Source organism: Loxodonta africana, chromosome 14 (assembly GCF_030014295.1).
Source record: "Loxodonta africana isolate mLoxAfr1 chromosome 14, mLoxAfr1.hap2, whole genome shotgun sequence".
NCBI classification, from domain to species: Eukaryota; Metazoa; Chordata; class Mammalia; order Proboscidea; family Elephantidae; genus Loxodonta; species Loxodonta africana.
Window position 1 is genome coordinate 89,182,432 of NC_087355.1, and position 140,557 is coordinate 89,322,988.

The following is a 140,557-nucleotide window of genomic DNA, read 5'->3' on the forward strand; positions in this document are numbered from 1 at the left end:
CCCTCCTTCCTACCCAGATCAGCCGCAGGAACGACCCCACCCTCCCTGCCCGCTCAGAGTTAGGTGGGTGGTGAGGTGGACGCAGGTGCAAAGGTGGAATTACCTTATTTTGGACAGGGCTGTGGCTAGGGTGGCGCTGGGAGTCATGGTTGGTGGCAGCAGCAGTGCATGTGCCCAGAGCTGGCTCCCACCCCCACTAGTCGGATAAGCCTGGCCTGGGGAGGGTGGGCAGAGGCAGAGATTGCAGGGCAGTGGGCAGCAGAGCCACAGGCTGGGGGAAATGGAGGCACAGATCACCCTAGGGTGAGGTGTCAGGATCCAGGAAGGCTTCCCAGAGAAGGGGACAGGGACTGTGCGTTCTGAAGTTTAGGTAGGAGTTCACCTGGCGGTGGGGTTGTGCGTGTCTCCTGTCCACGGGGCTCCCCAGACCTAGGTCAAGACCCTGAGGGCCTCACTTGATGAGCTGACCTGGGCAAAGGCTGTTGTACAAAAGACGGTTCAGAGAAGGAGCTGGCGCTGCTCTTCCTGCCTGCGGTGTGGCCCTGACGACCCCCAGAAACCCACCTTCCCTCCACCCACACACACTGTCCGCTGCCGGCGCAGGAGCGGAGCCCAGGCTCAGGAACTCAGCTGACCAGCCAACCTGCCCGCTCAGGGCCGAGCCAGGGGTCCCTCAAGGATCTGTGTACCCCACCTCCCCTTGGCTGCCCCCCCATGGCCCAGAGCAGGGGTCCCTCCTGCTGTCCTCCACCCTGTCCTGTCCACGCCCACTCTGGCCCCTGTCAGCGTCTGCCCAGAGCAGGGGGTCCCTCCTGCTGTCTTCCACCCTGTCCTGTCCACGCCCACTCTGGCCCCTGCCAGCGTCTGCCCAGAGCAGGGGTCCCCGCAGCTGGGGGCTCATGTTCTCATAGGAGCTGAAGCAACAGCGTAGTTAGCCTGCTGCTCTGGGGACCGTCCCAGCTGGGGACATAAAGGGCTGTCTCCCCTCGCCCACCCTGGCCTGCCCCAGAGCCACCCTGCCCACTGGCTCAAAGGAACCAGGCCTAGCCCTGCGTGTAACCCCTGCCTCCATCACCTCGTAACCAGGTGCCACGTGAAGGGGCCCCAGCAGTGCCTGGTGATGTTCCATGAGCAGAAGGCAGGCATTCTCTGGGGTGTGGGTGTTAGTGCTGACGTCATGAACTCACAGGCAGTATTCGGTGCGTATTTATTCCTGACCCCCAGCAGCCCACCCTCTGAAGTGAGTATTCCTATTATCGTCCCACCTGAGTCAGGGAGGGGTGAAGCCACTTGCCCAGGGTCACACAGCCTGGAAGACGCACCGGGATTTGAACCCCGGCTGCCTGGGTCTGGGCCGTGCTCATCACCATTCCGATGTTCAGGGAAATGGGGATGGGGACTGCTGATGGCCCAGATGGGGTGTCCAGGCCTGGGCTGCCCAGGGGGCAAGTGAGCCGATGACAAACCATTGGCCTGGTGGTTTCAGGCAGGCTCTTCTCTTGAGTCTCAGTTTCCGCTTTTGCAGAATGGGGCCTTGGACCCAGGGCCCCCAGCTCCACCTCCCCCCACCTCCTGGGAGCTACAGGAGCCTGTTCCCACGGCCTCAGTCTCACCCGCTGCCCAGAGACCCCGAAGCCAGGGCTAGCGCAGCGGGCGGGCGGGCAGCCCTGCCCCGGCCCCTTCCCCTGGGACCCAGCTCCGGCCGCTCTCCTGGCCCCGGGGCCCCTCCTGTGACTCAGGCTTCCTGGAAGAGGACTCTCACCACCCCGCCCAGAGTTCCCGCCCAGCCTGCCTGCTGGGGCCCCTGCCACCACCACCCTTCTCCCTGGGGTGTACCTGCTCCTCTGCTCACCCCCACCCCACGGAGAGGGTGCCCCTTTCTCTCGTCTCCCCACCGTGGCACCATCCCCTCTCCTGCGCCTGGATTGGGCCCTGCCAAGGCAAACACTCTCTCATTTCCCTGTCGTCCGGGGTCAGCTGCTGAGGCCCCTTCCCGGGGGCTCTGCTTCTGTCTGGCCAGCTGCCCAGGCGGTCCATCTGCTGGGAATTGCCATTCAGAGCTCAGGGGGTACCCGGTGGCCTGTTTCCCGGGAGCTGGCTCCCGGCCACCCCTCCTGGCAGTGACCTGGCTGTTGCCACCACAGGGCCCTGGGGAACCATGAGGTCCCAGCTCTGCCAGGGCTCTCTGTGTGACCTTGGGTCTGCCCTGCCCTTCCTGGGGCTCAGTTTTCTAATCTAGAGAATGGGGATCTGGGGACAGCAGATGGGGTAGGGGTCAGGACACAGCCAGGTGGCCTTGGTGGTTAGGCCCCAGCCACCAAGCCAGATTGCCGTTCCAGTCCTGTGTCAGCCACTGTGATGGGGTCATGGTAGCACATGACTTACCTCCACGGCTGTGACCTTGGGGGAGCGCATCCGTGGGTGCCTCAGTTTCCCTCTCTGCCAGGTCATGCTCTGGGGCTGGGCTCTGTGTGGGGTCTGGGGTCTGCAGTGACAGCAATATCTGGCCCTGAGGAGATCATTTTTAGAGGGAGTGACTTTCAAACAGAGCCCCAAGTATGCAGTTCTTGTTCTCACCACAGACATGGTGATTGGTTTTGAAACCAGCTGGGACTGCCACTGACTCTGAGCTCGCAGGGATGAAGCCTGCCCTTCTGCATTTTGCTGCTCCTGACCTTGACCATGGGCCTCTCCCCTGACAGCCCCCTTGGCTGGGCCCTGGGACTGGACAGACCCCTGTGGTGGCCTCTCATGTTGTTCCCACTGTGGGCTCTTACCCACGAGGAGAGCCTTTGGGTGGGCCAGATATTGAACCATGAGTACAACAATTAGAGAAGGGGCCTGATCCCATGGAGCCAGGTGGGCTAAACAGTGCAGACTGTGGCTCCTGGGTGTGTTCCTGAGGGGTTGAAGTGGAGGTGGGGCTGGCCCTGGAAGGAACCCCACAGGTGAGCAGGACCTGCAGGAGACAACGGTTATAAAAACGGCATAGAGGGAGCGTCTGACCTCCTCCAACCCCACAAGGGGGAAGGAGAATCAAGGTCAACAGCCCAAGGCCATTCCTATGAGGCGGAGGTCAAATGTGCCTCCTCTCTCCACCATCTTTACCAATTCTGACACCAGCCGTCCCTCCCGTGGCACTGTACTTCTCTGCTGGGTTCGATAATTCATTGCAGTGGCCGCACAGAACTCACAGACCATACTCATGATTATGGGGTTTGTCAGGGAAGTGACAGTTACGACTGAGCCTCAGGAGCACTCACGATACAGTTCTTTCATTGAGACAGCCTCTTCCCAACCGGGCTCGCTGGCACACCGCTCCCTGGCCCTAGGCCTCTCCCCAAAGGCACTCAGCTTTCTCGCTCCGTGGGCTGGGAAGCCCACCATGCCATCTCCTGCTGCCAGGTCTCTCCTGCCACCGCTTTTCACCGTCTTCAGGGTTACAGCTCTCTCTGTCTCCTGCTTTCAGGAGCTTCTCAGTGCAGAGGCCCAGGTCCAAAGGACATACATGCTGGCTCGTGGCTGTTCTACCTTGGTGGTGGTGGGATTCTCTCTTTCCCGTCTCTGGGAGGGCTCACCTCAACCCCAGCAGGATGGCAAAACTGACCAATCCCTTTGGTGGGCCACAGTTACCATATCTGAACAGTCCCGCCCAATCACTTGGGTGGGAGTTACAAGACCTTGGCTAGAAAGGCCACAAAAGTGATCCATCACATTGCAGTGGTCACCCTCCTGGAGCCTACGTCCCTCAGGTGTTGAGGTCATGGTGGGGGTAGCAAAGGAGGACACCCTAGTCAGAGTGGGCTTCTTGGAGGAGGTGGCATCTGGCCTGGGCTTGAAGGATGTGCCCAGATGGAGGGAGGGGTGCCAGGGGCTCCAGGAAGGGGAAGGTGGGGCCTCAGGCCTGATTTAGCAGTACCCACACTGCCACACCCGCCCCCACACCTCACACACACCCCTCTGGGCGGTTGGCGGCAAGTGGGAAATGCCTCTACAGCCCCTCCTCCCCAACTCACTGACAGTAGGGAAGCAGTGTCACCTGAGGGTGGGAGGTTGAGCACCCTGCTCAGGGCCATCCAGTGGGGACCAGTGGGGCTGGGATGGAGCAGGTGCAGTCCTTGATGGGGCCAGCCTGCCCACCGTCCCTTGTTTCACAGATGGTGTGAGAGGCCCCTCCCAGCGCAGCCTCCAGCACCTCCCACCCCAGGCCTCGGTTTGCAGCATCTCTGAAATGCTGCTGAGGGCCCCCACCTCCCACTCGTGCCTGAGGATTAGATAATGCAAGGAGTCCTGGATTAGCAGATAGCAGGACCAGCTTCTGGCCTCTGATGCAGTATGCCTGCCGTGCCTCAGTTTCCCCCTCTGTGAGTCGGAACATGGAGCCCTATCTTCAAGGATGTTGGGAGGCTTAAATGGGGGCAGAGGGGAGGCTGGGCACACAGTAGGTGCTCTGCTGAGGGGAGATGGAATCCACTGGTCCCTTCCCCTCCAGGCCGCCTGCGGTGGCTGCTGCTGGGCAGTTCCCACGCCCCCAGGCAGCCACAGGAACCATCTGGAGGCCTGCTGACCCCTCCCCCACCTCCCTGGCAGGAAGTCACCGGAAGGGCTGTCCCAAGGGGCCCCCCCCGGCCTGTGAGGACAGCCCTTGGCTTGGTGGTCTGTGCCACGGAGTCCCCAGGACAGGGTGTGGGGGCAGGGAGGACAGGGCAGGGAGCTGGGTGCTCCAGGAGACTAGCTGAGGCACAGAGGTGGAAGTGTCTGTCCAGCTGCCAGCTCCCCCTCCCCCACATGCGGGGCCCAGATGAGGCCCAGCCAGAATCCCGGCCCAAGAAGCCACAGTCTTAGGGACAGGGATGAGATCAGGGCAGTACCAGCCCAGGGTGGCCTGTGCTGTGATGGGGGAGGCGCAGGGTCTGGGAGGCCCCTAACCTGTGGGATGGGGGCGCTGCAGGCAGAGACCTCGGGGCACAGCTGAGGGTCTCATAGCAGGCGTCTAGGGGAAGGGGTGGGGGAGAGGGGTCCAGGCAAAGGGTGCATTCTCTTGGGGGGTCAGGGGACAGAGGCCTCCCAGAGTAGCGGGCTTGTGGCCCTGGGGAGGGGGGAACGAAGGTGGGCAGGGCCCAGGGTGTGACAGTAGGACTGTCATGGCCTGCACACTCCTCCCTCTCCACTCTTCCCTGCCCTCCAGCCCCTCCGTCAGGGTCACCCCAGGGGCCCCTAGATCAGCTGCAGGTCTGGCTGCCCCGGCAGGTGCAGGCCCTGGGATGAGGTCGCACCCTGGTGTCCGTGGTGCCTCAGTGCCCACTGAATGACCCGAGCGACCGGCCGCCTGGCTGTTCCCACGGACACTGCCAGCTGGGCCTGCCCCAGATCCAGGGGGGATGTTGACCCACAGGGCTTTGTGTCTGTGTCCTTGGCTGCCTCCAGCCTGCCCTGACTTCCTGCCTTCAGTTGGCCCCGATTGGCCAGCAGCACCCCCTCTGCAGCCTCAGTTTCTTCCTCAGCTCCTGCCTCTTCCCTTCTCCTCCTCCCCGCCCCCAACCCTTCCTGTCCCCTTTGGGAGGCTCTGGTCCTTATGAGCTGATGGAGGAGGGGAGCATCTTGGGGTTTTAGGGCACCATGAGCCTTGGCCTCCCTCCTGTCCCCTCTCCAGAGGAGTGAGCCAAGGCTGGGGGCAGTGGGTCCCTGGAGGACTGGCCTGGGACTTTGGGGATAGTGCCAGCAACCTGTCCTGGGGAGGGTGGCTGTGCAGGGGCACAGGTGGGTGGGAGTGGGCAGAGGGTGTGTCAAGGAGGGTCCCACTCCCCTCACTGGGCGCCTGCAATGGGCACCACACAGATCCTTTGTGACTAAGCCTCAAGCAGCCCTGGGGTGTGGGTACCCTGTTTTGTAGAGGTGACGGGGTGTGCGTGGAGCCGGTTGGCAGGTCTGAGGGTGTCAGCCTCCTTGTGTGCCTTGTCCAAGGAGGCATGAAGGCAAGTAGCATGGTGTGGTTGGCTGGAGGACGGACAGGAGTCTCTGAAGGGCCACCAAGACCCCCTGGATGGGGTGGGTGGGAGGCAGGGGTGGAAGCCGGGCTCTGCCCTGATCAAAGATGCTACTGAAACAGGGGAGTGTTGAGGGGTGCTGGAGGGCCTTGCACCTAGAGGCCAAACTGGGTGGAGCTCCACGGTGGGGGATGGGGGTGAGCTTGTGACCCAGACCTCCCCCCCGCCAGCTCTGTGCCTCAGTTTCCTGCCCTGTAAGGGGATCCCAGAGTCGCCAAGGGGCTCAGATGGGGGTAAAGTGGTTATCTGCGTGGTCACCCTAAAGTGCACCCCTACGGCACTCTGTCCCGCACGCCACAGGGTATTTTAAATCGTATGTGCTTTTTCTCCTTATCCTCTGGGTCCCCCAAGGAGGGCCCGCCTGCCGGCCTGCCTGCTCACCCCACTCTGGACCCTCTTGCCTGAAGTGCAGAAGGTACAGCCCTGGCAGCCCGAGGCCCCTGGTCCCCGAGGTCCTGGCCAGTGGCCGCGTCCCCAAACCCTTGACCCGGCCCCACTGGTGGAGGCCTGGGAGCCGTGGCGTCAACCCATGTGAACGGACTGGCCAGCTGCTGCCAAGTGGGGCGAAGTCCCTGGGGCCCGGGAAGCATCCTGGGCTGGTGGGCGGAAGCTGTCTGCTCTGCGGCTCCTCTGCCTCCCTGCCCGGCTCGGGGGTCCCTGCTGGGTTATGCAGCGTGCTGGGGGCCGTGGATCAGGGCACAGGGAGGTATGGGGTGGAGCCCAAGTTCTCCTGGTGCCATTGGGAGTCCCAGGAGCAGGAGGACATGCAGCAGGCCCAGGGCTGGCGGGGGTCTGCATCCGAGGGCCCTGGCGGGATGTAGGCTGTGTGTGTGCACACGGGTCTCTGCCATGAACAGATCTTCCCCCGGCTCCGTGCCCTTGGATTTGATGCTTCGGGTGGCTGTCCAAGACTTGATGGGCACAGCGTGGGGGCCCCAGAGGTGCGGACAGCACAGGAGTGAAGCTCACAGACCTTTAGCCTGTGGGCTGTGAAAGGAGGGCCGCTCCCAAGGATCCACGGCACCTTGGGAGACCCTTTTGGCTGCTCGGGCCCCCAACCTTGTCCTGGGGATGGTGACCCCTTGCTGGGCCTTCGACGTCCTTGTGCACTGGCCCTTGGGGGTGCGGGGCTGTGGCTCACTGCCCAGCCGGCCCAGAAATAGCTGTGACCTCGTGCCCAGGCTGGCAGCGCCAGTGGAGTCCTCGCCCTCTGCAGGCCGGCTATTTTGGACGTGGCCTCCTGAGGCCCATCGGAGCTCTTTCCCGAGGCTCCAGAAGGCCCCTCTGACGTGCGTCCACCAGGGCCTTGGCCAACAGCCTGGCTACCTTCCTGACCTCATGCCCCTTCTTGTCTCGGGGAATTCTGCAGGCGGGGCCTCCTGGAATCCTTACATCGCAGGGCTCAGTTTCCACTGCAGGGGCTGCCTTAAGGAGAAAACACACAGAAAGTGCTCACCCCAGGCTGGCTGTGTGTCCCATCTCAGCCGTTATAGCTGTGTGACCTCAAGCAAGTCACTGTCTGCAAACACTAAGCCTCAGTTTCCTTATCTGTAAAATGGATTGATGGGGTGCCTTGCAGGACTGCTGTGAGGGTGGATGTGGGGGTGATGTGTGCCAAGGGAACAGCGCAAGGCTGTTAGGTGGAGGCATCCTTGGGCCTTCCCCCATTTCTCAGGACTGGGCCTCGGCCCAGAGGGCCCCTCCATGGGGATGTATGAGGGGGTGGGGAGCGGAGCAGTGGCTGAGTATGGACTGAGGCTGTGGGTGGCTTCAGACCTGGGTTCCAGCTGGACCTCGGTCTCCTCTTCTGTGATGTGGGCAGAGATGTGAATGCCTTTTTCCCTGCCCAGTGCCTCTGGGTGTGGCCATGAGCAAAATGGCCACCACACCATGACACCCCAAGGCCCAGCAACCCCTAGGACCCCCATGCTTCCTGGACACCCCGTTGACAGGTCGTGCGAGGGAGGGACAGGCCAGCCCCACTCCCTACCCCTCTCTCATGAATACACAGTGGTTGGGTGGGTGTGGAGGATTGGCACCCTTGTCCAGGGTAGAACCCCCTCCCCCCATGAGGGTGCTAGGGTGGATTGGACCCTGCCCTGAGCGGGGGTTGGGTACAGCCATGGGGCTGCCGGCTGATGCCCTTCCCTGATTCTCAGCGTGCTCTCTGTCCAGGGGTCCTGCTCCTCCATCAAGGGGCCCCAGGCAGGGCCGAGCTTGATCCAGGGATGCACGCTGGAGTCAGCTGAATCCTGAGTCCTTTAGTGTGGACCTCATAGCACCTGCCTTCCCCCACCAACAAGGAAATGGAGACAGACCTGGGCTGCCACCAGGAAGGGAGGGACCCTGAGGCCCCTGAACTGGTCCGGCAGGGCGCTCGGGGCTCCTGATGCTGGAGCAGGCTGCAGGGCCTGGGGCTGTTCTGTGGAGGCCCTTGGGGTGCGGCCCTGGGACCGTTCCCCAGCCTGCAGCTGGGCAGGGAAGAGAAGACAGGTGGAGACCTAGGAAGCCCCCAGGCTGCCTCCTCCTCCTCTGCCCTCCAGCTGCCAGACCCTGGGTCTTGGCCCAGCTCTGTGTCCCCCAACACTGGCACTGATCCCTTGCCAGCTCTCAGTGGATGCTATAACAAGGCCCTGGGGACTGTCCCACCCCTCAAGGCCTCAGAATCCTGCCCAGTGAAGGGAACGGGGCTCTCCTGCCCTCCTCTGGCCCAGGGTATGGCCAGAGAACCTGGGACCCCAGTCCCAGCCCCTACATCTGGCTGCTGCATATGGGAACCAGAAGCTGTGTGGCTGGACCCTCAGGGCTGCTCCTGCCTGAGCACTCCTGCCTCCCCAGCAAGTTTCATGGCGAGCGGGGTCACCTCTGATGCGCGTACCAAGGGGCAGGCTGGGGTCACTGCCAGGCCCACCTGGGTATATGTGGGTACGCAGGCAGTGAGGGTGAGTGGTCACTCCCCACCCCCCAACTCAGACTCTTGCTCAGGGAGGTGTGGGGTCCTGGGTGTGGCCGCCTCCTGGCCAACCTGAGAAAGGAGAGATCCAGGGCCTTCCCTGTGTGCAAGTGCTGGAAGCTCAGAGCCTCAGTGTTTTCTTCCCTCAAACGGGCGAGGGGGCCGCCCTGGTGCTGGAACCTTTTCCTTCCAGACCCGAAACCTGACAGATGTCGGGTCCTGCACTTCCCTTCCAGGCTCTTCTTCTTCTTTTGCTTTTTAATTTTAATTAAAAAAATTATTAAAAATTTTTAAAAGGAACCTTAGGGGGCAGTGAGTTTACATTAATGGGGGAGGAACAATTCAGGAAAGGAGGGTGAGAATGGTTGTACAACTCGAAGGATGTAATCAATGTCACGGAATCGTACACATAGAATTGCTGAATTGGTGTATGTTCTCTGTGTATATTCTCAACCACAACAAAAAATAAATTATTTAAAAAGAAACCTAAAAAAATTGTTTCTAGGCTCTTTGTGAATTGATGTGCTCTGGAGCCCCCAGTTTGGGGTATTTCCCAGCCTCAGTTTCCCCTCTGCAGGAGGGGAGGCTGCCCTCTCTGACCCCACCACACTGAGGACCCCTATGGCTGGTCACGTAGTCCTTCTCAGCCAGCCAGTGCCACAGTGGGCAGCAGGACTCAGGGCCTGCAGGTGGGGTCCATTGTGGTTCCTCTGCCACGGGCAGTGACTGAGCCCCTCAGCGGCCTGCCCGCCCTTGTTAAACTAGGCTCCTGATGGGTAGCACAGGGCTAGCACTCACTGTCACCTGGGAGAGTGGCAGGAGGCAGTGTGCATAGTCACACTGTGACATAGCGGTTGTGATGGGGCTGTCCTGGCCATCCGGTCATCTAGGTGCCCTGGGAGGGGCTGGGGCTTACATGCGTTAATACATGGGCGGGCTACAGCTGGCCTGACCCATATGGTGCTGTTTTGGGATGCCCTCTCCCTCATGGGTGTAGATTAATACGCCCTCCTTTGATCTCTGTGGGAGCCGTGGTGGCTCAGCGGCTAAGCCCTCTGCTGCTTACCAAAAGAGTGGTGGTTCGAACCCACCAGCCGCTCTGTGGGAGAAAGATGAGGCAGTGTGCTTCCATAAAGATTACAGCCTTGCAAACCCTGTGGGGCAGCTCTACTCTGTCCTGCAGGGTCCACAGGAGTCAGAACCGACTTGACGGCAGCGGGTAACAGGTTTTGATCCCTGCAGCGACCTATGAGGCCGTGTGACACCGCATTGTGCAAACTGAATCGGTGAAGGTTCAGAGAGGCAGAAACCCCCCTGCCAAGCAGCAGCCAGGCCTTGTGATCTGTCAGACTCCACTGTCCTTAGGCTCTGTTGAAAAGCAGACACTGACAAGCGTACTCGCGGTTGTTACTATTTACTGTGACTATGTGGCAGCTTGGGTGGCTGTCTAGGGTTTTCATAGCTCCCTGGGGGCTTTGAAGTTTTTATGGCTTTTTAGACTGGTCATGATTGGTGCACAGCAAAGTCCCTGGGCTCCAAGTGGAGGCCCTGAGAACTCTCCAGGAGCTTCTCCGTGTCTGCTTTGGCTGCTCTGAGGCCTTGCTGTGTTCACCCTTCCCTGGTCAGGCTCTGAATGGGTGATGTTTGCAGGGTTCGTTGGCTTGGGAGAGGAGAAGGAACTGTCCGCTTAGAACCAGACAGCCAGGGGTCAGCAGCCCAGCTCTGCCTTGGGGTGATAACTTTGGCCTCAGGTCTAGGGGGTGCTGAGACCTGGCTGTGAAAGCCAGCGTCTGCGTTCTACAGGGCCTCGGTGGGGGGTCTGCTGTGTGCCCCACCTTGGGCACCCACGCCCCATCTGGGGCTGAAGGTGGGAAGAGCCGCATGTGGAGGGCTTTGAGGGCCCAGGACTGGAGTCCCATGGCGGGCGACACTCCACATGGCAGGAGTGGGGGTGGGGGCTGGGCCAACAGCAGGGAGAAGGTGGAGGGGGAAGCCAGAACACCCTGGACACCTGTCTGCTGGCCTTGGCAGGTGTCCTGGTGGCAGTCCCATGAGGGGTGGTGCTGGGGAAATGCCACATTCGAACCCTGTATGTGATAGCTGGGGAAGCTGAGGCACGGGGTGTGCGAGGTCTCTTCAAAGAACCCAAGGGGCTCGGCTCTAGGGATGAGGTGACCCCTAACTCTGTGGTGATGCCTGCATGGGGGATGCCCCCCTAAAGCCTGCCTCGTGGGACAGCCATGAAATTGTAATTACCCAAACTTGATGGACTGTCTGGGAGGGGGGCAGCCCTGCCTGGAAGGGCAGGAGAGGGCGGGGCAGGCCTTTTGCTTGTTCTGGTGATTTCTTCTTCTCTGCCCCCCAAGCTTAGCCTGGCACCTGGTACTGGAATGGGGTGCCCAGTAACTGTCGCATTGGATGAATGAACGAACAAACAAATGAATGAATGCCTAGTTCCTCCTGACTGGAGCCTGGGGGTCTGGCTGAGAGGGACAGGAGCAGGAGAGGCTACAGGGGAGTGAGTTGCAGAAAGAGGCTCAGAGAGGGTGGTGTGAGGGGCTGGGTGTCCTGGAGGACTCCGGCGCCCTTGTCAGTGGTGGGTGAATGGGGGGCTTTGGCAGAGCCAGGGACAGCCCTGAGGTGCATCCCCAATGCGCCAGAGTGCCTGGATGGCTGTGGCCAAGTGTGCCATCACCATGCCATATCATGGGCCAGCAGTGGCCCCAGGGATGCCTTCCAAGCCGCTGTCCCCGCCGTCACCTGAGACCCCCCACCCCAGCTGTGAGCTCCCTGCAGGAAGTGGCCTATGGGGATGGTGGCCAGCTCTGGAGAGCTGCCTGGCCCTCGTGCCCAGGCTTGTGTGGATGCGGTGGGGGCCCAGGCCCTCCTCCCTGTGCAGAAAGTGACCTTGGAGGAGCCCCTGCGATGGGCTGGGTTCCCTGACTGTTGAGAACCTCGAAGGGACAGGAGGTACCAGATAGGGACCCTGGAGAGAGGCTAGGAGGTCAGGGGAATGCCATAGGGGCGGGTGGGGGAGCTGGAGAGAGGGTAGACAGCTGGGCTTGTGGGCTGGTGGGAGGCACCTGAAGAGCTGAGCAGCCCGGGCTGGCAGTCTGCTTCTGAGTCACCACCTGGGGGCTACAGGGTCCCCGCTTTCTAGCTGTCAGTGCCCACTGCCCCCTTCATCTTCCCAGTTCCCCAGTAGGGGGAACCACGGCTCAGAGGGGAGAACTGGTCACAGGCAGTGTCAGGCTTGGCCCCAGGCCTGGCCCTCACTGCTGTGGTCTGGCGCTGCCGGCAAGTAGGATAGGCACTCGTCGATATTGCTATCTTCCTTGTCCTCCCGCCCCCACCCCCTGCATCCCTGGTCCCTTCAAGGGAGGTTCAGGCCCAGAAGGACCTGCCTGGCTGAGGCTGAGGTGGAGGGCCAGGCTCAGGTGCCCAGCTGTGGGGAAGGAGGCTCAGGTCCTGGCCCAGGACTGGGGTGATGAAGCACCTACTGCGTGTCTGTGCCCACTCGTCCCTCTGGGTGGTTCTGGTGGCTGCAGGCGGGGGCCATTGGAGGGAGGCTGGGGAGGCCAGGGTGTTGTGGCAGGCGGCCTGCGGTGCTGGGCCTGGCCCACCCACTACCACCCAGCACCCTGTGCCAGCACTAATGGCAGCCTGGTGGGGCCCGCTTGCCCGCCCACGGAGGCAGCAATTACATACAGCCTCCAGGTCTGCGGTGGAGCTGTGGCCTGGCCCCAGCAGTGTTGGTGGCTGGCGGCACGCGAGGGTGGCCACAGGGGGCGGGCCGTCTGGGTTGGCAAGTCAGCACCACGCCTGTGGGGCTCCATTAAAGCCGGGGGGTGGGGTGGAGAGGGCAGCCGTGCAGTGCCCGGGGTAGCGGCCCCTCTTCTCGGTCTCTGGCCTGGGGAGGCAGTGGCTTCTCCCATCTCTTCAAGGGGCATGGCTTGCCCTCGTGCTCTGAAGCAGAGGTGGGCCCTGGGCACAGGATTCGTGTCTTACTGGTTGTGGTCAGAAGCTGAATCCGACTCATGGCGACCCCGTGTGTGTTAGAGTAGACCTGTCCTCCACAGGGTTTCCAATGACTATGATCTTTTGGAAACAGACCCCCAGGCCTTTCTTCTGAGGCACCTTGGGGTGGGTTCGTGCCTCTATCCTTTCAGTTAGCAGCGGAGCATATTATCCATTTGCACACCCAGGGACTCCATCCGTGTCTCAGGGCTGTGATAACAAAGAGCCACACACCTGGGGCTTCAAACAACATAAATTTATTCTCTCACGGTCCTGGAGGCCAGGTGTCTGAAATCAAGGTGTGGGCTCCCTCTGAAGGCTTTAGGGGAGGGTCCTTCCTGTCTCCTCCAGCCTCGGGTGGCCCCAGGCATTCTTTGACTGGCAGCATCATTCCATCTCTGTGTCTGTTGTCTTCCCTCCTTCCCTGTCTGTGTGTCTGTCTCCTCTTCCATAAAGACACCACTCATCCTGGATTAGGACCCTATCCAGTTGGACCTCACGTGAACTTAGCTAATCATATCTGCAAGGACCCTATTTCCAAACAAGGTCATGTCCACAGGTACAGGGGTTAGGTAGGACTTCAACATATCTTTTGGGGGGACACAGTTCGCCCCTTAACAGGCACCCAGGCCCTGCCATGCCCAGTGGGGTGGCCCTGTGGGCAGTAACTCAGATTGAAGAGGGGCCTCTCTCCCACTCTGTGACCCTAAAGTGGGTCAAACGGGTACCTGTCATGGACTACCACGACTACTACTGTGGTGTACCGCTTTGTTTGCCAAGCACCCCAAGGACCACCTGGCCTGCTCTACCGGGTCCCTCTCTGCAGCTCCACTGCCCACTCCTGGGCTGTGCCATGAGCCTCCACTGCCCACTGTGCTGTTGACCTTGGCTGTGGTGATGCTAGCCCCTAGGGCCTGGGCGGGGTTTGGGGTCGGGGCGCAGGGTGAGCTAGGACCTGCCCCCCCCCCCAATTCTGGCAGCTCTGTAGTGTGAGAGTCCAGCTCCTGGAACGGGAGGGCTCACTGGGGTCCCCAGAACCTAGTCCTCTCTGAGTGGTGGGCTCACAGAGGAAAGGGAGGATCTGGGGGCTCGGGCCCTGGGATCACCAGGTCCAGAAGGTTCCACCAGCAAAGGGCGATCAAGGTGGTGGAGTCCAGAGGGCGAGAGCGGGGCCAGAGAGGGCCAGAGGCCAGGCCAGCACAGGGGTCTGCTGGTGCCCTTACTGTGTCACCCTGGGCTCTGGAGTGTGCTGGGGGAGCCAGGAGGTAGAGATCACACAGGTGTGGGCCCTGATGGTGCTCTGTCCGGTCCAGCTATGACCTTGGCCACCACTCCTGCTCTGTCAGCTTCGGTTTCCTTCTCTGTGAAATGAGTCTTGCAGGCTGGCACACAGTGGGCCTGCGGGCATAGTGGGCTCCTACCCCAGCCCCTAGGGGCTGCCCGTGGGCTGGGAAGGAGGGTTGGGTCCTGCAGGGGCCTCAGGCAGGGACAGTGTGAGCAGAGGACAGGAGTGAGGAGTGAGCAAACAGGGTGACTCTCCTCCTAGGGCTGCCTGGGGGGACTCGAGATCTTTGGAGGCAGAACAGGTGCCTGCTTGGGGGGAACCCAAGCCTGCTCCAACAGTTCCACTCCCAGGCCCCAGCCAGGGCTCAGAGATGGTGCTGCCACGGAACCTGCTTCCCTTCCTGGAGGTGTCCACTTAGAGACGAGGCCATGGGGCCCCAAGGGGATAGGGGCTGACCTGAGGCTGAACAGGGATGGGGCAGAGGGTCATCCCTGCTGGCCAGCTCCTCCAGGCAGCATCCCCAACCACCCCACCCTCCTATCTTGCCCTCGGGAATGCCCACCACCCTGGGGCTTGTTTTGGATGCGTTCTTCCTGCTGGTTCCCATCCCAGCAGCAGGCACACAAGAAGCAAGGGAGGGGTTAGTAACCCCTGGAAGCTGCCTGGACTCAGATGTGCTGCCCAGGAGTAGTGAGCGCCCCGTCACCAGAGGTGTGCAAGCTGGGGATTAAGTGGTGCAGGTGACATTTGTGGGTCCTCCAGACCTCAGAGCTGAGATCCGTGATGGGTCTGGATGGCTCCCAGATCTGGACATCTGCCCAGAGCATTGGGTCATTTGTTCCTTCCATAAACAAGTGCAGCACCCTCCCCGTGCCAGGTTCTGTGTGTGTGTGGCGGGGGGGGGGGGGGCGTTGACGACCTCTGAGTCCCTCCTTTGGGACACACCCTCTAGTCAGGGACACCTTCCCCAGGGATGGGACACTGCTCAGAAGGCCACGTGGCCCTAGGAGCCGGCACAGGACTGGGGGGAGGGTGCAGTGCATTGAGGTGGGGGTGGGATCCTCAGTGCTGCTGGTGCAGTGGGGGGAGGGCCCTGCCAGGAGATGTCCTGGGGGGTCAGGGGCTCGGGTCTCCGCTCCCTGCTCCCCTAGTAGTGGGCTGTCTCCGTAAGAATTCCAGGAATGGCTCCTGCCCGATAAAAATAGACTTCTCCAAAAGGCTTGAGGCTGTGCCAGCTGTAGCAGGTGCCCCCAGGCCTGGCCACAGTGGGTGCCCCAGGCAGGGGTGTGGTGGGTGCTAGGGTGGGGGCGCAAGGATGCAGGGGCCCAGGCTTGCAGCCCGAGTAACGTGGTGGGCTCTGCCTCCTGGTGTCAGCATCACAGAGCTTGACAGGACCTTTCACCAAGACACCCCTTGTTCAGATGAGGAGACTGAGGCTGGAGTGGCAGATCCCAGAGGTCCTCCCTCCCAGATGGCCCAAGCAGGGCCTCTGGAATCAGCAAACCGTACCTCCAGTCTCTTCTTCTGCTTCCTGGCTGTGTGATCTGGGTGAGTCGCTTGAGTTCTCTGAGCTGCCTTGTCTGCTCAATCTGATGTGGACCACGTTGGTGCCTTCCTCTTGGTGCATCATCTAGCCCGGTGTCGGAAGGGCCAGACCTTTGGTGAAGTCAGGTGGGAAACCGGCGGGGCACTGAATACCCAGAAGTGACCTGTTCTGGCGCTGAGGTGGGCCTGTGGGGAGGGCTGGAAGCCTTGATCTGAGAGTGCTGGGGTGAGTGGGGACACCAGGGGGCTAAAGGCCTGGGGCAGGGTCCTTCTGAAAGTTCATGCCATTGGGCTCCCTGGGCTGTAGGGTGGGCCACCTGGCTTGATTGGGGTGTGCCTGTGGCCGGGGGATCTGGGGACCCTTCCAGCCTGGACAGACCTCCCGTGCCTGCCTGTCAGGGGTCCCAGAGGAGGCAGGGGTTTTGGGCATCGGTGCCAGGCCAGGCTGATGGGGATAGCTCTCGGGTGGTGTGTGTAGGGGAGCCCAGGAGGGGCCTTGTTCCCAGCCAGGCCCCTGGCCAGCACCCCTCCCTTTCCTCCAGCACTGACCGCTGAGTGCAGGGGCCAGGCAGGCTGTCTGGGAGCTGGGCTCAGAGCCGGGTTCCCATCGAGGCGAAGCCCCCAGGGACCCTGTGTACTGAGGCTCCACCCGCCTGCTCTGCCCGCTTCCTGAGAGCCTCGAGCTGTCCAGGGCAGACGAAGCGGCTGAGAGGCCAGGCTCCTCACTGGAGCTTATGGCCTGGGGAGCACGTGGGTTACCGGACTGGGTGCTCCCGGGAGGCAAAGCCGGACCCTGCTGAGGGGGGTGTGCCCAATCCCAGGGAGAGTTCCTCCTGGGAGCATCATGGAGGGCTTCGTGGGAGTGGGGGTACCTACAGTGGGCCTTGGAGGCTGAGCGGACAGGGGAGACAGCACCTCCCTGTGTGACCTGGGATGGGGGAGTAGCAGTGCCCACCCCGAGGGTGTTGTGAGGATTGAATGGGCACAGCAGGGGCTTAGTAAACCACGGAGTAGTCAGACAGGAGGGGCTAGATAAGATGGAGAGCTGGCCGGGGCCTGAGCAGAGGACCCCAGGGCCAGGAGGGTCTGCCCTGCCCTGTGGGTGTCAGCCTCATTCACCCACTTCCTCAGTGGGCACCTTCACTTTGGTTTTCCCAGATGGAAGTTCTCCCTAGGGCCTGTGATGTGGTCCCCACCAGGAGTACCCCCTGCACCCCTTCTTCTCTAACAGGGAATGCTTTCTGCATGATGAGGGCCACTGGGAGCCCCAGTAGGTAGGGGGAGCACAGGGTGATGGATGGAAATCCTTCCTAATCAGGGACCACAGGGAGCCACGAAAGGCTCTGGGGGAGAGCACCGGTGCGGGGCACAAGCTCTGGCAGTGCGCTCTGAGGAGGACGCAGGGGGCGCCTCAGCAGGTCGCCGCCCTCGGCTGCCCTTGTATTTCCCCTCAGGCGCTTCCTCTTCCTCTCGTCTTTCTGGTCTTGGGGGCCTCTCCTGGCCCCTTTGTTTGCCTGGCGGGTGGGACCCCAGCTATATTTAGGCGGTAGGTGTGGGAGCAGGGCCAGCCGGGGCTGCACAAGCCAGGTCGCCCGCTGGTCACCGGTCACCCCCACCCCCGCCCACGTGATGCCCGGGCGCTATAAATAGCCCTGAACTCCGCGCCGGCCCTGCATCCGCCTGGAGGCCGGCGGCGCCCCGTGGCCGCAGGATGCGCCGCGCCCTGCGCTCAGCGCTCTAAGTCTCGGCCCCTCCAGACCCCGCAGCCCGTCACCACCCGGCCGGACCCCCCGTGACCGCCCCGTCGGATCTCCCGTGGCTGCCAGGTTGGACCCCGCGGCCCGTGACCACCCAGCCAGCGAGCGCGCGGTGGCGCGGATGGAGGTGGCGGCGGTTCGCCCTCGGGCGCGGGTGAGCGCGGGCGCCGGGCGCGTGGTGGGCGGGGAAGCGCTGCCGAGCGGGCGGGCGCGTGGGAAGGACTCGGGGGCTCCCCGCGACCCTCAGCCCCGCTCCAGGAGGAAGCGGAGCCTTCCGGTGTGCTAGGTGGGAAACCTCCTACCCCCGGAGGGCCACATTGTTGGAACTGTCCGGAAGGCCGGGTCAGACTCCGCGCCCCTGAAGACCACCATGCCCGGTTCCACAGACGCACCAGTCCAGGCGGGCACTCCGGAGCCCACCGGGTCTCAGCCCTGCCCACGTGCTCCCACGGCCTCTGCCGTGCCTCTCCTGGGGCCCCTGGACCCCAGTATTTCCCCACCCCATCACGCAGGGTCCCATTTACCGAGGGAGCCTCCCTGGAGCTGGGACGCCCACCTACCTCTCCGTGGTCTCAGTTGCTTCATCTGGCAACAGGACAGGGAGGCTCCTTTCTAGGGTCTTGAAAAAATGGCTCTTGTGCAAATGGCGAGGGCCCCCAGGAAGGCGGTGGGCTGGTGGCAGGAGGGCCCAGGGAGGGGTGCTTCCAGCAGGGCTGTGGTGTTGTGGGTGGGGGCGTGGTAGGCTGGTGGCAGCAGAGGCTGGAACAAGGACTGGATTCAGAGCTGATTGGGGCGGGGGTGGCCTGCCCCCATTTCACAAATGGGAAGCCTGAGACCATGGGCACAGGAGGCAAAGCACTGTGGTGCTGGCTCTAGTTAACCACCCGTGGGGGTCCCTGCTGGAATTGCAGGATGGCCACCCAGGCCGTGGCTGCTCACAGTGGGACCACAGGGTCAGCCCTGCCTAGCGGTGGGTGCTGGGCTCCGGTTCAGTTCAGGCACCATGGGCTGGCGCCCTGCCCTTTCTTTCCTGGCTGGTTCAGTGGCCTGGCTGAGGTGGGACAGGGCACCTGGGGGCAAGTGGGCAGGAAGGGGGTTCCGGTATCACTGCACTGCTCCCACCTAGGGGAGCCCAGACTAGGCCTAGACAAGTGGGGTGTGTGGTGAGACCCCAGCCCAGCCTGGGCCAGAACTCTGACCTAAGCCCCCACTCACCCCCAGCCCCTTGGATATGTCACAACTGCAGACGTCAGGCTATAGCAGTGTGAGGGCTCAGGACCCTGCCCTGCTTGGGGCCCCTGCCTGGCGGCCCTCAGCCACGAGACCCCGGGGCGGGGGGCAGGACCAGGCTGTCCTGCCCCTGGCGGGAGATGGGGTTAACCCTTGGGAGGGCCCAGGACCTCCGTGGCTTCCTCAGCCATATTCTCCTCGCTTCCTGGTAAACACACACACACACACACACACACACAGCCGCCCCAGGGGACCCAGGTGTTTGTGTGTGGTTGGGGCGTCTCCCGTGGCAGTGCCTTTCTTTGCTGACACTCAGAGCGGATGCACAGCTGAGCTGGGATGTGGGCAGGGCCCCTGAACCAGGGTGGGATTCCTGCTGTCTGCCTTCTACCCCACCCGGACCCTCATTTTAACCTTCTGGGGACCATGGCACCTGCCTCGAGCCAGTGAGGTGTGGAGGGGGCAGCGTGGAGACCCCTCTCCTGTGGGTGCTTGTGGTGACGCCCCCAGGGAGCAAGCCCTTCCTAGGGAGGCTGAGGCTCCTGGGGTGCAGCCTGCTGGCCTGTGGCTGGAGAGGGTGCTGGGGCACAGGTAAGAGGTGGTGGGGTGGGGGGAAGACCCTGCTGTGGGGATACTGTGAGTCACTCTTCTTCCTGCAGAGAGAGAGGGGGCAGCCTGTGAGCAGGTGGGGATGATGGAAGCAAGGGGCTTGGGTTTAGCCCTGGCTGGAGGGGGTCACAGCAGGAAGGACCTAGGGGTACCTCATCCAGCCCCTTGTCGTGCTGGTGGGGAAGCTCAGGCCCAGAGAGGCCAACGACGCCCAAGGTCTCCTGGCCTGTGCATGGGTGGTGATGGGGCTGGGTGCTTCTTCTGGGGCCCTTGCCTTAGGGAGAGACAGGTGTGGAGAAGCGTGTGGCTGCCTCAGGGGCTGGCGGCATTCCTCCCCAGGCCCCTGTTACATGTGACCCCACTCCTGGCCACCTGCTGCTCTTGCCACCTTGGCATGTGCCTGGCGGTGCCCTCAGGTGTTGGGCGTCTGTCCTCACTTCTCTGAGCTCCTGGAGGGCAGAACCTGTTTTGTTTATCTGCGGAGCTGTCAGGCCATCTTGGGTAGCCCAAGGCAGGGTGACTTGGGGAACCAGAGCTGGTCCAGGGAAAATTGTTCAAGAGTACATGGCTGCCAGCGAGGCCACCGCCCCCCCTCCTTACTCCCTCACCCCAGCGGCCCAGCTCTACACCCAAGTCCCTCCCCTGAGGATGGGCTGCTCCAGAATAGTCGGGGCTCAGAACTGCCCCCTGAGCTGAGAGTTTCACAGAGGACAAGGCTGACTGTCCTGGGGGGCGAGGGGTGTCTTCTGGTCACAGACTGCGGCCAGGCTCAGGGCTCAGCCTGTGTCACCTATGACAGGGCCGTGATCCACGCGTTGGGCTTCAGAGGGCTCCGTGTGTGTGTGTGTGTGTGTGAGAAAGAGAGCAGGTGAGCGTATGTGTGTGATCATAAGTGTGTGTGTTGAGAGCCTGTGTAGGTGTTAGTGCATGCACACGTGTGTGTGTTGTGTACATGTCTGCACGTACATGTGTGAGTGCACGTGCATGTGCGAGCGTTGTGAACATGTGTGAGCACACGCACATGTGTGAGTGTTGTGGGCATGTGTGTCAGTGCATGCACGTGTGTTGTGAGCATGTGAGTGCATGCATGTGTGGGTGTTGTGCACATGTGAGTGTGTGCACACGTGTGTGTTGTGAGCATGTGTGTGAGTGCACACACATGTGTGTTAGCATGTGAGTGCATGCATGTGTGTGGGTGTTGTGCACATGTGAGTGTGAGTGCGCACACGTGTGTTGTGAGCATGCGTGAGTGCACATACATGTGTGTTGTGAGCATGTGAGAGTGCACACGTGTGTGTTGTGAGCATGAGTGCATGCACATGTGTGTTGTGAGCATGTGTGTGTCTGCACGTGTGTTGTGAGCATGTGAGTGCATGCACATGTGTGTCGTGAACATGAGTGTGAGCGCATGCACGTGTGTTGTGAACATGTGAGTTCACACGTGTGGTGCACATACGTGAGTGCACGCACGTGCATGAGTGTTGTGAGCATGTGTGTGTGAGTGCACGTAGATGTGCGCATGTGTGTGAGTGCCTGCACGCATGAGTGTTGTGGGCATGTGAGTGTATGCACATGTGTGTTGTATGTGTGTGAGTGTATGCACATGTCTTGTGAGCATGTGAGTGCATGCACGTGTGTTGTGAACCTGTGAGTGTGAGTGCATGCATGTGCGTGTTGTGAACGTGTGTTGTGTGCATGTGAGTGAGTGCATGCACATGTGGGAGTGTTGTGAGCATGTGTGTGTGAGTGCACGTAGATGTGTGTTGTGAGCATGTGTGTCAGTGCATGCACACGTGGGAGTGTTGTGAGCATGTGTGTGCACACATGTGAGTGTTGTGAGCACCCGTGTGTCAGTGCACGCATGTGTGAGTGTCACGAGCATGAGCGTGAGTGCACACAAGTGTGAGTGTTGTTTGTGTGTGTGTGATGGTGTGAGTGTGCCCCACAGCCCCGTCTTCTGGGTCACGCACTGAAGCCTCCGTCTCTCCCTGTCTGCCCCGCCCTGCGGCAGCGCAGCCACCTCAGGGCCCTAGGGCAGCCCTGGCCAGGAGCAGTTCTTCCTTAAGCTCTGGTGAGAGGAAACTGCGGTCCCAGGAGATGCCTGGACGTGACGGGGGGGTGGGCAGGCAGGGCTGCAGCCCCTCGCAGGAGACCAACCGCCCCGTGACTCTCTGTCCTCTCCCCCAGATGTGGCCTGCTGCTGACCAGCCCGGAGTCCATGGAGAGCCCCTCGGGAAGTGGAGCTGAGTACTCCCCCGCCCAGCACTGCCGAGGTGCCCACCACCGCTGAGGAGGCCGTGCCACTGGCCCTCGCCGTTGCTCTCGCCCGCCCCTGGCCGCCGCTGCCCGGCCCGGGGCCGGCTCTGCCACCTGAGCCCCCTGCCCCCCTCCTGGACTCGCCGTGCCCCGATGGGGTAACGTGACAGGGGCCCCGCACATCAGACGCCACTGCATGCCCGCCTGCCCTGCCACCTGTGACCCTCACCTTAAGGCCGCCCTTGTCTGTCGATTCAAGTTCCTTTTTCCTTTGGCCGAGGGGGTCAGGGGCCTGCCCACCAATGTGGAGAGTGCGCCTCAACCATGGACACTCTGGGCTTTTTAAATTTCCTTTGCTGAGTTTTTTTGGTGATTGTTACTTTTTTTGGCCCTTATAATTATCCGGCTCTGAGATACAGGGGTCAGGAGTTGCCCATTTGACTTCTGGAGGACTGTTCTGTTTCTTTTTGAAGAGCTGGGTTTTTTTTTGTTGTTTTTTTTTTTTTTAACTAAACAGTGCCACCCCTTTCCAGAATTTGCACAATATTTGTGCATGGTGTAGGGGTGGAGGTTTTTAAACACTTTCTCTCGGACAAGCACAGGGATCTCGTTCTGGTCGAGTTTTGAGGGGCTGGTGGGGTTTCTCTCCTCTGTACCCCAGGCCCCCCAGCTCCTTCCAGCCCCCGCGGGGCGGCGCCATGGCGCGGATGAACCGGCCCGCCCCCGTGGAGGTGAGCTATAAGAACATGCGCTTCCTCATCACGCACAACCCCACCAACGCCACCCTCAGCACCTTCATCGAGGTGAGCCGGGTGGGCGGCAGGTGGGCTGTCTGGGAGCAAGCAGGGTGGAACCAACAGCCGGCTGTGTTGATATCAAGGACTTCTCTTGGGACCAAACCTCAGCTGCCCTGGTCACAGGACCCCGGGGGGGACCAACAGGGTGACCCCAGGGTGACCCCAGGGTGGGCTGGCATAGGAGCCCATGGGACAGCGTGCTGCAGGGATAGAGATGGGGCTGGGGGGCAGCATGGGTGGGCCAGGCCCTGAGCTTTGGAGCTACGTGTTGGCTGGACGAGCCGTGAACCCACCCTTTGGGCCCCGTGCAGTGGCTGAGCAGGAAGGAGGGTCCCTGGTGTGTGAGGCAGGTAGATGGTGACTGGCATCGGTGCTCAGTGTGTGACAGGTCCAGGGCTCAGCGTAAGGTAGGGTTAGGGCTCAACATGCGATGGGCCAGGAGTCAGCATGTGACTAGGGTCAGGGGTCAGTGTGTGACCAGGGTCATGGCTCAGTGTGTGACCAGGGTTAGGATTCATTGTGTGACCACCCTCAGGGCTCAGGGTGTGATGAGGGTCAGGGTTCAACATGTGACTAGGGTCAAGGCTCAGTGTGTGACCAGGATCAGGGCTTAGAGTATGACTAGGGTCAGGGCTTAGTGTGTGGTGAGGGTCAGGGCTCAGCGTGTGACCAGGATCTGGGCTCAGCGTGTGACCAGGGTCAGGGCTCAGCATGTGACCAGGGTCAGGGCTCAGCGTGTGACCAGGGTCAGGGCTGGGTGTGACCAGGGTCAGGGCTCAGTGTGTGACCAGGGTCAGGGCTCAGTGTGTGACCAGGGTTAGGGCTCAGTGTGTGACCAGGGTCAGGGCTCAGTGTGTGACTAGGGTCAGGGCTCAGCGTGTGACTAGGTCAGGGCTGAGCCTGTGATGAGGGTCGGGGCTCAGTGTGTGACAGCTCCAGGGCTCATCTTAAGACAGGTTTAGGGCTGTGAGTGTCATTAGGTCAGCACTCAGCTAATGACTGGGTTGGAGCTCGGTATGTCACTAGGTTTGGGGTTCGGTGTGTGACTGGGGTCAGGATTCACGGAGTGATACCGGGGTCAGAGTTCGTGGTGTAATCCAGCTCGTAGCTTAGCCTGTGACTGGGATTGGGGCTCAGTGTGTGCCTAGGGTCAAGGTTCAGTGTATGACCAGGCTAAGGGCACTGTGTGGCCTTGGCCAGGTCTCAGCCTGTGACCATGATCAGGACTCAGTATGTGACCACGATCTGGACTTACTATGTAACCATGATCAGGGTCCAGCCTGTGGCTGGCTGAGGGACCCTCTGCCGAGGGCACCCAGTGATCTAAGGTGCCCAGACAGAGCTTCTTGCATTCTCAGAATAGCTCACCCTGTGTTCACTGTGTCCGGTGTCCCCGTCACATGACGAGCAAGGCCCAGCAAGACTCCTCACACTCCCAGAATAGCTGCTGGGAGGCGGGGTGGGCAGCCAGCACACGGCCCCCTGCGGGGAGGAACCCCCTCTGCCTGGGTGTAAATATCCCTGCCTGGCTGTGAAGTCCTCAGCCTTTCCCCTGGTGGTAGGTGTGGGGCTTCCCATAGGGCCTTCCTGCAGGTGTGCAGGGCCTTCCCGGCCCTGAGGCCCCTGCCCGCTGACCAGTGTAGCGTTCCCTCATGCCCCTGTCCATGCAGCCCTGGCCAGGAGGACCCCTTGGAGTGGGGACCATGCCAGGCCCAGGTGCAGTCTGGGAGTGTCCTGTCCCTGCTGGGGTAACCCAGTGGCTTTGTCTGCAGAAGGGGCCTTGCTGGTGAGACTGGGAAGGCAGATGTCTGGGGAGGCTGCGGGCCAGGCGTCTGGCTGTGGACTGGATGAAGGTGGCAGGGAATGGTGGTTCCGGAGGCACCGGGAAAGGCTCTTCCAGCCCACATCACCCCAGTCGTGATTGAGCCTGGGGTCTACCAGTGGGGGTTCATGCGTTTCCACCAGACCCTTTCTGTCTTGATGAGGGGACAAGGGTCTGCCCTGGGGCCTGAGGGGACACAGTCCTGCCCTGGGAGCCCCAGTCAGGGGACCCCGACCCCTGAGCCCTGCCTCCCTCCCAGCAGGACCTGAAGAAGTATGGGGCCACCACTGTGGTACGTGTGTGTGAGGTGACCTACGACAAGGCCCCGCTGGAGAAGGATGGCATCACTGTGGTGGTGAGGCCCATGAGGTGGCGGGGGGGATGTGGTGCAGGGCCCTGTTGCTGTCACTGGAGGGGGGTGTCATGGTGCAGGGCCCTGGTGCTGTCACTGGGGAGGGTCATGGGGCAGGGCCCTGCTGCTGTCACTGGAGGTGGGGTCATGGTGCAGGGCCCTGTTGCTGTCACTGGAGAGGGGGTCTTGGTGCAGGGCCCTGCTGCTGTCACTGGGGGCAGAAGGGGTTGTGCTGGGCAGGGCCCAGCAAAGGGGACAGTGAGTGGGGTCCCACCACCAAGAGGGAGACCACCTACCAGCGCCTGTCACCTGAGCATGTTTGCACTGGGCCACACATGTGGCTGGGCTCATTCTGGGACACCTGCCCTGCCCTGCTTCGCCCTGTGGCCCCAGGGAAGTCACCCTTCCCTGCATCCTTTCTGACTGTCTCCATATGGGCCTGCTCAGCCAGCGTTGTCCTGAGGGTCTGGAGGTGGGGGGACGCAATGTGGTCACTGGTTGCAGCTCACGTGAGCTGGGGACCTCCTCTGTGCGGCCTGACATGCCTGTTTTACAGTGGGGAAGCAGGCCGTAGGGCCTCAGCTGTCCAGCCACACTCAGAAGGTGGCGTAAGCATCCATCTGGGGAGTGGCTCTCCAGTACCAACACCCCCGCCTGCCAGGCCCCCACCAGGGGCTGAGGCTCTGGCACCTCCATGACCCTGCCTGCGGGGGAACAAACAGCCTCCTGAGGCCAGTGAGCGCCTGCTCAGGATCCCAGCGGGAGAGTGTGGCTGCCGGCTCCATACCAGGGCCCCCGTGCCCGCCTGTCTCGGGGGCCCATCTTGGTCTCCATGCCTCCTGGTGCTCGGCCCTATCGCCCAGCAGTGGGTGCTGTGGGTTGGGGGTGGGCAGACGTGCTGGAGCCAGGGAGGGTGCACCAGGTGGGTCCCTGAAGGCTCAGAAGAGGCCATGGGGAGGGGCCCGTGGGGCTGTTTCCCTGGCTCCCTGGCCCTGGGCACCATCCAGGCGAAGGATGAGGGGCTCTGCTGGCCCTCTTTTGTGGGATGGGGGCCATGGGTCCGCAGGGCCAGCTCTGCGGGATCTCGCCCAGCCTGGTGGGAATGCAGCCCCCATAGTGAAGGGCTTCCCTGACCCTGGCTTGCAGCATAGAACGGGGGCTGCCTGGTGTCGGGTGCCCCCAGCTCTGCTGGGCCTCAGTGCCCCCCTCCCTGCACCCCAGCACTGGCAGGAGTCATGGTGCTTAGTACTTTGGGGTGGTGGGACGAGTCGGAGCTTTGGGGTCAGACCGGTCTGGGCTGGATCCTGCCTCTGACCCCCACCTCCCCCAGTGTATGACCGTGCTGGGTGCTCTAGCCTCAGTTTGCGCCTATGAAGTGCAGGTGCTTAAAAGGACACAAGTGAACCTGGGAAGCGCCTGTCAGCACCAGGCGCTCCATGGCTGTCCCCTCCCTGTACTGTAGCAGGAGGGACCTGGGTTAGGCTGAAAGCAGCCATGCAGGCCAGCTGACCTCCAGGGAGGGGGAGGGGCCCCTCCGGGGTCACCCCCTCATGCCACACGGCTGGGTTCTGAAGCGGCCCCCCTCAGCCGTGTGCATTGCTCAGCCAGGACTTCGCGTCTCTGTTGTCCCTGGAAGCATGGGTGAAGGGGGCCACAAGGCCGCCCCTTCCAGGTGCTGAGGGAGGATGGGAAGCACAGTTACTTTTTCAAAACCAGATTAACCACTAGGGACCCACCGGAAAAGCCCCAAGTGTAGCTAAGACTTTGGAATCCAGCAGGGCCTCAGGGCTCCCCCACACTCCTTTCTTCATTCCTTCGGGGTAACTGGGCAGGGCCCTGCTCTCAGCTGGGCGCTGGGACAGAGAGGCAGTTGCTTGGCTGGATTTGGGGGCAGTAACCAGGGGAGAAGTCCCCGCACTTCTCAGGCAGGTGAGGGTCAGGCTGTAACTGGCACACGGGTGGGAGTATGGGACCCCAGAACCACAGCATGCTGGGGGGTAGAGGGGTGGGGGTCTTTGGGCTCCCGAGGGGTCCTATTCAGGAAGGGGCAGGGGTGTTCAGGGTAGGCTTCCTGGAGGAGGTGACAGTGTAAACAGGAGTGGAGGAGGAGGGCTCTTTCTGAGGTGCTCTCAGTGGGGAGACTCATGGCCCAGCTGCCCTGCCTTCCTCCATCTGGCCATCTCCTCTTCCCCCCGGCCTGCTGTCCCCACCCTCACTGGCTCCCAGCACACCCCGCCTGTGGCTGGTTGCCCTGATCCCAGGTGCTCCTCCTTACCACCTCTGGGCCTGGGTCCTTAGTGGACTGCTTCCCTCCCCAGGACTGGCCGTTTGACGATGGGGCGCCCCCGCCTGGGAAGGTTGTGGAGGACTGGCTGAGCCTGCTCAAGGCCAAGTTCTGCGACGACCCTGGCAGCTGTGTGGCGGTGCACTGCGTGGCCGGCCTGGGACGGTGTGTGGCGGCCGGGTGGCAGGCTAAGCCCATCTTTGGCATCTTTGCCCTGACATTCTTGGATCTTGGCTGTGGGGTTCGCTCCACCGCGCCCATTACTCTCTTCCTAGAGGATTCGAGGGTCCCAAACAGTCCTCCTACAGCCCGGCAAGGGGAAGGGGGAAGTTCTTCCCCAAGTCTTCCCTGACTTCCTCCTGCTGTGGTTGAAACCATGCGTGAGCTGGCCCAGCTTGTCCCTCCCCAGACACAAAGCCCTTCCCTCCCCAGGGCCTTGGACCCCACTTGAAGGGGAAACGGGCAGCCGAATTTGGTTGATGTGGCTCAGACCCGCTAGCAGAGAAAGGAAATGGGCCTCGGAGGGGGTGGGTAGCCACCCGTGTCAGGCTCTGCTCTGGAGGGCACCAAGCCCACACTTCGCTTGCGCTCTCTTATCTAGTCCTCCCGCCCACATGTGGCACCATCAGGAAGTCAAGCACAGAGAGGTTGCTGGACCTTCCAAGGTGGTACAGCGGGAGGTGACAGAGCTGGGATTTGAATCTGAGATTCAGACCCAGCTGTCTGTAAGCCTGTGCTCTCCACGGGGGCCAGTGGGATGTGGGTGGAGCCAGTGGCACCCCAGGGCTCAGGGATCCATTCCCTGCTCTTCAGCAGGTGACCTGTTGGGCAGGATGGGGAAGTGGAGGCCCAGACCCCCTAACCTCACCCTGCCATCCCCAGGGCCCCGGTCCTCGTGGCGCTGGCCCTGATCGAGAGCGGGATGAAGTATGAGGATGCCATCCAGTTCATCCGACAGTGAGTGGCCAGGGGGGTGTGGGAGGGTCGGGCCTGTGAGTAGCTGGGGTCCGGGTTTAGGGAACCCTGGCTCTGTGTACCCTGCTCTGTGGGCCCAGGCCCCTTGTGAGCAAGTATGCCTGACCCACTGGCCCAGGTTGTCTGCTAGGGCGTCCTTCTCCATTACCGGCAGCCTTAGATTTGACGCCAACATGCCCTTGCAGGCCATGAAGGCCCACAACCAGGCCACCCAGGCACCAAATGGAGGCTGGTCCCTGGATGGCGGTGGACACAGGGCCGTTCTCTCAGGTTCGCTGATGGCGTCAGTGCCCCTATGTACCTGGGGCCGCACCGGCGGGGCCGCGGGTGAGGGCTTGACTAAGTGTGTTATCCCATTCAGTCCTCCTGGCCACAGCTCGGGGAGGGTTTGGGTTGGGCCTACTTGTTACTGTGGCGTGCCCAGCTGTGCTGACCGACGCAGCGTCAGGCTGAGGGACACACATGAGCCAGAGCCGTGGAGGTGGACAAGGCCGAGCTAGCCAGTGCAACGGCCGGGCCTTCTGCCTTAGCCCTGAGTCTCCTAGTGTTGCCATAACAACCCACGGGGCGGCTTCAGAGAACAGACGTGTATTTCCTCATAGTTCAGGAGGCTGGACACTGGAGTTCAGGGCGTGGCTCTAGGGGGAGGCCCTTTGTGTGTTTTACCTTCTAGGAGCTGGCAATCCGTCAGCTTCTAGATGCCTGTGCCGTGTGTGTGGTATGGCTGTCTTCCCCCTGTGTGAGCCTCTGTGTCTGTTCTGCTCCCAGGGTAACTCAGAAGCCATTAGGTTTAGGCCCACTCTGTTTCAGATTAACAAGAGAAAAACCCTCTTTCCAAACAGGGTCACATCCACAGGTGCAGGGGTGTACACATTCAACACATATTTTGAGGGTACAATTCACCCCACAACACCTCTCCGCATGCCCCTCTCTCACGCTGGCCTGGGCTTGCTCGTCGGTCAGCGCAGGCTGGTTACGCCTCGGTACCGAGCAGGCCTAGCCCGTCTCTGAGCAGCAGGGCGTGGAGACAAGTGACGGTACTGAAACCGCTGCACCCCGCCTTGCCCCAGCCAAGGTCCCCGCCAGCCCCTCCTTGCTGCCCTGCCCGCCAGCCTCTGATTCCGTGCACTGGAGTTCCCTCTCCTCTCAGAGGAGACGGCCAGAAGCATCTAACCCAGGCCCTCAGGGAGAAGGGGACCCTCCAAGTTTTCCTGCCCAGCCTGCCCAGCACCCCAGGGACACTGACGTGCAGCTGTCTGTCACAGCTGCCCCTGTGACGCCTCTCCCCACCATGATCCTGGCCCTGAGGCCCCAGAGTCTGGCTGTCCCTGTGCCACCCCCACCCTGCTCTCTCTGGAGTGGGCCCCTCCCTGTCCCTCTTCTGAACCACGGAGGTTTCCAGGCCTGCCTGCCTCCTTGCCACTTGGCTGCCTCCCTGGGGAAGTCGTCCCATCTGCCCACTGCTCCCGGGAAGGGGCCCTGGCTGCTCAGGGTGTCCTGGAGGGAGTCAGACAGGACCACAGGGCAGACCGTTTGGGGGATTAATGCTGGGCTCAGGCCTGCCTCTGCAGCCCAGCCCACTGCGTGTGCCCACATGTGTGAGAGAGACACAAACCCTCTGTGCCAGGGTGCACCCCTTGTTGCTCCTCAGACGACCATCTCCCAGGGCACCAGACGTTTCTTTCTCCCCGAGGTGGGTTTGTTTACCAGCCATGCCAGCTGCTCCTGGGCTCACAGGGTACGTGAGCGTATGTGCCCGTGGGCTCCGACTTCTTAGGGCAGCCAGCACCAGGCACGCGTGTGTGTACACACATTCACACTCACACACACACAGTCTCACACGCACATCACACACATGCCCCACACACCACTCACACACGCCCCACACACTCACCACACACAAATACACTACTCACACACCGCACACAACTCACACACACCACACACAAACCACTCACAAATAGACACGTCCCCCACACACTACTCACACACACCACACACAAACTGCTCACGAATACACCACTCACACACACTACTCAGACACATACGCACACCACTCACACACACACCCCACACAACTCACACACACCACACACAAACCACTCACAAATACACCACTCACACACCACACACACACTACTCACGGATACACACACCACTCACACACACACAGCACACACACACCACAGACAAACCACTCACATACAGTCTCACGTCCACATCACACGCACCACACTCATTTTCACCCCACCTCTCCTGCTGGCCTTGTCCACCTGCACGGCTTTGGCTCCCGTGCGTCCCTCAGCTGACTCTGCGACCGTCAGCACAGGCTGGGTACGCTGCAGTAACAGGCAGGCCTGACCCCAGCCAGGCTCAGAACACACAGGCTTGCTTCCCACTCGCATTCCATCTTCCATTGTCCCGAGGTCTACTCAGGGACAGTGGCTGAGAAGCAGCCCCTCCCCAGTGGCGCTGGGTCAGAGGGAGAGGGCGGTGGTGGAGCCCCGCGTGGCGGAGATGCCCACCACTTCTGCTCACACTTTATCAGCCAAAGCAAGGCCACGGAACATGGGGACAGATAATGTCCCTTGGCCCACCACATACTGGTCACCTGGCTTCTCAGCCTCGGCCCTGGTGTCCCCTCAGCCAGGAAGCATCTGCTGCCACCCCACTGGGTACCTGTGGCCCAGGATGGTTTGATGGGGAGAGCTGTGAGCAGACAGCCGGGCCCTGCTGTCCCCAACACGTGACAAAAGCAGAGGGAACAAGCGCTGGGCAGAAAATTAACCAGCCCCTGGGGAGGGCAGGGACTTGGGGGTGGGGGGTCAGGGGAGGCCCTGTGGGGAGGGGCCTTACGACGTAACCTGAATGACAGCACAAGCCAGCCTGCATCTCAGGGCAGAGGGACCACCTGCTGCAAAAACCCTGAAGGGTGTGAGCTGGGGGTGTTGGGGGGCAGCCAGATGGCCTCCTGGCTGGGGCTTGGAGGGTGAGGAGTCCTGGTGGGCCATGAAGTGGGGCAGATCTCAGGGTAGTGGATGGGGCCTGAGCCGGGGAGGGGCGGGAGCTGGCTTCGGGGAAGGGGTCATAAAATGTGGCGGCGAGGTGGGCAGTGGACCTGGGCAGAGGGGGCAGCAGCCACTTTCCTGGATGACCCCGGGGCCCCTTGCCTGCCCTGTGCTTAGCTCCTGTCCCTCCCTTATCTGCACCCCCCCACCCCATGGTAGAAATAGCGCATCCATTGTTGTTGTCCCTTAAGGGCTCAAGGCCTGGGGTAGGGTGAGGGTGGGAGGAACCAGACCACAGATGGGGTGGGGTCCAGGAAGTCAGCCTGGAGGAGGTGACACGGGGCTGAGCAACGGGTGGGGGAGGTAGGAGGGCCTTAGCTGGCCGGCTGTGCACACTGACGGGAGGGTGCCAGCCCCTGGATGCTCTGCTTTCAGGGCCGTGCACTCCCGGGCCTCAGGGCCCCGCTCATCCCCACCTGTCCTCTTCCCAGGAAGCGGCGTGGCGCCATCAACAGCAAACAGCTTACCTACTTGGAGAAATACCGGCCCAAACAGAGACTGCGGTTTCGAGACCCACACACGCACAAAACCAAGTGCTGCGTCATGTAGCTCAGGATGGGCCGGTCCAGGAGGGCTGCAGCCACCGGCTCCGTCAGTTCCCTTTTTAGTCCGTCGCCCGTTGAGGGCCCGAGTTCTCCAGCCCTGCTGTGTGTGTCTGCCCTGGGGTCTCTGAGTCTGACTCCCCATGTCTACCTGGCCTGTGTCTGCCATGTTCTCACTTTTCCTTTGCCTGCGTCTGCCTGTCTCTGTACCATGTCCCTGCCTCTGTACCCCCGTCTGTCTCTTTCTGTCTTTGTGACCCAGTCTCTGAGCTTAGCTGTGTCCTTGGACCTCTTGCTCAGAGACCCCTCCTGTAGGCACCCTCTGCACCCCCTCCCCAGTGGGTGGCTCTCCTCTCTGGCCTGTTTATGGGATGGTGTGTTTTTTAAACCACTGGTCCAGCTCCTTCTCCACAACCCCTCACCCTGACCTGTCCTCAGCACCTTAAATTATTGGGCTTTCGGGACAGCGGATGTTCCGGACACTCACAGGCAATAAAACAGGACGCTGTGGCTGTGTGTGTGCAGGAGCAGTTGGGGGGTGGGGGATCGGGCTGGGGGGCAGCTGGGGTCCTGACTCCCAGGTTCTCCTGTTGGCTGCACTGGGCTCCTGCTTGGTCCCCTGGTACCCCCTGGTGGCCACGCCTGGCCCTGCACCTCCCTTTGGATCTTAGAGTCCATTAGCTAAGCTGCCCCAGAGGGCCACACTGCCCCTGACACATGGGGCGGGGGGCGGGAGGGGGCTGCCTTTGGACTGAGCTGTTCATGTGACCGTTCTTGGGGTTCAGAGGTCCCTCCTATGTTTCTGGGAGCTTTGGGACAGGCGAGCCTGGTTCACCACTGTCGCCCCTCTGCCCTGCCCCCATCCGGGTGTTCTCACTTCAGCTTGGAGGTCCAAAGGAAGGAGCTGGTGAGGGTGGACTTCCACGGTGGGAGGGGGAACCAGCCACCAGCCCTAGGGAGGGAGGGGGACAGGAGGGGCGGCAGGTGGCCTGAGAGAGGGCCAAGGTGTGCAAGGGGGGCACAGGTGGGAGGGCGGGCCCCAGGCCACCTGGCTGGCTGTGCTGAGAGGCTGGGGGTGTCTCTGCCCATGGCCCCCTCCACCCCCACCCAGCACTGCCGAGCCTTTGGAGAGCCCCTGGAGGCTGTGACTGACCCTTTTCTTCTGGTTCCCAGTTGCTGGGGTCTTCAGCCCTGGACCTAGGGCGTCATTCTGGCAGGGGCCTGGCTGCCTCCCCTGGTGTCTGCCTGCCAGGCCTGCAACCGTTCCCTCTGTCTTGCCCCCTCGTTTGCCCTCCCCCATGCTGGGACACTGAGTCCCCAGGGAGGGGTGGGCGCTGAAGGGGCTTACCCAGCCCTGGAGGTGTCACTTCCCCTTTCCCAGGTGAAAAAATGGGCTCTGGAAGGCAACCTCATGCCAGGTACACTGGAGTCCTTGGCAGGGACTCACGCCCCTCTCCCCCCGCCCCTAGGGCCTGGGCAGCACTTGGGGTGGGTCCTGTGTTGGCCGGGTGGGCTACACCTTCCCGGTCCCTGAGAGGGTGGTGACAGGGATGCGGTCCCCCTCCCTTGACCCACTGCCAGCTGCAGCCTCAACTGGTATTATACCACTGCGTGAATGAGCGCCTACCGTGTGTACCACTGTTCCCGTCAGTGTGTGAATGAGCGCCTACTGTGTGACCACTGTTCCTGTCAGTGTATGAGCACCTACTGTATGCACCACTATTCTCGTCAGTATGTGAATGAGTGCCTACTGTGTGCACCACTGTTCCTGTCAGTGTGCGAATGAGCACCTACTCTGTGCACCAGTGTTCCAGTGTATGAATGAACACCTACTGTGTACAACACTGTTCCTGTCAGTGTGTGAATGATTGCCTACTGTGTGCACCACTGCTGCCAGTGGTGTGTGAATAAGTACCATCTACTGTGTTTTTTTTAGTGTGTACCACTGTTCTCAGAAGTGTGTGAATGAGCACCTACTGTGTGCTGGGCTCTAGGAGCTTGCTTGGCCCTCAGCAGCCCTGGGAGGTATGAGCCAGCCCCACTCCCCTCATTTTCCAGACTTCCCAGGGTCTGAGGATCACGTCCAGTCAGTGTTGGCCCCAAAATCTGAGCTGGCTCACCAGCCCCAAGCTTTTACTAAGGTGACTTTCCTAAAGAGAAAATGAACCGGAGGGGAGGTGCCCCCCACTGCCAGGAGGTGGCCAAGAGGGTACCCTTGGAGGACTGCACCCCTGCCCTGGGACATGGCTCTGGTTCCCACGGCTACCATACCCACCAGGGTGCCCCTGAGAGATGGGCAATCAGGACAGAGCTCTTGGGTGGCCGTCCCTGGGGCATGGGCTCCCAGGTGGAGGGGGCCACCAGCCCTGCCATAGTGGTGGTGTTCTCCTCTGCCCTGAACGCGGGCTTGAACTCAAGTAAATCAGATACACTGAGGCAACATCTGCTGTATTCAATCCATCATTGCATTTGGGGGTCCCTCTATGCCCTGCCCCAAAAGGCTCACAGTCTAGGGGGCAGGAGCTCAGCCTGGAGGGGCTCCCATAGCATGGCCATGTAGGCTGGGTGCTGTGGAAAATCCCATCTGGGGTGAGGGTGGGGACGTTGCTCCAGGAGAAAGGCCCTGCCTGGGCAGAGGAGTGGCTGAGGGTCAGGGTGGGTTGAGAAGGAGATGGGGGTTGGGGGGAAGATTTGCTGGAGCCTCACTGTTGGGAGCAGTCGGCTGGTATGGCCAGGATCCTGGGAGGGACAAGGAATGGAGACCAAGTGTCTGGCTTGGGGTGAGGCACCAGGAAGAACTCCAGCAGGGTGGGACTGTTAGGCAAGGGCAGGGCCCATCTGCCCATTTCACAAGTGGGAAAAACAAGGCTGAGAAAGGGAAGGGCCCGGCTGGAGGTCACAACCTGTGGGTGGGGTCTCTGGGAGCCAGAGAACCGTGCCAGGAAGTGTCCTTCTCTGAACTTAGCCCTGTGAGGGGTCTCAGGAGGAAGACCTTACTACCCCATTTTACAGATGGAAGAGCTGAGGCTTAGAGCCAAGGTCCTCAGGCCAGGTTGGGGCAGGCTCCACTGGGGAGCATGACTTGGGGCCAGGCTGGCTCTGCTGCCTCCTCCACCCTGGCCCTGAGGAGGCCCCACAGAACAGAGGTGGGAGGAGATGTGGGGGTCCTGTCCTAAGTCAGACCTTCAGCCACTGCGGAGCTCCCTATTGGAGACAGACTGAAGAGCTCGGGGTGTCTTGGTGGATGGCCTTACTCAGCCATGCATCCCTGAGGGAGGTGCTCAGGGCTTTCCAGGGCCTGCGACACGGGGCGAGGGTTGGGCCCAGGCCACGGTGAGCAGACCTGATCCCTGGGAGCAAGAGGGCTGCTATTCGTAGGCCCCCACGTGGACTTCACGGTTTGTCTCTGGGGTCCTGGCCTGACATCTTCCAGCCCCCTACTGCCCTGCAGACCTGGGCCATGTCCCCCATCCTGTCCAGTGTCCCCAGGGGCTTGGCTTGGTGACAGCTGAGACAGCTGTGAGGGTAGTGGGCAGGGAGCCAACAGGTGGGACGCCTCTTAGTTGAATCTAGATCTTTCTTATGGAAAAATTCTGTGCAACCAAGCTCTGAGGGGCGGGACATGGCTTTGGCGCTGTGCAGGGCGCAGGGAGAGGGGAGTGAGGAGGCTGCTGTCAGTGCTCCAGGCTGGTCGCCGCCACCTTCTGGAGGAGGGAGAGCTGCCTGGTGGCGAACTCGCGGATGCCTGGTTCGGGGTCTTTTTTGAGATCTTCGAAAGCTCCGGGAAAGAGGGGCAAGTCAGCGGAGACCTGAGCTGCCTGTCTGCCGCAGCTGCAGCCTGCGGAGGGGACCTTGGGACACTCCCCCCAAGCAGCCACGCTTTACAGCTTGAGGCCCAGTGGGGTGGGAGGCATCCAGACCGTGTCCCCTCCGACTCTCAGGCCTGGGGTGCTTCCCTTCCACTGGCTGTGCACCTGGCCCCCCACCCCCCACCCGGTCAAAGTCGGTGAAGCCCCATCCACAGCCTTCCTTTATTTAGGCCTTGGGCAGCCTGTGGAGTGGGTGTGACTCCATTTCCCGGGTGTCAAAAGTGAGGCTGGGGGAGGGGAAAGGTCACCCTCACCCTCCAGACGTGGCGGGGGGAGGGGTGGTACTGGGCTCTGCTCAGGAAGCCTGGGTCCTGATGCAGGAGGAAAGGGGGCCTGAAGAAGCCCCCACCCTTCTGGGGCCGTAGTGTCATCGTCTGTGAACTGGGGTTTTGGCTGAGAGGCTCTGCATGGCTCTGAGAGTAGGGGAGACGGAGTGGGAGGGCCGGGCCTGGGCTGGGGTGGGGGCAGGGGGCGGGGGCTGCTTACTACAGAAGAGTAGGTTTGTGTCAACGCCAGTCACCATCTGGGACACGGCCTGGGGGTGATAGCAGATGGTATAACCTGCACGACACAGAGAGGCACAAAGTCCTGGGTGGGTGGGGGACTCCAGGGGAGTGAGGGGCTCCCTATCTTCTATGGGGGGCTCAGACCCACCCCCTTCCCCTCCTCAGCCCTGAGACCCTCTTCACTCATCAGTGATGTGGACGGTGTTAGGACGGGTGGGCCAGGGTAGGTGAGGATCAGGACAGCTCAGGTGGAGGGGGCAGCCCAGGGGGCCTCCGAGCCGTCCCTACCCTCTGCCCACCTATGAAGAGCGCGGCCCAGGTCTTGATGTGGTGGTGGCAGCTGTGCAGGTAGCTGAGGGCCTGTGTCAAGTGGACATGGAACTCCTCCTGGCTGTGGGTCATCTGGCCGGAGGGGGCACGCCTGTTGCTCAAGGAGAAGGGATGACCCTGCCCCAGCCCCCTGTGTGCAGGGCTGCTGCAGCAGCTGTGTGTATGGGGGAAGAGGAACAAGTGGGGACCCCAGCTTGCCCCCCGACCCGGGCCTCACCAGGCAGGTCCAGAGGAAGTGGCGGGCGCTGAGGCCCTGTTCCCAGGCCAGCGTGCAGAAGAGGGTGTGCCGAAGCCGCCAGTGCAGTAGCACCGTGCAGCGGTAGAAGGTGAACTTGGCCTGCTGTGGGGACAGCCGCGTGGGGGGGGGGCTGGGTCATGTGCCGCTCAGCTGAGCTGAGGGGGCCTGCCGCCCCTCCCCAGGGCCCTAGAGCAAAGGGCCACAGCACTGAGGGAGACTGGGGCGGCTCTGCCCTCCTGGCTGGCATTTTGGTCACCTGGACGTCTGCCCCCCATTCCCATTTCAGGGCCTGTGCTGGTGCTGCCTTCAGCCTGGAGTGCCCTCCCCTCTCCACTCCACTCAGCTTGGGCTCAGCTGTCCCCCCGGGAAACTATCAGACCTTCCTGGCTGTGCTGCCTCGTCCACCCCATCCCCCAGGTGGGCTGAGGGCAGCTCTCAGTGTCCTTTGGAACCAGCTGCTTTCTGTCGTGTCCCTGCTGGCTGGAGCCTGGGCGCGGGACATGTCCTATCCCTGTATCTCCTCAGCACCAGGCATGGGCGCTGGCTCACAGCAGGGCCCGGACCAAGTGTGAACGAGTTCCCCAAGGACTGAGCACCCGCCACGTGCCAGGTGCTGGGGACGACTAGTCATAAGCAGAGCTGAGCGAGTCCTGCCTGCACGAACGGCACAGCTCCTGTGTGTGCATGAGCATCTGTGCGTGCATGAGCACGTGTGCACGTATGTACATGAGCATGTGTGCACGTGGTGTGCACGTGTGTGCCTGAGCATGTGTGTGCACGACCATGTGTGTGTGCCTGAGCATGTGTGTGCCTGAGCATGTGTGTGTGCACGACCGTGTGTGTGTGCCTGAGCATGTGTGTGCCTGAGCATGTGTGTGTGCACGACCGTGTGTGTGTGCCTGAGCATGTGTGTGCATGAGCATGTGTGTGTGCACGACCATGTGTGTGTGCATGAGCACGTGTGTGCATGAGCATGTGTGTGCACGACCATGTGTGTGCATGAGCATGTGTGTGTGCACGACCTTGTGTGTGTGCATGAGCATGTGTGTGTCTGAGCATGTGTGTGTGCACGACCATGTGTGTGTGCATGAGCATGTGGGTGCATGAGCATGTGTGTGTGCACGACCATGTGTGTGTGCCTGAGCATGTGTGTGTGCACGACCATGTGTGTGTGCCTGAGCATGTGTGTGTGCACGACCGTGTGTGTGTGCCTGAGCATGTGTGTGTGCACGACCGTGTGTGTGTGCCTGAGCATGTGTGTGTGCACGACCATGTGTGTGTGCACGACCATGTGTGTGTGCATGAGCATGTGTGTGTGCACGAGCATGTGTGTGTGCACGACCATGTGTTTGCATGAGCATGTGTGCACGTATGTACATGAGCATGTGTGCACGTGGTATGCATGTGTGTGCATGAGTATGTGTGTGTGACTGTGTGTGTGCCTGAGCATATGTGTGCATGAGCATGTATGTGCGTGTGCATCTGTGTGCATGAGCATGTGTGCATGTACGTACATGAGCAGGTGTGCACGTGGTGTGCACGTGTGTGCATGAGGATGTTTGCATGGTGAGGAGCGGCGGGCAGACCATGGTCAGGGAGCCACTGGGGTCAGCCAAGCCTACTGCTCACCCACCTGCTGCCCCATGGAGCACCCCTTGCTCTTAGTTCAACTGCCACCTGCCTGCCTGGTCCCTGGCCACCTTGGCCCCCAGTCCTCACCCCTGACCACCTGTGGTCCCCAGCCCTGCCAGGGCAAAGGCCCTCAGTCTGCCTTGCCTACAGTGGCACTGACCGTGACGACGGCTGGGCAGTGGTCCTTCAGGTGCAGCAGCAGGGGCACCATGCTCTGGTACACCTGGGCTCGCAGCCTGCCGAGCTCCTTGCCCTCCATTGCTGCCACCAGGTCCCCGAACAGAGCCATGGCTGCCGCCCGGATCCCATCCCGCTCCTGCAAGACAGGGGGCTCAGAGCATGGCCAGATCTACCTGGGGGTCCCAACCCTTGTCCAACATGGGACTCCTGTCTCATTGGAGGTGGGGCTCAGCTTCCTCAGCAGGACCTCTCTACCTAGGCTTTGGGATCCCAGTGCAGGGCGTGCCTCCCGCCTCAGACAGGGCTCCCAGGGCAGGTCCCAGGCCGTCCTCGGGCACATAGAACCATTTCATTTCCCAAGCCCACAGTTCTCCGCTGACAACACGGGCGTCATGAATGAAGTCGGGGAAGGATTTGTCCCCCTAGTTTCACAGTGGAGAAACAAAGCCCTCTGAACATGACGGACTGTCACAACTGAGAAACCTAAGACCGGCCGTTGTGAAACGCTTTACGAGTTGGAACCGGTCAGAGGGTACAGAGGAGGGGCCGCAGCGCCACCTGGCGGCCACCTGGCCGTGCCAGGCCACCTGCGCAGCCGCCACCTGCGCGCATGCACGGACCTCCTCTGACCCCGCCCCCGGGACTCAGTCTCCAGTCTGAGGGCAGCCGGGGTTCTCCCTGCCTTTCATGAGGGAGCAGAGGAAAGCACGAGTTGGGGGTGCCCCCCGCCCCCTGTCCCGCCCGGGCGCGCTCACGTCGTCGAAGAAGGAACGGGCGTTGATGGCGACGCCAAGGCTCTGGGCGCCCGCGCCGAGCGCACCCAGGCGGCGCAGCACGTCTGACACGGTGCCCATGACGCGCACCACCACCGGCTCGCTGTCCTGGAAGAAGCCGTCCAGGAAGGGCGGCAGCTGTCCGCGGAGCAGGCTCACCTGGGGACGGGAGAGGGGGTGAGGGTGCCAGGACCGGGGAGACCCAGAACAAACGTTGGTCCCCCCTCCAGCTGCCCCTTCCACGAACCCCATCGTCCCTGGGCGTCACATCCGCCCATCCCTGCCCAACCTGCCACCGCCAGGGCTGGAGGGGACCCAGAGTTCTGCCCACCGTGGGATACCGTGCTTCCCACCTGGACAACTAGGGGAGCTAGCGGGGAGCAAAAACAGAGCCGGCTCCCACCCCCTCTGCCCATCAGGAGCTGTGTGGCAGCGGACAAAGCGGTCTCCTCTCTGAGCCAGGAGTCCCAGGTGGCCCCGCGCCAAGCCCTAGGGACCATCTCTTCCACCCCTCTACCCTGGCGCGGCCTCACTGCAATCCCTGCCTTTCCCCACGGTGGCGGGAGGGGGTGCTCGCTGTGGGTCAGGCAGGGCCTGGGATTGGACAAGACAAAGATGGGCCAGCTGTGCTGTGTTAAAGTCACTGCTTTCACTTGATGGGGCTTTGCGTGCACTTCGCAGGGGCTTCAGACCTCTTACACTGCCAATGACCATTACGGTCCATTCTGACACTCTTCTTTTTTAAACACCTGAATTCATTTTCAGCCAATTACATCTGCCCCGCTCGTCTGCGTCCTGAATTCTCTAGATGGACTTCCGGGAAGCAGGGTGTGGACAAGCGGAGGTTTCCTGCCACCAGGCTCCTTCCTGCCACCAGGCTCCTTTTCAAAGACTTTTGTACAAACTGGAGTGACCGTTACAGTTTTCAACAAGTTTCAAGTAAGTCTGCTCTCCAAGCTGTGTTTGGTTCTAAGGCATTAAATTCACTTTCGGCAAGTGAATCATTCAACAGCAGTAAGCACTTATTGAGCACCTAGTGAGTGCAGGCAGTGTGCCAGGACCGGGGTTCCCCTGGTGGGTGCAGCAGGCAGAATGGAATTCTCACGGAAGGACCAGAAAGTCAAGAAATGGGGTATACACAACGGCAGTGTCAGGGCGACTGACGCGAGGGAAGAGAAAGCAGGGTAGGACTGGAGCAGCATGGACGTGGCTGTTGGAACAGTCTCATTTCAGGTGGGATCAAGGAGGGTCGCTATGAGTCGGAATCGACTGGATGGCAGTGGGTTTTTTTTTTTTTTTAAGGAGGGTCTCACTGAGAAGGTGACACCCGAGCAAATTTGTGGGTGGAGATATGGAAGAGCAACCCAGTGGAGGGAACAGCAAGTCCAAAGGCCCTGAGGCAGGGCCCGCCCGGCCTGGTGTGAGGCGAGGAGGCCAGTCTGGCTGAGCAGAGTGAGCAAGGAGCCTGGGGGAGAGGTCATGGAGGAGGGGGCCAGGCAGCGCCTACAGGAACTTCAGCTTTTACTCTGAGCCAGGGAGTGGGAACCAGTACAGGGCTCTGAGCAGGGGACGTGCTGCTCTCCCCAGGCCACTCAGACGCCCTCTGCTTCAGGGTGAAAATAAACTGAAAAGGGGACGGGATGGATGCCGGGAGCTGGCAGGGCGGGGAGGGGGGTGTGGCTGCAGTGATCTAGGGGAGATGCTGGTGGCTTGGGGGGGGAGGGGCCAGCAGAGGAGGTGGGAGAAGTGGCTGAGTTATGGGTGGACTGCGGTGTTTGTTGATCATCAAATTGATTGAAAGCGAGGAGCCAAGGTTGACCTCAGAAGTTTGGGGCCAGAGTGACTGGATGGGTGGCTCTCCAGTCTGCTGAGATGGAGGAGGATGCAGGAGGAGCGGGCTGGGGGACAATAGGGACATGCTGTGTTTGGGATGCAGACTCGAATCCAAGCAGACTGTCAGATAGCCCGTGCTGGAGCTCAGAGGCAGGGCTAAGACTAAATTTGAGAGCAACTAGCCAGAAAAAAACCAAACCAAAAGACCAACTAGCTGCCGTCGAGTTGATTTTGACTCACGGCGACCCCGTGTGTGTCGGAGTGGAACTGCGCTCCACAGGACTTGCAATGGCTGATTTTCCGGAAGCGGATCACCAGGACTGTCTTCCAAGGTTCCTCTGGGTGGACTCAAACCTCTAGACTTGTGGTTAGCAGCCAAGCACTTAGCCATTTGGGCCACGCTGAGATGCCTCTTTCCTGTTAAGTCCTGGTTAATTTGGCTCTTTTCCATGAATACAGGCACCATTCCATATTAGTGAGATTTGTGTTTGACTGTGAAGTTAAAGATGGCCCAAAAGCTGTAAAACCAGTGAGCAGAAACAGTCGTTCGGGGCTAGGGGTTTTGGTGAGCTCATTTGGACCAATCCTGGTTCTGGCAGACGGTGCTGCTCTGGTCTCTAGGGTCGTGGCAATGACCCTTTCTCCACACCCACCTGGCTCAGCCTGTCCACCACACGATGGTGGCCTCCCTGGCTGGGTGCTCAAGGCCGGCCTGTCTTCTGGGGCCACTTGGGGGTGGGCAGGGACCTAGGCCCCCTCCCCAGGCTCAGCTCTCCGCCATTCTCACAGAGACCGCCCAGTGCAGGTACCCTCCTCCTGACCCTGTTGGAGGGACAGCTGGAGAGAGGTGCCTTCCTCCTTACCTTCCCTGACTGGAAGAGAACGTTCCCCAGGCCCTGCAAGCTCCACACGCGGACCTTGGGGCTGGTATCCCGCAGGCCTCGGGCCAGCACAGCTAGGGCAGCCTGCTTGGGGAGCACCTCTAGCAGGGCGGGGCTGTAGAGGAACTGGGGAGCCCAGACAGGTAGGTCAAGCCGAGCACTCCATCCTGGGGAGCCTGGGGGCAGGGCTCTGCCTTCAGGGCCTGGGGTGGGGGTTCAGAGGGTGGTTGGCTGGTGCTCTCTGGGGATCTTGGTTAAGCAATTATTTGAAGCCCGCCTCCAAGCTGGTTCCACCTTTCAGTGTACAGCTGGGGAAACTGAGGCCCAGAGAGGGCAAGGGCCCAGCCTGGGTTCATACAGCAAAACCCACTTAGGTCGACAGTCTGACTCAAGGGCTACTGGGGACAGAGTCCCCATGGAGGGGCCCAGACATCGGCTGGTGCCAGTTATGGGAATGACCTCCCCTCCCCACCATCTCTGCACAGAGGTCAGGGTTTGTGAAGTCTGGCCCACCCCATTGCTTGATTCTAGCTGGTGCCTTTTCAGCTTTGCAGTCCTGGGGTGAGGACCCCGAGCTGGAGGGTGTGGTGGCTGCTGTTTTGAGGCCAGATCTGCCCACCACTATATTCAGGCCCCTCGACTCTGCAGGGCTGAGATGAGAGGGAAAGGCAGCAGAGAGACGTGGGGGGCCCAGCCAGGAGCCCCACAGGGAGCTGGGAGCAGGAAAGGGGGTGTAAGGGTTCCATCTGGGTGGGCCTCCCCAAGTTGGGGGCAAGGTTGGGGATCCCGATGGGACTCTGAGAAAGGCTGGAGGCTGGGGCCCAGGGGTTGGGTCTCAGGGTGTCTCTGGGGCCCCCTTACCTCAGTGAGGATGAGCATGGCCACCTTCCTCTCACGTTCCTCCCTGCTCTGCAGGCTGGGCAGTAGCTGGCCCAGCACGGCCTTGATTTGCTGGCAGTGGTTCTGCACCATGGCCCTGCGGTGCAGCGAGGGCAGGGACTGGGCGGGGCTGTAGGCGCTGTCCTGATCCACCCCTGCCCGTTTGTGTGTCTGCGGGCCCAAATGGACACCGCCCGGGGGAGTGTGCAGCACCTCTGTGGCCACACAGTAGCCGGTCGGCACTCCCGCCACACCCCTGGTGGCTCCCCCTGAGCCAGGCTCGGGCTGGGGAGGGGGAGACGAGAGGGGGCTGAGGCTGGGGTGGGGCAGGGGCATGGGGGACACCACCAGCACCCACAAGCTTGGAGCCGGTGTGTGGGTGTGCACACATGTGAATCTGCATGTCTTGCTCTCAGGCAGGCCCTGGGGTCCCACAGCTGGCTGGCAGACAGCCCTGGGTCGTGTCTCTAGTGTCCATACACACAGCCTCCGGGGCACCCCACGGAGAGCTGAGGGGACCCAGATGGGGCTGGGACAGAGGTGGCCGCCTGCTCTCCCCTGTACCTGGCGAGGAGGCTCACGCCCTGTGGGTAGGTGGGGAGGGTGGTGAAGAGCTCCCAGGAACCCTGCAGCTCTAGGTGGGCGAAGTCGTGCCAGTGCCCCGTGGTGGACAGCAGGCTCTTCAGGGCCTCCAGGGACGTGCTATGGCCGGGCAGGGGGGTCAGGTCTGCCTGGGGCCATGGGCAGGTCACTGGGCCACCCCCCTACCCTGGACAGGCCTCGGCCTCCCAGATTGAAAGGTGCACTCCGGCTCCCATTCTGGATGCAGCACCTAGTGGCCCTGGGACCACCCTGGGGCCACCCTGGGGCTGGGCTGCTCCTGCCCTTGATTAGCACAGAAATGTCCCTGTGAACACAGACTCTCCCGGCTCTCTGGGGGCACTTGTGGGGAGCCTGGAGGGCAGGGGGAGGCAGGTGTTTTGGTTTTGCAGGCAGCCAGTGTGAGAAGCCTCTGAGACACTTTAGAGGAGGTGGTGGGTTTGGGACCAGAGCTACAGGGCTGCAGCAGAGGACACTGGTTGGAGGGAGAGCTGTGGGGCTATCAGGGTACCATGGTCTTCTGAGGCACGGGATGGAAAGGGCCCAGGGACAGTGACACTTCTGTGGGGGCTAAGAATGCTGAGGAGTCCCTGGGCAGTGCAAAAGGTGAAAGCACTCGGCTGTTAACCAAAGATCTGGAGATTCAAGTCCACCAACAGGTGCCTCGGAAGAAAGGCCTGGCAATCTACTTCTGAAAACTCAGCCACTGAAAACCCTGTGGAGCACAGTTCTACTGTGACACACATGGGGTTGTCATGAATCAGAGTTGACTCCATGGCTACTGGTTTGGGTTTTTTGGTTTACTGTGTGCTAGATGCCGAGACAGAGAGATCCCTGCTGTCCCGGGGGAGCCCTGAGTGAGTCAGACAGATGCTCCTGCTCTCCTGGGGGAGCCCCGAGTGAGACAGACAGACAGATGCTCCTGCTCTCCTGGGGGAGCCCCAAGTGAAATAGACACCCCTGCTCTCCTGGGGGAGCCCCGAGTGAGACAGACAGACAGATGTCCCTGCTCTCCGGGAGTACCACTTCTATGAGAAGCAGGCAATAAGCCTGGTAGGCAGCACAGATAAGAGACGTTAGAGTATGGCGCCGCGGAGACGCCAGAGCAGGAGCGGGTGGAGGGCTAGAGTATGGCGCCGCGGAGACGCCAGAGCAGGAGCGGGTGGAGGGCTAGAGTATGGCGCCGCGGAGACGCCAGAGCAGGAGAGGGTGGAGGGCCACGTGGGCACGCTACTTTAGAGAGCGTGGCTGGGGAGACCACCCGGGTGGCATGTGAACAGACACCTGCAGGTGGTGAGGCTCCCTGGGGAAGAGTGTTCCAGGCAGTGGAGACGGCCGGCCATGCAAAGGCCCTGAGGCAGGAGCAGGACTAGTGGATTCTTAGGCCAGTGAGGTGGTCTGTAGCTGGAGCAGAGTGGGAGGGGTGGGAGGGAAAGAGGTGTGGAGGGAATGGGGACCAGGTGGGGAGTGGCCTGTGGACCGCCGGCCACTGTTGGGACTTGGGTTTTTGCTCTGAGCCCAATGGGGAACACAGAGGAAGACTGTGAGCGCAAGCCTGCTGTGCTGACTTGGGTTTGCACAGGGTCCCAGGGCTGCTGTGTGGGGGTGGTGAGGGCAAGGGGCGCCCTGGCCCCGTGGAGGGGAGAGGAACAGACCGATAGGGCTGTTCTCCCTCACCCTCCCACGTTCCGGAGAACTTTTTGTTAGCTTATTACGGAAGATTCATGCATTTTGCATGGCTGATGTGAATAAAAAAGGAACCTTGTGTGCATTGAAATTCAGAGGCAATATAAGAAGGTTTTTTTAGGTTATGAGAAGAAATGACATTTTTTCTCCCTAATGTGCCTGGGGAGCACTGTTAAGACTGACAAACGGCGTGAAGCCCATCATAATACAAACAAATGAAAAGAGTCTGCCCCAGCAGTTTTTAAAGACTTGCTTATTGGGCAGCAGGTTGGGGGCGTGGGGAGATGCAGGGTACCCTCACATATTGTGGCTCCCACACTGGCTGGGGTGGGTCCCATGAGATGCCCAAGGGGGTGGGGGCTCTAACTCCCAAGGTCAGTGGGGGTCACCCTGCTGTTTCTACGGGGCTCTAGCTCAACTCTGTGTGGACACTGAGTGAGGCTTGGGGCGAGCCTCTGTTACCCTCTGAGCCTCAGTTTCCCCATCTGTAAAACGGGCAAGATGATATCCATCTCACAGAACCCTTGCGAGGACCACACTCAGGTAACAGGTTGCACACTGGGTGGGTACAAGGTGGCATCCCGCGGAGTCCCTTCAGGCCAGTGGCCATGAGTGTCCTGCCCTGCTGACTGCTGCCTTGGCTGGGAGGGTATGTGGACCAGTCTGCCCTTGGCAGCCAGCAGCCCCCTGCCCCCACCTTGCCCGGGACACCCTGCTGGCCACGTCTCACCTCTGGGGGCTGGTCACAGCCGCCTCCTGGATCTCGGAGTGGGGCTGTGGCTCCCTGGGCAGGTCCAGCTCCAGGATGTAGTGCACCTGGGCAAGCAGGGCCAGGAGGAGCTCGGGGTAGGCTTCCTGCACTGCTACCTTGAACTCGCGGGTGAACTGCAGCTCATGGACCGTGTTCATGGCCTGTGGGCGTGGGGGGGTCTGTGGGCGTGGGGGGTCTGTGGGTGTGGGGGTGAGGCTCCCCAGCTGGGCTCCTGGGGCCAGGAACGCTGACCCACTGCCGCATAGAACCAGCCCCGGAGCTGCCTGCCCCCTGCTCAGAAGCCTCTAGGGGCCCCCGGCGTTCTCAGTACCAAGTGCCAGTGTCCACATAGCCCTCCTGCCAGGCCGGCCCCCACCCACCTCTGCCAACAATTTAGACCCCCCCCCCACCATACTGGTTTCTCTGCCAGGCCTGCCCCTCACCCACCTCTGCCAGCAATCTAGACCCCCTCCCCCACTGATCTCCCTGCCAGGCCTGCCCCTTGCCCACCTCTGCCAGCAATCTAGGGTCCCCCCCTCCACTGGTCTTCCTGCCAGGCCTCAGCCCCTTTCCTGCAGGCTAGGGCTGGCCTGGCCTAAAGTGGGTGCCCAGAGACCCCATGTCTGGAAAAAGCACAAATGAAATCAGATCTGGCCTGATGGCTGGAGTTGGGGGTGGGGTGGGGACATGGGCTCAGAGACTCACGGCCAGTGAGCGCAGGTAGGCCTTGTCCTTGGACTGGGGGCTGCTGTCACCAGCCGCCTTGGGGAGAGGCCGCTCCTGCAGCCAGGCCAGCAGAGTAGCCAGCACCAGGCGGCTCGTGGGTGGCTCGGCACCCAGTGCCCTCCACAGGCGGAAAGCGTGGCTGTGGGCAGACAGAAGGTATGAGGCTGGGGTTGTGACTTGGGCCACCATGACCAGGGCCTGGGGTGGGGAGCCCAGGGTGGAGGCTGGGCTGGGCCCCTGCCCTGGACCCTGGCAGTGTGGGAGGCCAGAGGGTGGGTGAGGATGGCGTGGGTGGTGGGGAGGGACAAGAGGGGACATGTGTGTGCACAGCGGGGGTGTTAGGAAGAGACTGGACCAGCTGCCACCCCTCCAACCTGAGTCCATGTTCGTGGTCTCCAGCTCCCACCAGCCTCTTCTCAGTCTTCCATCCAGGCCGCTCTTCACCCAGAGCTGGAACTCTCCTAACCTGACCCTGCCTCCCTGCTGCCTATTACCTTCAATGGCTCCCAAGTGCTCACAGGACAGAGCCAGCTGTCACCTTCTTCCTCTTGCTCTCTGACTTCCAGCCACCCTGCCTGCCTGTGCTTCCTCTCCTGCCTCGGGGCTTTTCCTTCCCTCCTCATCACCTGGGCAATTCCCGCGTTGCCTTTGGGGCTCACCATAGTCATTTCCTCTTGGAAGCCTTCCCTGACCCCCTACCTCTGGCTCTGGGTTGCTGAGGTCCAACCCACTGGGCCCAAGCATATCCTTAAGGGTCATCACAGGATTTGCACGGAACTTTGGAGTTTGTACTATGCCCTCATACCCATTTTGCAGCTGGAGAAACTGAAGACTGGAGAGAGAGGACATGCCCTGATCGAGGTCCTGCTGTAACTGGGGAGCTGGGGTGGGAGGCCCGGGGCTGCCCAATCCTATAGTCTGTCCACCTCGTCCAGGGGCATGACCCTCTGAATCCTGGGGGCAGGAGGGACCTCAGGACTGCCCTGAGATGTGAGCAGTCATGATGGCCCTCTCTTTTCTGCCCTAGGTGCTGGATGAAAGGGGCTCTAGGGGCAGGAGGGACCATGGAGTGATGAGTTGGGGCTGGGAGGGCCCTAGTGGGGCAGCTGGATGGGCCTCACCCCAGCTTTAAGAGAGTCAAGGGGATCACCCTTGGGGCCCTGGGGACAGCCACCCCAGTCTCATTAACTTTGGGCTGGGTGGGCTCTGTTTGTCCTTACCCACTCCACCTGGAAAGAGCAGACCTTTGGAGTCAGGAAGGCCTCCGTTCAAATCCTGGCCCTGAGCAAGCTGGCTGTGTGACCTCTGGCAAGTCACCAAGCCCCGCTGAGCCTCAGACTTCCAACCACAAAGCGAGGAGTGTGATGTCTCCATGATAAGCTTGGGGGACCTGACTCCACCGGTGCGCAACTACCCAGAGTGCCAGGCTTCCGTCCACATTATCCTGGGTGGGCACTCACCACTTGCCCAGCCGGCACGTGTCCTGAGCACTGTCAGATGGTGCCAATGCCAGGCCCCAGAGATCGAGGACTGAGTCAGTAAAAGCCTGCCCTTGTGGGAGTGACCCCTACTGTGCGTGGCCCAGAAATTTCCCTCCGAGACGCGTCCCATCCACAAGTCGAGTGTGTGCGTGCACCTGGGCACACGTGTGTGCGAGATCCTAGTGGCATTGCTCATCAGAGCTGCAAAGACGACACAACCCCCGTGTCCGCCTACAGTAAAAAGACAGCTGTCGTTCATGAGATGGGACACTGCACAGCACCGAGAATGAAGGAGTCACAACTGTATGTAACAAGGGTGACTCTTAAACACAGAACACTGAGGAAAAACAGCCAGATGACAAAAGCCCACCCCAGAAGAGAACATATTGCAGGAGTCTGTTTATACCTTTAGGGCGCAGCCTCTGTTCTTTCATACGCTTCTAAGAAAGGAAGAAAATTGTTCAAGATTGGAGTCTAAAGAGGAGACCCTACAAAGAGCTGGGCCCCCAAGGGGCTGCACCCTCAGCGACCTGCCCTGTGGAGAGAAGAATCTGGAAACCGCTTCCTCAGTGAGGAGGGGAGAGGCGGGGGGTGGGGGGGTGGGGAGAGTTCCTCCTGAGAACTCCAACTACAAAAGCTGTTTTGTGGTCTGAGTTCACATGACCAGCCTGGCTCCCAAGCAGAGGCTTTTAAATTTAAATTGTTTTCAAGATGATGGTAGTACCCCAGGTGACAGACAGAGCCCATATAAATCCCGTGGTAAGACGTCATCAATGTAAAATGCACTCCGATGTCAGTGATGTTAAAATGTGGAAAATGTGTATCCTGGAATTGAGACCACATATAAATTCCAACATGGATGAAACTGGACTTGCGGGTAGCTGAAGACAACGGTAGCCACCTAGGTCCCTGCCTCACGATATTTCCTTGAAAAACAACAGAAAACAAGAAGAAGAAGGAGCTCACAACAGGGCTTATACCAAACCAAACCCATTGCCGTCGAGTTGATTCCGACTCATAGAGACCCTACAGGACAGAGTAGAACCACCCCACAGAGTTTCCAAGGAGCACCTGGTAGATTCAAATTGCCAACATTTTGGTTAGCAGCCGTAGGGTTTCCACAGGGCTTATAGTTGATCTAAATCACCACCAGGAAGACTAAGTCCATCCTGAGTCTTAAAATATTAAAAAGTCCAGGAAATCAGAGCACAGACCACAGGAAAGGAACTTAAAATTATGCCCAGCCTGAAGAGCAGTCTTCAAAAGGCACAAATTTAGGAGAGAAAAAGGGAAGAAAAGACAGGAGACGTGCTCTTTGGGAATTGTCTGGTGAAGGAGGAAAGACGCAAAAGGGACATATTTACGATCCTGCAAGAAAAAAGAGGACGGTCCCTGGGTGGTGCAAATTGTTTGTGCTTGTCAACTAACCTAAAGGTTGGTGGTTCAAAACCACCCAATGGCCTCACAGAAGAAGTGCCTGGCAATCTGCTTCTGTAAAGGCCACAGAAAAGAAAACCCTGTGGAGCTCAGTTCTACTCTGACACACCAGGGCAGACTCAACGGCAATGTGTGTTTTTTCATAATTTATTTTATTTTTGTTGTTGAGAAAAACACAGCAGAACATAAACCAATTCAACGATTTCCACAGGTACCAAGACCAAACCCAACCCGTTTCCACTGAGTCGATCCCGACTCATAGCCACCCTAGGACAGAGCAGAACTGCCCCATAGGGTTTCCAAGGAGTGGCTGGTGGATTTGAACTGCCGGCCTTTTGGTTAGTAGTCAAGTTCTGAACCAGTGCACCACCGGGGCTCCACTCTACATGTACAATTCAGTGATATTGATTTCATTCTTTGAGTTGTACAACTATTACCATTTTCCTTTTCTGAGCTGTTCCTTCCCCATAACTTGAATTCACTGCCCTCTAAGGTTCCTATCTAATCTTTTGAGTTGCTGTTGTCAATTTGATCCCGTACAGATAGATCTTAAAAGAGCACAATGCTCAAGGCAGACATTCTTTACTAGTTAAGCTAACCTATCGTTTGATTTTGAGAAGACGTCAGGGGATATTTTGGTTTAAAGCTTAAAGATGATCTCAGGGTAATAGTTTCAGGGGTTCATCCAGCCACCATGGCTCCCGAAGGGCTGGATTCCATGAGAATTTGAAATTCTAATCTGCATTTTCCCCCTTTTGATCAGGAGTCTTCTATAGAATCTCTGATCAAAATGTTTAGTAATGGTAGCTGGTTACCATTCAATTCTGGTCTCATGGCAAAGGAGGCAGTTGTTCATGGAGGCAATTAGCCGCACATCCCAGACCTCCTCCTGTTCCTGACTCTCCTCCTTCCTCTGCTGCTCCAGGCGAACAGAGACCAATGGTTGTACTTTGGATGGCTGCTTGCAAGCTTTTAAGGCCCCAGGCCCTATGCAACGAAGTAGGAGTTAGAACAGAAGCACTGAACATGTTATTAGGTCAGTTAACTGGAATGTCCTATGAAACCATGACCCTATGCCTCCAAACTAAGGAACCAAATCCCGTGAGATTTTTTTTTTTTTAAGAGAAAAGAGAACCAAACCAAACAAACAAAAAAAGGGAACATGACCTTTTACCTTACCAACAACACACACACAAAATCTCTAAATTATCTGACAGAAGAGGGTGCTATTGAACTTGAATTCCTAAAAAACACTCCAACAGCAGAAATATTAGCACATCCATACAGTTATTGCAAAGAATCAGAAAACAGAATCAATACATATCAGACGTAGAAACTTTACACCCCTAGAAAACAACCACGAATCAGAAAACAAAACAAAACTGTAAGACAAATACACTCAAGCATTTAAAGCTGAAAAACCACCTTAAATTAGAAATTCAAAAAGACAAAAAACAATAAAGAAGTGAAAAGAGAGATGGTTGTACCAAGGAAAGCAACAGAAGAAAAGACAAAATTATCTCAGAAATGAAGGAAAAATTGCAAGGTGCTGAAGGGAGGTAAGACTGAAATGAAAATTTAATAATGGGCATTGAAGATGGAAGAAACACAGCCACGAGAATGAAAGTGAAATGAAGAAAGAAGTACAAAGGGTCAGAGGGGAAGTAGCGGACATGCAGATAGACAAGAAGGAACAAGATTTGTATTGTCTGGGTCCCTTAAGGAGAGAACAGCAGCGGAGCAGAACCATCTACAGCCGTGTGCCGCTTCACGTCCATGATATGTTCTGTGGAACAGGATGTTACGCGATTTGGATGTTGTGAGAACACCACGTTACATACTCAGCAAAGCTTTATGGGATACTGTAGTGTACTGTACCATCATATGCCTGAGAGCGCAATCGTTTTGTATACAAGAGACTGGAGATACATGTGCTGTGCTTGGGAAGCTGTTGGGTCTGCCACGTCCAGTTACGTCTGCTACGTCTCGTTCTCCAATCGGGATTTCTGAACTGTTATACCCTTATGGGACCACAGATGCACTTGAGGTCAGTCGTCGCCCGAGCTGATGTTATGCGGTGCACAACTGTAGTTCTCAAGACAGCAACCACCAGAAGAGAACTCCCACAGGCTTTCCATGTGGAAGCACCTTTTTGTTAATACTTTCTAGTTTTGCAGTTAAAACCATACGTAAGAAAACTTTCCAGAAATAACAAAAAACAAAACCCACATGAATCTACATATTGAAAGGACCCACCAGGTACCTGGGAAAATTAACTCAGAATGATCAACTCTGACACACACCCTAGTAAAAGGATAAGATTTTCGAGATAAAGATCTCAAGGCAAAGAGTTCAAATAACATGCAAAAGCAAAAAAAATAAATAAATAAATAAATAATTAGATTGGCTCAGATTTTTCAAAAACAAAGAAAGGCAACAATGAGGCACTGTTTTAAATATACTTGATGAAAGAAAAGTGTGAATCAAGGATTTGATACTGGGCCAAGCTTCGAGAAAAGCAGCTTCAACATAAAAGCGTTTAGGGAAGTCTGAACCCCTGAGCGCTTCCTGAGGAAACTGAGACCGGCAGTACACTGGCCAAGCTGCATAAACAAGGGCTGTGCCAAGGGGCCGAGCCTGCCATCCTCAGTAACAGAGGGCTAACTCCCAGCGTGGAAGCTATTGCCTTATTAGGCAAAACAGGAAAAAACCTCTGCTTTTAGAGTAGGTCCTTATTTAGGAATACTTCTGGTTCTGACTCAGTTAAAGAAAACAAGAGACTGGGGTCTTCAGTCCAGCTAAAACCGGCCTTGGACCAGCTCAGGCCCTCCTGAACTGCGTAATACTGATGACCTTGCCCCCGCAGATAATTTACTGACGTCAGAGGCCGAAAAACACACCCCCCTCTACACCCTGGACATGGGCAAAATGCCGTCCTTGTAGCCCCCCTTTCAGTCTGAAGAGGCATAGAAGACTGGACAGCCCCAAGAATGCCCTTTCATGTCAAACCAATCAGCAAGCTGGCCCCACCCTGGGGTGCTCCTGAGGACCCCAGACCCAATTTACTTTAACCATATAAACCCCTTGGGCTATTGTTCTGGGAGACACCTTGGCGACCCGAGTCCTGGTATTCTCCTTTACTTGGCCAACTAAATAAAGCTGCTTCTTTCCCTTTCATCAGCTCCCTGTCTTCATAGCCGCTGAGCAGACGTTGGAGTGTCGGGTTACAAAACTACTGGAAGATGTTGTTAGATGCCATTGAGTTGGTTCCGACTCATAGTGACCCTTTGAACAACAGAAGGAAACATTGCTGGGTCCTGCACTATCCTCACAATCATTGCTATCTTGGAGCCCATTGTTAAAGCCACTGTCTCAGTCTATCTTGTTGAGAGTCTTCCTCTTTTTCGCTGACGCTCTACTTTACCAAACATGATGTCCTTTTCCAGGGACTGGTCCCTCTTGATAACATGTCCAAAGTATGTGAGATGAAGTCTTGCCATCTTTGCTTCTAAGAAGCATTCTGGTCGTACTTCTTCCAAGACAAATTTGTTCATTATTCTGGCAGTCCATGGTATATTCAATATTTTTCAACAACACAATAATTCAAAGGGGTCAATTCTTCTTCAGTCTTCTTTATTCATTGTCCAGCTTTCGAATGCATGTGAGGTGATGGAAAATACCGTGGCTTGAGTCAGGCGCACCTTAGTCCTCAAGGTGACATCTTTGCTTTTTAATACTTTAAAAAGGTCTTTTGCAATAGATTTGCCCAATGCAGTATGTTGTTCGATTTCTTGACTGCTGCTTCCATGGGCATTGATTGTGGATACAAGTGAAATGAAATCAACTGGAAGATGAGCCTCACCAAGCTAAGAGATGACTGGAAGTCTTTAGCAAAAGGCACACACACAACTGTGGGATGAGGGTGGACAGCTTGAATTCAAATGTTGTATGTGTGACAAAGTAGAAGTAATACAACTACAAGATGAGGCCAGAGAGACAGAAAGAGAAAAACAGAATCAGCTCACGTTGTATAAACAACAGACGGGAGTTAAAGGATGATCGATGGAAAAAACAAAAACCCATTGCCATCAATTAGAATTGCCCCATAGGGTTTTCAAGGAGCAGCTGGTGGATTTGAACTGCCAACATTTTGGTTAGCAGTTATATCACTTAACCACTGTGCCACGAGGGCTCCTTGATGGCAGTGGGTACATAAAAATAGATAAACTGATAGTAAAAGGTTTAAATAATGAAACAGTGGACTAAGGACATTCAAAAAGGTCAAGAGTAAAGAAGTAACAACTAGAACAAAAATACAAACCCGCCTAAAAAAAAAAAAAAACCAAACACTTTCGTGGACCAATTATTTTCTCTTCTGAATTTTTTGTTGCTACCATGTGTTGTTGTTAATGGAAGCATGCTGAGTCACTGAACGTGTCTAAATTTTGGGTAGGCAGTATGGGTTTTTTTTCGTGCCCCCTCCCATAAGCCTACCCTAAGTGTTCAATGGTACATATGAAGTACCACTAACTATTCCCCGGAGTTCCCACCAGGGTCTATTGGTACACATACGTAACAAATGAAAATTTTCAAAATTTCTATTTTTCCTGCCAAAACTTCAGACACCTCATACAATACCCTGTTAAAATACTAATTTGCAGCACACGCCCATTTCTTCGGTTTTAAACAGTCATAAGGCCCCCGCCTTGCGGCAGCAACTTCCCAATAAACCCTCAGAGGCAGAAAAAGTACTTGGTCCCTGGAGGTACCCATGAGCGTGAAAGGGTGAAAGTTAAAGATCAAAGAACACACACTTTATAGAAAAAGAAACCTACCAAATATAACAAAATACACATGATCATAAAATGTTATGACCAAAAAACCCAAACCCATTGCTGTTGAATCAGTTCTGACTCACAGTGACCCCATAGGACAGAGCAGAACTGCCCCTTAGGGTTCCGAAGGAGCGGCTGGTAGATTTGAACTGCAGACCTTTTGGTTAGCAGCCGAGCTCTCAACCACTGTGCTGTCAAGGCTCCTAAATGTTGACAGGTGAGACTAAACCTGTCAGTCGTATGAATAATTGTGAACGGGATGAACGCACCTATTTCAAAGAAATCAAGACCAAACCATATGCTGTACGTTAGATGCTCACCTAAAAAGGGTTTCCAGAAGGTCAAATACAGAGGTGGACAACAGGGGTAGTGATGTTGACAGAGGAGGTGGAGATGGGGTGGGGTTCCTTGTGAACCACAGATAGACAAAACGAGGTGAGCAGCGCCTTCCCAGAGTCTGCCCTGACCTTGTGTGGGGGGTCCCTGCCTACAGACCCCATGAGCTGTGAGGGGCTGAGGGGCAGGCAGGAGAGCAGAACTGGGGACGGAGGCTGTGACCCCTGCCTGGGAGGAGGACAGAGGGCTGCAGTGGGGCCCATGGGGGCAAGAGGGGCCAGGGGGTGGGCGGGGCCAGGCTGGCTGGGGCTGGGCACCTGTCCAGAGGGATGGAGAAGTCCAGGAAGGCAGCCACCAGCTGGGAGGTGTGGCTCCGGGCCAGCAGCGTGATGGCCTGGAGGGCATGCTCCTTTGCTTGGGGGATTCGGACAGAGCAGAGCTGCAGGTGGATGGCCCGACCCAGCCTGGCAACCTGCACAGAAGGCGAGTGGGAGAGGGCCTGTCTGAAGGGGGGAGGCACAGCCCTGCCTGGGGAAGCCTGAGGGGGGAGTCACGGCCCTGCCTGGGGGATCTGAGGGGGAGGATGGGCCCAGCCCTGGGGAAGTCTGAGGGGGAAGGCACAGCCCTGCCCTGGGGGATCTGAGGGGGAGGCATTCACTCACTCACTCATTCATTTATTTACTCATTCATCAAACATTTGTTGAACCCATCAGGCTGGTTGCTGCCAAAGGGGCGGGGGTCTGTGTCTCCCCCATCAGGCCTGTGCCCATAGGCCTGAGCCCTGGGTGCTGACTGCTGGCCCATCCCTCTGCCCCTGCCCAGCTGGGCCAGTCCTCAGCAGGTGCCCCAACTCCCTTACGGTGTCCAGCTTGGCTCCACGGTCCTGGATGGCTGCCAGTAGCATCTCTGCGGCCGCCTGCACTCGGAAGGGGCTGTGTGAGCCCAGGCCATCAATGGCTGTCCAGATGAGGTCGGTCAGCTCCTGCATGGTGAGACGCTTCATGACCTCCTATAGCAGCGGGAGGGGGCGGTGTCACCTCAGCCCTTGCACCCTGTACTTGCCTCCCCCAGCTCTGCTTTGACCCCTTCCTCCTTTGCCCCAGGCCTCCCAAGTTTCTGAGCCTTCCAGACTCCTGGGTCCCCCAAGTCTCCAAGCCTTCCAGACTCTGGGGCCCACTTCGCCAGGTGCAGTTTTATGTCCTACACCCCCTCTGCAGGCCAGTGATAGCCCAGGAGGCAGGCAGGGAGGGTGGGTGCTGGGTCAGGGTGGTGACAGGTATAGACTTGCTTCCAAAGCAGACCCTGTGTTGGCCCAGGGCCCATGTGCCTGGCAGCCCTCTCTCCTCCCTCTCCCCCATCCTCAGCACAGAGGACTTCCTTCTCTGCTAGGCTGGGCCCCAGGCCTCCTCTTAAAAAAGCAGCATCTTAATCAAAGAGCAATGACTTCAGAGTTACAAAGGGTCTTCAATGTCACCGGGCCCCACCTCCAGGCCCCGAGAGTCATATGGGGCAGTGTGGGGGTAGATGGGCTAGGCTGTGTCCACAACCCAGGCTTCTGTCCTCAGGAGTGCGACTGTACTCTCTGCCAACGGTCTCCCAGGAGCAGCACTCAAGGCCCAGGGAGGCGGGTCTCATCCCTGACACCATGGGGTACTCGGGAAATGCAGGGTGGCAGGTCTTATCCCTGCTCACAGACTGACGCCACCGTCTCCTGGATGGAGGGTCTGGGTCAGGCCAGGCTGCACAGGTGGGCCTTCAGCAAAGACTTAGAACCACATTACCCAGTATGGTGGCCGCCAGTCCCAGGCTGTGGTTATTGTCAGGTGCTGTCGATATTGACTCATAGCAACCCCATAAGACAGAGTGGAATTGCCTTATAGGTTTTTTTGGGCTGTAATCTTTATGGAAGCCGATCGTCAGGTAGCTATTTACATTTGAACTTAATGAAGTAAAATAAAAAATTCAGTTCCTTGCTCGTGCTAGCCACATTTCAAGTACTCAGCAGCCATATGTGGCCACTGGTACCTTGGATAGTGAAGACAGAGAATATTTCCATCACCGTGGAAAGTCCTGTTGGACACAGCTGACTCAGAGCCTCATGTAAGTACAGGAAGGTGGAATGCCTGTGATGGACAGTTGGGAAGCTGGTGGATAATGACAATGTTTGCAAGATTGTTAGGATGGTAGAATGTTACTTTACTTGTTAGGATAGTTATTGGAATGTGTGAAAGTCTGTTAGAATGTCTGCATGTATATTGTTGTTGTTGGGTGCTGTCAATAGTGTTCCGACTCACAGCAAACCCGTGTACAACAGAATAAAACATTGCCTGGTCCTGTGCCACCCTCACAGTTGTTGCTGTGTTTCAGCCCATCATTGCAGCCACTGTGTCAATCCATCTTGAGAGGATCTTCATCTTTTTCGATGACACTCTACTTTACCAAGCATGATATCCTACTCCAGGGACTGGTCCCTCCTGATAACACGTCCGAAGTGTTTGAGATGCAGTCTTTCCATCCTTGCTTCTAAGGAGCATTCTGGTTGTACTTCTTCTAAGACAGACTTGTTCATTCTTTTGGCAGTCCATGGTATATTCAATATACTTCACCAGCACCACAATGTTGATTAGAATGTTAAAATGATTTTAATGGCACATTTGTGGTTTGTAACTACTTTTTTTTTTTTTTTTTAACTATTAGTCTATTAGAAATCTGGTTAGAACATTTGTTAGATTAAATTGTAAAATTGTTTGCTAAAATGTTAAAATTTTGGTTAAAGTTCCAGCATGTTAGAATGTTTATGAAGTTTTGACTGTTGGAATGGTGACTAGGCTCTCAGAATCTGCGACTACTACAATCTCAGGGTTGGCAAAGACTTTCGAGGTATCTTATGTTAATCAAGGGTGTAATCCGTGTTGTGAGATGAAGGTGGCAGCAATGGTAGTGATGGTGGTGGTGATGGTGATGGTGTTGGTTACGATGGTGATGTTGGTGGTGATGGTGATGGTGGCGATAATGTTGGTAGTGGTGGTGATGTAGTGATGACAGTTGTGACGGTGGTGATGGTGATGATGGTGGTGGTGATGGTGATGATGACGTTGGTAGTGGTGGTGATGATGGTGGTGGTTATGGTGGTGTGATGATGGTGATGATGTTGGCAGTGGTGGCAATAGTGGTGCTGGTGGTGATGAGGTTGGTGGTGGTGGTGATGATGTTGGCAGTGGCGGTGATATAGATTTGGTGTGTCCAAGGCCACATGGGGTAATAAGGAATAGGCTTAGGAACAGGATGCAGGCCCTAGTCTGTTCTCCAGCCTGAACGTTCCTAGGTCTGCTGTCCCATGATCAGCAGACCCTCGCATCCTTTCCCCTCTTGCTGCTCCCATCCATCGCTGCCTCTAGTCCAGGGAGAGCCAGAACTGGGTGCCTGCCCCTGTGTGCAGGGTTGGGCAGACTGCTCCTTCCCAGTTGTGGATACCATGCTCCTAGTCACTCAGCCTGCCTTCAGGTCCCAAGGTGTTCTAGGGTCCCCTTCACCACTGACCTGCACTGAGCTGGGGGCCAGGGCAACCCTCTCCTCCCTGCCCCGTTCCCAGCCCAGGTTCTTTGGCATAAACTGCAACTAAGGTAGGTTTTTCCCATTTGGGGCATGGACAATTGATTTATTGAGCCACAGGGTTTGATATTATCTATATTAAACTTCTCATTGGTCTCAACACACTCGACAACTTGCTACAGCTGCCAAGCATGGGTTCTGGAGTCAGCAAGACTGGGTATGAATCCCAGCTGAGGAACTTACTAGCATGTTTGCTGCCATTTCTTCACCATTGGGCTCAATTTGGTTCAGCTTAATGGGTGTTTATTGAAGGCTCCCTAGACCAGCAGGCCCTGTGCTGGCCCCTGGGGAGTGAGAATGGGTGAGACCCTACTCCTGGCCTGGAGTCGCTCAAGATCTCACAGGGGTACACTGACAAGTACACCAATTACAGGGGTCTCCCTTAGCCACACGTTCAACACCAAGAGTAGGCAAGCAAAAGTCATCATATCACAAACATCATGAGTCAGCAACTGGGAAAAGGAGTCTCCAAAGAGCACCACCTGCCCCAACGCCAGCAGCCAGCTCCACCCTCGCACCCCTGACTCACTCATCTTCAGATGGTAACACTACTCAAACCCAACACAAAGGGAAGCCACGGACCGTGCTGAAGGGGCAGGATGCCCCCAAGATGCAGCAGTTCACCAGGGTGAAGGAAGGGGTGATGGAGTCATGCTGGGCTCCTGACTAACACGATCTGGCCAAGCTGGACAGATGACACAGAAGAGGGGAGAAACGGCGAGGAGCGTGGCGTGACGGGCCTTCCAAGGAGGACAAGGCAAACCCGGGAACGCTGCTGCAGGATGGGCATGTCACGGACTCCAGAGTCAAAGGGAAGGGCACTTGGTGGTGCCAATGCAGCTCTGTCAGTAAAGGTCCAGGAGAATAGACATGCTGCCACCACCGAGAGCGCTTTATGGTTAGAATGGGAATTCTGATGATGTTCGTTGCATTTTTTTAAAGATACATTTCTCATCAAACCTTCTCTCTGCGATAGTCACTATGAATGTTGATGCCTAATTTAAGTGGCTTCCCTTTAAGGGGACTTTTCTGGGGGGCCCTGGTGGCACAGTGGTTAAGAGCTCGGCTGCTAATCAAAAGGTCAGCAGTTCGAATTCACAGCCGCTTCTTGGAAACCCAGTGGGGCAGTTCTACTCTGTCCTCTAGGATGCTATGAGTTGGAATTGACTTGATGGCAATGGATTTTTTTTTTTGGTTTAACTGTCCTCGGTAGCAAGGCTCTCACTTATAACCCAGTGTGAAGATGGAAACGCCTTCAAAGGAAGGCAAAATGGAAACTTGGAGTAAAAAAAAGACCCATTCTGCTTGCACTACTGGGAAAAAAGTCAGTGAAGGCTTCTCTGAGGGTGTGGGGCTCAAGCAGGGTTTTGAAGGATGAGTGGAAGTTGGCGAGAAAAGCAGGAGGTGGAGAAGTATGATCCTGGTAAAAGGGGGAAAGATCTGCAAAGTCCCAGAGGCATGTAACGACATGAACGTGTTGGGGCAGTGTGTATGGGACGTTTGAAAAGTCCTGGAGCTGTTTGTAAATTTGAGGACGGGATGCAGTAGCGTCTGTGAAACACCTGGTGTCTAGTATGTGCTGCCCCTCCCCACCAGCTCCCTTACCCGCCTGGCTCTTGGACAACAAGGGAGAGAGTGCATGGGTTTGCACCTTACTATACACCCCATGGGTGTGCACGGTGCGAGTTCGTGGCGGGGCAGTGGTCCTCGGCCCCACGCCTAGGCTCCTGAGTGCCCATTGCTGCCCCACGAGCAGTTCTAGCATTAAAGATACACAAATCTGTCTGACAAGGTGCTCAAGCAGAGCAGAGCCAGGAGGCACATTGACTCAACAGGCCCCTCTCAGGCAGCCTGGAAGCCTGACCTGCGTGAGGAGAGACCCGGGGCGCCTGCCTCCCCTCAGCAGGAATGTGCTCACGCCCAGCAGGATGCCCCTGTCGACCAGGCTCCATCACCCTCACCCCGGCCCCGCCCTGACCAAGTACGGGAACCGGCCTGGAGACTTGTAGACCTGCTTGGCATGAGATCCATCAGGAGCTGTGCCCATTTCACAGGAGACTGAGGCTCAGAGAGAAGGGGTTTGTCCACGGTCGCACAGCCGGGAGAGACCATGCTGGGACTCCAGCCAGGTCTCCTGATTCTGAAACCCTTCCCCATGCCCCACTTCTTCCACCCCCCCACCCCAGTCCTAGTTCTTTTCTTCCCTGGCTGGGGGCCGGGGGCTTCTCCAGATGCTCTCAGTCAAGCACAGAGGATGCAGGGGGGACCCTGGCCCAGGCTTCGATCATCACACCCTGGGCCCAGCCAGGCCGCCTCCACAGCCAAGAGCCCTATGGAAGAGCTGGTGGTGGGGGTCGGAGCAGAGCATGGCCACATCCCCCACCCGGACCTGCTCATGAGCCTCAGGGCTTTGACCTTGATGACTTGGGAGCCGCCGGGCTGGAAGAGGGGGTCCATCCGGGGCGCCTGTTCTGGGGCACCTGCGGGAGCTGTCTTCCGGTCGCCGCTGCTCCAGGGCTGCTTGGGGGTTCCCGATTCTACCTCTGATGCTTCCACAGCTGGGCAGGGGACAACAGGACGGGAGTGGGTGGGGTGAGGGCAGGGTCGGGGGAACAGGGCAGGGTAAGAATGGAGTCATCTGCCATCAGGGCCAAGTGGTTTGGGGGTTACGGTGATGTCATTACAGGTTAGGGCTGAGGTGAGCCTATGGTTCAGGCCATGGTCAGGTGGCTTGGGGGTTTGGGAGCAGGTTGGGGTGAGGCTGAGGTCAAGACTGGGCTAGAGTTTGCGCCAGGAGTGCCGGGGCTCTGGTGACGGTTCCAGGCTGAGGTTGTAGTTGGGGCTGGGGTTGGAGTGGAAGGGGTCTGCATTGGTGGCCCGAGAGGCTCACCTTTCTGGCGCATCAGCAGCTGGTAGAGGTGGCCCATCCCTTCCAGGCTGGAGAGCTGGGTGGCCCTGTCGGGGTCCTGGCACAGAATCCCCAGCATGCCCACCAGCTTCCCAGTCCATCTGAACTCCTCTTTTGGCTGCAGTGAGAGCAGAGGGACCACTGATGCAGAACGCACCCCCGGAGGCCCCACCCTGCCGCGGTTCACCCCAGTGCTGCCGATGTCCAGCTGGATCCCTTGCACCGTGTGGCAGGGCTGGCACTAGGGCGAGGTTTGAAATTTAAGGGCATGTCACAACACTCAGTGCTCAAGAGAAGTATTTTAAAGCAATATTTTAAAAAATCGAAACTAATGCAAAAACTCCACGATGAACAAATACCAACATTTTCAATAAAACAGGATCTGCGTGAACCTGCCTCACTTGGTTCACCCTGATCCCGGCCCTGGTTCCAGTAAAACTTTATTTCAAAAACCAAGTGGCCAGCCCATGGGCTGTAGTTTGCTAATTGGATGTTTTAAATATCATATTTAAATATTATGTATCTTGATTAGGCAACTTTTTGGTCCCCCCTCCGGAATTCTGTGTGGAGGTGACTCCCTCACCTTACTCCCAGCCGTGTTGTGAGGAAATTGATTTTGAATAAATTAAACAAAGAAAGAAAGCAAACTCATTGCTGTGGAGTCGATTCTGACTCAGAGCCACCCCGTATGTTTCACAGTAGAACTGTGATCCACAGGGTTTTCAACGTTGTGATCTTTTGGAAGAAGATTGCCAGGCCTTTCTTCTGAGGTGTCGCAGGGTAGATTTGAACATCCAGCCTTTCAGTTAATAGCCCAACAGAACACGACCCTGGCCCAGCAGTCCAGTCCCGCACCTTCCTTAGAGCAGCCAAGCCCACGGCCATCAGGGCTCAGCGACTGGTTTCATCTCCCCTTCAGCCTCCGGGAAGGGGTTGGTGCTGATTTGGGCTGATGGATGCAGAGCCACTCACTCCCTCAGCAAGCACTGACGCTCACCACTCAACCCGAGGGCCACAGTGACAGGCCCCGGTTAGGATGCCAATCGCCAAGTGATGGGCTCGGGGCGGTGGGCGCAGGGCGGTGGGGTGGGCTGGGTGCTCACTGCAATGATGGCTAACCTAGTCTGGACGCAGGTCTCCACCTCATCTGATTCCCACTTCTTCCTTCTAAGGAAGAGTCACTTCCTCCCATTGTACAGGTGAGAAGCTCAGGTTCAGGGCAGAGAAGTACCTGCCCAAGGCTTCAGGGTGAGTTGACCAGAGCCCCGCCTCCAGGGCCAGGAGCCCATTGTGAGGCCGTGGGCCGGGTCTTCCCTGGCTGAACCTGTTTCTCCCTGTGAGATGGGAGATTAGGAGGGATACCTGCTGGGGAATCCGCCCTGTCCTTGCACCCTGTGAGTCCTGGTAGGCGCTGGGGTGACTGGCTGGGCTGCGGGTGGGGAGGCAGAAGGCCCCGCAGTGGAGGAGGAGTGGGCGCGGGCCAGGGAGCCGGTACTCACGTCCAGGTGGGGGTTCTGGCTCAGGAACTTGAGAAGGGCCGTGCAGCTGTGTACTGCCCGCTGTCGCTCGTGTGCCTTCTCCGACGCCAGCCAGAAGTACATGTGCTGCGCGGTGGGCAGGGGTCAGCGGCCGGAGCCGCAGCTGCGGACCCTAGTGCCGGCCTCAGCTGGCCAGGCCCCGCCCACCTTTTATTAGGCCACACCCACTCTCGGATCAGGCCCCACCCCTCAGCATAGGATCTGCCCCTCTCTGGGCCCAGGCTCCACCCACTACTCCTATTTTCCCCGTCACTCAGGCCTCATCCACCCACTGGCCAGGCCCTGCCCTCTAGGCAAGGCTCTGTCCCCAGTCCAGGTGCCATCTCTAAGCAAGGCTCTACCCCCTAAACAAGGCTCTGCCCCTAAGCAAGGCTCCACCCTCTCCCTGGGCCCAGGCTCCACCTACCACCGTCACCAAGCCCTCTTCCCCTTTGCCCAGGCTCTGCCCCCTCAGCTTCCACCACTTCCTGGGGGTCCAGCCTTCTCTTTGCAAGACTAAGGCACAGTCTCCTGACAAGCTCTCTGTCCTGAGGTGGCCCTGCCCTGACCCTGGTTTGACTGGCTCCCGTCCTGTCAAGGTGGGACCCCAGGAGGTCAGGTGAGGGAGTTGGGGTGAGGACCAGTCACAGCTGGGGACACTGCCCCAGGGAAGTTCTCTGAGGGGGAGGATGGGCCACCAGCGCCAGGGCCGAGGCTCATTTCCTCAGAGCCCCTTTAGCACACATTCAAGGTCACTCACCACCAGACTGCCCCTGCTGCACCCTCTCCTCCTTTTGCCTCAAACCACCGTGACCTCTAAACAGGGCCAGCCCTCAAGCCTCCTTGTGCCCAGACCCCTCCCAGATCCCCAATCCAGGGCCTGCCTCCTCTGGGTCACCCTCCCGGCCCCTGTGGGCTCCTGCACAGGGATGAGGACCCGCCCCCTTGCCCCACTCCCCCGTTCACCGACAGCAGGAAGTGGAGCTCCTCAGCCGTGGGGGTCTGCCTGATGAAGGTCTGCAGCAGCTGGTCCAGGGCCTCCGCAGTCCTGTCGTACAGGGCCTGTGGGGGGCAATCAGGCAGCAGAGCCCCTCAGGAGGCAGGGGCCCAGGGCGACCGAGGGCATGGAGCTGTGGGCCTTGGCTGTCTCGGTGCCAGCGGCAGGGCGGGTTATCCAACAGGCAAAGTAAGCACAATGCTTGCCTTGTTTACCAGATCATCTGTAGTGAACAATTTCGCATGGGTTTCACCACGTCAAAGCTCACTACAGATTACTTTGATGTTGTTGGTTGAGTTGGTTCCGACTCACAGTGACTCCTATGCACAATAGAACGAAACACTGCCCCATCCTGCACCATCCTCACAATTGTTGCTCTGCTTGAGCCCACCCATTGTTGCAGCCACTGTGTGTGTCAATCTATCTCTTTGAGGGTCTTCCTCTTTTTCGATAACTCTCCACTCTACCCAGCATGATGTCCTTCTCCAGGGGCTGATCCCTCCTGATAACATGTCCAAAGTGTGTGAGATGTAGTCTCGCCATCCTTGCTTCTAAGGAGCATTCTGGTTGTATTTCTCCTAAGACAGATTTGTTTGTTCTTTTCGCAGTCCATGGTATATTCAACACTCTTTGCCAACAGCACAATTCAAATGCATCAGTTCTTCTTCAGTCTTCTTACTGTCCAGCTTTCGCATGGAATTTGCCTCATAGAATCCTTCAATATTGCAACTCAAGGCCTTGAATTTTTTTCTTCAGTTCTTTCAGTTTGAGAAATGCAGAGTGTGTTCTTCCCTCTTGGTTTTCCATCTCCAGCTCTTTGCACACGTCACTATAATACTTTGCCTTGTCTTCTCGAGCTCCCCTTTGAAATCTTTTCAGCTCTTTTACTTCATCATTTCTTCCTTTTGCTGTAGCTGCTTGACATTCAAAAGCAAGTTTCCGAGTCTCTTCTGACGTCCATTTTGGTCTTTTCTTTCTTTCCTGTCTTTTCAGTGGCCTCTTGCTTTCTTCATGTATGATGTCCTTGATGCCGTTCCACAACTTGTCTGGTCTTTGGTCATTAGTGTTTAACACATCAAATCTATTCTTGAGATGGTCTCTAAATTCAGGTGGGATATACTCAAGGTGGTACTTTGGCTCTTGTCGACTTGTTCTAATTTTCTTCAGTTTCAACTTGAACTTGCATATGAGTAATTGATGGTCTGATCCACAGTCGGCCTCTGGCCTTGTTCTGATGATACTGAGCTTTTCCATTTTCTCTTCCAACAGATGTAGTCAATTTGATTCCTGTGTATTCCATCTGGCGAGCTCCATGTGTATAGTCTCCATTTATGTTGATGAAAAAAGGTATTTGCAATGAAGAACTCACTGGTCTTGCAAAATTCAATCATGCAATTTCCTGCATCTTTTCTATCACCAAGGCCATATTTTCCAATTTCTGATCCTTCTTTGTTTTCAACTTTCACATTCTAATCTCCAGTAATTATCCAAGCACTCTGACTGCATGTTCGATCAATTTCAGACTGCAGAAGTTGGTAAAAATCTTCAGTTTCTTCATCTTTGGCCTTAGCGGTTGGTTTGTAAATTTAAATAATAGTTGTATTAACTGGTCTTCTTTGTAGGTGTATTAATATTAACTTATCACTGGCAGCTTTGTACCTCAGGTTAGATCTCGAAATACTCTTTTTGATGATGAATGCAATGCCATTCATCTTCAAGTTGTCATTCCCAGCATGGTAGACCGCATGATTGTCTGATTAAAAATGGCCAATACCAGCCCATTTCAGCTCACTAATGCCTAGGATATCGATGTTTATGCGTTCCATTTCATTTTTGATGATTTCCAAATTTCCTAGATTCATACTTTGTACATTCCATGTTCTGATTATTAATGGATGTTTGCAGCTGTTTCTTCACATTTTGAGTCGTGCCACATCAGCAAATGAAGGTCCCGAAAGCTTTACTCCGTCCACGTCATTAAGGTCGACTCTACTTTGAGGAGACAGTTCTTCCCCAGTCATCTTTTGAGTGCCTTCCAACCTGGGGGGGCTCATCTTCCAGCGCTATATCAGTCAATGTTCCGCTGCTATTCATAAGGTTTTCACTGGCTAATGCTTTTCAGAAGTGGACTGCCGGGTCCTTCTTCCTAGTCTTAGTCTGGAAGCTCAGCTGAAACCTGTCTGCCGTGGATGACCCTGCTGGTATTTGAATACCGGTGGCATCACAGCATCACAGCAACATGCAAGCCACCACAGTAGGACAAACTGACAGACAAGTGATTCCTAAGCACAAATCAGCCCGAGCACACCTTGCTTCTTGGGTAATCTGACCCTGCCAGTGGCTCTGCTTCCTGAGCACTCAGGCAGCTCCCCACTGTGGGTGGTGTCACTGCCCACCACAGAGCCCAGGTGCCTGGGAAGGGGCTGCCTACCAGCCCTGATCACCCGGCTTGGCAGAGGAGGAGGCCACAGCAGGGAGGTGGCTGGCTCAGCCCAAGGGCACAGGGCTGCTCAGTGACTGAGGCCAGTCCACACCTTTCCGCAGGCTTCCGGGTGGGCCACTGTGCGGCCGCCCAGGGCTCGGTGCTCATGAGGGGGGCCGGCACCCACCAGGGCCCCGCGCTCACGAGGAGGGCTGGCACCCACCAGGGCCCTGTGAGCTTACCGGGGCGCACGCTTGGCTTAATGCTGTGCGGGACCCCATCTTGAAATTGTTAACACATTTTGAACCAGGGCCCACACTCTCGTCTTGCACCGGTCCGCAAACCGTGGGCCCTGATTCCGGGGCGCTGCACTCCACCCCCAGCCCAGGACTTCGCTTGCCGGCTGCTCAGGAGGGAGGGCCTCAGAGAGAGCCCAATCCTCTTCCCTCCCTGGCCCACGATCCGTGGCCCTCGGGGACCTCGTTCACCTCTCTGAGCGTGCTTGCCTCCCCTGTGACCTGGGCGTGAAGCCAGCCTGACCTGCCAGGGTGGAGGTGGGCATTGGGGGTAATGAAGGGAGGCCTGGTGGGTACATGCCCCCTGGGTGCGCCAATGCGGTGTCATCCGGTAACAGAGACACCCTGGATTCCTGTGGGTGGGGGCACAGGAGACGCCAACCTTCTGGAGGGCCGAGGAGGGGACCCTCGCTCTCAAATCGCCCCAGCCTCGGGGCGTGGCATGGAGAGCAGGCCCCGGGGACAACGGTGGGGTGCAAACCCTGACTCATCAGACGCCTTCATTTCTCTGCGCCTGTTCCTCTCCATTAGGACGGACCTCTGAAGGCTCCATGATAACGCATACACCGAGTCTGCCACCCAGCAGGTGCGCAGTTAACACGGCACCCCTCCCATAGACTGCACACCCCGCGCGTGCGCTGTGGCTGAACACGCTGGAGCGGCACGCGCCCCCTGGTGGCGATTGCCCGCCATGGCCGCGTCTCCCTGTCCTCGGGGCTTCTAACAGAGCTCAGGAGGGGGTGGGCGGTTCCCTAAAGAGGCCGGGGATGCACCGCCCACCAGATAGCAAGAGCGCTCCTCTCTTCAACCTCGTGCGGATGGCCAGGTGGGGATGACCAGTTCAAGCAGCTGCTCGAGCGAGACTGAGCCCACCTGCAGAGAGGGTGACTCCATCCAGGTGTGGAGGGACTTGGAGGCTGGACTGGCATGAGTCCTCGAGCCCTGGCCGGCCTTTCCTGGGCCCCTGTGCAGTTGGGGAGCTCATTCCTTGGAGAGAGGCACCTGCCGCCCTCCGTGCTTCTCTGGGGCTGCCCCAAGCAGGGAGAAATACACCTGACACTGCCACACAGAAAGCCTTCAAGGCCCTGCAGACCAGGGCTTGGTCAGCACCAGGCTGGTCTCCCTATTTACGGAGCACCCCTTCTGGACTGCACACCCACTATCTCACTTCACCCCCCGAGTTCAATAGCATCCGATCTAAGGATGTCATTTTTGTGAGTTGCCATTAGGACGATTCTGACTCGTGTTGACCCCATGTGTGCAGAGTGGAACTGCTCCATAGGGTTCTCTTGGCTGTAATGTTCACAGGAGCAGATCGCCCGGTCTTTCTCCCACAGAGCTGCTAGGTGGGTTCAAACCACCGACCTTTCGGTTAGCACCTGGATGCTTAACTGTTGCGCCACCAGGGCTCCCCACTTTACAGGTGGGCAAAGGGTGGCTCTGGGTAGTTAAAGAACATGCCCAGGGTCCCCTGGCCAGGATCTGTGGGTTTGTCAGGACACTGCCCTCCAGCCTGCCCTTCCCAAGCAACTGGGAGCAGTGGAGTCAGTTCCCTGCCGAGCAGCCCCTGTTGGCTACCTGTATGTTGGGTGGCTCCAGAAAGAGGCAGGTGTGCTTCTCCAGAACCTCCAGCAGTGGCAGGGCGAACACGCTTCGGAAGCAGACAGAGAGGAGCCGTGACTTCCGCTCCAGGTCAGGCGGGGGCCTCAGTTTACTGTTGGGGGGGGACGCAGAGGGGCTGTGAGAGGGGAGCTGGCCGTGCTGTCTCTGAGCCTGTGTGGCTGGGCAGGAAGGGGCCCAGGTCCACGGGGCTGACCCTTGGTGGAAGCTGCCCCCTCGCTGTCCCCCCTCGTCCTCATCTGTCCCTGACACGCTGTATGTGGTTTGCTCATTCTCTCCCCTCCCATCCCCTACCCTCCCCGAGCATCAGCTCTGAGGGAACAGGGATGTTCTCTGCTGGCTCACAGCTGGGTCCCCAGCACCCAAACTGGTGCCTGGCACATAAAAAAAATAGTAGGTGCTCAATAATGATCTGTGAAGTAAGTACATTAGGAAACTGAGGCTCAGAGATTTTAAGGACTGGTGGAGGTAGAGTTTGAACCTGGTCTACCTGTTCTTACCCACCTGCACTGCTGCCTCTATGGTTAAAGACCCCACCCCCCACGCCACCCAGCTCCGTGCCCACCCCACCCAGTGCCTGGCCTGCATGGTTGCTGACCAAGTCCTCGTCTCTGCAGTTGGACAGCAGGTAACATTGGTCTCCCTAGGCCAGTAAAAGGGGGAATGTCCCCTGATAGGGGTTGTTGTGTGTTGGGGAGCGGGGGATTCATGGAAAGCTCGGGGCAGTGTTAATGTGTCAGTGGACTGTCCCCTGCACTGCTGTTGGTCTGGCACAGAGTCTGCAGAGACCCTCCCAGTCCCTGCCAGGACTGGGACCCGAGCCGGGCCTGTGCCCCACAGACAACAGGGCAGAGTACCTGCCCCAAGGAGCTCTGACACCCCTGTAGCCTCACCCTGTCCTGGCCAGCAGGGAGGCCAGGTACACCCTTGCCCTACCTGCAGGCAGGTGGTTAATCAGGGCTTGTGCCTTTGGCCCTGGGATCCCTGAGCCTTCTGGACTCTAGCTTCCCTCACTTCCCTGGGTGTTTGCCCCAGGTCCAGACGCAGTTTTCCTTCACACTCCCTCCCCTAGTGCTGGAGCCTGCTTGCTAGACCCTGCGCACAGCTGGGGTCTTACCATAAATGGCTGCTCTGACCTTGAGTATCTCCTGATGTTCATTGGGGGTTGGGGGTGGGGGTTGGCTAGGGAGTGGCTCCACCCCAGACCACAGCCTCTGGCCTCCATGGGCTGCCCACCCCCTCCCATCCTGGCCTGTGCTGGCTCAGGCCCCTAGCCCTGCCCATTATAACCTTGACTTTGAACCTCTCACCTCCTGTCTCATGGCCCTGCCAGCACCAAGCCAGAGCTGAGAGGCAGCTGTCTGGCACTGAGGAAGGCTTGCAAGGGGCTGGGGTGCCTACCAGAGGCTAGAGATGATGTGGATGGCCTGCTGGCGGATTGATGTACACAGCGTATCCGGGGACTCCTTTTCCAACAAAATCTGCAAATCCCCAGGAGCAGGGTGGGTCGGTGTGTCTGGCTGATCCCACTTCTGACACCAGGGGTCATCCCTGCCTAAGACCTCGCCCTGGCATTTGGGGCCCTCTGTGACCTGACCACCACTTAGAGAATTAGAGCATAGACTTTATCATCAGACAGGTCACGTTTGAACCTTGGTTACCCAGGTAGTAGTTGCATGACCTTGGGCAGGTTTCCAAACTGCTCTGAGCCTCAGTTTATTCATAAGTAAGGGCGTTGTTACCCATGAAGCCAGATTTGCTAAGTAGTTATCACAGTGTCTGGCCACATGTCTGGCACTCAGTGGGAGCTCAATAAATGGGAGCTATTGTTGTTGGTATTGTTATAATTGTCTGGTCACTTGTATGTTTTCTCCACTAGTCTGGAAGCTCCATGAGGCCAAGCTCTCTAGTCAACCAGCTAGGTCAGTATTTGCAGAATGGATGGAGCTGGACTTTTGGAGGCTCAGGGTCATCATCTGGGAGGTGGATGTACCTGGTCAGCCAATGGCTCAGGGCAGGGACAGGTGACCCAATAAGCAATGTAAGCATGGGCTTACTTGTGCTTACTTACCAATCTGTAGTAAACGATTTCACATGAGTTTTACCACATCAGCTCACTTTGCTTACTGGGCCATCTGCCTCTCAGGGATTGTAAATTTGAAAAGAGGCTTTGATTCTGTAGGAAGGTGCTGTGGGGTTAGGAGAGAGACAGATGCCAGCCATACCTAGAAGCAGAATCTTTGACGTGGTGAAAAAATGTGAAATTGTTCACTATAGATGATCGATTAAGCAAGGTAAGCACTGTGCTTATTTTGCCTATTGGATAATCTGCCCCTGGCTCAGGGTCACCATAAGTACATGGATGTACTTCCAAATGTGAAAGCTTGCGAGGGGCTTAGGCACACTCCAGAAATCAAGCTCTACCACCCCTTTCCCGGGGGGTGCCCGTCCGGAAACGCTGTTGGTCCAAGAAAGGGTGCCACCCTATCCTACCCGTAAAGCTCCTCCTCAGCCCCAGGACCTTGTTCTCACCATCAGACAGTCCAGGAGCTCGGGGGCCTGGGAGAACTCATAGCTGTGGGCACCCTCATTCCGGCTGATGGCCCTCACCAGCAGCAGGACACCCTTGAGGAAGCTCTGTTTCAGTGTGTCATCCTGGAATGAGGAGAGCCAGTCAGGGAGCGGGCAGAGAGGGCAAAGGAGAGCAAGAGCAGGGCCGTTTCTGGAAAGGGGGTCAGCAAAGCCCACCAGCTGGTGGCATGTACATGTGAGCTTTTATTTTTTGTACCCATGGGGTTTTGTTAAAAATATGAGTACATCACTGACAACATTGAAGGAAAGTGCCTGTGAGACCCCAATGTCCTACATCTCTGAGTATGCGGCATCCAGCGACACCAGCATGGTAGCCCGAGCCCCAGTGCCCACATGGCAGCATCAGCGGGAGCCGTGTTGCAGCTCCCTCCATGGCAGGGCATGTGCTCTCGTGTGCTGTAGCCACACCACACTGCCAGGCCCCCGTGGCTCCCTGGGTTTGAGACCCCTGATGTAGAACACACAGTCAGGGCTCAGCATCTGGACATTCCTGGGGTCATGATAGGACGTCACCTTGGCCTCCCAGATACCCCTTCACCCAAAGGTGAAAATCTAGAGAAGTGTGGGTGCTGCAGGGGTCATTGTGAATGCCCAGATGGCTTTAGGATGAGTGAAGGGGTGAGACAATAGGGAGGCCAGGCTGGTTCTTTTGGACTCCAGGGTGGGGTGGGAGGTGGGTGGGAGGTGTCTCCAAGCCTTGTGGTCCTGGAATTCTCGACTCTGAGCTTCTGACGGGCCCTGGGCTGGGCCCCAGCTTCTGCAGTCCAAGGTCGGCCCCTGATGGTGGTAGGAGGCTGGACTTGAAGATTGCCCAGAGGGGCCCCAAGACACCATACCCAGGAGCTGTAGTGGAAGTAGAAGATCATCCGGGACAAGATGTTGTCCACCCACGGGAGGATATACTCCTTAGCCTTGGCTGCCATCTGGCCGTACGCGAGCAGGATGGTGCTGCTGGCCCACTTCCACCGGAAGTCCTCTGAGCTCTGACCATGGCAGGAGGGGGCGGGGCAGATGAGGAACATCAGGGCCCTGCAGATTCCTCCTCTGGAGGAGCAATGGGGAGGGGGCCCCAGACCCCAGCAAGGTACTGGAGGGAGGGTGTCCTGGGGTGGTAGGCCTCAGTTTACCTCATTAGGAAAATAGGGAAATGAGATTGCCTCTCTGGGGTTGGGGTGGGTCTTGTGGGGCCGCACAGGGTATGTGTGGGATTGCCTGGCTCTGCTGGAGCTGGTGGGAGCTCAAGCCCCTTCCTTCCCCTGCTGTGGGAGCCCCTTCCTTCCCCTGCTGTGGGAGCCCCTTCCTTCCCCTGCTATGGGAGCCCCTTCCTTCCCCTGCTATGGGAGTCCCTTCCTTCCCCTGCTGTGGGAGCCCCTTCCTTCCCCTGCTGTGGGAGCCCCTTCCTTCCCCTGCTGTGGGAGTCCCTTCCCAGGAGCCCAGTGCCCATTCTACCCCTGCTCCCTTCTTGCTGGATGGGCGGCTGGGATCGGGGGGGTCTTGCCTCGACCTAGAGGGATGTTAACAGGGCTCATGGAGCTGCCTCCCTGGCTGACACCCCGGTGCCTCCAGGGACCCAGAGTGTGGAGCAGGGTGGTGGCAGGTGCTACACCCCAGAGGCCACCAGGACCATTTATGGCTCTGTTAATCCTCTGTGGCCTGGCACCCCAGTGAGTCTGGGACATGGGTCCCGGTCCCTGCTCTGCCATGTGCCAGCTGTGTGACCCCAAGGAGGTCGCCAACCCTTGCTGCACCCGCAGTGGTTAGCTGTAACTGTTCCTTTTGAACAAACCTGGGGCAGCCAGGGGGTCCCCCTCCCTGCCCTTGTCCCAAACACGGCTCTACACAGCGCTGACTCAGGCCCTGGTTTCCTGCCAGTGGGGAGTTGTTTGAAGATGTGGAGAGGGTGATGTGGGTGTGTGGCCATTCGGCCGAGTTCAGGGTGGTCTTCCATCCTTGTCTCAGGTTTCAAGTAAGCCATGTGCCAACGTGGCCAGTGAGCATAAACCCCACCCAGAAAACCACAGCTTGTGGTCCTTTCTCCAGCACGGACTACGTGCGAGGCCCTTCATATCCACGGCTCATTTCATTCCCCAACAGCCTGGGAAGAGGAATCAGTGCTCAAAAGAGAGAATAGCACAGAGAGGTCTAGTGACTTGGGCAAGGCCATCCAGCAGGTGGGGGATGAGGTGGAACTGGGAGCCTGTGGTGCTGGCTTGGCCCCGGGACCAAGTGTAGGGACCTTCCCAAAGGGCAGGGGTCCTAATGTCCCAGCCCCTTGCTGAGGCCCCCAAGCAAGTACCTTTGGGGAGAAGATGTGGGGACTGCACTTGATGGGCGCACTCCGGCCAAACTGATCCAGAACGGCCCAGACGTCTTCCAGGTGGCGGACAGCGGCCAGACCCATGGTGAGAGCCATGCCCTGTTGTCGGGGAAGCAGTGTCACAGGACCAGACCTGGCCCCTCACCCAGCGGCTGTGGGAACTGAGGCCCAGAAAGGGAGGGGCTCATCCAAGGTCACGGGGTATCTGCCTCCCCAGCCCCAGGCTCTTCGGGACATGCTACTCTGAGCCCAGCCCTGAGGGGGCATCTCTTATGTGGTGGGGAGGAGGCATAAGCGAGGAGGGGGTCCCTGGAGACCGTCATCTCTCGCTGCCAGCTCTGCGCAGACCTGCCCCAGGGGTAGCAGTGAGGGTCCAGGAAATATGTGTGGGATGGAGGAAAGAATCCAGGCTTTGGGTGGGCTCAGCGTATTTCAGTCTCAGTCTGTGACTAGGGTCAGGGGTCATAATGTGACCAGGGTCAGATTTAGGGTATGTCCACGGAGAAATCTTAGCCTGCCACCAGGATCAAGGCTGTGCCTGTGACTGGGGTCAGGGCTGCGCCTGTGACCAGGGTCAGGGCCGAGCCTGTGAACAGGGTCAGATTCAGGGTATGTCCAGGGAGAAGGCTCAGCCTGTGACCAGAATCAAGGCTGTACCCGTGACCAGGGTCAGGGCTGTGCCCGTGACCAGGGTCAGGGCTGAGCCCGTGACTATGGTCAGGGATTAGTGAGTGACCAGGGTCAGGGCTGAGCCTGTGACCACAGTTAGGGCTGAGCCTGTGACCATGATCAGGGCTGAGCCTGTGACCACGATCAGGCATTAATGAGTGACCACGATCAGGCATTAACGAGTAACCAGAGTCAGGGCTGAGCCTCTGACCAGAGTCAGGGCTGAACCTGTGACCAGGGTCAGGGCTGTACCTGTGACCAGGGTCAGGGCTCACTGTATGACGAGGGTCAGGCTCAGGGTGTGTCCAGGGAGAAAGTTCAGCCTGTGACTAGGGTCAGGGCCCAGCCTGTGACCAGGATCAGGACTCAGCCTGTGATCAAAAGTCTCAGTCTGTGATTAGGATAAGGGTTCAGATATAACTAGGGCTTGGGGCTCAGCCAGTCGCCAGGGTTAGGCAGTGGTGGACTTGGTCCCCTTGGGGACAGTCGGGGGGCTGTGTCCTCACCTCCCTCTGCTTTGGCCACTGGTGGGATGTTTCCAGGAGGGACTGCAGGTGTGCCCTGACGGTGGCACTGTCCTCTGTAGCCTGAAGGATCAGCCCGTAGTAGTAGAAGAGGAAGGCCTGCCGGAGGGTTGGGCACCCTGTCCTGAGCCTGACCCACCTGTGTCGGCCCCCTCCACCCTGGATGGGTGCCACTCCCCCGAGAGCCTCCCCTGCCATTTCCCATCACTCTTCCTGGGCTCCAGCAGCTGCTAGGCTCCCTTCTAAGCTGGCTCTCGTCACCCCTCTGGGGCCAGCTCACCACCCAATCGCTGCTAGAGCAGGTCCCAGCTTCAGGGCTGGCTGCCCCGGCCCTGGCCCCTCTGCGTCATTCAGGGCCACCAATTTCCCTCCAGGGCCCTGGGCCTTGCTCAAGGAGGGTGGGGGCAGTCTCTAGACAGAGTCCTGGGCCTGCATGGGGCGGGGCAGAGCCTATGAGCGGGCAGGACTGCGCGGGGGCAGGAGCGCACCTTCTCTGGGGGCTGCTCCTGTTGCGTCCTGTCAGGCTTGGTGAGCGCCCGCTGCAGCTCCTTGGACCACACATCAGTGTTCAGGAACTGAACTGACTTGGCGGCTATCTGTCAGCAGACCGGGGCGGGAGGGCAGGGCTGGAGCCATGGTTCCCTCTACCAGCCCCAGCCCACACTGGTCTCTTTGATCGAGAGCCCTGACTCCATCCTCCTCTGGGCCCCTTCCCTCTTCTGAGTCTCCAGGGTCAGCTCTCTCCTATTTGTCCGACAGCCCTCAGGAACGGGGAACTCATCCCCTAAGATTCCCCTAAGGCTCAGGGTGAGCCTGGGTGGCAGTGGAGGCGAGTCCTTCTGGTGTCCCCAGTACCCTCTGGGGACTGGGACACAATAGCTGCCCAGTGAGTGCTAGCTGACGGCGACCCTCTTGACATCCCACTCGAGTGTGGATGCCAGGAGGCCAGGGCTTTGTCTCATTCACGGCTGTCTCCCTAGCACCTAGAACAGTGCCTGGCACATAGTGGGTGCCCCATGAATATTTTTCGAATGAATGAACGAATGAGAACATCAAATGAATGGATAAAATGTCCCTTCAAAATATAAAGCCCTAAAAGTTCGGAGCCTAACGTCGCATGATTTTATGATGACGAGAAGATCTTTTTATTTCCAAGGTCCCAGATTCCACGATTCAACGATTCCAAGATTTTTGATCCCAAGATTCTTTTTGAGGTGTGGATATCTATCTTAAGTATGATCCCAAACCCTAAAATCTTAGAAGATTAATGAAATTGAAGACGAACATTTAAAGAAATTTGTCCAGTAAAAACACCATAAGTTCAAAGACACAGCAAAGTTTTTTTTTTCTGCTGTCACGTACTACCAAGAATTAATATTCATAATAAACAGACAGCTCTTTATAAAGCAGTAAGACAAACCATCCATTTTTAAATGGTTAAAGGGTACTGATAAAGACAACCTACAAACTCAGGTTCGCTAACATTTAAAGATCAGACATTAAGATCATGGATCATTTTGACAAAGACTGACACACTCAATGCTGGTAAAGAGGTGGGGGCAGCACCTTCATGTCCTTTGTGGTGGGTGGGGGGGTGACTGGATCTACAATTTTTTTGGAAGGCTTTTGGCAATATCGATTACAATTTAAAATGTTCATACATTTCCCCAGGCAATTCCATTTCTCGGATTTTATCCTCTAAAACACTAAAGTGTGCAATGCTGGGAGCACAAGGGTGTCTGCTGCAGCCTTGTTGGATATAAGACATGAGTGGAGTGCCCCTGACAGGTGGAGCCATCTGCTCCTCGCTGGCGTTGCTGTTTTGGTCCCTAACATGGAAGTTCCACTTTCTGCGGGGTCTAGAGGGGCTTGTCTGACCTAGGTCTGCCCCCTGCCTGGCCCTTTTGTGGGACGCTGGGTGCTGTAGGAGCTGGGCGGGGCACTGAACCACAGGACAGGTGTCTTTGCAGAACCCACATGGGACCCTGAAGCACCAGGGGCCCCTGCCTCTGCTCCCACACCTGTGTGTACCGCCACCACAGGCCACAGCCCCTCGTCTGAAATGCAAATGCAAAAACTCAAAAAATTAAACGTTCTTTCATAGCTTTTCGGTAACCTCATTTGGTGGCAAAAGGTGACCCACGCTGATGTGACACTATTTATGGAATCTAGTTATCCAGCTCAACCTGTTTATTCTGCTGGCAGTCCAAGGCATATTCACTATTCTTCACCAACACCATAATCCAAAGGTGGCAATTCTTCTTCAGTCTTCCTTATTCATTGCCCAGCTTTCACATGCACATGATGCGATTGAAAACACCATGGCTTGGGTCAGGCGCACCTTAGTCCTCAAAGTGACATCTTTGCTCTTCAACACTTTAAAGAGGTCCTTTGCAGCAGATGTGCCCAATGCAATGCGTCCTTTGATTTCTTGACTGCTGCTTCCATGGCTGTTGATTGTGGATCCAAGTAAAATGAAATCCTTGGCAACTTCGATCTGTTCTCCGTTTACCACGCTGTGGCGCACTGGTCCAGTTGTGAGGATTTTTGTTTTCTTTATGTTGAGGTGTAATCCATACTGAAGGCTGTGGCCTTTGATCTTCATCAGGAAGTGCTTCAGGTCCTCTTCGCTTTCAGCAAGCAAGGCTGTGTCATCTGCATAACGCAGGTTGTTAACGAGTCTTCCTTCAACGCTGATGCCCGTTCTTCTTCATGTAGTCCAGCGTCTTGGATTATTTGCTCAGCAGACAGACTGACTAGGCATGGTGGAAGGACACAAACTGAGGTCCACTTAACTACCGTGAAATGCACAGACCTTCACTGTTCAGGTCCATGAATTTCGGTAACAGTGTAAACAGCCAGTTGCTGTGGCGTTGACTCCGACTCCTGGTAACCCCGTGTGTGTCAGCGTAGAACTGTGCTCTGCAGGGTTTTCAATGGCTGATTTTTGGGAAATAGATCACCAGGCCTTTCTTTCAAGGCACCCCTGGGTGAACTCAAACTGCCAACCTTTTGGTCAGCAGCCTAACACGTCAACTGTTTAAATCACCCAGGGACTCCAACTAATGTATTGTTGTGTGCTGTCAAGTTGATTATGACTTACGGTGACCCCATGTGACAGAGTAGAACTGCCCCATAGGGTTTCCTACGCTGAAGTCTTTACGGAAGCAGGTCTCCAGGTCTCCAGGTCTTTTCTTCCTTGGAGCCATTGGTGAGTTTGAACCGTTAGCCTTTTGGTTAGCAGCCCAGACACGTATAATTCACAACCCACCGAGATATGGAGCATTTCCATCATCCCACAAAGCTCTCCCATGCTCCTTCCTAACTAACCTCCACCCCTACAAAATGGCTTTATTTTCCATGGGTTAGCTTTGTGCCTTTTCTAAAATTCCATGTAAATGGAATCATACAATATGCATTTTTTTGCATCCGGTACTTTCTCACTCAGCATCGCCATTTTGAGGTTCATCCATGTTGTTGCGTGTATCAGTGTTCACCCCTTTTTTCCTGCTCTTGTTTTTATTCCTTCGTTCCCTCTGCTTGCTTCAGGTTGCCTTTGCTCTCCCTGCTCTGGTTTCCTGGGGTGGAAGCTTGGGCTACTGACTTCAGGACCTCCTCTTCGCTAGTTCGCGCACCGATGCCACACCCTTCTCTCTAGGCTCTGCTTTAGCTGCACGGACACACTGCGATAAGTTGGAACTTCATGCTCATTTAATTCAAAATATTTACAGTCTCCCTTGTGATTTCTTCACTGACCCAGGGGGTATCTAGAAGTGTGTGGTTGGATTTCCAAATATTTGGGGCTTTTCCAAGTGTAATTTTGATCCTGGCCTCTAATGTATGTTTTGGTCAAAGAATATGACTTTGATTTTAGTCCTTTTCAACGTATTGAATCTCGTTCTGTGGCTGAGCAAGTGGGCTATCTTGGAGAACATTCTATTTGTATTTGAAAGGAAAGCCAGTGAGGCCAGTTTGGTTGATTGTGTGGCTCAAGTCTTCTATATCCTGACTGATTTTCTGTCGGTTCTTCTGTCAATTACCAGCATTGCTGCTGCTATTATTTCTACTAGATTCCATTTAATAACTACTTAATGATAGCGTTGAGTTACAGTATTGAAGGATTCTACAGGGAAAATATTAAACGATGCAGGAAGCATTAAAAGAAGATGAAAGGAATACACTACACCAAAAAGAAGTGATCAATGTTCAACCATTTCAGGAGGTAGTGTATGATCAGGAACCGATGGTACCAAAGGAAGACGTCCAAGCTGCACTGAAGCCACTGGTGAAAAACAAGGCTCCAGGAATCGACAGAATACCAGCTGAGATGTTTCAACAAACGGGTGCAGCGCAGAAAGTGCTCGCGCATGTATACCAAGAAACTTGGAAGACAGCTACCTGGCCAATCGGCTGGAAAAGATCCATATTTGTGCCTATTTCCAAGAAAAGTGATCCAACTGAATGCAGAAATTATCGAACAATATCATCAACATCACATGCAAGCAAAATTTTGCTGAGGATCTTTCAAAAGTGGTTGCAGCAGTGCATTGAGAGGGAACTGCCAGAAATTCAAGCTGGATTCAGAAGAGGACGTGGAACCAGGGATATCATTGCTGATGTCGGATGGATCCTGGCTGAAAGCAGAGAACACCAGAAGGGTGTTAACCTGTGTTTTATTGACTATGCAAAGGCATTCGACTGTGTGGATCATAAGAAATTATGGATAACGTTGCGAAGAATGGGAATTCCAGAACACTTAATTGTGCTCATGAGGAACCTGTACACAGATCGAGAGGCAGCCCTTCAAACAGAACAAGGGGATACTGCATGGTTTTAAAGTCAGGAAAGGTGTGCGTCAGGGTTATATCCTTTCACCGTATCTATTCAATGTGTACGCTGAGCAAATAACCTGAGAAGCTGGACTATGTGAAGAAGAACGGGGCATCAGGATTGGAGGAAGACTCATTAACAACCTGGATCATGCGGATGACTCAACCTTGCTTGCTGAAAGTGAAGAGAACTTCAAGCACTTAACTGATGAAGATCAAAGACCACAGCCTTGAGCATATTTACACCTCAATATAAAGAAAACGAAAATCCTTATAACTGGACCAATAAGCAACATCATGACAAAGGGAGAAAATATCGAAGTTGTCAAGGATTTCGTTTTACTTGGATCCACAATCAATGCCCATGGAAGCAGCAGTCAAGAAATCAAAAGACGCATTGCACTGGGCAAATCTGCTGCAAAAGACCTCTTAAAAATATTGAAAAGCAAAGATGTCACCTTAAAGTCTGAGGCGCACCTGACCCAAGCCATGGTGTTTTCAATCACCTCATATGCATGCGAAAGCTGGACAATGAATAAGGGAGACCGAAGAAGAATTGATGCCTTTGAATTGTGGTGCTGGTGAAGAATATTGAATATACCATGGACTGCCAAAAGAATGAACAAATCACCCTTGGAAGAAGTACAGCCAGAAGTCTCCTTAGATGTATGGATGGCGAGACTTGGTCTCATCTACTTTGTACATGTTATCCGGAGGGACCAATCCCTGGAGAAGGACATTGTGTTTGGTAAAGTAGAGGGTCAGTGAAGGAGAGGAAGACCCTCAACGGGATGGATTGACACAGTGGCTGCAACGATGGGCTCAAGCGTAGCAATGATGTGAGGCTGGCACAGGACCAGGCAGTGTTTCATTCTGTTGTACACAGGTCGCTATGGGCTGGAACTGACCAGTTGGCACCTAACAACAAATAGTTAACGGTAATAATAAGATTTAACAAAGGCTTCCTGAAGTCGGCACCGTGCTAAGCACTTTGTGTGGATTATTTCCCAGACTCGTCACAGCAGCCCCTCGAGTAGGCGCATTTATTCCCATTGGACAGATAAGGAAGCTAAGGCACAGAGAGGCTGATTAGGTCAACCCAGGCCACAGAGCTGTGAAAGGTCAAATCTGGACCTGAACCTAGGCCTGCCAAGGTCCCACGCCCCTTCTCCTAGCCATGCCAGCACCTCTCTCGGTGTGTAGGCAAGATGGGCTGTGACACCCTCCCTAGCCTGCTTCCATCCTTCCCAGGCCTTGGTGCTGGCTGTCCTCTCTAGCCTCGTCAGTCTGGTCACGCCCAGGATTGGGTGGAGAGGGCCTCATAAATGCTCGGTACCTGCTCTGTGCCTAGCCTGCAGGGACCAAGGTTCAAATCCCAGGTCCTGCAGTGGCCAGCCCTGTGCCCTTGGGCAAGTCACTTCACCTCCCGGAGCCTGGGCTCATCTGTCGGAGGTGGGTCCTCCCTCCCTCCCACCCTCCTGCCGCACAGGCCTGCAGCAGGCACCAGTGAGACCAGTTTGTTGCCCTCTCTTTTCACCCCCACATGAGGCCGCAGTGCCCAGCACCCTCCCTACCTGGGCCAGCTGCTTTTCCCAGCACATCTTCTCTCCCTTCTTGAAGAGATCCTCTGTGGCGGGGCCAGGGGCGGGGGGGGGGGGGGGCGCGGGGAGGAGGGTCACAGGACAGAAATGAAGCCCAGTGAAGCCTGGACTTTGGGCCCCACTTCCCGGCCTCAAGCACCAGGCTGAGGCAGGGTGACAGTGCCCTGCCTCTGCCTGCCTGGCTTTGGGGGGCACTGAGCCCCAACAACCTGAGGTGGGCTTTCAGGCAGAAGCTGTGGCCTGCTGCCAAACAGTGTGACCTCTAACAGGCCATACTCCCTCTCTGGGCCTCAGGCTCACCAGCATTGACTAAAGTGGCCCCTCCGAGATGCACTGGAAAAGTATGGCTTGATTGGGGAGCACTGTGGGACTGGAAACTTCTCAGGAGCTTTGGGGATCCCACTCAAGGGGAGAGGCTGCTTCAGGGGGACCCTGGGGGTTTCAGAGGTCACCCCTGGCACTGTGGGATCGCCACCCAGACTGCCAGTTCTGGGGTGGGGGCTAAGGTCAAGCAGGCTGCTTCTGCCTAGGCCTGGTGTTGGTCCAAACCCCCAAGCACAGCCCCTGGGGCATCCCAGCCCAGCGGGCCTCCCTGTAGTTCTCGGCACCTGCCACACCTGTCTTCGCCCCTGCCTCAGCCCTCGGTGTGCACGCACTGTTCCCTTTGATGGGCGAGCCCCTCTCCTCAAACTTCTACTCATCCCTCTAGACCTCAGACTTGGCTCCTCCTCCAGGAAGCCCTCCCTGATGGCCACCAGGGCAGGTGGCCTCTCCCCTCTCTGGGCTCCCCAGCTGCCCCTGTTGCAGCCCAGTACTTCCCCAGCTGGGCTGTCTGTCCTGGCTTAGTGCATGCTTGTGAAGGAATGAGTAAGTGAGTGAATAAATGAATTGAATGCTGCTTGCCCCCTGGTGAGACTCCGAGCTCCTGAGGGCAGAAAATTTTCTAAACTTGGAATGCCTGATCTCTGGCTTCTAGGAGGCGCTCACTCAGTGCTTGTCTGGGATTAAACTGAGCCCTCATCCTGGCAGGGTCCTCCTTGTGTGTCCTCCTCCCGGGACCAGAACCTCTGCTGTCCAGGGTGGCCCTTCTCACGGCTGGAGCCACCAGACTCTTGTGGAGCCACCAGGCCTGGGCACCATGGGATTGTGACAGCTGCCAGGGACCCTGGGCCTGTTGGCAGGCTCTCACAGGAGAGGAGCGCCCGCCTGCTCGTGTGGTCAAGGGAGAGGGGTAGCATCGCATACTGCCTGAGCACCTCCCAGGACTTCTGGGTCGGTCCTGGTTCTGCCCAGGCCCGTATCTGAAATACTGACAGGAGAAGCATGAGGCAGTCCAGTGAGTGGCCTAGCTAGGTGGGGTGCTACCCTTGTGCAGGGGGCCTGGTTGGCTGAAGGGTGGTGGGCTGTGGGGTGCCCCTGTTTTAGGGCAGGTGTGTGGCCCCCAGTGTCTGGTGGGTTGGCAGCCCTGCTGTGCATGGTGGGGGCCTTGGAACCCCTCCTGGCTCTCCCCCATGGCCGCCCCACCCAGCCTGCTGGCCTGGGGCAGGGCTTACCGCTGGAGGACAGGACACCCATCACGTAGAGGAAGCTGCGGTGTGGGAAGAGGCCCGTCAGCATCTGGGTCTCCAGGTGCTGGGCCACCACCCGCCATGCGTGCTTGCAGATGGCCACCAGCACGTTGCTGGCTGCATCCTGGAACACGTCTTCCAGCTCCTGGGGGTGGGGGTGGGGGTGAGGCAGGGACAGTGGGTCAAACAGGAAAGTCGGGGGACAGAAAGCAAGAGCTGTGTCTGGGCAGAGCTTTGCTCTGAGGAGGCATTTTCACACTCATAGTCCTGTTCAGCAGGCAGGGCAGCAGGTCCCATTTGGCAGGCAGGGCAGCAGGTCCCATTTGGCAGGCAGGGCAGCTACAATCAACCCACTTTTTTGACGGAAAACTGAGGCTGAAGGAGGCCAAGATGTGCCCAGCACACACAGCTGGTAGGTGAAGGGCAGGTTCAACCCTGGGTTTTTGAACTTCATTTTGGGGAAACTCACTGCACCTCCATCCATCAGTGGGGCTATTGCCACTGGCAAGTTCCCTAATCCTCTCAGTCTCAATTTCTCCATCCGTAAAATGGGGACTCTAGCCCCCATTGGAGGGTTAAATGATGTCTACGAATGCTTTGCAGTGTGCCAGGATGGGCCTGTGGTGGTTACTGGGTCCCTATACTGCTCTTCCAGCCATGACGAATCACCGTGGTTACTGAGTAGCCCACCATGGGGCTATCCTGGGCTCTCAGTCTAAATAAGAGGCACCAACCCCCAAGCCCTGGAGCTATAATCAGCTGAGACTCTTGGTCAGCTGTGGGCAGTCTCTGGCCTCCAAGCCTGGTGGAGGGGGCAGTTTAGGTCCAAATTTGTAATTTCCATCAGGCGAGAATCCGGCAGACGGGGAGCTAGGGGCTGAGCTATATAGCCTGCATGGGTTGGACCCACAGAAGGTCTCCTGGAGGCTGGGGTGCAGGGTGTAGTGATAGAATGGGGAGGAAACCGCACCTCAGGGAAGGGACAGCCAAGTGCTGGCTCTGCCGCTTACTAGCTCTGCGGCCTTAGGCAAGCAATGACCCTCTGAGTCACTTTCCTCAACTGTAAAATGAGAGTGCATGAGATTGTCCCTCTGAAGGAGACTGGTAGTAAGAAACAAGGACATGGACAGAAATCACTAGGCAAACTACATGGCTGGGCACACCCGGTTCCACCAGGATTCCTGGGGGCGCTGCCTGCACTCAGAGGAGCCCTTGGGGACTGGGGTCTGCTGGGGAAGGAGGATGCCCACCGTGGTCTTGGTCATGTTCTCCAGGGCCAGCTTCATGAAAGTTTTCTCCCAGGTCTCCTCCAGGAAGTCACAGGCACCAATGACAGTCTCCAGGACCTGGAATAGCCGGAACCTGTGCCGGGTGGAGATCTGTGGGTGTCAGAATGAATGGAGGTTCAGGGGCGAGCTGGTATGAGCATGTGGAGATGCCAGCAGAAGCTTTGGTGGGGGTGTGTGTGACACTGAGGGGGAGACCACAGATGGGTGCATTTGGCCGTCACTCAACAGTCATTTACTGAACACCTGCCATGTGCACGCCCTGAACCAGGTGCTCAAAGACAGATGAATACAAGTTTGTCCCTATTATCAGGTACCCTTGATGGGATCTTAAATACATTCCACCTTCAAGGTCAGCTCATTGGTTTATTCATTCATTCACTGGAACTCAGACGTATCGTCCACCCATCCGTTCATCCACCTACCCATTCACCCATCCGCCGCTGCCACTTAATGGCTCTGTTACTTTGGGAAAAATTATTTCCCTTCCCTAAAGTCTCAGTTTCCTCATCTGTGAGGATCATATTATTTACCTCATGAGGCTGTTCTGAGGGTGACTGTTATCTACAGCTGCTGTAACAGAAATACCTCGAGTGGACGGCTTTAACAAACAAATTTGTTTTCCCAGTCTAGGACGCTAGAAGTTCGAATTCAGGGTGCCAGCTCCAGGGGAAGGCTTTCTCTCTCTGTCGCTTCTGGGGGATGGTCTTTGTCATCAACCTTCCCCTGGTCTAGGAGCTTCTCAGCACAGGGACCCTGGGTCCAAAAGATGTGCTCTGCTTCTGGTACTTCTTTCTTGGTGGTATGAGGTCCCTCTCCTCTCTGCTGTATTCTGTTTTTTATATCTCAAAAGACATTAACTCAAGATACAACCTAATCCTGTAGATTGAGCCCTGCCTCATTAACACAACTGCCTCTAATCCTCCCTCATTAATACCATAATATCATAATTACAACACATAGGATAATCACATCAGATCACAAAATGATGGACAACCACGCAATACTGGGAATCATGGCCTAGCCAAGTAGGCACACATTTTTGGGGGACATACTTCAATCCTTAACAGTGACCAACACATCTGGACCCACTTCCCTCCCTCCTCTGTTGGCCCATTTGACATAAGAGGAGGTTGAGACTTGCTCTAAATCATGTAGCTGTTGTATGTAGGAGCCAGGATTTCAGCCTGTCTTGAGGTCCCTCCCTCCCCTTTGCCCCCCCTGCCTGCCCCCGATGGCCCAAACATCCCCTACCTCTGGGTTGTCTGTGAAGTAGTCACGGATGGCTTCCAGCACCAGGTTGGGGGACTCATAAGCAATGTTCTTGATCTTCCTGATGACATACTTCAGGCGGAGGGGGTCTGATCCATTCAGGTCACGGAGCATCTTGAAGCAGATGGCTAAAGTCGGCAAGAAGGATGTCAAGGTGGGCAGGCTGTGGGGAGGTCACAGTATGGCAGCAGGTGGGCAGGGAAGGGGTGGGGTTGGGAGTGGGAAGGAGTGCTCTGAGAATGAGGACTGGAGAACTGGACACATTGGGAAATTCTGGGCCTCCTGGCTGTACAAACTGCCCTTCTGGAGTTTAAGATAGGATAAGGACAGGAATGCAGGCAAGTCTGCTATCCCTATCCACCCCTTCATATTTCCATCCTGTCATGGACCCAACCATCTTTCATTCACTCATTTATCCATCCATCACTCACCTATCCATCCATCCATCTGTCCATCCACCCACACATCCATCCATATCTGTATTTGTCTATCAAACCATCTATGCACCTGTCCGTCCATCCGTCCACTCGCACATTCATTCATATGTTTGTCCAACAATCCGTCTATCCATACATCTGTCCATCCATCAATCCATCCATCTACCCACATATTCATACATATATAAGTTTGTCCATACATCCATCCACCCACTCACCCACCCACGCACCCACCTGTCCGTCTGTCCATCCGTCCATCCATCCATCCATCCATTCATCCATATATATTTGTCCAGCAGTACGTCTATTTATCTGTCCGTCCATTCATTTGTCCATCCACCTATCTATCCATCTGTCCATCCATCCACACATTCATCCATATGTGTTTGTCCATCAGTCTGTCTGTTCATATACCCGCCCATCTTTCCATTCATTCATCCATCCATCCCCTCTCTCCCTTCATCCTTCTACCCTCCATCCAGTCATCCAACACTCACTGGTGTTCACTCTGTGTGGGGCTAGGGCCGCGTTTGTAGAATCAAGGAGAAGTTGGGGCTCAGCTCTGACACGAGGAGCCTCTAGCCCAGGGGACTCCCTACCCAGTATTAGTGGACTTTGGTTCAGTGAAATGGGTATGTAAAAGGCCCTGGGTGCACAGACAGGGGAAGAGCAATAAACCCTGACTAAGTTCTTTTTTGAGATGGAGGGAGATTCAGGACTGGCTTCTCAGAGGAGGTGTCAGTTTAAAGCGTTCCAGGGCAATGACCAGGCCTAAGCTGAGGTTCTGAGATGAAAGAATACGAGAGGAGAGTAGACCATGAGGTGTGAGATGGAGCATTTTGGGAGCTTTGGATGTTGCCTTAGGAGGCATTGAGAGGCCAAGGAGGGGGCACAGAGATCTCTGATGAAAGCTTCACTGTATATTCACTCCTTGGCATCCCCAAGTTCCCAGAGGGGCACTCCCTCTAGTCCTCACTCCCAGGAATGCTCGGGTGGAGGGGCATGGTGGGATCTGTCTGAACTTGACCCCCTCTGGGTCTTCTGCCCCACCCGAGTCCCAGGGATGGTGATCACCTGCGTTGTAGGCTTCCTCCAGGAACATCTTGTGCTCCTTGGGCACCAGGGCAGCCTGGCTGCTCTGTGACTTGTGGAGCAGGATGGTGGTGGGGACCGACTGTCTGTCCTTGTGGACAGAGTCCTGAGGTGCCTTCGTATAAGACAGGTCCTTTATGGATTCAGAGTTACGGGAGGAGATTCTGAAATGGAAAAATGGTCTGGGTGTGCACATCTGGGTGCAGTTGTGTGCACTCATTTTGCCAGCACGGGAGACACGGAATGTAGCTAGGTCTAAATCAGGCTCAACAACATCCTTCCATCTAATGGACTGAGCCCTGGGAGGAGGGCAGGGATCTTGAGTTCTCAGGGACACAGCTGGATAGGTAGCATTGTCTGTAGGCCTGATGGGGCCTGGTTTCTAGCAAGTGTTGGTAGGACAGACATGGTTGCAAGGATGCGAGAGGGTCCAGGGAATGGCCTGAACAGATCCAGTTCTAGCACTGGCTTGCCAAAGCCAGTTTATTCAGGAGCACATGAAAGACTGTCCCAGGTACCTCAGACATCGCTGGTGGCAGTCTTTCAGGGAGGCCAAGAAGTTGTAGGAGCAGGAGCCATGAAGCTGTGTAAACTGTACCACAGCCTTATCTGCCCCATACCTCACCAGCCTGGTCCTTCTGTGCGTGTGTGTGTGTGTGAATGAGAGAGAGAGAGAGAGAGGGAGAGGTATGTAAGGCCCTTTAAAGCTGGTTTTGCCCTCTCCTCTGCTCTCACCTCCTCTCCTCCTTTCCTAAAAATGCGGGGAAAAGATTTCCTCAGACTGTGTTCGTTGCCATAGGGGCTGAGAGAGAAGGCATCTTTCCTTTTGGGGGTGCTGCCAAGCCTGGTTCTACCACAATGCCCTCCAGGGGGGCCCTTTGGCAGAATCAGTCTCAGCTCCACTCATGTCATGGCCTCATGCTCTTGTTCACTCTCGGTTCCCAGTTCCCAAGTGCCTACTAAGGGTGAGGCATGCTCTAGGCACCTGGGATAGATTATGAACACGAGAAACATTTCACAGTGAACAAAATAAATAAGTAAATTAGGTGATATGTTAGAATTATTTATTATATATAATATTTATTATATATACAATCACGTATTATTTTATTCATTTACTGGTTCCACCGTGTAAGAAAATTATATCAGATCATGACACCCAAAATCCTCTCAGAGTAAAAACCAAAGTCCTAAATATGACATACAAGGCAATTCTGATCCCAGTCAAGATGGAGTAACAGGGACTGGATCCACCCTCCTGCTTTAACTAAAAAATTAAAAAATAAATACAAAACAATGGTTATCAAGCATTGGCAACAAGCAGTGCAGCACAGTGATCCCTGAGAGATGGGAAAAAATGAAGTCAGTTGAGATTGCTTTAGCTTACTGCCTGGAAATTTTCCAGTACCCAGTGAAGGGAGAGAGAGCCCAAGAAAAGCAGGGCAGTCTTCCTGAGTTACGGAGACAGAGGTGGAGCTCAGGGAGGCCAAAGTGGCTGAAGTTTTCAGGGAAGAGTAACAAAAGAGTGTTGAAGAAGGGTTGGGGGTGGTAGGATGAAGATTGAGATTGAAGAGAGGGCATATGCTAACTTTCTGAAGATTTGCAGAGGGCTCTCCCTGACCCAAGTCTTCAGCTAAATACTGATCAGTGTCCATGTATGAGAAAATTAACCAAAGGCAGAGAAAAGAATCACTTGAAGGAAGCAGAGGGAACTATCGTTGGAGCTCATAGGGTTGAGAATAGTTCCTTTTCCCAACACTGAGAGTGAAAAACATGTAATTCACAGGGCACCGAGTATTCAGAATGGGTTGCCTTAGTAGTGTGGTAAAATCAGACCAAGACAAGGCCAATCTGGTCCTCTCTAACAAATCTTAAATCAAGACTTAGAAGGACCAAACTGGTTTCAAGTAACTTAACTGTGTCCCAGAATAAAGCTCGCAAATATTTTAAAAGTATAGGAATGTCCAGAACTCAACAAGGTAAAAGTCACAATGTCTGGCATCCAATCAAAAATTACCAGGCATACAAACAATTCAAGAAAATGTGACCCATAGTGAGCAGAAGCATCAACTGATCAAAAACAGCACAGAAATGATAGAATTAGTAGAAAAGAACATTAAAACAGTCATTATAACTAAACTTCATGTGTTCAGGAAGCATGTTAAGGAGAGACTTGGGAAATATAAAAAAAATAAAAATACAGTGTTTGAGATTAAAAATACACTCAATGAACTTGAAGACACAGCAATAGAAACTGCCCCCAAAATGAAACAAATAGACAAATGACTTGGAAAAAATAAACAAAGTATCAGTTGATCTGATGTGCTGTCCAAAACTGAGGGGTTGGGGGCTGCCATGCCCAAGGGGCAGAAGAACAAGGCCTGTTGGGGCTGAGGTGGTAGGGTTGCCACTCAGATGGACTAGGAGATTGGGGTTGCCCAAATTCGAGGGACCTCCATGCCACTAAAAATGAAGAGCCAGGATGGGGGTGTGTCCTTTGGACTCAGGGTCCCTGCACTGAGAAGCTCCTGGACCAGGGGAAGATTGATGACAAGGACCTTCGTCCAGGGTCAATAGAGAGATAAACCCTCGAGCTGGCGTTTAATTCTGTCTTCTAGCTTCCTAGACTGTGAGAAAATAAATTTCTCCTTGTTAAACCATCTGCATGTGGTATTTCTGTTGTAGCAACACAGATAACAAAGACACACAACAATCAAAAGGCAGAGATTGTCAAAATTAATAAAAAAGCAAGATACTAGTTTATATTATCTATGAAAATACACTTTAAATATAATAAAGACACAGATTAAAAATAAAGATGAAAAAAGATATATCATGCTAACACTAACCTAAAGAAAGTTGAAGTACCAACGTTAATAACAGATAAAATAGATTTTTTGGCAAATAATATAATCACTAGTAAAGAGAATCTGTTCATAATGATAAAGGGGTCAATTAATCAAAATGACATAACAATCCTGAATGTTTATGCGTCTAACAACCAGAAACAGAGCAGAAATCAATAAAATAGAAAACAGAAAAAGCAATAGGGAAAAATCAATAAAACCAAAAGCCGATTCCCCAAAAAGATCAATAAATTTGAAAAACCTCTAGCAGGAGTTATTAGGAAAAAAAGAGATAAGACACAAGTCATCGCCATCAGACATGAGAGTGGGTACATTGTTACGGATCTTACGGACATTAACACCGGGCCAAAGGTGAAGAAACTGAAGGTTTTTACCAACGTCTGAAAATGATCAAACATGCAATCAAGGTGCACTGATAATTACTGGTGACTGGAATGCAAAAGTTGGAAACAAAGAAGAAGGATCAGTAGTTGGAAAGTATGGCCTTCGTGACAGGAACGACACGAGAGATGGAATGATAGAATTTTGAAAGACCATGGACTTATTCTTTGCAAATATCTTTTTCAACAAAATAAACAACGACTATACACGAGGACCTCAGCGGATGGAATACATAGGAATCAAATTGATTACATCTGTGGAAAGAGAATGATGGATAAGCTCAAAATCATCAGTCAGAACAAGGCCAGGGGCCAACTGCAGAGTGGACTGTCACTTGCTCACATGCAAGTTTGAGTTGAAGCTGAAGAAAATGAAAACAAGTCCATGAGAGCCAAAGTTGACCTTGAGTATATCCCACTTGAGTTTAGAGATCATCTCAAGAATAGATTTGATGCATTGAATACTAATAACTGAAGACCAGACAAATTGTGGAATGACATCAATGATTTGAAGAAAGCAAAAGGTCATTAAAAAGTCAAGAAAGAAGGAAAAGACCAAAGTGGAGGCCAGAAGAGACTCTGAAACTTGCTCTTAAATATAGAATAGCTAAATCGAATGGAACAAATGATGAACTAAAAGAGCTGAAGCGAAGATTTCAAAGGGCAGCTCGAGAAGACAAAGTATTATAATGAAATGTGCAATAAACCTGGAGATAGAAAGCCAAAAGAAAAGAACATACCTGACATTTCTCAATCTGAATGAACTGAAGAAAAAAGTCGAGCCTCGAGTTGTAATATCGAAGGGTTCTATGGCAAAATACTGAATGACACAGGAAGCATCAAAAGAAGATGGAAGGAATCCACAGAGTCACTGTACCAAAAATAATTCAACCATTTCAGGAGGTACCATATGATCAAGGACCAATGGTACTGAGGGAAGAAGTCCAAGCTGCACTGAAGACATTGGTGAAAAACAAGGCTCCAGAAATTGACAGAAAACCAGCTGAGATGTTTCAAGAATGCGTGCAACTCTGAAATGCTCACTCGCTATGCCAAGAAATTTGGAAGACAGCTACCTGTCCAATCGACTGGAAGAGATCCACATTTGTGCCCATTCCAAAGAAAGGGGATTCAACAGAAAGCGGAAGTTATTAAACAATATCATTAATACCACACACAAGTGAAAAAAAAAAAAATTTTTTTTTTTTTTTTTTTTTTTTTATGAGTGCATTCAGTGGTGTCAGCCTGGTGCCTTTTATAAAGTCCTCATGAACCTTTTTACCTGATGGGGTAACAACCATTGATTATTGTCTGCATCTTTTATTTCAGCAAGGTACCAAAATAGTGATTTTCTAATTCTATCTTCCTTCTTATCACAGTTGTTGTTGTTAGGTGCCATTGAGTCGGTTCCGACTCATAGCGGCCCTATGCACAGCAGAACGAAACACTGCCCGGTCTTGCACCATCCTTACAATCGTTGTTATGCTTAAGCCCATTGTTGCAGCCACTGTGTCAATTCATCTCGTTGATGGTCTTCCTCTTTTCCACTGACCCTGTACTCTGCCAAGCATGATGTCCTTCTCTAGGGACTGATCCCTCCTGAAAACATGTCCAATGTATGTAAGACACAGTCTCACCATCCTTGCTTCCAAGGAGTATTCTGGTTGTACCTCTACCAAGACAGATTTGTTCATTCTTTTGGCAGTCCATGGTATATTCAATATTCTTCGCCAACACCATGATTCAAAGGCATCAGTTCTTCTTCTGTCCTCCTTATTCATTGTCCAGCTTCCACATGCATATGAGGCCACTGAAAATACCATGGCTTGGGCCTATCTTCCTTAATATAACAATTGTTGTTGTTGTTGTTAGGTGCAATTGAGTCTGTTCTGACTCATAGAGACCCTATGCAGAATGGAACGAAACACTTCCCTTAGTCCTTAAGGTGACATCTTAGTTTATTTATTTATCGTGCTTTAAGTGAAAGTTTACAAATTGTCAGTCTCTCATACAAAAATGTATACACACCTTGCTATGTAGCCCTAGCTGCTCTTCTCCTAATGAGACAGCACATTCTTCCTCTCCACCCTGTATTCCCGGTGTCCAGTCACCCAGCTCCAGTCCCCCTCTGCCTTCTCAGGCAGGAGCTGCCCATAGTCTCATGCGTCTTCTTGATCCAAGAAGCTCACTCCTCACCAGCATAATATTCTGTCTGAAAATCCCTGTCTGAATAGTTGGCTTTGGGAATGGTTCCACTCTTGGGCTAACAGAGGGTCTGGGGACCATGACCTCCAGGATCCCTCTGGTCTCAGTCAGACCATTAAGTCTGGTCTTTTTTTTTTTTTTTTTTTAATAATTTTTATTGTGCTTTAAGTGAAAGTTTACAAGTCAGTCTGTCACCTATAAGCTTATATACACCTTACTCCATACTCCCACTTACTCTCCCCCTAATGAGTCAGCCCGCTCCCTCCTTCCAGTCTCTCTTTTTGTGACCGTTTTGCCAGTTTCTAACCCTCTCTACCCTCCCATCTCCCCTCCAGACAGGAGATGCCAACACAGTCTCAAGTGTCCACCTGATACAAGTAGCTCACTCTTCATCAGCATCTCTCTCCAACCCATTGTCCAGTCCATTCCGTGTCTGATGAGTTGTCTTCAGGAATGGTTCCTGTCTTGGGCCAACAGAAGGTTTGGGGACCATGACCGCTGGGATTCTTCTAGTCTCAGTCAGACCATTAGTCTGGTCTTTTTATGAGAATTTGGGGTTTACATCCCACTGTTCTGCTCCCTCAGGGGTTCTCTGTTGTGCTCCCTGTCAGGGCAGTCATCAGTTGTGGCCGGGCACCATCTAGTTCTTCTTGTCTCAGGATGATGTGAGTCTCTGTTTCATGTGGCCCTTTCTGTCTCTTGGGCTCATAGTTATCGTGTGACCTTGGTGTTCTTCATTCTCCTTTGATCCAGGTGGGTTGAGACCAATTGACGCATCTTAGATGGCTGCTTGTTAGCATTTAAGACCCCAGACGCCACACTTCAAAGTGGGATGCAGAATGTTTTCATAATAGAATTATTTTGCCAATTGACTTAGAAGTCCCCTTAAGCCATAGTCCCCAAACCCCCGCCCTTGCTCCACTGACCTTCGAAGCATTCAGTTTATCCCAGAAACTGCTTTTGGTCCAGTAAGTCTGGTCTTTTTTTATGAGAATTTGAGGTCTGCATCCCACTGTTCTCCTGCTCCATCAGAAATTATCTGTTGTGTTCCCTGTTAGGGCAGTCATCAGGGGTAGCTGGTCATCATCTAGTTCTTGTGGTCTCAGGCTGATGTAGTCTCTGGTTTATGTGGCCCTTTCTGTCTCTTGGGCTCACATTTACCTTGTGTCTTTGGTGTTCTTCATTCTCCTTTGTTCCAGGTGGGCTGAGGCCTATTGGTGCATCTTAGATGGCTGTTTGCTAGTGTTTAAGACCTCAGATGCCACTCACCAAAGTGGGATGCAGAACATTTTCTTAGTACATTTTGTTATGCCAATTGACCTAGATGTCACCTGAAACCATGGTCCCCAGACCCCCATCCCTGCTACTCTGGTCTCTGAAGTGTTCTTGTATTCAGAAAACTTCTTTGCTTTCGGTTTAGTCCAATTGTGCTGACCTCTCCTGTATTCACAAGCAAAATTTTGCTGAAGGTCATTCAAAAATGGTTTCAGCAGTATATCTGTAGGAAACTGTCAGAAATTCAAGCAGGATTCAGAAGAGGGCGTGAAACAAGATCTACTGCTGATGTCGGATGGATCCTGGCTGAAAGCAGAGAATACCAGAAAGATGTTTACCTGTGTTTTATTGACTATACAAAGGCATTAAACTGTGTAGATCATAACAAATTATGGATTACACTGCCAAGAATGGGGATTCCAGAACACTGAATTATGCTCATGCAGAATCTGTACATAGACTAAGAGGCAGTCATTCAAATAGAACGAGGGGACACTATGTGGTTTAAAATCAGGAAAGGTGTGCATCAGGGTTGTATCCTTTCACCTTACCTATTCAATCTGTATGCTGAGGAAATAACGCGAGAAGCTGGACCATATGAAGAAGAATGCTGCACCAGGATTGGTGGAAGACTCATTAACAACCTGAATTATGCAGATGACGCAACCTTGCTTGCTGAAAGTGAAGAGGACTTGAAGCACTTACTAATGAAGATCAAAGACCACAGCCTTCAGTATGGATTACACCTCAACATAAAGAAAACAAAAATTCTCACAACTGGACCAATGAGCAACGTCATGATAAATGGAGCAAAGATTGAAGTTGTCAAGGATTCCATTTTACTTGGATCCACAATCAACATCCATGGAAGCAGAAGTCAAGAAATCAAATGATGTATTGCATTGGACAAACCTGCTGTAAAAAACCTCTGTAAAGTGTTAAAAGGCGAAGATGTCACTTTGAGGACTAAGGTGTGCCTGACCCAAGCCCTGGTGTTTTCAATAGCCTCATATGCATGTGAAAGATGGACAAGGAATAAGGAAGACCGAAGAAGAATTAATGCCTTTGAATTCTGGTGCTAGTGAAGAATATTGAATATACCACGGACTGCCAGAAGAACAAACAAATTTGTCTCAGAAGAAGTACAGCCGGAATGCTCCTTAGAAGCAAGGATGGCGAGACTTTGTCTCACATACTTCGTACATGTTATCAGGAGGGACCAGTCCCTGGAGAAGGACATCACGCTTGGTAAAGTAGAGGGTCAGCGAAAAATAGGAAGCCCCTCAAGGAGATGGATTGACACAGTGGCTGTAAAAATGTGTTCAAGTGCAGCAAAGACAGTGAGAATGGAGCAGTACCAGGAAGTGTTTTGTTCTGTTGTACATGAGGTTCCTTTGAGTCAGAACCAACCCAACTGCACCTAACAACAACATCAATAGACATTAAAAATCTAATAAGGGATCATTATGAATAATTTTATGCCAATAAATCTGACAACTGTTATGGATTGAATTGTGTCCCCCCAAAATATGTTACAAATCTGAACCTCTATACCTGTGGTTGGAGCCCTGGTGGTGTAGTGGTTAAGAGCTAGGCTGCTAATCACAAGGCTGGCAGTTTAAACCCACCAGCTGCCCCTTTGAAATGCTATGGGGCAGTTTTCCTCTGTCCTGTTAGGGTCACTATGAGTCTGAATTGACTGGATGAATGGCAATGGGTTTCACACCTGTGGTCATAATCCCACCTGAGAAAGCGTTTTTTGTTACGTTAATGAGGCAGTACTAGTGTACAGCGCGTCCTAAGTCAATCTATTTTGAGATACAAAAAAGCAGGTTGAGGAAGCAACCAAGCCAGCAAGCAGAGGTTGGGGAGGATAGATGCCACGCCACATGAAGCTCACCAAGGAACGAGAAACAGAAGCTGAGAAGAGACAAGGACCTTCCCCCAGGGCCCACAGAGAAAGAAAGCCTTCCCCAAGAGCCAGTGCCCTGAGTTGGGACTTCTAGCCTCCTAAACTGTGAGAAAATAAACTTCTGTCTGTGAAAACCAGCCACTTGTGTTATTTTTTATAGCAGCACTAGATACCTAAGAGAACAAACTTAGATGAAATGAACAAATTACTAGAAAGTCATAAACTACCAAAGCTCACACAAGAAGAAATAACTAGGATAGTCCTGTATCTATTAAAAAAATTTAATCGGTATTTGAACAACTTCCCCCAAGGAAAACTTCAGTCCTAAAAGGTTTCATTGGTGAATTCTACTTAGCATTTAAGGAAAAAATAATATTAATATTACATAAAATCTTCCAAAAATTTGAAGAGAACATTTCCCAACTCATCCTGTGAGGCAAGTATTACCCTCGTTCCAAAACCATAAAAAGACATTACAAATAAAGAAAACTACAGCCTAACATTTCTCATGAATATACCGTGCAAACTTTCTTAGGAAAAGAATCCAAACTGTATAAAAATGATCATTCATCATGATCAGTGGGATGCGAGGCACACTTCCAGGAATGCGAGGCTGGCCGAACATCTGGAAATCAACTGGTGCAATTCACCGCATTGACAGACTTAAGAGGAAAAATCATATAATCAATTCAATAGATGCAGAAAAAGGCATCTGGCAAAATTCAACATCCATTCATAATAAAAATAGGAATTAAGGGAACTTCCTAGGGAAGTAAAAGGCATCTACAAAAACCCTACAGCTGATAGCATACTTAATAGTGAAAGACTGAATGCTTCCTCATATGACTGCGGATGAGGCAAGCATGTCTCCTCTCACCACTCCTATTCAACATTGTACCAGAAGTCCTAGCTACTGTAAGAGGAAATAGAAGGTATACAGACTGGGAAGGAAGAAATAAAATCGTTTTCTTTTCACACATGACATGATTGTTTATGTAGAAAATCTCAAATAACTGGCAAAAAAACTCTTGGAACTAATAAGTAATTATAGCAAGGTAGAAGCATATAAGGTGAATATACAAAAGTCAGGAGCCCTGGTGGTGCAATGATTAAAAGCTTGACTGCTAACCAAAAGGTCAGCAGTTCAAATCCACCAGCTGCTCCTTGAAAAATCTATGGGGGATTTCTACCCTGTCCTATAGGGTCACTATGAGTTAGAATAGACTTAAGAGCAACAGGTTTCATTTTTTTTTTTTAACATATAAAAGTCAATTTCTCTTACCACTAGCAGCAATAAACAATTGGAATTGGAAGTAAAGATACAGCACCATTTACATTAGTGCCAAAAAAGAAAGAAAAACTTTGGTATAAATATAACATAATAACATAAGATGTATATGAAAAAAACTGTAAAATTCTGGTGAAAGAAATCACAAAAGATCTAAATAAACGGAGAGATATTCCATGTTCATGGACAGAAGACAATATCATTAAGATGTCAGTTCTTGCTCGTGGATGGGAAGACTTAACATTATAAAAATGTCTATTCTACCAAAAACGATCTGTACATTTAATACAATTTGATCCAAATCCCAACGACATTCTTTAACGAGCTGGAGAAAAATCACCAACTTCATATGGAAGGGAAAGAAGCCCCGGATAAATAAGACATTACTGAAAAAGAAGAACAAAGTGGGAGGCCTTACTTTACCTGATTTTAGAACCTATTATACCACCACAGTGGTCAAAACAGCCTGATACTGGTACAACAATAGATACATGGACCAATGGAACAGAATTGAGAATCCAGACATAAATCCATCCACATACGAGCAGTTGATATTTGACAAAGGCCCCAAAACAGTTAAATGGTGCTGGCATAACTGGATATCCATCTGCAGAAAAATGAAACAAGACCCATACCTCACTCCATGCACAAAAAAGGAACTCAAAATGGATCAAAGTCCTAAATATAAAATCTAAAATGATAAAGATCACGGAAGAAAAAATAGGGACAACGTTAGGAGCCCTAACGCATGGCATAAACAGTATACAAAACATAAAAAAATGTAGACGAAAAACTAGATAACTGGGAGATCCTAAAAATCAAACACCTATGCTCATCCCAAGACTTCACCAAAAGAGTAAAAAGACTACCTACAGACTGGGAAAAAGTTTTAACTATGACATTTCTGATCAGCGCCTGATCTCTAAAATCTACATGATACTGCAAAAACTCAACTGCAAAAAGACACATAACCCAATTAAAAAATGGGCAAAAGATATGAATAGACACTTCACTGAAGAAGACATTCAGGTAGCTAACAGATACATGGGGAAATGTTCACGATCATTAGCCATTAGAGAAATGCAGATCAAAACTACAATGAGATTTCATCTCACTCCAACAAGGCTGGCATTAATTCAAAAAACACAAAATAATAAATGTTGGAGAGGCTGTGGAGAGATTGGAACACTTATACACTTTGCTGGTGGGAATGTCAAATGGTACAACCACTTTGGAAATCGATTTGGCGCTTCCTTAAAAAGCTAGAAATAGAACTACCATACGATCCAGCAATCCCACTCCTTGGAATATATCCTAGAGAAATAAGAGCCTTTACACGAACAGATATATGCACACCCATGTTCATTGCAGCACTGTTTACAACAGCAAAAAGATGGAAGCAACCAAGGTGCCCATCAACAGATGAATGGATAAATAAATTATAGTATATTCACACAATGGAATACTACGCATCGATAAAGAACAGTGAGGAATCTGTGAAACATTTCATAACATGGAGGAACCTGGAAGGCATTATGCTGAGTGAAATTAGTCAGTTGCAAAAGGACAAATATTGTATAAGACCACAATTATAAGAACTTGAGAAATAGTTTAAACTGAGAAGAAAACATTCTTTTGTGGTTACGAGAAGTGGGGGGGAGGGAGGGAGGGTGGGAGAGAGGTATTCACTAATTTGATAGTAGATAAGAGCTACTTCAGGTGGAGGGAAAGACAACACACAATACAGGGGAGGTCAGCCCAACTGGACTAAACAAAAAGCAAAGAAGTTTCCTGAATAAACTGAATGCTTTGAAGGCCAGTGTAGCAGGGGCAGGGGTCTGGGGACCATGGTTTTAGGGAACATCTAAGACAATTGGCATAACAAAATCTATTAAGAAAACATTCTGCATCCCACTTTGAAGAGTGGCATCTGGGGTCTTAAACACTAGCAAGCAGCCATCTAAGATGCATCAATTGGTCGCAACCCACCTGGATCATAGGAGAATGAAGAACACCAAGGACATAAGGTGATTACGAGCCCAAGAGACAGAAAGGGCCACATGAACCAGAGACTGCATCATCCTGAGACCAGAAGAACTAGATGGTGCCCAGCTACAACCGATGGCTGCCCTGACAGGGAACACAACAGAGAACCCCTGAAGGAGCAGGAGAGCAGTGGGATGCAGATCCCAAATTCTCATAAGACCAGACTTAATGGCCTGACTGAGACTAGAGGAACCTGGGTGTTCGTGGCCCCCAGACCTTCTGTTGGCCCAGGACAGGAACCATTCCTGAAGCCAACTCTTCAGACATGGATTGGACTGGACAATGGGTTGGAGAGGGATGCTGGTGAGGAGTGAGCTTCTTGGATTAGGTGGACACTTGAGACTATGTTGGCATCTCCTGCCTGGAGGGGAGATGAGAGGGTGGGGGGTGGTTAGAAGCTGGTGAAATGGACACGAAAAGAGAGAGTGGAGGGAGAGAATGGGCTGTCTCATTAGGGGGAGAGTAATTGGGAGTGTGTAGCAAGGTGTATATGGGTTTTTGTGTGAGAGACTGACTTGATGTGTAAACTTTCACTTAAAGCACAATAAAAATTATTAAAAAAAAAAAAAGATGTCAGTTCTTCCCAACTTGATCGATAGATTCAATACAAAACAATCAGTAAGCTCTTTTTGCACACTGATAAACTGATACTAAAATTTATGCAGGAAGGTAAAAGACCCAGAATAGCCAACATAATGCTAGAGAAGAACAGAGTTGGAGAACTGACATTAGCTGATTTCAAGACTTACCATAAAGTGACAGTGATTGGTGATACCGTTGACAGTGACATTAGCAAAGGAACAAGCAGATAAGTGGTACAGAAGAGAGAGCCTAGAAATAGACTCACATGAATATAGCCCACTGACCTTTGACAAAGGAGCAAAGGCAATTCAGTGGAGAAAGGATAATCTTTTCAACATGTGGTTCGGGAACAACTGGACATCCATATGGAAAAAAATGAATCTAGATGTAGAGCTTACATCTTTCACAAAAAGGTTAGTTCCCAATGGACCATACACCTAAACATAAGATGCAAACCTACACAACTTTTAGACGATAACATAGGAGAAAATCTAGGTGACCTTGACTTTGGTAATGACTCTTCAGATACATCAAAAGCTTGATTCATAAAAGAGAAAAAAAAAAAAAAGATGTGGTAGACTTCATTAAAATTAAAAAGTTCTGCTCTGTGAAAGACTGCGAAGAGAATAAAAAGACAAGCCACAGACTGGGAGAAAATACTTGCAAAACACATTATCAGGTAAAGGATTTGTATCCAAAAAATACAAAGAACTCTAAAACTCAGTAATAAGAAACCCAGTTACAAAACGGGAAAAAGATCTGGATAGATAGATACCTCACCAAAGAAGATACACCAAAACCAAAAACTCATTGCTGTCATGCCAATTCTGACTCATAACGACACTATAGGACAGAGTAGAACTGTCCCATAGGGTTTCCAAGGCTGCAAATCTTTACGGAAGCAGACTGCCATATCTCTCTCCCGTGGAGTGACTGGTTTGAACTGCTGATCTTATGGTTAGCAGCCAAGCGCTTTAACCAGTTTGCCACCAGAGTTCCTAAAGAAGGTATACAGACGATAAACAAGCATATGAAAAGATGCTTAACATCATATGTCATTAGGAAACTGTAAATCAAAACAACAATGAGATACCACCACACACTTATTAAGCCAAAACCCACTGCCATCGAGTCCACTCCAACTCATAGCGACCCTATAGGGCAGAGTAGAACTGCCCCACGGAGTTTCCAAGGAGAACCTGGTGGATTACAACTGCCGACCTTTTGGTTGGCAGCCGTAGCTCTACGCCACCAGGGTTTCCGCACACCTATTAGAATGGCTAAAATCCAAAACACTGACAACATCAAATGCTGACAAGGATAAGGAGCAACCGGAAGTCTCATTCATTGCTGGTGGGAATGCGAAATGGTACAGCCACTTTGGAAAGTAGTTTGGCACTTCCTTATAAAGTTAATCATACATTTACCTACAGCTATCCCACTCTTGGAAACCCTGGTGGCGTAGTGGTTAAGTGCTACAGCTGCTAATCTAGAGGTCAGCAGTTCGAATCTGCCAGGTGCTCCTTGGAAACTCTATGGGGCAGTTCTACTCTGTCCTATAGGATCGCTATGAGTCGGAATCAACTCGACGGCGCTGGGTTGATCCCACTTTTAGGCATTTACTTTATCTTCACACAAAAATTTGTATGCGGATGTTTGTAGCAGCTTAATTTGTAGTAGCCAAAAGGGAAGCAATCCAAATAGCCTTCAGCCGGTAGATGCATAAATAAACTGCGGCACAGCCACAGAAAGACCAGACCGGTTGCCGTCACGTCGACTCTGACTCATGGCGACTCCTCGTGTGTCAGAGCAAAGCTGTGCTCCAAAGGGTTTACGGTGGCTGGTTTTTCAGAAGTAGGTCACCAGGCCTTTCTTCCGAGGTGCCTCTGGGTGGATTTGAACTGCCGGCCTTTCTGTTAGTAGCTGAGTGCTTTATCCATTTGCGCTACCCAGGGAGTACTTAGCAATATAAAGAAATGAATTACTGATTAAGTGATAACAAAATCTGTTATTCTTACACGCATTATGCTGCATGAAAGAAATCAAACCCTGAGGGCTACATACCATATGATTTCATTTTTCAAACTTTCTGGAAAAAGCAAAACACAATGGACAGAAAACAGACCAATGGTTGCCCGGGGCTGCGAGTTGGGGCAAAGGGTTGACTACAAAGAGGCATGAGGAATTTTGGGGAGATGGAGCTGTTTTGTATCTTCATTGTGGTGGTGGACACACAACTGTGTGTGTTTGCCAAACCTGTAGAGCTGTGGATTTTGTTGTATGTAAATTATACCTTAATAGTAAAAAAAAAAAAAAAAATTGGTTTCACCTCCCTCCCACATCTCTCTGGCCTCATTTCCTTCTGCTTCCCCTTGTTGACTCCATTTCAGGTACAGTGAGTTACTACAACTGTTCCTCAAACCAGCGGGCATGGACTGCCTCAGGGCCTTTGCACTGCCGTTCCTTCAGTCCGGAACACTCTTTCTCCACACAGCTGTGTGGCTCTGTCCCTCACCTCCTCCAAGTCTTTGCTCAGTTGTCACCTTCTTGATGGACTTATTTAAACTGAATCATTGAGTTGTGTCCCCCCAGAAGACAGAGAAGATAGGATGAAGTCCTAACTCTGGTACCAACGAATATGCCCTTGTTTGAAAATAAGATCATTTAAGACATAGGGTTGCCATGAGTTGAAATTGACTGACAGCATCTAACAACAACAAGATGGAGTAGGGTGGGTCCTAATCCCATCTGAGCGGTGTCTCATCGTAGCAAGAGCTGACACGAAGGGCTAGACAGGAGGAGGACGGCCACGTGACGACGGAGCAGACGTGAGCCGAGGACCGCCATGGATCGCCGAGGGCCACCAGAAGCTGGGAGACAGGCATGGAACGGATTCTGTCCCACAGCCCTCAGGGAATCAACACGGCTGACACCCTGATTCAGACCCCCAGCCTCCAGAACACTCCTGTTCTTTAAAGGCACCCACTCTGAGGCGTTTTGTTATGGCAGCCCTATGTCCAGCATGTGTTTGTAGAATAACTGAACAAAAGTGAATGAAGGCCTGCTGGGAACCGTGCGGCTTGCCCCAGCTGGACACAGCTTCCTGTGGGGTCTCTTATTGCCCCCACCTCTGTGCCTTCCACCACCCAGAGAGAGACGGCGAGTGACGAGTGCTTGGTCCCGTCCTCACGGTCTTCGCAGCTGAGAGGTTCGGGATTTGTCCCAGGTCAAAAACGCTAACGTGGTCCCGTCTGGAGCCTGTGTCCCTGGGTTCTGATGCCTTCCGGGGTTCCAGGCTGGGGCAGCTGGGGGAAGCCCTGGGGGCCTGCTCCCATGACGGCAGCCAAGGGGCCCTCTCCCGGTCTGCCCGCTGTGGAGCACAGGGCACAGTTTTAGCCCCTCCTGGAAGGCCCCTCTTCCTGCCACATCTCAGACTTTTCCCTAGGATGCCAGCCCCTCCCAGCTGATCTCAGAAAGTGGCTTCCAGGCTGAGCCCGGCCAGAGCCAACTGGGCAGGCATCTCACGCTGTGCCGGACCCTGGCCTCCCGCTCCACCCAGTCCCAGAACCAGTGCCTCAGAGGGGGCCTGGGAGGGAGTTGGAGGGGGCTGGGCCACAGACACAGCGAGATGTGTATAGCACCCCAAACCCGTGTCACAGCCCCACGGCAGCCTGAGTTCAGTGTACAGACAAACCGGCATAAGGCGGAAACCTGTCAGAGAAGAACTCAAGTATTTTCCACTAAAACAAGTGATAGAAAAGTGGTAAGACTGCACCGTGTCAAAGATGGAAAACTTGTGAAACCTGGAAAAACAAGGCAGTCCCGTCCAGTTCTAGCTCTCACAGGTTTCACTGTATTTATAAAAACAGAAAACAACCTGAACACGGTGTTAGGCAAACATCTGCAGAGGCCGTGTCCTCAGCATGGAAGCGATACAAGACATGGCAGAGGAAGACAGGCCTGACAGCACACAAACAGGGACAACTAACTGGGTGGAAACCAAAATAACCGAAATGAAACGGCAGTTACGGAGACGTTCCTTCTGGACAAGCCCTCGGGGAGAGGGAGGGGCAGCCAGGAGCTCCCCTCTGGGGTGGTCGGAGGGTGCCGACCTGCCGTGGATGCAGGACGGTGGGCTGACCTGGGGTTCTGGGACCCGGCTGACGATACCCTCCCTGCCGTGGTTCGGCTGCGTGGCGGGTCAGCGTGCTGCCTGTCCATGGCTGGGCTGCGGTTGGCGAGCCACAGGCCACAGCGCTGGCTCTGTCCTTGCTCCCGGCAGGGCAGCCTTGTCTCTAGGCACCCCTTCCCCCACCCCACAGCCCTGACCTCACCCTGAGGTCACAATGGCTTAGCACCTACGGCACCCTCTCCAGGGCAGTGCCATGGAACTGGCACCCGATTCTGGGGATGGCACGTGTGTGTGTGTGTGTGCACGCACTGTGTCCCTGGTGGGCCTCAGAGCCTCCTTCCCTTCTCTGGGCCTCAGCCGTCCCCTGTAATACCAGTGGGTCCACCTTGGGCCACTTGTTTGCTGGACCTAGTCTCCTCGAGTGTGGGCTGGACCTAGTGACTTGATTCTAGTGAATAAAATACGGGAGGCAAAAGTGATGGCATATCTCTTCTGTGATGAAGTTTCAGAAGACTGTGACTCCCCTTTTGATGGTATTCTCTATTGCCTTCTTGCTTACAATTATATTAAACTGCCATGCTGAAGGGGCCCACATGGCAAGGAACTGAGCGTGGCTTTTGGCCAATAGTAGTGAGGAACTGAGTCCTGCAACAGCCGTGTGAGTGAGCCTGGAAATAGGCCCTTACCTGGTCGAGCCTTCAGATGAGACCCCATCCCCATCTGATACCTTGGTTGCAGCCTCTTGAGAAACCCTGAGACAGAGGACCCACCTAAGCCATCCCTGGACTCCTGATGCAAGAAACTATGAGATAATAAATGTGTGTTGTTTTAAGTGCTAAGTGTTGAGGCAACTTATTATCCAGCAATAGGTAACTGATATATGCTCCTTGCCAAGGAAAGAGGACATGGTTAGGATTTTGCATGATTGTGGATTCTGGGTCTTCCCATCATAATCTGCCATGGTCCAGAGAGGGTGAGTGGCTTGCCTGAGGTTGCCCAGCTGCAGGGCAGAGCTGGGTGGAGAAGGCAGACCTGGCACTCCCAGCAAGGACCCTCGTTCCCACACCCTGCTGCTGGAGGCCTTAGGGGTTCCAGGCTTGCATGAGAAGAGGGTAGGAGGAAGCAGGTCCCTAGACCTGCTGTCAGGTCAGCTAGCTCCCTCCCTGAGTATCCCCTCTGCCCCATCCAGCCTGGGGCCAGAGGAGTCCTCCCAGCCTTGTTGTGTGGGCAGCCTCTGCATCCTGAAAATGGCCATGTGCCTGGGACAAGGGTCAAGGTGGGGAAGCTCCGGGAAGCCCCGGAGGCCATGGGGCTTTGGAGCTGGTCCTTGGGGGTTCAGATCCCAGCTCTGCCAAATGCAGGCTGTGCCCCTTTGTCAACAGGCTGACAATGCCACCTCCCAAGCCTGCCTGAAGACTTGATGCAGGGTCGGTGTCAGCCAGCACAGCTGCTGGGTTTGTGAGCACCCCACCATGTCTAAGTGCTCCTGGGAGGTGGGCATGGACATACCCTGTGCTTGTTCAGGGAGGCAGGCAGAAACACACCTTAAGGCTGTCCCTGGAGGCCGGCAGGAACACACCTCAAGTTCGTCCCAGGAGGTGGGCAGGAACACACCTGCAGCCTGGCCCAGGAAGTGGGCAAGGCTCCCAGCATGCCGCCGAGGAAAAAATGAAGGCTTGGAGGGGTGAGATGAGAATGACAAGGATGACAAGTTGGGAGCCTCACCTGGCCCCAGGTACTGCTCTGAGCACGCCACCTTGCATTTTACACTTCACCATCACCCTGCAAAGAAGCTGCTGTCCTACTTCTGAGGCTTAGAGGTAAAGTGTGTGCTGGGGTTACTCTGTAAGTGGGGCAGGGGGCTGCGTGGAACCTGGTTTTCCTGGAGACCCCAGCCTTAAGTCCTTCCATCCTCCCAGCTCCACAAAGAGGACGGCTAAAAACTGGGTCTATAAATCCATCCAGACAAGAGGGTCACGGGGAAGCTGGATCCTGAAAGCCATCAGAGTAGGTGTTTGGGGTGCACAGTCCGCTACCAATGTCCCCCTTTTTCTGAGAAGTGCCCCCATGCCTGCAGCGTGCCTCTGGCAGCCATTTTGTTGGTTGACCTTGGCCAGTGGTGCGCTGAAGCCAGTCTGAAAAGGTTTGTGGGACGAGTCTTAAATTCTCATTGATTCTGAGAGCTGCTGTCGAGTCAGCCCTTGACTCATGGCGGCCCCATGCACAACAGAAGCAAACACTGCTGCGTCCTGGGCCACCCCACGACTGGTTGCTGCTGGTCAGGCTGTTGTGATCACACTATTTTCACTGGCAGGTTTTTGGAAGTCAAGCGCCAGGCCGTTCTTCCTAGTCTGTCTTAGCCTGGACGCTCTGCTGAAACCCGTTCAGGTGCACTGGCCGGGAATCAAACCCGGGTCTTCTGCATGGAAAGCATACAAACTTTATTAGGTTACTTTAAAAACAAAGGTAACCAATACCCAGAACACATCTCTTCCTACTATTTGACTATCGTTTATTGTTAGCTATGCTATTGAAAGTCGGAAACACCTTGACGGCACTGGGTTTCTGGGTATTGAAACTATGTCTATGGTGTCTGTATGGTGGAAGTTCTATACAATGGTGGCCCAGTGTGCATGACTTCCCAACTCCATGTTCAGGGTTATCTTGTTGAAATTGGCCATGGTGGGAGTATTTACACCATGGAAATTGGCAAACACTACTAATTAAACCAAACCAAAGCCAAACCCGTTGCCACTGAGTCGACTCTGACTCACAGTGACCCTATTGGACAGAACAGAACTGCCCCATAGGGTTTCCAAGGAGTGGCTGGTGGATTCGAACTGCCGACCTTTTGGTTAGCAGCCCAGCCTTTAATCACTGCGCCACCAGGGCTCCATCAAGGCTTTTACATACTTTGGAGAACCGGTTGGTTGTTAACCATCTACCAGCACACCACTGCCTGACCTCCTGACCATGGCTGGTTGGAGGAGGTGGGCACCTGAACCTGAACCTGAATCAGGTTCCGCTCCTGGGAATTTGGAATTGGGGTCAGGAGTGAGGCCTTGGGGGTGAGAGTTGGCATCCCGTGGGGTTGTCTCACCCCTTCCTTAGCACTCTAGGCAGAAAGGAGGAGAGAAGGAGGAGGGTGTACGGGGGAAGCTGAGCCCAGAGAGGGACCAGCCCTGGGGGCCTTGCAGGTCCTGGCTCAGACCTCCCCAATGCCCCTCTGGGCTTTCTGGTTCCTGGACTGTCTAACTCTTACCTGGATTACAGTAAGGCAGGTTCTCCTCAAGCAACCTTGTTTCCCCAACAGTCCACATTCTAAAGGAAGGAGAACTTTCTAGCAAGTCATGGCTGGGGAAGTGAAATGAGCTGCCTTAGAGGTCGTGAGTGTGGGTCCCTGCAGTGGTCTGGGGGGCTGAATGTAGGGGAGGGACTCTGGCATCACCCCGTGGGTGGGTGGGACTGGATGAGCCCCCTTCTGTGGGCTGACCTGGGGGGAGGGGGAGGGACCTCTACCGACACCTGGGATCAGACCCTGTCCCATCTTCCCATACTCCTCACCAAGTTTGAAAATGGAGAAACCCCTGGTGGGTCATGCCTTGCACCTGTCCCCCCACACAGGCTCCCAGACCACCTGGGTGGCTCTTCCTCCTCCCACAGCCTGGGAGCCAGTAGTCTCACCTCCCTGGGACTGGGATGGCACTCATACAGGCCCAGGGACCCCCTGGGGCACACATGGGTGGGTGGTGGAGCCAGGGCTCCAGGCCAGGACCATGGCCAGCTGCCCCCATCCCGTGCCCAGGGTGAGGATCAGCCCAAGGACCATCTTCCTCCCCTATCCTGGGCTACCAGCCCCCACTCTGCCTGGGATTTTCATGGGTCTGGCCCGCCTGCCTCCCCGTCCCCAGCTCTGAGACCTGTCCCTCCTCCCTCTCCAGGTCCTTCTGTCCGGCAGAGCCGCCCCGGGGGCCCTCGGGGCCGCGCCCGCACCTCCTCGCGCCGCCGGCAGATGGCACTGCGGGTCCAGGCAGGAGCTGCGTGGCGGGAGGGTCGAGCGCGGGTATGGGCGGGAGGCCTGGCAGAGGGGGCTACCCGCCCCCGCGTGCTCCTAGAGTACCGCCTCTCACAGACTGAGAAGCAGAGGGGGCGTCGTGGAAAGGGGTCTGAATTCCACCGCCTCAGGCACCTGGGAAGGAGCCCTGGTGGTGCAGTGGTTAAGCGCTCCACTGCCAAATGAAACGTCAGCAGTTCAAACCCACCAATTGCTCCAAGGGAGAAAGATGTGGCAGTCCGCTCTCCTAAAGATTACAGCCTTGGAAACCCCATGAGGCAGTTCTACTCTGTCCTACAGGGGCGCTATGAGTCGGAATCCAGTTCGGCAGTGGGTTTAGTTTTTCGGGTTAGGCACCAGGGACGAACCTGGGATGGGGAACCACCACCCATGGGAAGGCAGAGGTATGGGGGCCCTCTGGCCGGCCCCACTTCCACACCTTTGGATGGTCTTCTCAGGTTTCTCCTGCTTCTGCTGGGTCCTTACTGTTTTAAAGGGAAGGGGTCTGACCCAGGGCCAGCCCTTGTCCTCCTGCTCCTCCAACTCCCCGTTCCACCTCCGGCCACCTTAGCCCACTGAGGCTTTGTTTGTGCACTGTTGTCCCTCTGGAATGCCCCCACCTTTGATTTTCCTAAAGAGACTCCTTCACTCTTCTATTTACCTTTGGAGACCCCCAGCCTATGGCACCTCCTCTGTGAAGCCCTCCCAGATTTCTCAGGACAGAGACTAGCTGCCTCTTCTGGGCTCCATTAGTGTGTATTCCTGCTTTGAGTCAACAAGAACTGGCAGAGCACCTGGCCTGTGCTGGATCCATCTGGTGGCAGGGTGGTAGCATCTGCTGTGTTGATGGAGGGGGCCAGGTGAGCCCCTGTGCCCCCCCTGGCTCCCACCACCAGCTCCCCAGCTGCTGCCCCCATTCCTCTTGCTTCTCTGACCCCTCCAAGGCCTCACCCACGGAGCATCCTTTCCCAGGGCACATGGCCCCGTCTGACCAGCTGACATTCTGAGGGGCCTCCACTTCATGCCGGCATCTAAAACCAGTGAAAAAGGCCACCCTGTCCCAAGGGGCTGAGCAGGGGTTCCACCTGGAGCTTTAGAGTCGGAGCTGTTCTCTCTGTGAGGACTCTGGCCCCAGCCTTTCTGGGTGTCCCTACTCACTGCCCTTGTCTGTGTACTAGGATGGAACGGGACCTCCTGTGGGTGGAGGGGGGCTGGTGAGAGCACCTGGCTGACTGCCCACACCGCCCCAGCCCCTGGAGTCACTCCCCATTTCTACCAGCCTGCCTGACTCGCTCTCTGCTCTGCCAACCCTCCCTTCCCCTCCACTGCCTCCTTACTCCATGCATGTCACTGCTTCCAGAAGTTTCTCTGACACCCCAAGGCCCCTGGTTCACAGCACCTGAGGAGGTGGGGATCTGGGTCCCTCTCTCTGCTGAGTTCTAAATGCCTGCTGGTGATAAGCAGACTGGCCCCTTTCAGGGCTGCCCAGGGTGGGGTCCTGGCCCATGGCTCTGGGCCTCTGGGGGTAGGGTGAGGTGGGGTGGTGTGGTCCGGCAGGGCCAGCAGCCGGGTCCCTGAGTTGCCAACGGGTGCGCTAACCTAGGCTTCCAAGGCTCCCCCTCCTACACACCCCCTCCTAATCTTCCACAGAAAAAAGAGGAAAAACAGAAAAAAGAAAAAGGTTTTCTCCTCAGCTTTCTGAAAATGAGATTTTAAAAATAACTCAGAGGCGGTGGCCGGGCCAAGAGGGGATTATCCTGGAGAGCCGTGGAGCTGGTGGGCGGTCAGTCAGCAGGCCGCTTCCCCCTCCCTCAGCAGCACCTTCAGGCCTGCAGCCCTTGAGGCCCCCTCTGCCTGAACCCCCTTCTTACCCCTCTAGGAAGCGGTGGTGGGCTCGTCCCTCCTGATAGGGGAGGCAGGAAAAGAGGGGGGCTGATGCAGAGGAGGGCATGCCAAGGGTGGCGGAGGGGGAGGAATGTTTGGGTGACAATGAAGACCCCAAGCTGGAGAAGGTCTCTGGCCCCTGCCTGTCTCCCAGTCTCGGCTGGTGCCCTTGCCCCTTCTCCCGGTTCACAGCTCGTCAGTCTCCTGGGTGGCTTCCTGTTTCTCGAGGGTACTGTGATTTTTCCTGCCCCAGGGCCTTCCCACGTGCAGTTTCTCAGACTCTTCACCAGCAGACCCTCCCTACCCTCGGCTTCCCTGTCGTTCCCCAGAGGTCGTTCCACACTCCCCCCGCCCCCACCACTGCCACAGCTGCCTTCTCAGTCCTTATCACAATTGGTATTTCTTTACCGATTGATTCACTTGTCTGTCTGTCTGTCTGTCTTCTCTCCAGCTACACTGTTAGTGCCCTGAGGGTGAATGGCAGGCTGGGTGGCAAGTGCTCTTGGCCCCGCTCTCGGCCCCACATACCCTGGGCTCTTAACTGTTTCCCAAGGCTAGCCTCCGTTTCCTTGCCTGAGGCCCTCTCTGACAGGGAACTGGCTCTCCTAGGAGGGGCCCTCAACCCATGACTGATGGGCCTGGTGGGTAGTAACTCAGCCCCTCTGCCCTGGGTCCAGCACAGGCCCCTGGCTGCCCCAGTGGCTGGCAGAGCTCACTTGCCTGACAACGCCCTTGACCGGACTCTTTCCCACCGGCTTCACCTCCTTCCCTCCGCCATCAGTGTTTCCTGGGGTCACTTCCCAAATGAACTCTAGCCTTCAATTCCTTGTCTCAGGGTCTGTGTGGTCAGCTGAATAATGGGCCCCCAAAGACAAACACATGCTGATGCCTGGAACTTGAGAACGTGACCTTATATGGCAAAACCAGACTCTGCAGATAGGACTAAATTGAGGATTCTGAGATAGAGGGGTTGTTCTGGACTGAGTGGTGTTGCAAGGGGGTGTGGGGGGTACGGACTGCACTGGGTGACACTGTCAGAGGGTGCCACCACAATGACCCCAGGGCCCGAGGTGGTGGAGTAGTGGCACGACCGGCTGGGTGAGGTACTGTCAAAGAGAGTCTCACCCACCAGTCAGGATGTGGGTGGCCAGGCACGGTGCCTGCCTGCCAATGGGCAGAAAGGAGGGCCTCCGCCTAGGCCAATGGGAGAGGGGAGGAGCCGTGGGGGCGGGGCCGGGGCAGGGCCATGTGACCGGCGTTCCGCCCCATGTGGGGTGGGGTGGGGTGGGCTGGGGTGGGCTGGGGCGGGGCGGGGCGGGGCTGCTCAGCCCACGGGGTTCACCCATGACACCAACCTAGAGACACCGCTGCCTGGATTATCCAGTTGGCCCTAAACACCATCACATGTATCCTTGTTAGAGGGAGACCTGACACAGAAGAGCAGACGGTAAGGTAGCCATGAAGGCAGAGATTGAGTGATGTGGCCACAAGCCAAGGAACACCTGGAGCACCAGAGGCTGGAAGAGGCAAGGATGCCCCCAGAGCCTCTGGCTTCCAAAACTGAGAGAGTAAATTTTTGCTGTTTTAAGCTGCCACTTCTGTGGTCATTTGTTATAGTGGTCACAGGAAACTATGCAGTCAGCTTCCGGGGGAGCCCAAAGACTCACTGAATCTTAGTCATTGTGGGTGACTGACTGTTGTCCCACAGACGATGGGCACATGCTGTCCTGGTTGTGGACATTTCCAGCCTCCCCTGAAGCAAAGGAACCAAGTGACTAACTCTCCCCCTTGGAGTTTGAGAGGAAGTAGGTTGTGGGACTCCTTCTCACACACTTAAAGGGGCAGTGCCAGCCCATGGTCACCTCCTACCCCACTTTCCACAGACAGGATGCTGATGTAATGACGGGATTCTGATGTATCTCACCCTGCAGATGAGGATGGAGCATGGAACCACACGTGGAAAGAGCCTGGATCACTGAGTGTCTTGGTGGAGCAGAGCTGCCCTCGCAGCCTGGAGAGGTTGGATGTTACATAAGGACACACCTGATACACAGGACACACCCTAGGGAGCACAAAGTCACATGTGGAAGAAGCCTAGGTCCCTGAGTGTCTCGGTGGAGCAGAGCTGCCCTTAAAGCCTGGAAAGGATGGATGTTACGTGAGGACACACCTGTTACAGGAGGACACACCTTAGGGAGCATGGAGCCACACGTGGAAGGAGCCTGGGTCCCTGAGTGGCTCAGTGGAGCAGAGCTGGAGAGGCTAGACTGTTACATGTACGAGGGTGTTGAGAGACACGCTGTAGAGGGTTCTGGCCCCCAGCCCATTGGAGGGTCTTCAACCACAAGACCTAGTCTGGGGTGCCGAAAAGCCAGCCTTGTGCAGAAGGGGGGGGGGGATTCTTTATGACCAGGTTTTATTCCACCTTTGTTACACTGTATCATTCCTCCGAAACTGTTGGTTTCTTATTAACTTCAACCCCCTTGGCTTCAAGTTGATTGCAACTTACAGAAACCTTACAGGACAGAGTAGAACTACCCTGTGGGGTTTCCAAGGCTGTAACCGACTCCATGGCACTGGGAATCTTTATGGAAGCAGACTGCCATATCTTTCTCCCACAAAGTGGCTGGTGGGTTTGAACTACTGACTTTTCAGTTAGCACCTGAGTGTTTAACCACTGTACCGTCAGAGCTCCTTTATTTAAGTTCGGGGGGCTGTTTTAGCCCAACTTCTAATCGGCTCTACTCTCCCCCAGCCTGCTCTCTCTCCTCCCAGCAGCACTGTCCATGAGTCAGAGCGGGCTGTCTAACAAGTAAGCCCGAATGCCTAATGGGTCACACAGCACGGGGTATGTTTCCTGCTCACGTAACATCCACGGGTGGGAGGGCCTCCTCTTCGGGGACCCAGGGCCCAGGCTGGAAGCAGACATGGTTCTGTCCGCAGGGCTTTCTGGCCCTGAGCCGCTGGCACGCTGTTGGTGTTGGGGAGCAATGCCTCCCCCAGAAGCCTGCCTGGGGGTCAGGGTGAGCAAGGAGGCTCAGCCTGGGTAGACAACGCTGAGCTTGTCTTACAGCCTCCAAACCCCCGGCTGGAGGGGCTTCTGCTGTCCACAGCCCGGGGTGGACAACACCGAGCTGTCCTACAGCCTCCGAGCCCCGGCTGTCCACAGTCACCGCTCCATAAACTGCCCTTCACTGATTTCTTCCTTCTCATGTCCCTACTACCCATAGGTGCTCAGCCTGATTTTGGGGAACCCAAACATACACGTGTTCTTTGAGGCCAGGAGCTTGGCCTGACCTGCCTCACGGGGACTGGGTGGGGGGTGCTGCTGACTGGCCTCCCTGGGCCCTGGGACGCCCCATGGTAGGGACACCAGGCCATGGGGGCTGGGACACAGCCTTGACTGCCCCATGGACAGCTGCAGGGTGGGGAAGGTGAACCTGAGTGAAGGGAGAGGGGCCACAGGGACGATACACCTGGGCCAGTGGTGGAACGAGCTGGAGGTCTGAGTGCTGGGTGGAGTCATGCTGGTCCCTGAGTGGGGGCAGGGTGAGAAGACTGCTGACTCGGGGAGTTTGGTGTCCTGTGAGTGCTGGGTGCAGTGATCAGGGCCGATGGGGAGGTGGCCCGAGAAGAGCCACTGCAGGCCAGGTGGCCAAGTAAGCTGAGGGGTGCTGAGCCCGCACCCCGACCCAGCCCCAGCCCACTTCCAGTGGGCCCCTTTAAACGCAGGGTTCTCTCCTCCAGGAGCCCCGCCCCATCTCCCTGGCAGCCAGGTAAACAGGAGACTGACCCCTAGGCTGCTGCCATGGCTTCCCCCTGTGCTGGGGACTCCAGCCCGCCTGGTCTGCCCCCTCCTCCTGCAGCCACCCCAGGTGAGGCTCTAGGGGCAGGAGAGAGATGCAGGGGGAGGTGGCAGTCTGCTGGGGGGGAGCTGGCTTTCCACCTGCAGCCTGGGGACTCCCGGGCCTGGAGCTGAGGTCCCTTCCAGAGCGTATTGCCCCACCTACCCTGTCTGAATCTCAGGTCCTCAGACTGTACCACCACTGCCCCTGCCCAGCCACATCCTGGTCACTGACCCGCTCGCTCTCCATCTCTTCTCCTGTCTCCACAATTGGTCCTGTCTTCCCAGACCCTGACCTCTCAGTCCCTCTGAGGGTCTTGTCCTCCCGCACCTCAGTCCTGGCTCCTAGGCCATGCCCTTCGGGGTGTCAGTACCCTAAACTGCAGCCCCTCCCTGAGGACATCTTGGGGTTCTCCCACCAGCTCCCACACTCCCTCTTGAGGCCAGACCCCAACTCTCCTGGGAGCTTCTGGCTCCCTGCTCCTGCCCACCTCCCTGCCCCCTCCCACCGCTCCTGCTACAGGCTCTGCCATGTGGTCCTCACGCCCTGGGTGCCCTTCCCCTCCCTGTCCTCTGGCAAGCTCCCAGCCCCATGCCTACTGTGCGTCTGTGCCAGGTGGCTGATGGTCCTACTTCAGATTCTGGCCTGCGGGCTCAGGGCTCAGGGTGCTGGCACCCTCCCATGTCTCCTCTGTACAGTCCCTCTCTCTCCTAGCAACAACCTCAGGCCTCCTCCCTCCCCAAGCCCTCGCCCTCCTCCCTCGCCTCCTGCTCAGCGCTGACCTGGCTCCCTCTTCCACTGAGGACCAGGAGTCAATCGCCGTAAGAGAACTCCCCAGGTTCCCAACAGCCAGGGGCCCCTACCTGCACCTGCACCCATGTGCTCTCTTCTCCTCCAGCCGCTGCCCATCATCCTGCTCGTCCCATCCCTTCCTCCCACTCAGAGTCATCATCCCACAACTCCCCATCTCCCTCTGACCCCGTGAGATCTTCCTCCTCACTAGATTATCCTCTCAATGTGAACACGCCACTGCGGATCCTGCCTTCAGCAGCATCCGGCTGTTTAGCCCATCTCTTGACCCCACTTCTCTGCTTCTCATTTAGAGCAAAACTCCTCAAAAAGGTTATTTATACTTGCTGCCTCCCAACCTTTTCCTCCTATTTGCTCTTGAAGCCACGCTAATCAGCCTTTTGCCTGCAGCACTTCACTACAACAATGGCCCCGGTCAAGGTCACCAGTGGCCTCATGCTGCCAAGGCTGAGGTCAGTGCTCAGGCCCCATATGGCATGACTCAGCGTCTCCCCCTCTTCCCCATGTGGCTCCCAGAGAGAAGCACATTTGCTGAATGAATGAGAGAACGAAAGAGTGAAGGGATGCCACCTGAATCAAAGTCCCAGAGCTGGACGCTGGGGCCCTGGTAGGATGTCGTCCATGGAGCAGGCACCTGGGCTGCCTTCCGGGGGCCATGCGTGGGCTTCAAGGTGGCCATGACCCCCAGCCAGGGGCCAAGTGCTTTGTTCGTACACACAAGATTCTCTGGAGACCAGGTCCTTGGGTTCCACCAGACCCTCCCCGGGGATCCACATGTGACCGGCACAGGCCCTGGGACAGAGATCTGGAGATTTTCCATTTTTCTTGGAACCCGTCCTTGGGAGTCCAACAGAGCCCCAACCAAACTCCCCCTCCAACCTGGTCTCCCTGCTACAGGGCTGCTCCTGCCCCTGGGTCCCAGGGTAATTGCATCCTGGTCGGGAACTGGGCTGCCATCCAACTCCTTCACACCTCATCCAAGACCTGGTGACTCGCTCCTCACCCTAGGGAGGCAGGGTCTTCTCCAACCTCACTTCCTCCTGACCTCCAGGCTGGACCCCCAAAGTGTGTTCTTTGCACAGTGGCCACAATAAACTTCCACCAAGAGTCTGACCATGCCATTCCTGCTCAGAACATCACTCCTGTCCTGAACATTACCACCACGGGATGTATCCAACATCCTGGCTTGGCTTGTGGGGTCCCGCATGGTCAGTCTGGCCAAACAATCCAGTTTCCTCCAGTGGGGAACTTTCTGCCCAAATAACATTTAGTGGCTTATACTCTTCCTTACATTTGGGGACATTTCTGCCCTCCAATCCTTTGTCGGTGCTGTTCCCTCAGGAATGCCGGCTCCTACCGCCCCTTTTGTCCACCAGCCCCCCTCCATCAACCTCCCTGACCCTGCTCTCAGGCTTGCCTCTCAAGGCTTAGCCCGGTGGCACCTTCCAGAAGCTTCTCCTACCTCTCTGCATGGGAGAGCACCCCGCCAGTTGCGAGGCCTAGCTCTGAGGCCCTCCAAGGCCCACGCTGTCCCCACCCTCCCGCAGGTGCCGCTGCCCCCCAGGAGCCCCCATTCCCGGACATCTACGGCGGGGACGCACAGCTCTGGGAGGCACACTTCCGGGGCATCGGGCGCGCCTACCGCGCGCTGGGCAAGGAGGACGACTTTGCCATCCGCGTGCTCACGGAGGACTTCACTCTACCCTTCCCGTTCGCCTGGCCGCCCGGCCCCGACCCAGCCCACGGGCCGCTCTTCTATGACCCGCACGACCGCACGGGCTTCGACTTCCTGCTGCGCGGCCCGGACGCGCCGCCCCCCGCGCTGCTGCGGCCCCTGCACAACACGGCGCAGGCGGCCCTGCGCAAGCGGCGCCTGGAGAGGCTGGCGCTGAGCTACGCGAGCGCGGGCGCCCCGCGGCCCGGCCTGGTCCTGCTGGCGCCCGGCCCCGCGGGCCCCGAGCCCGTCGGGCCCCCCGCCGGCGCCCCCCGGCTGGCCTAGCCCCTGGCCGATGGGACCGCTAATAAAGAGCTCCTCTGCTTCGCCCGCCCGAGGCTCTGTGCGCCACACGCCTGAGCAGGCACCTGGGTCCGGCTGGGCTCTGCGGGGAGGACGGGAAGGGGACTGGGCGCCATCCCAGCTCGGACCCTAGGCCCGGCCAGGTGGCATATCCACAAGGGTCGCAAAGTGTCCCGAATGAATGCAAGAGTGAAATGGCAGTCGAGGCCAGATGGCCTGGTGGGAGAGCGGATATCGGAGGGGGGAGGATGGAGGTCACGTGCGTGGGCCGGGCTCTCAGGCAGTCGGTGCCCATCAGCCCTTTGAGGTGGTGTTAGCGTCCCCATTCCACAGATGACGTCATTGAGGCCCCAGCTCCTTCAAGGATTTCCTGTGTGTCTGATGCCAAGGTCAGGGATTTTCCAGTTTTTCCATACACACTGCGTCAGTTTCAGGGGGACACAGGGTAGATGGGGGGGGAGCCTCAGGCAATGGAGCAGAGAGACAGGAAAGGCTGGGAAAGGTCCACCAAAGAGGGGACTGTCTGCAGAGCTGCTGTCCTTGCCTCAGAAGGAGGTGCACCTCCAGGCTGGGCCCGGAACGTTTGTGAGCTGGGAGGGGCCACTGGTGAGCAGGCCTGTATCTGGGTGTGTGTCCCACTGCAGGGGACAAGCCCTGGGCAGAGTCCTGTCCCTGCTGGGGGCTGGTGGCCAGGCAGAGCCACGCAGGACCCAGCGCTTCCTCCTCTGTGGCTCCCGGGGGGCGCTCGCCCAGGCCCGGGCTTCCTCTGCTTGGGGGCTGGATTCCAGGTGTGCAGTGGGTGCAGGGGTGTCCACGCTTGAGTGCACACGGAATCCAATCGGCTTTTTTCCTTCTCATCTAGGAGTTATTTATAGCTTCCAGTCACGGGGAGAAAAGGTTTTTCCAAACCCTTCCTGGGTTTTTCGTGGACAGCCAGGAACTGTGACAGGGAGTGCTCGTCTCTGGAGAAGAAGGCCTTGGGGGTCTGGGACAGGGGTCTCCAACTACGCCCCTCCTCCAGCTGCCACCCTAAGCCTCCCCCACCCCCGCCCACCCCAGGCTCTTTCCCACCCTCCATTGTCTTGTCTCTGAGTTCCTGGATCTTGGCTAACAGTTACATTGTGACACTATTCAGGCACTGGAGTGGGGACTGAGTGGCCGCAGTAACAACGTGTGCCTCGTAGATTGTATACGTTAATTGCTTGGGTTTCTGCAGAAGCAGTTCCTAAGCAGGGATTCCAGTGCATCCCGGGAAACACTGCCCTGGCCCTGAGGAAGCGCGGGAGGGAGGGAAGGAAGCCAGCACCCGCTGTGATAGAGAGCAAGTTACTCTGGGCAACTGGAGGTCAGTCTCACTCCCCCGGGAGACGGCCTGGAGCGTGCCTCGGCTGTCCCACTGTGGGATTTCATCCCTGACTCCTGCCGTCACTGGGTGGAGGGCTTCCAGGGGCGTGAATTCTGCGGCAGTCAGCTTGCCCTGTGGGGGGACAGAGGACGCACCCCGACTCAAACACACCAGCAGAAATGCAGAGTGACCGCTGAGGAACTTTTATAACAATTTAACAATACTTTTATGACTGTAGAGCGTAATAGTAAAAACTTGGGGTTTATATTTTGTGTTTTTTAAAACTTCATTTTCCTAGAAATTTATTTTTAACGGAGTCTGCAAAGGTACGGGTCTGTGACAGGTTGGATATAAAATCTCTAGTGTCTTGCCACTAGTCGGAGAAGCACTGGTCTAAAGGAACACAGACCCCAAATGGAAAATCGGATAAACACTACAAACCAGCAGCAAGTGCCGTGAAGGCAACGAAAAGGAGGCAGGAGCAGACCCTATTTCAAAGAGGTGGTCAGGAAGGGCTTCTCGGAGGAGTGGTGTTTAAGCTAAAGCTGGAAGGAGGAAGAGGAGCTGGCTGCATGGGTACTGGGGGAAGGGTATTCCAGGCAGAGGGAACAGCCTGTGCCCAGCCTGGCAAGGAATAGCACTTCAAGGATCACAGGACCTGAACCAGGGGCTGTGGGACCAGGGAACCGTTACCCTGCTCAGTGTCCTTTAGATGAGGGCCTGAACACTCCCTCCCAGCCTCAGCATCATCACATGGGAGAACCCTGTACCCTCCCGTTGCCCTTTTTTTCTTGGCTGCCAGGATGCTCAGAGCACATTAGTGCTCAGTGGCTTTAACCTTGCTCAGGCACTGTCTTCTGGGGCAGTTTTCTCCTGATCTCCTCTGGCTGCCTGGCGTTTTAGGATGCCGGGGCTATAGTTATAAGACCGATGCTTCACATTATTTTTGGAAATCGGAGGGAAACACCGTCTTTTTCAAGTCACAGATCTTGGATCTGGGTGTCAACACTTTGCCCCCGCCTTCCTCCCTCTGACTTGCCAGAAGACTGACAGCTGTCAGAACAAAGCCTGGTGGTCCTGTCTGATGATCCTGTCTGCTGTGCCTGGCGCTGTGACGTGGAGCTTCGGTGCCCGCTGTGTGAGTGGGGCCTGTAGCACAGGCTGATGTGGGTGGGGGTGGGGGGCTGTGCTGTCTCTGCCAACCTCAACCAATGGTTTAGGGACTTGGGGTCCTCATCCATTCACAGGAACACACAGTGTCTCCTCATGGGTTGCTGGGGTGACTGTGAGATATTGGCAGTCAGGCCCCTGGGCCTGGCCTGTGCAAGGCAAGAGCCACACAGTGAGGGAGCTGGCACTGCCATTGCTGTGATTGTCCCCTCCCTCCTTCATGTGCCGCCTGGCCTAGGCTAGTTTCACCCAGCCCCAGGCCACCCTTGGGCTCAGGTCAACGGGCTCGTGCCTGTTGGAGTCCTGGTTCCTTCTCTCCAAGGCACCATCACTGCGTCTTTGGAAGGAAAGTCCAAGGTGGGGCTGCCTGCGGACTTCCGGAGAGGGTGCAAGGAAGCGTTTGCCTCAGGCCTGCCCGACTCTGCTGCAGGTGCAGCGGCTGCAACTTGTCTCCTTGTCTTAGCCCAGGGCTGACCACCCCTGGCCCGGAGAGCAGAGTCTCGCCCCCGGCTCCTTCTGTCCTCCCTGGAGCCAGGGCTGGCTGCTGTCTCCCTGCTAGGCTCCACAACCTCTTTCTATCCATTTGCCTGCAGGTTCTCAGGCAGGTGGGTGGCCTGCTGTCGGCCTCGGCCTCCCAGTTCCTGAACCATGATTACATGTAATACTGGCTCAGTTAACAATGTATGAGGGTGTGGATGTTAAAAAAAAAAAACAAAAAATCTACCCGGGATATAATCTCACTGAGCAGAGCAGAGGGCCTGGACCTCCTGGGGTGCCGCCTTCAGTCCTGGGAGTAGGCTGAGCCTGGCAGGGAGGGTGGGAGCGTGGGATGTCCACTCAGAACTGGAGGCTGGGTTCTCTTGACTTCATAGGCGAGCGTGGATTTTCTCAGGGAGAGGAGGCAGCTTCCTGCCCTTGGATGTTGAAGGAGCCGGGCTCCTGGTTTGATGGTTTGATTCCTGGGCACTAGGACAGGGGTCGGGCTGCCCGCCCCTCCCCCACCCCTGCTCCCATTTCCCTGGGAATGGACTCTCAGGAGAGCCGAAGATGTTTAATTAATTGCAATTACAATCTTCAAAGGACTCAGAGAGTAGAAAGTTGTTCCTAATTAGTGTGTTATGATGTCGGCAGGCTCCCCAAATTGATTGTGTTAGAATTTCCGATGGAGCATTAATTGAGTTGCTGTGAGGACCCACTTACGTCCGTCCCTCCCCTTTAGATAAAGCCCAAGCTCCACCAGGGCTGGAATGACAATGAGGCTGGCAGAGTGGGGGATGTGACAGCTGCTGGATGAAGACCTCAGTGCTGCCTGGCTGGGAGCCAGGTGGCAGGGCAGCGCAGGGCAGCTCACGGATGCTGCCTGTCCTCGCCTTGGGCACCCCCTGGGCCTGCTCCTCCACCTCTTGGCTGTTGGGAAGGCCCTGGTCCAGGCTGACCAGTGAGTTTTGGCACAGAGACATTGGTCATTTCTGGGCCAGAGCATATCGCCACTGTGAGACCCTCTGGAGGGAGCCCTCTTTCCCTCTGCCAGCCTGGGTCCTGGGGCCGGCCCGGGGTGGGGGGACACACAGTGTGGTGAGTGAGAACAGCCTGTCCTTGTCCTGGCCACTGGGATTGCGGGGCTGTTCCTTCCGAGGCATAACCTACCCTCTCCTGACTGACACAGCACCTGCAGTCCCGGCTGGCTGCATAATGGGCAGGCCCCATCCCAAATGAAACCTGGAGCCTGTTCAACAATTGTTGAGCCTCACACAACGGTGATAGCAGACTGTGAACCCAGGAGCAGGGCCCTTCCTAAGCCTGGGTCCTTCTTCCTGAGTGTGGGCCCTTCCTGAGCCTGGGTTCTTCGTGAGTGTGGACCCTTCCTGAGCATGGACCCTTCCTGAGCCTGGGCCCTTCCTGAGCCTGGGTCCTTCCTGAGCGTGGACCCTTCCTGAGCCTGGACCCTTCCTGAGCCTGAGCCCTTCCTGAGCCTGAGCCCTTCCTGAGCCAGAGCCTTTCCTGAGCCTGGGGCCTTCCTGAGCCTGGGCCCTTCCTGAGCGTGGACCCTTCCTGAGCGTGGACCCTTCCTGAGCGTGGGCCCTTCCTGAGCCTGGGCCCTTCCTGAGCCTGGGCCCTTCCTGAGCCTGGGCCCTTCCTGAGCCTGGACCTTCCTGAGCCTGGACCCTTCCTGAGCCTGGACCCTTCCTGAGCCTGGACCCTTCCTGAGCCTGGGCCCTTCCTGAGCCTGGGCCCTTCCTGAGCCTGGACCCTTCCTGAGCCTGGGCCCTTCCTGAGCCAGAGCCTTTCCTGAGCCTGGGGCCTTCCTGAGCCTGGGCCCTTTCCAAGTACAGGGCCCTGAGTGGGCACCCAGGTGACCCAGCTGTAGAGCAGGGCTGCTTCTAGGTTCTGCAGATGTCCATATGTGGCTTAGGTTGTGCTGCTTCCTTTCCCTGTGCCTCAGTTTTCCCAATTGTAAATGGGAGGTTGGAGGACTGAATGGGATGGGAGATGCCTGTGGCTGTGTGCTGCAGATGGTAAGTGTCCCTGGGCCACAAAGCGGGTGTCAGCTTGACCTTTGTCCACTGGCCCACCTCCTCCTGTCCCTCCTCTTCATGTACTCACCCCTCCTCCTGCCCCTTGTCGTCATGTACTCACCCCTTCTCCTGTCTTTCGTCCCTCCACTACAGGTACACTCACCTCTCCTCCTGTCCCTCCTCTGCAGGTACTCACTGCTCATTGACCACATTTCAGTTCTTTGTACTGAGGGCCCAGTGGGGTGCCAGGCAGTTGGGGTGCTGCTTCCTGGCAGCTGGCAGGAAAACTCCCAAGACCTCGGTAGGGGGGATAGCTGACAGAGAAGGGGGTGGGGGAGGAGATGGGGGGGAGGTCAGCCAGTGGCCCCCTGTAGAGGCGAGAGGAGGAGTCACGAGCTTGAGTCTAGGGGGTAGGGGGCAGATGCAGGGCCACATCTCACAGGAGGGGCTGGGATTGGTGGGTGGGTTTGGAGTCGGGACAGGACATGGTCTCATTTATGCTTTGGAACATGTGTTCAGCAAGGGGCGATATCACCCCTGGGGGGAATTACTGGCTCTTGGGGGGGAGGAGGAAAAACGGTTTTCTTTTTATGTGTCAAGCAGGGCTACAGGTACAGCACATGCGGGCGTACAGCTCACTTGTGTTAAAGCTCAGGGGTGGGCAAAGTAGGAAAACATGTCTAAAAGGCTCCTTAGGTGGGGGGGGGGGGCCAGATAATGAGAAGAAGGTTGAGAACGCTATTCCGGAAGGATCGTTTGGTGTGCTGGGGGTTGAACGTAGATTGGGCGTGGGCATGGGCAGGGGCAGGGAGACCTTTTGGGGGGCTGGTGCAATGAGCCAGGTGAGGTGGAGTGGAGGCGGCAGAGAAGAGGGAGAAGTGATTTGGTTCACGGCTGTTTGGAAGGTGGAGCAATGGGATTTCCTGAAGGTTAGGTTTTTTTTTTTTTTAGGTGAGAAGGGAGAGAGAGCGGGGGTCAAGGACACCCAAGTGTTCGAAGTTTCCATCCCCTGAGATGGGGGCTGCAGAGGAGCTGGTCTGGGGGTCTGAGGCACCTCCGAGGCAGGCGGGATAGGCTCAGCAAAGATGAAGGCCCGAGGCAGACAGGCATGAAAGCTTGGATGGTGCAGGGAGGAAGCAGCTGACCTCGTCCTGGCAGCCCTTGGGCTTCTCATCTGTGAAATGGGCCGCCGACACTCCAGCAGGTTCTGCTCGGTGGGAGGAATTTCAAGCCCATTTCAGGCTGGATGGCTGGGCTGTTTCCAGGCGATGAATGCTCCCCTGGCCCTTTAATTACTGAGCGCTAACGAGCCCTGAAAATTAAATTAGGAAGAGTAGCTGAAAGCCCAGCATGCCATCTTCTCTCCCAGCTGGGGGGAGTGGCAGAAAGCTCAGGACAGATGGGGGAGGGGGGAGCAGTGGCTTGGATTGACAGAGCTGGGTCCACCCTCAGACACAGGTCCCACTTGAGGCAGGCCAGGGGTCTGGAGGTTTACAGGGCACTCCAAATGCACCAGTGTCTGATGGGCCTCATGTAGGCCGCAGGAGAGACAAGTGGAGGGGTTGGCCACAGGGTGATGGTTTTCCAGTTGGAGAAACAGGCATGAAGGAATGGCAGGGCAGAGTGATACAGCAGGCTTCTGGCTCCACAGGACTGCCTGGTGCCATGGACAAGCCTCTGGCTTCTCTGGGCCTCGGGCTCTCCATCTGTGAAATGGGAGAGGGGGTGTCTCCATCAGAAACCTTTAGGATCAAATGACGGGACATGCCTGTGTGCCCAGCCCAGGTGGCAGGACTGACCCAGTCTACCCCCAGCCAGTATACCCGGGGTGGGGGGACCTTAGACCTCTGACCTCACCAGTCATCATTCATGGCCACCCCTCTACCCTGGCCTCGCTCGGTGTTAGCCACTCCCAGGTAGAAAGGCTGGAGAAGTCCCAGGCGCTCCCCTCCCGCCCTCCCTATGTCATTAACCACACATTTGTTCCAAATCCATGAATATGCAATTGTCGCCCCCACCCCTCCACAGAGCTTCTTCTACTTCCGCATCAAGTTTTACATTAATCACGGCTAATTGCTTTTTTTTTTTAATTGCTAGCGGGAGTTTTGATGTCAAGAGCCATTATTCCTGGGAATAAAGAGAAATAAAGGATGGCTCTGCTCAAGAAGCCAGGCTTTGCCTGGGGAGGAACAATGCCAGGCCCAGAATGCTGGCCAGTCCCCCACCCCAGTCTCTGGGTCGGCCCACTTCCAGGGCTCCCAAATGCACGTGACAAGCTGACAAGCGCGGGGCTCTGGCCTGGGCCGTGCACTCAAGAAGATGAGCGCATCCATCATGCTCACACGCTCTGTGAAGTTGCTGTGAGTTTCCTTGAAACCAGTGAGGTTTTTTTTTCCTTTTTTGGCAACAACAGCTGGGAATAAGTTGACACTTTCTAAAAACTGCCACTTATCGCTCTGGAGGGGGGCCAGGGAAGGGGGCCCTCGTTTCCAAGCCCGAAGCACACCCCAGGCCCAGATTGTGCCTGCACACGGACTGGCACTGTCTTCAGGGGCCGCGGGCGAGGGGGGCAGCTGGCCCCAGGTTTCTGGAGCTCAATGGTGGGGTCAGGTGAGAACCAGGATGGTGCTGCCTGGATGGTACCCAGGCTCTGGGGTGGCCCCCTTCACAGGCCCCAGAAGACAGAGGAAAGGGGGAGGGCTTCTGCTCGTTTTTCATTTTCCCACCGCTTCTTGTGTTTTCATCCTCACTCAGTTTATTCACTGGAATATATGGCCATTTTCTTCTAATCAGGTGCATATGCTTGGGGTCAGTTAATACTGACTGAGGCTGCACAGGTGAACGCAGGGCATGAGAACAACGGATGCATGGAGACCTGATCCCTCTGTGCACGTGTGTGTACAGGCGTGTATGCATCCCTGGGTGTGCCCATGCATGCGTGTGCATGCAAGCATATGTGCGTCTGTGTGTGCATGCAAACACGTGCACATACGTGTGTGTGTACGAAGGCACGTGTGGGTACATGTGTCTCTGTGCATGCATGTGCAGGCATGAGTGTGTGCACGTGTGCCACTGTAGTGTGCATGTGTGCATGCATGTGTGAACATGTGCCCTTGGGCACGTGTACTGTGTGTGCACACGTGTGTTTAGGACACAGTGCACATGTAAGTGTGCATATGTAAGTGCATGTGCTCATGTGTGCATGTGTGCCTGTGTGTATGTGCATGCTCGTGTGTGGGGGCATGTGTGTGGGCACTGCGTTTTTGTGTACATAAATGATCCAAAGGCCTTTGCAGTTCCTGAAGCCCCACCTCTCCCTTTGGCCTTCTCTGTCACGAAGCTCTCTGTGCTCTGTAATTTTATACCCATTTTACGGATGAGGAAACTGAGGCTGAGGGTTAGGGTACTTGCCTGAGGTCCCCAAACTAAGAACTAGCCCAGCGGGTTGTGGGCTGGGTTTTCTGGCTTTAGGTCTGCTCTGTGTCCACACGCCCACTTGAAGATGGGCACGGTGGATGTGGTGGGCTGGGAGGCAGGACGCTGTCCTGAGGCTGCTCCCCTGTCTCTCTTACCCCTGCTGGTGGCCTCAGCCCAATGCGACTCTCCCCAGCCCCCTCTCCTCACTTTCAGTCCCCTCCTCCCACCTTGGCCTGCTACTGCCAACACCACGGTCCACCTAGTATGCTTTTGCCTCTCTAGCTCAGCCCTCTGCTCTGGAAGCTTCCTGGGTGTGTACCTCCGTGCCCCTCAAATGGCTCAACTCCCTCTTCTGCCTTAGCTAGATCCCCACTGGCTGTGACCACCTGCCACCGTGCTGCAGACACTGGGCATCTCCTGGTGCTCCTTACTTGGTCCTCCCTCCCCACCACAAGTCTGAGCCCCTCCCAATGAGTTCTCTCCTCTTAGCCTGAGTCTCCTCCTGTCACTGGACACCGCCTCTAGGAAGACTCCCTGGATCCTCCCCATATCCCAGGCTCAGGGTGCACAGGGCAGCTGTCACCCCGTGGGACTGCGTGCGAGTCTGCCTGTCTCTGCTCCCAGCAGGGCCAGACTCACGTGCCCGGAATGCACAGGGCTGGAAGCAGAATGCTGTGTGGCCACCAAGAATTGGCAAGAAGCCCCAGCCCTCAATGCCAGCTTCGCTGGGGAGATGGCAAACAGGTTGCCCACTGTGTGCCAAGGCTGGCTATTGGTGCCAGCTCCTTTTGGTGGTGTGTTGAGAAGGACCCGAAGATCAGCTGGCATGTGTGCCCTGGTGGATTGGTGATGACTGCTGTGGGTATGGGAGAGGCCATGGTGGTCTGCATTCCACCGAGGCTCTGAGGCTTCCCTCGGCCCCTGAACAACCTAAGGGCAGAGTTAGGGTCTCTGTCTGTGCCTGGCATAGGGTCTGAAGCAGGGAGTTTGTCCAGCAATTGAAGGAGGCTAGAGCGGAGGGTGGAAGGAGGAAGGAGGAGGGAAAAGGGAGGAGGGAGTTGAAGACACACAGAGGTGGGCTTCAAGGGTTGGAGGCTGTCCTCAGGAGAACCCCTGGGCCTGCTGGGGCCAGTGCAGCCTGGGCTTTCAGCTCCTCTGGAAAGAGGTCTTGTGGGAATAGTCTCCATCAGGTCTCCTGGCAAGGGCACCCCCCCCACCCCCAGGGCTCTGAGCCCTGGAACAGCAGAGACTCAGGGGCCCGCAACCTCCTTTCCTGCCGCTCCCTCAGGCTGGCCCTCCCCACACAGACAGCCCTGTGTAGTACAGTTTGCAAAACCCTTTCCCGTGGCACCCCTTCGCAGCCCGGGAGCTGGTGTCTTGGCTAGCTAGTGCTGCTGCTATAGCAGAAATACCATGAGTGGGTGGCTTTACAAACAAAATTTTTCTCTCACAGTTTAGGAGGCAAGAAGTCCAAACTCAGGGCGCCAGCTCTAGGGGAAGGCTTTCTGTGTGTTGGCTCTGGAGGAAGGTCCTTGTCTCTGAGCTTCTGCTCCTGGGCGATCTTCATGTGGCTTGGCATCTTAGATCTTTTCCTCCATCTCTGCTTATCTGGCCTGGCTTTTGCCCCAAGCCACTCCCCGTGTGGCTTTTCTCGCCTCAGCTACAGCATAGGACTTTTTACTTTCTTTTCAGCCATTACGGATAACAACAACCCAGGTAAGCATCTAAGAATCAAAAGTTTCACTTCCCAGGGCCCTTGGTTCTCTTTCTTACAAAGTCCCATAGTTCCATGAGTCTCGAGCCATTACAAGGAATCTCGCTGCTGATACCAAGTATAAAGATGGGGCGATGGCATCAGAGGTCCTCTAACTTCAGGGGGAGAGGAGAGTCAAGATCAACATCAGCTGATTGCTGTGAGGCAGAGGTCAGACCTACCTCCACCCGCCAACCTTTTTACCAATTCTGACACCAGCCATCCCTCCCACGGCACTCTCTACTTCTCTGCCGGGTTCAGTAATTCATTGCGATGGCCACACACAACTCACAGGTCATACTCACAGTTACGGGGTTTATTGGGGAAATAACAGGTTACAGCTCAGGATCAGGAACGACTCAGGATACAGTTCTTTGATCAGGACAGCTCCTTCTCAGCTGTGTGCATAGGCAGGCCTCTCTCTGACCCTTGGCCCCTCAGCCTGGTCTCTGCCCTGGTGGGGTACGTGTTATAAAGCTTTTAGCTCTGCCAATAAGTGCCTGGGGACACACCACCCCACCAGAAAGCCTCCTGCCCGAAGGCACTCAGCTCTCTCTATGCTGCATCCAACTAGTTACCCTCTGACCTCTGGTTCTCCAGACATAAGCCAGCAGTCTTCTGCCTGACCTGCCAGTTCCAGCCCCTGAAGCTATGTGAGTCAGGAGAAGCCTCCAGCCTGATGCCTGGCCCATGGATTTGAGACTTGCCAGCCTCCACAACTGTGTGAGCTATTTCTTTGAAATAAATTTCTCTCTCTATATTTGTATGTATACACTTCACTGGTTTTGCTCCTCTAGAGAACACAACCTAAGACAGGTGGGCTCCGGCCCCACTGCACAGAGCAAGCCTCAGGCAAGACCTAATCTGGGCATGCCCTGCAGGGGACGAGGGTGCGCCCAGCCTCTCCTGTCACTCTGTCCAGCTGAGGCTGTCCTGCTCCTTCCTTCTCATTGCCCCGGGTCCTTCCCTGAGAGAGCCCAGGCCTCAGAGTCAGGAAGACTCAGGCTCATACCCAGCCATCTTACTGTCTGTTCATTCTGGGCGAGTGTTCCCTGCTGCTAAGCCTCGGTTGCCTCATCTGTACAATGGGGGTGCCAGAGCATGCAGTGGGGTGGGGAGTATGCTGTTGTGGACTAGCACCCTGGAGTCTGGGTGGAAAATGAGTCTTGCCATCCTGCTGGGAATCTCCAGGTCTACGGAGAACCAGCTTGCTGGCCACCTCCGCAGCATTTCAGAGTTTCAGCCAAGGACCAGATGGTGTTTTGAGCATTTTAATAAGAGCTATTTGCAGTGTTGCTGCCATAAAAAAAAATTCCTGCTTAATGAGCAAATGCACATTGGTAGCCAGTTAAAGGCGCTCAGATGTTTTAAATATTATGTACGTTGTGTTGGTGTTAACAAACCTGATTTTTAATTACACCTTCCTCTGCTGCCTGGCTGGGCTGAGGGTAGGGGAAGGGAGAGAAAATCAGGCAAAACAAGCGTGGTTTGCCGTCAGAAGCGACAGCCAGCTTCTCCGGGATCTCCTCTTCCCAGACGCTGCACTGATCACACATACAAGATACCGGAGCTTGGCAGGAGTGTGCGATGGCACCTCCCTCCCCAGCCTGCATTTGCAGTTACAATCTGAGCCCTGACTTTGGTCACACACTGAGCCCTGAATCTTGTTACACACTGAGTCCTGACTCTTGTTACATACTGAGCCCTCGTCCCAGTCACAACCTGAACCCTGACCCTGGTCACAGACTGAACCCTGACCCTGGTCACACACTGAGACCTGACCCTGGTCACACACTGAGCTCTCAGCCCAGTCACAACCTGAGCCCTGACCTGGTCACAGACTGAGCCCTGACCCTGGTCACACTTTGAGCCCTGACCCTTGTCACACACTGAGCCATCATCCCAGTCACAACCTGAGCCCTGACCCTGGTCACACACCGAGCTTTGATCCTGGTCGCACACTGAGTTCTGACCCTGGTCATATCCTGGGCCCTGACCCTGGTCACACACTAGGCCCTGATCCTAGTCACATCCTGAGTCCTCACCCTGGTCACACACTGAGCCCTCATCCTAGTCACAACCTGAGCCCTGATTCTGGTCATGCACTGAGCCTTGATCCTGGTCACACACTGAGTTCTGACCCTGGTCATATCCTGGGCCCTGACCCTGGTCACACACTAAGCCCTGATCCTGGTCACACACTGAACCCTCATCCCAGTCACAACCTGAGCCCTGATTCTGGTCACGCACTGAGCCTTGATCCTGGCCACACACTGAGTTCTGACCCTGGTCACACCTTAAGCCCTGATCCTGATCACACACTGAACCCTGACCCTGGCTGCATGCTGAGCCCTGATCCTGGTCACACACTGAACCCTGACCCTGGTCATATCCTGGGCCCTGACCCTGGTCACACACTGAGCCCTCATCCCAGTCACAACCTGAGCCCTGATTCTGGTCACGCACTGCGCCTTGATCCTGGTCATACACTGAACTCTGGCCCTAGTCATAGACTGAGCCCTGACTTCATTCATAGGATGGGCCCTGATCCTTGGTAGAGCCTTGACTCTGGTTACGTGCTTATCCCTGATCTTGGTCAGGACTGAACCTTGGTCATGTTCACAGACTAAGCCCGTGAGTGTTGATGACTTCAGCTCCTTTTGCTTGTGCCTGTAATGGAAGACACACGTGGTGGCTCTGAGCATGCAGGGACGATCTTGTGGGCTCTGGAACAACGACTTGGGCCTCAAGGAAAGATGCTGGGCAGGGCTTCTTTATGAACTCCTGCTGGTGGCTGAGAGGTGACCCCCAGCTTCCCAGACTCCCAAATCTGACATGGGAGATGCCCCTTCTCATGTTCAATCACCGCCATTCCTGCCCAGTGAGGTTCGGGGTCCCTCCAGGACATTACAGTCTCGTGGGGCTGGGGGAGAGAATCACGACCATCACAAAGGTCTCTCTTGTGGCAGGCCCGTGTGCACACAGCCCCCAGGCAGGCGTCGTTTGCTCTTTCTGCTTTACAGATGAGAAGGCGGTCACTCTGGGAGGTGAGGCCACTTCCTCAAGGTCACACGGTTGGTGCGGGGCAGTGTGGATTGAGGCCCAAGTCTGTCTGACAGGAGACAGAAGAAGACTCCAGGCCCTAGGGGCCACTGTGCTACCCACAGGAGTGCAGGGAGTTGGGAACATCCAGATGGAGAGCAGCTGCTCTCCTGGGGGACATAGAACATGTCACAGAGGAGGGAGGCCTTCACCACCCTCACCACAGAGCATCACTGGCCCTGTGCACCAGGGAGGAGGTGGAAGGTGTGCCCAGCGGAGGAGCATGGGCTATGGCTTGCCAGCTCGTATTCCTCCTCTCTGCCTCTCTGTGCATATTTTCTTCATTCTCCTCCCCTTTGGCTGGGTATCTCCTGTGGGCAGCGGTTCAGCTCCCCACAGCCCCCCACAGCCCCCCACCAGGAAAAGGGCGAAAAGTTTCCCTAGATCCAGTTCAAAAGACTCCTAGGAAAGGACCTGATTGGTTGATGTTGGGTCACGTGCTCACACTCTGGACCAATCAGCCGCTGCTGCCCGACTGCCACTAGTTTGGATGCTGCTCAGAGCAACAGGCCAGCTGTCCCTGTGTCCTCCCTGGTGTGGGAGGGGGCGGGGAGGAGGAGGCTGAGAGCCCTTGGGGTCAGGAAAATGACAGTGATTGCAGCCGTGGAGAGCGCAGCATTGCTGGAACAGGCCTATGGGGTTTAGGCGACAGCCTCCATTGCCGTAATCTGTCATTTTCAGTCTGTGGCAATGACGAACGCATCGGGCTCCTGAAAACATTGGGCTAATTGTCTATTTTAAGCGTTGTATTTATGAGTTTTGCCCAAAGATAAGCCACAGCAATTTTTTTTTATTGCTGTGGCTTATCTTTGGGCAATTTTTTTTTTTTTTTTTTTAGCAATAAGCACTATTAACTCGTTAGTAAATCGTCTATTTACATTTTTAAAAATCCTGCTGACCCACAAGCTGGGGTTCTGCTTGGCACACAGTCGGTTTTAGGTGGGTTCCCTTCCATCTCCCCTCTACTGGTCAGAAGATGTTGGAGCCGTGAGGGACCTAGCGACCCGCTTGTCGGAGCCAGGTGGAGGGCTTCCTAGCAGGAGCTGAAGCAGAGAGGGACCTAGTGACCTGCTTGTCGGAGCCAGGTGGAGGGCTTCCTAGCAGGAGCCGAAGCAGAGAGGGACCTAGTGACCCGCTTGTCGGAGCCAGGTGGAGGGCTTCCTAGCAGGAGCCGAAGCAGAGAAGGATGAGGCCTGGCCTGAGGCGGCAGCACACTCGGAGCTGGGCTAAGAAGCTGGTGCCTGATCCAGGCTGCTGGTGTCCTTCCCCACCGCCACCACTGAACCCAGCCACCCTATAGGACAGAGTAGCACAGCCCCATACGGTTTCCAAGCCTACAGATCTTTGCAGAAGCAGACTGCCACATCCTTTTCCCTTGGAAAGGCTGCTGGGATCAAACCACAAACCTTTTGGACAGCAGCCAAGTATTTAACCACTGTACCACCAGGGCTCCTTTCCCCAAAACCAGGGGCACCCATTTCACAGCCCAGAGCTGTCATCGCCCAGAGCAGATACAGTTGCTGTGGCCTTCCTTTGCTCAAGAACCTTCTGTGGCTCCCAAGGCCCAGAGAAAGAAGCCTACATCACTAAACCGGGCTCCTGAGCTCTCTCTCCTCCTACCTGCCCCTGCACCTCCCTGACAGCTGTGTCTCCCCTCTTCCTCCACGTAGACCTTCCTTCAACCAGAGTGGTCTGTGCCTGATGATCAAGGACGGCTTGTTGAATGAATGAGTGAGTGAACGAGGGCTTCTTTAGCCCTTCTGCTAGCACATTGATTGTTAGATTCCAGGGCTCAGAACACCCAGGGTTCTGCCATTTGTAGAGGTCACATTGGTGGGTGCCTCCTGCCCACTCCCCGCCTCCCAACTCACACCCACATCACTTGGAGTGGCTCTGAGCTGCCAGTGCCCCTCCCCCTCCTTCCTCCAGATGCCCACCCTCCTGTTCCCTCTGCCAGGAGCACCCTTCCTCCTGTGCTTGCCTGAGAGCTCCAGCTGGTTCCTTGGGTTTCAGCTCAGGTGTCCCTCAGGGACGTTAGGCGGGTAGGCACTGCGTCCCCCGCAGCCCTAAGGGACTCTCTGTTGGCATTTGCACGCTTGTCTCTAATCGTTTGCCTGGTGTCTGTCTCCCATCACCCAGCATGCTCTAGGGACAAGATGCCTCTCCCTCCACTTGGTATCCATGGCGATACCAATTCCGATGCCACTCTTACTGGCTCCCCCAGGCCACCAGTCACGTGCTGGCCTTGGTGTGGGGGTCGGGGGCTGCTCCTCTCTGTGTGGGGTAGAGACGACCCTACCTCAGGGCACTTTTCTCAGTAGGGGCGTGAATAAACACAGACACAGAAAACATGCAAGGTCATCCATGGGGTAGTGGGAGTGGACGCTCCCTGTGGACAGTATGCTATCCTCTGTCCTCTTTCTCATGACTCAGACTCAGTGTGGCTGGGGTCACAGTGCCACCAGGGCTGGAGCCCCGGCCAGAGCAGGATCCGTTCTTTCCAGGAGGCGAGTGTATTGCGGGCCCATTGATCTGGGATGGAGCTGCCCAGGAGGAAGGAGTCAATGGAGATGGCAGCAGGGATGGACACGTGGAGTCCTCACCACCACGGCCAAGGTCGAAATGTCTCCAAAGTGCCCAATGCAGCTATGGAATGGGCGGATGATGCAGGTTGGTCAGGGCATGGGTGGGTCCAGCAAGACAGCTGAGGGTGGGCCAGGGGACTCAAGGGGCCCAGCTTCTCCTCAACATCTGGCATCTGCCTCGCTGTATATCTCAGGTGTCCAAAAGCTTTGTCTCTCCATCGTCAGAGAGCAAAGACCCCACATGGTCCCAGGGAGCAGATAGGCTGAACTCTAGGTGAGCTGATAGGTTCCAAGAATGAGCTGTGGGTGGCGGCTGTCGTTGTTAGCTGATGCTGAGTCAGTCCCCAGCTCATGGGGACCCCATGCACCACCCCCACGATTGGTTGCAGATTGGACTGCTGTGATCCATAGAGTTTTCACTGGCTGATTTTCAGGCCTTTCGTCCTAGTCCATCTTAGACTGGACGCTTCTTTGAAACCTATTCAGCATGATAGCAACACGCAGGCCTCCGCCGACAGATGAGAGGTAGCTGTGCTTGAGCTGCTTTGGCTGGGAATCGAACCTGGGATTCATGCATGGGAGGTGAAAATTCTACCGCTGAACCAAGACTGCCCCCTCTAAGTGGAGGCAGAATAATTCAAGTCCCAGCCCCACTGTTTTTGCCCCTGGTTGTTGTTGTTAGGTGCCATCGAGTAGGTTTCGATTCATAGCGACCCTATGTACAATAGAAGGAAACACTGTCAGGTCCTGCGTCATCCTCACAATCATTGTTATGCTTGAGGCCATTGTTCTCCACTAGAAGATGGGTTAATAATTACTCAGCAAACCTCCCCCCTATGCCAGTACTGTTCTAGGGGAGCCCTCATGGCCCAGTGGTTAAGAGCTGGGCTGCTAACCAAAAGGTCGGCAGTTCGAATCCACCAGTGGCCCCCTGGAAGCCCTGTGGGGCAGTTCTACTCTGTCCTCTAGGGTTGCTATGAGTTGGAATTGACTCGACGGCAATGCTTTTTTTTTGGTTCTAGGGGAAAAGAGAACAGTGAGCAAAACAAACTAAGACCCCTGCTGTCCTGGAGATTATTCCTGGCTCATCAGTTCTCAGAGTGTGGTCTGTGAAATACTGAGGGTCTCCAAGACAGTTTTGAAGGACCCACAATTCCCAACTATTTTCATCACAACCCTGAGGTGTCGTGTGCCTCTTTCGTTGTGCTAACACTTGTACTGATGGAGCAGAAGCAATGACAGGTGAAGTTTCTGTGGCCTTAGCACAAATTAAGACAGTGGCCCCAAACTGTCTATACAGCCAGCGGGTTCTTCACTGCCACATGCTGACAGAAAAGGCTAGTTTCACTTAACACTGTCCTTGAAGAATCACTTGATTAAATCTTGACCCTTGAGTCCATGTCTTTCTAATATTCTGTGTGACTGTTTTGGATTGAATTGTGTCCCCCCAAAATATGGCTATGATTCCCAGTATTGTGTGGTTGTCTTCCATTTTGTGATCTGATGTGATTATCCTATGTTTTGTAAATCTTAATCTCTGCCTGTGGTTAATGAGGCAAGGTTAGGTTATGTTAAAGAGGATTGGGGTGGGATGTAATACCTTACTCAGGTCACATCTGTGATCCGATGTAAGGGGAGTTTCCCTGGGGTGTGGCCTGCACCACCTTTTATCTTATAAGAGATAAAAGGAGAGAGAAGCAAGTCAGAGAGATGGGGACCTTATATCACCAAGAAAGAACCAAGAGTAGAGTGTGTCCTTTGGATCCAGGGTCCCTGCACTGAGAAGCTCCTAGACCAGGGAAAGATTGATGACAAGAACCTTCACCCACAACCAACGGTGAAAGTCCCCCACCCCTGGAGCTGGCACACAGAATTTGGATTTTAGCCTCCTAGGCTGTGAGAGAATAAATTTCTGTTTGTAAAAGCTACTCACTTGTGGTATTTCTGTTATAGCAGCACTAGATAACTAAGACAGTGACCAATTAGGAAGTCTACATAAAGCACTTCGGCTGCACACCCAAGCACAATGGTGACCTCGTGGAAAAGCACATATGTGACTGTTTTGAGTTGCCAGCTGAACTAGCCACTTTTTTCATAGAGTACAATTTTCACTTGAAAGAATGACTGACATATAAACTCTGGTGACTCAGGGCTGGGCATCTGGCAGAGATTTTCTCAAAGATGAGCCCCATGAATCTGCCACTCCAAGGAAAACAACTGGCAGTATTTGTTCAATGATAAACGTGAGCTTTAAAGAGAAAATTAGAGTCTTGGAAAAGCTTCCCAATACTTAAAGTCTTTGCTGATGAGATCAGTGGCAATGCTAATGAATGTGACGTTTGATGTTCTGTAGTGAAATGCATCGATATTTGGAAGCTCTATACCATTCAAAAAACCAGTATTTACGAAATTACCAAGGCAGGATGCTACACAATCACTCATGGTTAAAAGATCCATTCAAAGTTCAAAACAGACCGATGGATTTTAATGTAACGGAGAAGGATAAAGGAAATCATTGATATCATTTCAGATTCCACATTGCAACTAATTTTAAAGAAATGGCCACTTGTTTAGTTTTAGTGTAGTACCAAAGAAGAAGATCCACAATTATCTTAAAAGATTGTTAAGATGCTCTTCCCGTTGCTGACCATGTATCTGTGTGAGCCTGCATTTTCTTCACGGACTTTGACCAAAATGACTTGTCACAACAGACCGAAGGCAGATGCAGAGCTGGAAACCCAGCCATCTTCTCTGAGCCTTGACATGAAAGGGACTTGTAGAAATGTAGAACAATGTCATTCTTCTCACTCAATTGTTTGAAAATATAAATATTTCTGTAACAAAAAGGTTATCTGAGTCAACATATAATGGGTTTATTATTGTTATTTAACATAAATTAATTGAAAAACTACTTTAAATATTTCTCCATTTTAATTTCAAATGCTATGACTGTGGATAAATATAATCCTCATAGACAAAAGCTCTTTGGGGTTGTCAATAATATATAAGAGCATAAAGGAGTCCTAGAATGAAAACGTTTGAGAACCACTGCCCTGATCGGTCATACGGTAGTGGCCTGGGCTAGCCGTGGCTCTGTGGCTGCCCATTAGCCCTGCTGGGCCTAAGTTCCAGGGGTGACAGGACAGGTGGAGGGAGTAGGCGGGTGCCAGAGAGACCTGAACTTAGGCCTGACTCTGCCCTGGCAGCTGAGTGACCCTGGGTAAGCTCCCTGAAACTCTCTTCTCTCTTCCAGAAGACAAGATGGTTAGACCTCCTTCAAAGGGCTGTCTGAAGACGGAGTGTCTGTTAAAGACGCTCCCAAAATGGCAGCAATTATCACTGGGAATGATGACTTTCCTTCAAGCCTTATGAAATAGACCCCAATATGTCTGTTTCTAGGAGCCCTGGTGGCACGTGGTTAAGCGCTTGGCTGCTAACCACAAGGTCGGTGGTTCGAACCCACCAGCTGCTCAGTGGGAGAAAGATGTGGCCATCTGCTTCCATAAAGATTTACAACCTTGGAAACCCTATGTGGCAGTTCTACTCTGTCCTATAGGGTCGCTGTGAGTTGGAATTGACTCAGTGGCAATGGGTTTGGTTATTTTGGTTTATGTCTTTATCCAGAGGGGGAAACTGAGGCTCGGAGGGGAATGGACCTGCACAGGGTCACACAGGGACCAAGGATTTCCACTCCACCTGCTTGATACCCAGGCCCAGCCATTTCACTCCCTGCTCCTCAGGCCTCACTGTGGGGTCTTCACTTCCCGAAGGCCAGCACCCACCCTAGCATGTGTCCAGACTTTCCACAGAGCTGATTCTCAGGGTCACTTCCCCATTTGCTGGTTTTCTGGCAGTTGTCATGGGAACTGCTTTCTCATTGCCATGGGCTGCTGACTGGGAGACTGGGATCAGCTGGGCACGGGGGGACTGGAGCCAAGTGGGCAGGGATGTGGAAGTCAGGGGGCAAGGGCACAGCTTCTGAGTGGGCCTGGGTGTGATGGGGTGAGGGCCAGAGGTCTCTGTTTCATCAACGGGCATGCATCGGGCTCTCAGGGCACCCTCTGTCTTCACAGTGCCAGGAGAAGGTGGCAGAGCAAGGGGGGACCGGCCAGTGTGAGGAGCTGGAGTGGGGCATTAGGGCCACCATGCTGGCATTATATTTCAGCCCAGGGCCCAGCAATGCCTGAAGACTGCCTTGCCAATGGCTCCACCTGACCTGGCAAGGCACCCAGCAAGCTGACATGGGGGCAAACGCAGAAGGACTTCATGGGGGGCGGGGCCCTCTCCCCCTGACTCTGGGCCCAGCACATGGTGTTTCGCGTCGCTGTGGAGCCAGCTGGCTTGGCCGCTGAGGGCTGAAGGCAGCCTGAGTGGGGCAAGGCCACTTGATCTGGCCCTGCCCTTGACCCAGACCCCTCAGTGTCCACTCAGTGTCACCCCTGCCACTTGAAGGGGATGGAGAAACTGCCCCCCGCAACCCCTCCAGCCTCCACCTCCTCGGATTTGAAGATGGTATCTGGCCTGATCTCTGCCTGTGGTTGACAGGGCAGGGCTGGCTTCTCCTTGGAGGCCTGGAGCTGCTGGAACATTCGCTCTCAGAAGCGGAACAGGCTGCACAAAAATAGCAGCCCTGTTGGCGCCGGATCCGCCCCTGCTGGGAACATATGCTGCACTGGGAGGGGGCGCGGGCACGGGAGGGGCTGAGGGCCTTAGAGCTGGAGACATCACAGCTCAGGGTCGCGCTGGCATGCCCGGTGCAGATGGGCAGGCAGAGTTGCTGGCTACGTGGCCCCTACCGTGGGCCAGATGCTGCGCGTATGTCGTGGGTCCCGCGCAGGCCTGCCAAGGCTTGTGCAGCTGCCACACCCCCAGAAGGACTTGGAGGGAGCGGCCAGGAGGCTCCAGGTCAGACAGAGATGCAGGGGCAGGGCAGGGGAGGGCAGGGCAGGCCAGGGCAGGCCAGGGCAGGGCAGGCCAGGGCAGGGGCAGGGAAGGGGCAGGACAGGGCAGGGGCAGGGCAGGGTAGGGCAGGGCAGGGCAGACTGAGCAGAGCAGGGCAGGGCAGGACTGGGCAGGGCAGGGCTGGGGCAAGACAGGACAGGGCTGGGGCAGGGCAGGGCAAGGCAAAGCAAGGCAGGGCAGAGGTAGGGCCAGGGCCAGGGCCAGGGCCGGGGCCGGGGCCGAGGCTGAGGCTGGGGCAGGGCAGGGCTGGGGCAGGGCAGGGCAGGGCTGGGGCAGGGCTGGGGCAGGGCTGGGGCAGGGCTGGGGCACGGCAGGGCTGTGTAGGGCAGGACAGGGCTGGGGCAGGGCAGGTCAGGGCTGGGGCAGGGCAGGTCAGGGCTGGGGCAGGGCTGGGCCAGGGCTGGGGCAGGGCTGGGACAGTGCAGGGCTGGGGCAGGGCAGGGCAGGGGCAGGGCAGGCCTGGGGCAGGGCAGGCCTGGGGCAGGACTGGGGTAGGACAGGGCAGGGCTGGAGCAGGGCAGGACTGGGGTAGGGCAGGGCAGGGCTGGGGCAGGGCAGGGGCAGGGACAGGGGCAGGGCAGGGCAGGGCAGGGCTGGCAGGGTAGCCTGGCCTGGAGAGGGGGGGTATGCTCTGGGCACGGTAGCCACTGGCCCACTCACTCACTCACTCACTCTTGGTTCGTTTATTCATCAAGTCCTGTGCCGGGTGCTAGGTTCTCCTCTGAGGCCAGGCTCGTGTGTACCTTGGGGTCTGTGAGGAGGTTCTTTGGGCCTCAGTTTTCCCATCTATGACATCGGTGGGGGGTTGAAGTTACCTGGCATCTCATCAAGGTGCTTCTGGCCCCTGCATCCTAGGCTAAGAGTGGAAGTCACCCCAGGGCCCTGGCTTGCTGACGTGGGTGAGGGGCGTGGTCCAGCTCCTCAGCCTCAATCCCAAGAGCCCTGGTCTGGCCCCTTTCCCCCTCCTTCAGCCTGTCCGGGTTCTCTCTTCATCACCCCCCACTCTCATTCAGGCCTTTCCTCTTTGTTCCCACTCTAGGTGCCCAGCCCTTCTGGGCCAGCTGAACCATTGGAGGTGGGGGTGAGGTGGGGCTGCCTGGAGGCTTGACCTGGCCTCTTCCTCTCGCCCCTCCTGTCAGAGGGCACAGGGGGGATACCATGCTGAGCTGGGCTGCTTAAGCTGTGTTCATGAGTTCATCACTCTGTGCCTCAGTTATCTCACCTGTAAGGTGGGGACCTGACAATGTTGGGAGGAACAAAGGAGGGTTAAGGATGTCATGGGTGCCCATAGGACAAGTCTGGCCCACTCCGGTGCCCAGTGAGGGTCGGCTGCACTGCTATGATTATTATCTAGCCTCTCCTGGGCACCCTTTGAGAGCTGGATCCAGTTTCTAGCGCGGAGGCCCAGAGTGGCCCCCGTCAGGCCCCACCTTCAGGATCTCAGGCCCAGTGGGGAGCCGACACGCTATGGGACACCAACCACGATGTGGGATCACCGACAGTGAGGGCCAGAGGTGGGCGCCTCAGCAAGGGGACTTCTAGCTTGGGCTGACCCACCCCCACCCCAGGCTGGTCCCCAGCCTTTGGCAGTCGCCCCAATCCTGACATGCCAGGGGAGGCTGTGTGGGGAAGGGCACAGCCGGGGCTCAGCAGCCAGAGAAGTGAGAGCCCCCCAGACTCCCATCCCAGCCCCTGCCTGTGGGCACCTGTGGGTGGGACACAGCCCAGGGGACTGGCCCTGCTGGGCACAGCTTGAGGTGTGGGGCTCAGGGCATGGAGCTTGGGATGCAGGATACGGGGTCTGGGGGCAGAGCACTGAGTGCAGGACTCAGGGTGGTGGGAGACGAGTGGTTTTGTGAGACTTGTGAAGGTTCTGACCCTCACATGTCCCCTGCCCTTCACACGTCCCCTGCCCGTCACACGTCCCCCGACCGTAACGTGTCCCCCGACCCTCACGCATCCCCTGACCCTCATGTGTCCTCTGACTGTCACGTGTACCCTGACCTTCACACGTCCCCTGACCCTCACAAGTCCTCTGCTTGTCACACGTCTTCCTACTGTCACAATTCCTCCAACCGTCACACGTCCTCTGATCGTCACACGTCCCCTGACCGTCACATGTCCTCTGACTGTCACACGTCCTCTGACCCTCACACGTCCTCTGACCCTCACGTGTCCTCTCTGGGCACCATTCCTCTGCCCACTGGGTCCCCCTGGCGGGTAGGAAATCCTTCTTCCGGTCTATCTGCTCTTCCACCAGCTGTAGCGCCAGCCAGCCCCTTTGGAACCTGATTGAAGTGTTGGGGGAGGAGAAGGTCAGGAGGCCTTCTGGCCAAGCTTGAGGGGTGGCATGCTTGCTCCTGCCACAGGCTCCTTCCGGTGCCCGGCTGAGAGAGAACCTGCTACGGTTATCAGCAGGACCTTGAGGCCTGGCCCCACCTCTTTCTCATCAAGAAGGGGACCAGGGGATGACGGAGGGAACGACTTCCTCCTTTTGCTTCCCATCCATCCGTCTGCTCCACAAGGGTCACGGTCAGACGGGATGGTGAGAGCACACAGTCACAGACTCCCCCGCCCCCACACTGAAATAAAGACACAGCCCCGCTCAGCAGCCCCTTCTGCTCAGTGTTCTGGGGAGGACACTCTTTCTCCAGGTCGGGGACCTACCTACGCACACCTGCCCTGCGAGGGGAGCAGACGTCCCTCTGTGATTTCATTCTTTGCTACATCTGGTCATGGCCTCCTCTGCGATCTACCCTCTAGTCCTCCTACTGCCGTAGATACAAAACAAACCACACACACACGTGTGCAAACACAGCACACAACATACACACATGTGCATACACAACACACATGTGTACACACTTCACTCATATGCATATGCACACACACAACACACGTGTACAATGCTCTCACTGCACTTACACACATGGATACACAACATACACACATGTGCACACACACGTGTACACAGTCACTCCACTCACACCTGTGTGCATGCACACAACACACACATGTGTACCATTCTCTTACTGCACTCACACACATGTGTGCACACAACACACAACATACACACATGTGCACACAACACACACGTACAATGCTCTCACTTCAATCATACACACATGTGCACACACAACGCACATATGCACACACATGCTTTCACTTCACTCATACGTGCATACACACACAGGTGTATGTGCACACACTAACACACACCACTGATACACATGTACTCATATGCACACACTCACACACATACACTTCCATTGCCTGTACCTGTCATACCCAACACCACATGTACACACACTCACACACACACCACTCATATACATGTGTGCACACACACACTCACATGCATGCATACACTCACACACTTCCATTGCCTTTCTCTGTCATACCCAATACTACATGTGCACACACTCACACACACCACCCATACATGTGTGCACACACACACTCACATATACGCACACAGCCACACCCACACACTTCCATCGCCTGTCCCTGTCATACCCAATATCACATGTGCACACGGTCACATGCACACCACTCATACATACGTGTGCACATGTTTGCACACACACACTCACATACATGTGCACACTTCCATTACCTGTACCTGTTATAGCCAACACTACATGTGAACACACTCATGAACACACCACTGGTACACACATGTGCATGTGTGCACTCACACATACCTCCATACACATGTGTACACACATGTGCACATGCACACACTCACATGTGTGCACACTCTTACACAACACTTCCATTGCCTGTACCTGTCATACTCAACACTACACATGCACACACACCACTCACACACACATGTACACACTCACATGCATGCACACTCACACACACTACTCATACACACGTGCACATGTGTGCACACACAAACCACTCATACAATGTGTGCACATGCATACACTTGTATACACACTCACACCTACACATTTCCATTGCCTGTACCTATCATACCCAAAACTACATGTGCACACACTCACACTCACCACCCATACATATGTGTGCACATGTGTGCACACACACTCACTTACATGCACACACCCACCCTCACACACTTCCATTGCCTGTACCTGTCATACCCAACACTACACGTGCACACACTCACACACACCACCCATACATCTATCACATGTGTGCACACACACGTACTCACATACATGCACACACCCACCCCCACACACCTCCATTGCCTGTCCCTGTCATACCCAACACTACACGTACACAGCCCCCAAAACACACAGACCTACTCCCCATCCACCTCGCAAACAGCACACCCAGGACACAAACACATAGGGACCACACTGCA

At 55.4% G+C, this 140,557-nt stretch overlaps 3 protein-coding genes across 4 annotated transcripts; 2 read left to right on the forward strand and 1 right to left on the reverse strand.

The window, feature by feature from the left end:
• The first annotated feature begins 17,790 nt into the window (after positions 1-17,790).
• Positions 17,791-31,656, forward strand: PTP4A3 (protein tyrosine phosphatase 4A3). Of its 2 annotated transcripts, XM_064268131.1 has the most exons (6): positions 17,791-19,425; positions 21,631-22,502; positions 24,578-24,673; positions 26,989-27,119; positions 27,837-27,911; positions 31,429-31,656. In XM_064268131.1, exons 2-6 carry the CDS (start codon positions 22,398-22,400, stop codon positions 31,544-31,546), a joined length of 525 nt encoding a protein of 174 aa, XP_064124201.1. In that variant the 5' UTR covers positions 17,791-19,425; positions 21,631-22,397; the 3' UTR covers positions 31,547-31,656. The 2 variants fall into 2 exon arrangements, with proteins under 2 accessions (XP_064124201.1, XP_003408242.1); XM_003408194.3 differs by lacking the exon at positions 17,791-19,425 and having other exon boundaries at positions 19,447-22,502; positions 24,581-24,673.
• A 3,557-nt stretch (positions 31,657-35,213) lies between these two features.
• LOC100666729 (maestro heat-like repeat family member 5) lies at positions 35,214-105,840 on the reverse strand. The gene is made up of 36 exons (XM_064267675.1): positions 105,731-105,840; positions 102,152-102,212; positions 101,817-101,996; positions 86,054-86,186; positions 84,525-84,670; positions 83,235-83,363; positions 81,970-82,129; positions 80,390-80,442; positions 74,475-74,582; positions 73,969-74,085; positions 72,773-72,892; positions 71,313-71,459; positions 70,417-70,539; positions 69,286-69,365; positions 67,843-67,978; positions 66,509-66,617; positions 66,211-66,371; positions 63,516-63,611; positions 62,532-62,636; positions 61,015-61,150; positions 60,514-60,682; positions 56,103-56,223; positions 55,372-55,521; positions 54,830-54,984; positions 46,403-46,562; positions 45,674-45,858; positions 43,225-43,365; positions 42,643-42,757; positions 41,774-41,907; positions 39,357-39,371; positions 39,050-39,221; positions 38,275-38,430; positions 36,462-36,584; positions 36,214-36,316; positions 35,895-35,969; positions 35,214-35,317 (listed from the first exon to the last, which is right to left on the reverse strand). Exons 1-36 carry the CDS (start codon positions 105,838-105,840, stop codon positions 35,214-35,216), a joined length of 4,488 nt encoding a protein of 1,495 aa, XP_064123745.1.
• A 6,664-nt stretch (positions 105,841-112,504) lies between these two features.
• C14H8orf90 (chromosome 14 C8orf90 homolog) lies at positions 112,505-118,545 on the forward strand. Its single transcript, XM_064267676.1, is given in 6 exon segments — positions 112,505-112,581; positions 114,897-115,266; positions 115,268-115,437; positions 116,013-116,163; positions 118,160-118,240; positions 118,477-118,545. Coding segments are annotated over 6 exon segments (918 nt in total).
• Positions 118,546-140,557: the final 22,012 nt, after the last annotated feature.

Excerpts from the sequence above, each read along its gene's own strand:
- PTP4A3 (XM_064268131.1), top strand. The coding sequence starts at position 22,398 with ATGGCGCGGATGAACCGGCCCGCCCCCGTGGAGGTGAGCTATAAGAAC. Across the intron at positions 22,503-24,577 it reads CCCTCAGCACCTTCATCGAG|CAGGACCTGAAGAAGTATGG; the intron begins GTGAGCCGGGTG and ends CCTCCCTCCCAG. Across the intron at positions 27,912-31,428 it reads GCCATCCAGTTCATCCGACA|GAAGCGGCGTGGCGCCATCA; the intron begins GTGAGTGGCCAG and ends TCCTCTTCCCAG.
- LOC100666729 (XM_064267675.1), bottom strand. The coding sequence starts at position 105,840 with ATGCCAACTCTCACCCCCAAGGCCTCACTCCTGACCCCAATTCCAAAT. Across the intron at positions 84,671-86,053 it reads GGAGGAAGCCTACAACGCAG|CCATCTGCTTCAAGATGCTC; the intron begins GTGATCACCATC and ends TGCCGACTTTAG. Across the intron at positions 71,460-72,772 it reads CCCACATCTTCTCCCCAAAG|AGCTCAGAGGACTTCCGGTG; the intron begins GTACTTGCTTGG and ends TGCCATGGTCAG.